The sequence below is a fragment of the Lycium ferocissimum genome, chromosome 7 (genome assembly GCF_029784015.1).
Source record: "Lycium ferocissimum isolate CSIRO_LF1 chromosome 7, AGI_CSIRO_Lferr_CH_V1, whole genome shotgun sequence".
NCBI classification, from domain to species: domain Eukaryota; kingdom Viridiplantae; phylum Streptophyta; class Magnoliopsida; order Solanales; family Solanaceae; genus Lycium; species Lycium ferocissimum.
The window spans coordinates 23575321-23719499 of record NC_081348.1 but is presented as its reverse complement, the minus strand read 5'-3'; the positions used below and the strand labels follow the sequence as shown (position 1 = coordinate 23719499).

The 144179-nt window shown below is 34.2% G+C and overlaps 7 protein-coding genes across 23 annotated transcripts; 4 read left to right on the top strand and 3 right to left on the bottom strand.

The window, feature by feature from the left end:
• Positions 1-11058: 11058 nt before the first annotated feature.
• LOC132063912 (condensin-2 complex subunit H2) lies at positions 11059-13563 on the top strand. 4 transcript variants are annotated; one of them, XM_059456672.1, is made up of 4 exons: positions 11136-11444; positions 12613-12800; positions 13102-13260; positions 13415-13563. In XM_059456672.1, exons 2-4 carry the CDS (start codon positions 12663-12665, stop codon positions 13424-13426), a joined length of 309 nt encoding a protein of 102 aa, XP_059312655.1. In that variant the 5' UTR covers positions 11136-11444; positions 12613-12662; the 3' UTR covers positions 13427-13563. The 4 variants fall into 4 exon arrangements, 3 of the variants coding, with proteins under 3 accessions (XP_059312655.1, XP_059312654.1, XP_059312656.1); XM_059456671.1 differs by having other exon boundaries at positions 11136-11548; positions 12626-12800; XM_059456673.1 differs by lacking the exon at positions 11136-11444 and adding an exon at positions 11576-12547 and having other exon boundaries at positions 12626-12800.
• Positions 13564-17827: 4264 nt separating this feature from the next.
• LOC132063911 (rop guanine nucleotide exchange factor 3) lies at positions 17828-20581 on the top strand. The gene is made up of 8 exons (XM_059456670.1): positions 17828-18052; positions 18377-18689; positions 18777-18893; positions 18976-19130; positions 19223-19297; positions 19369-19677; positions 19759-20091; positions 20205-20581. Exons 2-8 carry the CDS (start codon positions 18413-18415, stop codon positions 20325-20327), a joined length of 1389 nt encoding a protein of 462 aa, XP_059312653.1. The 5' UTR covers positions 17828-18052; positions 18377-18412; the 3' UTR covers positions 20328-20581.
• Positions 20582-26815: 6234 nt separating this feature from the next.
• Positions 26816-44625, bottom strand: LOC132063910 (mediator of RNA polymerase II transcription subunit 12). 4 transcript variants are annotated; one of them, XM_059456666.1, is made up of 13 exons: positions 44236-44625; positions 40140-40333; positions 38634-38693; positions 38444-38549; positions 37369-37437; positions 37118-37171; positions 36783-36890; positions 35581-35730; positions 35142-35489; positions 32632-35024; positions 28884-31457; positions 28259-28586; positions 26816-27715 (listed from the first exon to the last, which is right to left on the bottom strand). In XM_059456666.1, the coding sequence occupies exons 2-13, from the start codon at positions 40256-40258 to the stop codon at positions 27257-27259; spliced, it is 6768 nt and encodes a 2255-aa protein (XP_059312649.1). In that variant the 5' UTR covers positions 40259-40333; positions 44236-44625; the 3' UTR covers positions 26816-27256. The 4 variants fall into 4 exon arrangements, with proteins under 4 accessions (XP_059312649.1, XP_059312650.1, XP_059312651.1 ...); XM_059456667.1 differs by having other exon boundaries at positions 40140-40324; XM_059456668.1 differs by lacking the exon at positions 44236-44625 and adding an exon at positions 42635-44145.
• Positions 44626-76599: 31974 nt separating this feature from the next.
• On the top strand, positions 76600-81564 carry LOC132063909 (uncharacterized). Of its 4 annotated transcripts, none has more exons than XM_059456662.1 (5): positions 76600-76689; positions 79377-79458; positions 79562-79649; positions 80975-81057; positions 81128-81564. In XM_059456662.1, the coding sequence occupies exons 3-5, from the start codon at positions 79572-79574 to the stop codon at positions 81387-81389; spliced, it is 423 nt and encodes a 140-aa protein (XP_059312645.1). In that variant the 5' UTR covers positions 76600-76689; positions 79377-79458; positions 79562-79571; the 3' UTR covers positions 81390-81564. The 4 variants fall into 4 exon arrangements, with proteins under 4 accessions (XP_059312645.1, XP_059312647.1, XP_059312646.1 ...); XM_059456664.1 differs by lacking the exon at positions 76600-76689 and adding an exon at positions 76696-76977; XM_059456663.1 differs by lacking the exon at positions 76600-76689 and adding an exon at positions 76696-77076.
• A 923-nt stretch (positions 81565-82487) lies between these two features.
• LOC132063907 (uncharacterized) lies at positions 82488-88657 on the bottom strand. Of its 6 annotated transcripts, XM_059456658.1 has the most exons (8): positions 87870-88071; positions 87480-87755; positions 86808-87007; positions 86632-86696; positions 84877-86479; positions 84617-84780; positions 83760-83952; positions 82488-83665 (listed from the first exon to the last, which is right to left on the bottom strand). In XM_059456658.1, exons 3-8 carry the CDS (start codon positions 86959-86961, stop codon positions 83022-83024), a joined length of 2823 nt encoding a protein of 940 aa, XP_059312641.1. In that variant the 5' UTR covers positions 86962-87007; positions 87480-87755; positions 87870-88071; the 3' UTR covers positions 82488-83021. The 6 variants fall into 6 exon arrangements, with proteins under 6 accessions (XP_059312641.1, XP_059312642.1, XP_059312640.1 ...); XM_059456659.1 differs by lacking the exons at positions 87480-87755; positions 87870-88071 and adding an exon at positions 88438-88657; XM_059456657.1 differs by lacking the exons at positions 87480-87755; positions 87870-88071 and adding an exon at positions 88228-88377.
• Positions 88658-99958: 11301 nt separating this feature from the next.
• On the bottom strand, positions 99959-105333 carry LOC132063906 (putative recombination initiation defects 3). The gene is made up of 11 exons (XM_059456655.1): positions 105071-105333; positions 104438-104615; positions 103185-103329; positions 102908-103042; positions 102623-102675; positions 102342-102530; positions 102179-102244; positions 102027-102073; positions 101309-101480; positions 100968-101049; positions 99959-100350 (listed from the first exon to the last, which is right to left on the bottom strand). The coding sequence occupies exons 1-11, from the start codon at positions 105133-105135 to the stop codon at positions 100244-100246; spliced, it is 1239 nt and encodes a 412-aa protein (XP_059312638.1). The 5' UTR covers positions 105136-105333; the 3' UTR covers positions 99959-100243.
• A 9230-nt stretch (positions 105334-114563) lies between these two features.
• On the top strand, positions 114564-123918 carry LOC132063905 (U-box domain-containing protein 33-like). 3 transcript variants are annotated; one of them, XM_059456653.1, is made up of 9 exons: positions 114564-115415; positions 117234-117355; positions 117727-117848; positions 119570-119674; positions 119944-120343; positions 120499-120660; positions 120938-121468; positions 122347-123117; positions 123565-123918. In XM_059456653.1, exons 1-9 carry the CDS (start codon positions 115178-115180, stop codon positions 123745-123747), a joined length of 2634 nt encoding a protein of 877 aa, XP_059312636.1. In that variant the 5' UTR covers positions 114564-115177; the 3' UTR covers positions 123748-123918. The 3 variants fall into 3 exon arrangements, with proteins under 3 accessions (XP_059312636.1, XP_059312635.1, XP_059312637.1); XM_059456652.1 differs by having other exon boundaries at positions 120496-120660; XM_059456654.1 differs by lacking the exon at positions 114564-115415 and adding an exon at positions 116259-116399 and having other exon boundaries at positions 120496-120660.
• The last annotated feature ends 20261 nt before the right edge of the window (positions 123919-144179 follow it).

Below are 144179 nucleotides of genomic sequence, written 5' to 3'. Positions count from 1 at the left end.
GCTTTCACTTTCTTGATCCTAATGCCACGAATCTAAGGGATTTCATGAATCCCAAGCATGGTAGGCATTAGGGAAAGCTTTAAGCTTTATCCCCAAGTGCTAACTTGCTTCCCTATATGTGTACTAAACCCAATGATATACAAGAGAAAGGATATGTGTATGCTTAGTTATACCAGGCCAGAACTTATTTAAAGGTCATAATTAATAGGATAGTAAAGTCCTAAGACAAAGTCCACAAACAAACAAACCCAACTGAGTCCTAAAAAGGTAAGAAAACAGGGAAGGGAAAGAGATGAAGACATGGACTTCAGTTAGTAGATTAAACCAACAAGTAGCAAGTAGAATATTATCATGTGAAGACAATCAACCCAAAGAAATGTTGACACCCAATTTTGTCCCTCTTTTATTCCAATTTATTTCCTTGGGCTTTTAAATTAATTAAATCTAAATATCTTATTTTCGCTACTATTTTACGGCTATTAATATCATTACTTTCATCTTCACTATTTTCTATCAACATTACTTTCATTACTTTATCACAAATTGTAAATGATTCGTCATCGTTTCATTTTCGGATTTTGTACTCATTAAATTAATTATACTTTATTGAATCCTTTATTTTCTACATACTAATTATTAATCGTATTCACATAATATACATTGTACTAGATATTAAATTAAAATCCCAAGAAAGAATTAAAATTGAAAAAGAATGGCCACAATTCAGTCCATTTTTCGGACAAATTTACCAGCCCATTAGCTTCACTACCCGACCAGCCCATCACCATTCTCACCCGACCCGGTCCACTATGCCTATTCATCCCTAAAATCTAATGAAACAAAGAGAGCAGCCGACCTCTCTCTCTTCCCTCTCTCTTCACGCCTCTCACCTCTTTCCTCTTCAATACAAGAGACGGTTCAACTTTAGCCATGGCAGATTTCTGCTTTGCCATTTCCATACCAAAATTGTCGCGATGCCTAAGCCTTCTGCCGTTGACAAGGAAGGCATTCCCTTTTCTCACTCCAAGACGCAACAACCTTGAAAGAACAGAGGAAAATTGGTTCGTTTTGGGCGCGAATCCGCAACCAAGTCACGTGAAGATCTGTTTGGATCTCAACGGATCTTTTTCTTTGACTGATTTTGAAAACCCCAGTTCAACCTAAAACCCCGCCCAAATTCCGAACCCAGCAAACCCTAGGTTGATTGACTAATTAAAATAAGCTAATGTATGATAGAGGGGGAGAACAATTTGATTAGGAGAACATTTTTTCCTACCTTTCCACCATTACTTTAAGTTTTAGCTTTGTTCTAATTTGATTACAACCGAGGGTCTTTTTTTTGGAAGGGAAAAAAAACGAGTTCCTTTCCAATAGCCATAGATCTGTTCTAGAATACAAAATATATCACCTGTTTTTCATTTTGCATTCGAAACTCTTTTACTTTCGGGTCGGCTAAACAAGACATCGTAGAAGCTAAGTGAACTTCACCGCACCCACAAGAGGGGAATTTTGAATCCCAAACATCCCTCGAGTCTATTCGAAAGATGCCACATTCATCACAATGTTGCGTATCGCTTGCCTTTGTGATAAATAATCAAACATTATGTTTTAAGGCTAAACTATTCGCTGGCCATCAGCCGTGCGCAATATTTTCCGCGTTTGGGCTGTACAAAAGGCCATGGAATTTGGCTAATTGTTCCATTAGTTTGTCCCGTTTTGTTGGTTTGTTTGTTTGCTTCTATTTGCTTATGTGATATTTGTTGAACATTAAGACTAATAATCAATTTTATTTAGTCATGCTAATTCCATCCATAACTAGTAATTCATGGAGCTTAAGTTTAATAGGGATATAGGTAAAGAAGGTGAAGAAGTGTCAAAGTAATGCTGTCGAATTTTTAAAGAAGACCTTTATTAAAAAAGGGCTGGAAGTTAATGGTTCAGTTAAAACACATGGAAGAAGCAACATTGCGTTAGGCTATTATTTATAAGAAATTAGAAGGATTATTAGATTCACTGAAGAAAGAGATTTTGTCAACAAGGAGTTAAAATCCCACAACACACGTGTTTTAAAAAGGGGGAGTGTCAATTGGTTTCAAATACATTTTTAGTCACTGCCTTTAACTTTAAACACTAATTCCTATTCTTCTTAGTTTAAATCAACTACTTTATAGGATAATACTTATATTTTACACTTAGCCTAATTAATTCACTTAAGTCCGGTCGGTTAACCATTTTTAATGGAACTTAGAGGATGCCTAATACCTTCCCTCTAGGTTAGTTGAACCCGTACCTAGAATCTTTTTGGTTTCGTAGACTTTAAAAACAAATCAACTTTAGAAATAACTTTAGGTGCCCTAATTCACCATAAATAATTAGGTGGCGACTCCTTAACTTTAATTAACCCCGGAATTACCCGGATGTTATAAACTATTTTGACCCTGGTTAAAATAGGGTATGACAAGAAACACCAAGTCTGGATTCATGTTTGTAATCATAAGCAGTGTTTAGCAGTAAATCACAAAATTTCAAAACACTTAAACTTATGTGACTTAACAAGACTCATTCTACCTTCCATTTTAAAAGGTTTATTCCTCTTTTAGTTAGCATCCTTAATGCAGCCAGGATTTCATCAACACAACAAATTATTTTCTTTATTTCTGGAAAAACAAACAGCCATCAAGACATGGCATCATATTCTATCCCCCAAGTTAGACAAGTGGTTCTACTGATCAGTGGTGATTCAAGACTTAGAGGAAATTTATTACAAAGAACATGATCACACAAAGTCATATATGCCATTTATTTTACTTCAATACTTTAATGACATAGCACATTGCATAAAGACTCACATAGTTCAAACCTTAGGCCACAACTGGCAAAACCAGATTCCAGGAGTTCAAACAAGAAAAACAACTTAAGCCCTTCAAACACCGTATCCTTTTAGAAAGCAATTAACATTAATACTGGATCATTCAAAAGGATGAGGTGGCAGAAAATGCCCCTTCCCTAGTCTATTTTAAGAAGTTATAATTTTAAAGAGTAGTATAAAATGTGCCACCCACAGACTGCCATAGCCTAGATGTTATATTCAACAGATTGCAAAGTCCAAAAGGTAAACATACTTCCAGTTTTTGAAAATAAGTAATGTATGATACAGTCTAGACTCATCCTTTCCATAAATAGGTTTTAGAAGATACAAGAAAACACAAGACTTGCCTCAAACCACTTCATCACAACCACTTATATTATGTGCTAATTTTTACCAAAAGGGAAGATAGATCTAAACTTGGCAAGAGCAACTAAACCAATGTTCCTAACAACAGACAACATCAGCTTTAAATCACATAGTAGTAGGTAGGTTCAAGACAAGAAAAGTAAACCTCTTATACTCAACCAAGTAAGATCAAGCATATTGCCCAGAATCCATCTAGCCCAAGAATGATTCTACACTCTATGTTCATTCATACACAATTTAATCATTCTCTTTTATTTTTAAGCTAAACATGATTCACGAACAAGCTAAGTGAACTAATCAGGGCAGGGCATATCTCATATAACACAGGCACTTTCTTTTCAGAGATGAGATAGCAAATGGACAAAGTGCTTTTGGAAACCAATTATCATTCAAACAAGTAAGTCACTACGTAAGGTCATATTTCATCATAGTCTAATCAATCAGCTATCATGCTCACAAAAATCTATCAGGTTCTTAAGGACTTAAACATAAATTTCTTATAAGATTTATTATCTAGGCTTAGCATCCTTCCAAAGATAACAATATTTGTTACCAGATCCTTTATAGGAACTCTTATCTCACAAACCATTTATCCCTTTTAACCTATGAGACCTTTATTATCAAATGAACTTTAAGTTCCCCTACCTAAACTGCTTTCCCTTTCTTATTATTTAAATCTCGCTTTGTCTCAGTTTTCGTCGTAAAAAAAATCGCATTTAAACAGAGTTCTTTTTAGTTTAGACAACTCATAGTTTCTAAATCAAACAACCAACCAAAGCTAAATGAAGACTAAGACCATAAAATCACTACATAACACAAAGAGGCATGTGACTAAAACAAGAAAAGCAAGAGAACAAACAGACCTAAACACATGGAAAGACAACTAACTAATAATCTCATAAACATTAAGCACATGACTAAATGATAAGAGAAAAAAAAAACAGGAGAAAAACTTAACCAAACCAAACATGATAAACACAAAGAACACATAAAAGATAACTAAACTAACAATTTCATACTTATAAGCAAATAAATGGAAAGAGATTAACTTTTGCGAGTGCAGCCCTTTAGTCGAGATTCAGACTTGAGGATTTATGTCTCCAAACCCCAAACTCAAGCCACAGAACTCAACAAGAACACAAGCAAAGAAAAAAGTTGCCCTTTTTTAAAAATTTTACTGGACTCAGAAATTTCTTAAAAAGGATTTCAATCAGATTTTTGAAAGAAATCCTCAAGTATTTCGAGTCTAAACCAATATCTTTCAAAAAAAAAAAAAATCTCCTCTTTTTTTTTTTTTTTTGCAAACAATGATTTTTATGGTAAGACATATATAGGTCTCAACCCAGTTATCAAAACCCTAAGCCCAGATGGAATGAAACCCATACTTTGCAACACTCCTACATATATATCGTGTTCCTAACTTATTATCATCAAACATCAAAGACCAAGAATCGGCCAACAAATGGTAAATTTGTAGGGTCTCTTAACGACCAATAGAAACCCATCGTTCAAAATCAAATACAACAAAACCCATTAAGGTTTTTCGTAATATAGATCCGTGAAAATCGAAAAAGTAGAGATAAAGGAAGCAAAATTATACCTCGTTTGGCTTCAATGTTGATATATAAGAGGAAGAATTCCAATCATTAGCTCTTCTCAAAAAATACCAAACACGTGCACATCTACGTGCATATAGCGCGCGCGCTGTGAAAAATACATACATATATATATGGAGATACACGTAAGAGAGGAGTGACGAATCGGTAGCCTCCGATTATATTATGGAAATAATTATCGCGTTTCTTAAAGAACAATTGATTTAACGAGACTTGGATAAAAATTAATAACATAAATAAGACCATAAATCTCGTAGGGATCGAGTCATGTACTTTTGGAATCTTAAAAGAGATAGTCATCATTCATGAACAAAATCGAGACATCTTACAAATATATGCATTATATATATATATTTATCCATCAAATCATCTATATATATATATATATATATATATATATACATAAACACGTGAATAAGAGGCGATTATTCTAACAACGGAACGTATGCTTGGAGTTTCTTAAATAAACCTTGACCATCAAAATCATATAAGAGATTAATGATTCCCATTATAGAAACTTAGAAGTCATTTATTCTTGAAAGGGATTAAAAAAAGGAGGGGGCATATGTATGAAAAGAATCTCCCTTTGCCCTCACATTTTTTTTAATCGTGGATTTCTAGCATTTGCGGAAACAATGGTATTCCGGTAAGACATTGAATTTTATGCCAAGGTTTTTTAAGAAACGACTAGCCTTAACATAGGATGATTTCTCTTCTTATTTCGTGTGTGTATGTATATATATATATATATATATATATATATATATATATATATATATATATATATGAAAGTGCATACATATATATGTATAATGGCATACATATGCCCCCTTCCAATTCAACAACCAACAACATCAACAATAAAACCAATAGCAATACATCATTTCCAACACCAACATATGCCATAAAATTTACATTTTTTTCTAAATTCCAAGGTTTACGACTAAGAAAACTTCTATTTCCGTAAAGAAGTCGATATTAATACTAACAACATCAATAACAACATCCCCATTTTTGGTAATTATATATAGATTTTATCCAAAATTCTCTTCAAGCCTCAATCCGTAATTTTGAACAACATCAACACAACAAACTATATATATATATATATATATATATATATAGATAAAGAGAGAGATTTAAGAAATGCATACTTATTTTTATAAAAAAAAACATTTAAACAATTAAATTAAAACCCAAATAATAAATCAATTAAAAACACGCGTTGTCCGACATCGATTGGTATTCTAATGATTTTTGCTCAAATATTGAATTTGTGTGTGTGAGCCTTTTTAATTGAATTAAAACATGAATTTTATTTTTGTGTTGAAAATGGGGGTTTTTAGCCCTTATTTGACTAACTAATTGATTATTTCAACAAATAGTCTCTTTGTAACGTTATACTCTAATAATCGACAACGGTTTGTTGCATTACAAATATAATTATAATTAATTATCTAAATCAATTATAATTATTTTGACTAAAAATCCATGCATATTTAAAACTGGGGTAAAATGACTATTAATTTCAATCAATCAAATTCCATTGAATTTTTAAAGAAAATGGGGTAAATGTTCTCGTGTCGAGAATTTCTCCCGACTACGACTTAATTACATAATTAAATAAATAACTATTCCATGCTATTTTTCCTTATTGAAATTAGAAAATGCCTCATTAATTGCCGTGAAATAATATAGGAATCCAAATTATCAAAACCCTTATAAAGGAAAATTATAGAAATTACTTCACCAAACAATAAAGGAAAAATATTATCCACATAGTTTATAAAATCATCCTGATTTTCTAAAAGAAAACATATATTACCCCATTTAAATATTCAAGTACTTTGAGCAATTAAATAAATTATGGGAGATCAAAAATTAGGTGTCAAAAATAACCCATCCAATTATATTAACCCCGTACATTTGTTTGGATTAATATATCTTGAATTTAATATAATCCAGATTTCTTGTAAATTTAAATTTGACAAAATATCATTGTCCACACCAATATATTGAAAAATTGTAACAATTATAGTGTAAAGTTATTTATATCTATATTATATTAAAAGCATGAACTTCCTAACTTAAAAGTTAAATTACATTAATACCCTTCTTATTTTTTAAACTTAATTACTTGCTTAGTGGAAAAAAAACTGCCGTGCAATTAAAAAAAAATAAAAAAACCACACTTCGTATGAACCAATGTAACCTTTCACAAAAAATCACAAATCACAACTATTCATTCCTAAGCCATTCATCAACATAAATATCCTTTCTAATGTCCGTTCTCAATCCTTATTTTAAATATTGCCAGGAAATCCTCCAAAAAGTCTTTAATCCAATCTTATCATCTTTTTGCCAACAATTATTATTTGTATTCCTTCGTTGCAAAATGTTTGTCACGTTTAATTTTTCGAGAGTCAAATTATATGAACTTTAACTAATATTTTAAGATGTATTTTTTCACTATATTTATATGATAATAATTGCAACTTATAATATATTTTTATAGTTTCGATTATCTAAATTTTAAATTTCAAAATCTTAAATTAATCTAATTCAATTTATCTTTGAAGATTAGTTAAATATACTTTTGAAAAGCGAAACGTGACTAAGTAGTTCTTGGATTGAGTAAATTAGCATTCGTTTTTCCATGGGCAAATTGAATGATCCCTCAGGCTCATGAGTCATGTCTTATCATCACACAACTTTTCAGGTTTGACAAGGTTTGCAAAACCATTATTATTATTATTATTATTATTATTATTATTATTAGTATTATTGTTATTGTTATTGTTATTGGTTAATATATTATTATTATAATATACTTGATGACTAGAATTCTCATGGAATTGAAAATTTTGCATCATTTTTATTATCAATTTTTTTTTTTTCGTATCATATACTTAGTTAATTTGTTTTATCACTTGCAAATAGAAAAACGTGCTTAACTTAAATTTCTTCCCTATAATGAACATCTTGCACACGGTTTATAACATCAACATAGGTATTACATGAATTGGTCGAAATTTAGTTTGCCATATTAGTTTCTAGACACAACAACTTTATTTTTTCTATAACAGTAGTTATTTTTTATCCTAAAGCTTTATTAAACAATAATCTAACACAAGAATCTTGACCTTATTATCTGCAATGTATGTTTGCCATTAAAAATTGTACAAAAGAGAGGATAAAGAAGTGTTGTATTTTTTCAACTCTCATAAATTATTGTAGGATATATGTGATTATTTTGTATTATTTTTATTGATTTGTTGTGTAAGCAATGATATGAAATGCATGATAGGAACGAAGAGGTTTCTATCTTCCACGTTTGAAGTTGATATCATATTATATTAGGTATCAAGATTAGAAGTGCTAATTAAATATAGTCACTTAAATATAAATATATATATTTAGTCAATCTCAACATATTGAGAATGTGTTGAATAAATTTAGTGACTCAAAGATAAAAAAGATCAACGCCCCATTTGATCCAAGTATCAAATTAACTTAAGAATGATGGAAGAGCTGTGATTTAATCAAATTGTGTATGCAGCTGTTATTAGAAAGTCATTGATCAGATAATGTATATTTTATTCAGCACTGAGCATTATTTTACCTATGATAATATAATTGAATTACAAGTCATGATTGCTAAGCTTATGGGTCTAGAATTTGTTGATTTCAAAGTTAATGTTAGTGCACATTTTTAATAGTTATCTTTGTAGCTTAATTCCTCCAGGGGGAATGATCTTATTGTTTGGTTAGGAAATTGCACATTTTTTAATTGCGAAGTTGATATTGATATTATTTTCCTAAATTATATACTACATAACTTGATATACACGTGCAACGCACGTACCGGGAGACTAGTTTAAATGAATACATAGACTAATTAATTAGATTATATCTAACTATTTATCTTAAATACTCATTGATCGAAACACTTTGCACACTACAAATATAACTAATTTTAGGGAGGTGTTTTATTGAAACTTTAATGAAGAAACAAAAATAAATAATGACGATAATAAATATATAGAATAATTGCGAACTTTTTTAATATTTACTATTTTGAGTTCATAAAAAGTCAATTTTAATTTCTTAATTTAGATACTAAAGAAAATGAAAAGGAGAATCCAAAATGATTAAAATGAAGCCCTAAAATGGATTTCCCCCTTCTATTCTGAAAAAACTAACCCGGCCTGAAATTCCCTTCATAGATACTCAATTGTCTTATTTAACCACCTTATTGTTTGCGCGTTTAGTTTTTAGCTTATTTCTTTCCAGCAGCAGTAAAGTGTATACATTTAGTTATACTGAAGCATACATTTAGCATGCAGCATTCAGTGTAATACCAACCTTTAGGAATGCTCAACACATAAATTAGAAAATAAATGCTCAAAACTAAGGTCAGGTTATTACAACGCGAACCTTCTTTTTGCTAGAAGTGGATCCCTAAATGAAGTTAAGCTCTATGTTAGGTCTAATTTTCAGTGGTAACAATTTAATTTGCATAGGTTTAGGTATGAATTTTTCTAGCTCTTTAGCTTATTGTTCATTCTATCCAAGAGGTATTGGTAGTTAGAGCTTTTGAGTTGATAGTTAAGAATAGAAAAGTCAAGGTATTTACTAATATAGGAATGAGTTTTTATTCCTCAAAAGGTAGAAATAGTATTTTTTGGTTGAGGGTGGTATTTTGAGAAAAATAACCTCTTCGTTATTCAAATACTCATACATAATTTATGTTAAATCTGTAACACAATCACTTGCTTGAACCTATCAGAAAAAAAAACAAAAACACAATCACTTGCTTGAATAATTTTTGCACCCCGAAACAAATGATATTTCATAGTGTATCATTCCAATGACTAATTTGCTCATACATGTTTACCTTGACTATATGAGAAGCTTCCACCTAGAGTTTGATGAGTTCTTCGAGAGAGGAGTTATCTCTGAATCGTGATAGGACTTGGTCCTTGTGGAAACTACGGTATCCATCATATCCTGCGAAATTCGGGTGGAAATTTCCTGGAATTGATTAATTTAAGGTAGTTTTAACCTTTTAAATTGTGAAACAATTAGTTATCTACTCTTAAATTTTTACTCAATATATTGTTAATCCTGTATAACTAACATTCACAACAATGCTATGACAAATACTTAGTTAAAAACCTGCAAAAGGTAGTAGAGGCATGCAGATGCTCAATCTGGGGTAAATGATATGAGTATGTAGTTTCGTATAATTTAAAACCACAAGAAACTAGTTTTTTTCGTGATGGTGGAGAGTGTAGTGACTTTTATGGCAGATTCTTCGTGAGCTGTTACTCTCAAGTTTTAATTCGAGTAGTTGGTCTGACAGATTTGGCATTTAAAGGCACACCTATAGCAAATGTAACCAATATAGGTGTGCCTTTGCTGCTATATGTGTGACTTTAAATGGCAAACCAACTACTCGATCGCCATAATCAATAAAACTTGAGAGTACCAACTCAAGAAGAATCTGCCATAAAAGCCACCGCACTCTCCATCATCACGAAAAAATCCAGTTTCTTGTGGTTTTGAATTATAGGAACCTACATTTTCATGTTCTTTACCCCATATTGAGCATCCGCATGCCTCTGTTATTTGTTGGCTCTTAACTAACTGCTTGTCATAGCACTGTTATGAATGCTAGTTATATATGATTAAGGGTAGATAAATAAAATATTTCACCATTTAAAAGGTTAAAGTTACCTGAAATTCACCGATTCCGGAATACTTCCACCCGAATTTTGCACAATATGATGGGCACTGTAGCTCTCCGCAAGGACTAAATCCTATCTCAATCTCAAAGATAGCAACATTGAATTTCACAGGCCTTGAATTTTTGACACTTGATCTGCAAAAGGACTTTCCAGAAGGATTAGCTGACCCTAAAGGATTGGTTTGGCAGGCAAATGTTATTCTCTGATGTACATGAAATATGCAAAGCTCAATCATTGTTTGTATTTAATCAGTCTTGTGGTGACAAGGACATGTTGCCTTGCCTCCTAAATTCCTAATTGATGCTTCAACACTTCCAATCCCTTTACATTTTGCCAAAAAAGTGTAAATAACTATGTGTTTGTTCTTGTACAGTGAACAAGTTAAGCTAAGTAAGGAGGACTAATCCTTTTTACATGTAAGTTCACCAAAATTAAACTTGGAAGGGCTCCTTTGCCAACATGTTGTGCAAAAGTAAGAAACTGAAGAAGGTTTTCAAGCATTCTGAATTCTAACTTGTTTTCTTTATTTGAGCCTGATGAAGGAAAACCCCACCTGTCCATTCACACGTGGCCTCTAGCTTCCTTAGGTAAATCAGCTTTATTTAGGTAAATGTTATGTGGTCCAAAGACAACCCTGTTAAGCCTCCCCCTATAACAGTGGTTGAAGGTTATACTCTCAATATTGCTGCTCAACTCCTTGATCTCCATTTTATGTATAAATCAGCTGTTGTGAATCAGATTCAAGCTCAAGTTTACTGATTGAATTGTCCAGATACCACTGTATCCTAATAAGAATGGGTTTTCCTTCAGCTGCATTGTACTCCCCTGCCCCAGTGGATAAGAGTAAGCTATTGTATCTCTCCTCTGTAGCTTCTCAAATTATCTCCAGCTCCACTCCTTCCCAGATTTCCAAGGCTACTATCCTCAGCATTCAGCTTAAAGACATGGTATTTAGCTCTCTCCCATAGGACTTCGTTGACCTGTTTCCTTAGCTGAATCATTCTACAAATCTGAGTCCAATTCTGTTGCCACTCAATCTCTGGAACTGAATCTGTATTATATGCACCATAGAATCAACGACCTGGAATTTCATTCTAGCATAGTGCAACCACCATTAAATTTAATGACTTGATGTCTAAAGGTAAGTGCATTACCCTGTACTCCCAAAGCAGAACCGAAGTATGACCACACTTTCCTTGCCATCTTTCCAGTCAGAAAAATATATTCTAATGATAGTATAACAATAGCATTTCGAAGAAAAATTGTGTTCCATATTTGCTAGCTTATCATCAGTAGGTAGCTTCTTTCTCATAGCTCACTGAAATAGAAATGAGCATTTGAAGGAGATTCTTCTATGCCAAATCATCTTGTGTGAAAAAAGGGTCTCTGAGTTGTCTGATTATTATCCAAGCAGAAGAGCAGGTAAAATTACCCGCCTGAGTAGTGTTCATCAGGGGCATTAGCATCATGTGGATAAGTACTTCAAGTACCTTTGACAGAAACTTAGTTGACAACAAAAATTCTTCCAAGATGCCCAGTGATAATTATCCCACCTTCAGTAGAGCGCCAAAAGAAACTCGCCATATGTTTCTCAATCTGATCCATGACTGTATTAGGTGGAGATAATGCAGATAATAAGTGAATTGGATTGCCAGTATGACATGTTTATAAAGTAAGCTTTTCCACCAGTAAAGAGCCTCCTGTGCCACTCCTGCATTCTCTTTGCGATCTTCTTCAATCAAGCTGCAAAATACACCACCTTTTCCCCCTCAGTGTATCAAGGACATCTCAGATAATTGACTGGGAACTCCTTCTGACAAAAACCAATGATCCCATTCACCTTTGTGATCTTGTTGGACTGACCTTTTCAGATACAATAAATCCACTCTTGTATCTGTTAATTTGATGCCCAGACATGTCTGCGTACGCCACCACTGTTTGAGAAGGTTTAATTTATTGATAGTTTATTTGTACCGAACCGTTTATGTCTGACATATTTCATTGTATGAAGTTTCTGTTTGCAGCTCCAGGAATCACTTCTTCATGGGGTGAACAACGACTATGATGGTTTGCGTAGTCCAAAGGAAAAGAATGAAGAAAAATGACTATGATAGTGCAGATCACGATTTTGGGCCTCCTGACTTTGACATGCCAGAAAATGCAGACATGAACAGCAATGCTACTCCACATGGTGAAAAGGTTATTAAACTGGATAAGGATTGTGTTGCTCTGAAGCTGGTTCAATGTGGCATGGACGAATTGTGTTGCTAATATATTTTGTTTTTGCAGCATGATAATTGTAGTCCACTTTTTGATAGTGAACCTCACGAAGATCCGAATGGTCATGAAAACCTTGAAGATCTTTGTCGCTAAAATTCATAGTCTTCATAAAGTTATGGATTTTAGGTACAAGTGTGTTGCAGTTTCTAAGATCTCCTTTGTTTATCCTTTTATCCTCTGTCAAGTTTAGATATTTTATCGCTCGTAGTGTTTTCCGCAGGAATCGCATCTGCCCTTTGACATTTATGAATATGGAGTAAGGGTTTTGAGCAAGTTATCCCTGGAAGGAAATGATGAAAGCGCCATGTCTTTTCCTGATGTTGTCATGGGTTCTGAGAAGCATGACATTGCTCGAACATTTTCTGCGCTTCTGCAATTGGTAAAATACTTTCTACATGAATTTTAGTGACATTAGAGTTACCTACCTTGGAAAATAGAAGCAACACATTTCATTTTTTGCTGTTCAAATTTTATCTTTTGCCTGAGGCCAGCAATAAGCAAGATTCACCTTTTTTGTTTTGTTTAAAACAAAGATTTGTAGGTAATAATGGAGATGTTAGTTTGGAAAGAGGCGAAGTATGTGAGTCCACTTGTTACACGGCTACAAATCCCTTCTGTATCCGGCTCCTTAGGCATGATAACCGTGGGGGGAAAATGCAGTTTCAATCATAAAAAAAGAGAGTGAAATGATCACGTCAACAATAATACTGAGATGGTTAATCTGTGGTCCCTTCTCCTTCATATGGATTCCCACAAATTGGTTTTGTTGCACTATAGCTAGTTAAGCAACATAGATTGTACTTCAGTCTTAGCGCAAATAAAGAAGGTGATAGTGGATCACTTTGCTTTAGCCCCCTGTTAGAAGTAAAGAAACCTTGTCTTACGCCATTTATGACGATATAGTACGAATTGGTAGCAATAGTTTCCCGGACCATGTTATAAAAAACTAAACATAAACCTATGTGTCTCAAGACATTACACATAAATATAGCCATGACACCCTGTTTTAGGCTTTCACCATATCCAACTTTATAGCAACATTATTACCTTTGTTATGTTTCTTGATCCCATGTATAATTTCCTTAGCCAACATGACATTCTCATAAATGGATCTGCTTGGATTTTTTTTTTTCATGGTTTTGCATATGTATGCAAACTCTAGTTAGTAAAAATTGTATTCAACGAACATATTGTACTCTTCGTGATTGTGGTGAGCAATATTAGAATGTGCATGATATTTACTGCTTGCTCATGTATATATAATCTAAGTTGTGTTTTTTTTGAGTAACAGTGATTATTAAAGTGATACTGAGAAGTACATATTCTATCACACACATTATAGTTATAGGAATGATTATCGATTGGTTAAAATATTACTCCCTCCATCTCAATTTATGCGATGATATTTGATTGGATATTGAAACTTAATCTTAAGCTGGACTGAGCGGTGCATTGCGCCTTGGTCTATTAAGGGCAAGACCCATCTTTGCGCCTGCCAGTCGTTATCGTATGCTTGTGGTCCAGCCCAAGGATTCAGTATGAAGTTCCTAACTACTTCCATACAAGTCAAGAAGTTATTGTAGTTGACTAAATCTTCTACCAAATTCTAAGGATTCAATGACTATAATTGGCTTTTCTTAGAGTGAGAAGCAAGAAACGTCAGTCGAACGCTATTCGTATCACAATCAACCGATGTACATATGAAAGATTCGAATAGTATTATTGGCTTTTCTTACAGTGAGGAGCGAGTAATGTCAGTCGAACGCTATATGTATCACAATCAACTGACGTGCACATTAAAAATTCGATTAGCATAATTGACTTTTCTTAGAGTGAGGAGCGATTAACGTGAGTCAAGCGCTATTTGTATCACAATTTACCGACGTGCACATTAAAAATTCAATTTGTATAATTGGCTTTTCTTAGAGTGTGGAGCGAGTAATGTCAGTCGAATGCTATCTGTATCACAATCAACCGACGTGCAGTACGACTCAACCTAATATGCGACATACTATACCACTTCGATGGATCATGTCATGTTTTTGGTGTAACACAATGTAATGCAAATACCGTATTGATCTATACTTTGTGCGTTTATGCTAAATCTTGTTATTATTTTATACGAAAAATGATACATTCTAATAATATCGTGAATTTCACGTGCCTTTTTTTTATAGTAAATTAAAATTAATTGAACTGAACCGAAATTGAAAAAACAATTGATAGGATGGTTTTGATTTTTGAAAAGTGTAATTTTCATTGTACACATTGAGTACGGTATAAGTTTTTTTAAATAACCGATCGAACCGAACAATTTACCCTTAATTCGTTTACAAAGTTGTGACGAAAGTTGCTTCAAAAGGCTGAAAATTTTATTACAAGTCAGTTTATCCAAATTATTTGTCTGCAAGCGAAGTTTTGCATCCGAAGGCTTACTACCACTTGTTATTAAAATGTCTTTATATTTTTATGTAGTTGTTTAAAAAGAAAAAATATGTAGTCCTCCACCCGGTGTTCGGTATCCGCATTGGAGCCCGACTATATTCAGATTCATGCCGTGTATGGTCCATATCTGGGGGAAGCGCTCCCTACCAAGGATTTTTCATACCCAGGGCTCGAACCCGTCATGGGGTAAGTAAATACTCCCTCGTCCCAAAATAGTTGTCATGTGTCACTTCTTGAGAGTCAATTTAACTAATTTTGAGACCTAAACTCGATTAGATTAATTTTAATTTGGTCAAAATTCATATAGTTTGACTCTCGAAAAGTCAATTGTGACAAGTATTTGAAGTAGATTGAAATATCTCATAGTACAAGAGTATTTGATTTCAGAGTACTTTTTGTTGTGCATTACATAAATCAATCGAGTTAATTTCTCAAATGATTATCAGATTTATAGTTTTTCCTATAAAATCATTCAACTATATTTTGTCATTATAAAGTCACTCACTCATAAATAATCTCTCACGAAAAAACTATGCTGGAAAATCAACTTTAGTGTAGTTGAACCTATTGAAAATTTGAAACGGGGAAAGAGGGAAGAAAAAGATACATCAAATTCTCCAGGAAAAAAAAGAATATTTAACTGAACTTCAATAAGAAAATTCTTTTCTTGTTTATTTTTATTGTTGGGGACATGTTCCAGTATGGTTCATGTTTTTTGCACAAATTAATTAAGAACCATTTGACTGAACCTCAATATTTTATAGCATATAGTCAGAGGTCATATGCAACATGAGATGAGAGAAATATAAGAGTTGCAAGCACGTCTACCACTAACTTAGTTCTTCGTTAAGAGAATGATTCATCCCTTTCTACTCCTATTTTTATAATGTTTTTGAAATCAATTCCCCCATAATTATAGTAGTATTTTTTTTCAGAACTTTATAATAATATAGATGGTTTATTAAATTACATTCACATGCCTCATTGCTTAAACTCCCGACAATAGTAACTACCCTCTCATATTAAATAAGCACTTGTCTTGAAAATTCCTACTTTGTTCTTTTCTTTTTTCTATTTTCATAATTTTAAGTTTCTTTTTCTTGTCCTTTGAATGAAATTTGTTTTTAGTCCGGCCTCTCATTAGAAAAAAAATCACAACTTCAATAGAATATTAGTGGCAAAAGATCTAGTTACCCTAAATGTGTCATATACTACTTTTGATTCATATTTTCAAGATTTCAGAAATGCAAGTTTATATTCTCAACAGTAAATTAATGACAAGAAAATGAAAGAAAATCCACATTTAAAAAAAATCGTGGTAATGTTTTGTATTACCTTTAATTGAATCATAATAGTTTTTCCCAAAAATTATCTCAAGCAAATTGGTCGCCAATAATTCATATTTCTAGTTGCCTAGATATTACGTCTAATTAACTTAATAATAATCAACCAAATGCCAGCATATCTCTAATTTTAAAGTTAATCCAAACTTTGTAAAATTTAGTAAAAACCAAATAACAATATTACATCTAATTAACTAAATAATAATCAACCAAATGCCAGCATATCTCTAATTTTAAAGCTAATCTAAACTTTGTAAAATTTAGTAAAAACCAAATAACAATATTACATCTAATTAATTAAATAATAATCAACTAAATGCCAGCATATCTCTAATTTTAAAGCTAATCCAAACTTTATGAAGTTTATTAAAAAACAAATAAAAATATTACATCTAATTAACTGAATAATAATCAACTAAATGCCAGCGTACCTCTAATTTTAAAGCTAATCCAAACTGTGAAAATTTATTAAAAAAACAAATAACAATATTACATCTAACTAACTAAATAATAATCAACTAAATACCAGCATACCTCTAATTTTAAAGCTAATCCAAACTTTTTAAACTTTATTGAAACCCAAATAACAATATTACATCTAACTAACTAAGTAATAATCAACTAAATGCCAGCATACCTCTAATTTTAAAGCTCATCCAAACTTTGTAAAATTTATCAAAACCCAAATAACAATATTACATCTAACTAACTAAGTAATAATCAACTAAATGCCAGAATATCTCTAATTTTAAAGCTAATCCAAACTTTGCAAACTTTATTAAGAACCGCCCCACCTATTCAAATTTCTTCAATCCATTCTCTTATTCAAGTCCCTTTTTCTTTTTCTTTTTTTGTGAATAAGAAATTGATTATCAATTGTAATAACTGGAGTGAAGACAAACTCTTTCTTTTTTATTTTATTTTTTTTGCCCACCAAATCTATTTTTAAATTCATATTGACCTTAGCAATACAGCCTTTGAGTTCAAGGAAGCATCCCATGGACCAACTCATCCGTGTGTACAACATTAATATATTTGTCATGCAATTGAAAAATAATATAACCATATAAATTTTAATTTTTTTTATTAAAATGGTATAAACCATGAATTAATGTAATCTCCCTACCATATAATGCATGCCTCATTGTACATTTTCAAGAAAAGCCCACAACTTTATGGTCAATTCTTAAACCATTTTCAGCAAAAGGGTGTTCTTTGTTTGATTACAAGATTTGATTTTTGTTCTTTAGATTAATCAGAATTCTTTTGGAAGAAAAAGGGGTTTAGTAGATAGGAAAGAAGAAGCTTTAAGGAGGGAACAGTTTCAAACTTATTAGCTTTGCCTTCAACTGTTCAAATTCAAAAATCTGTGACTGTTAAAAGGTAACATGTAAAAAAAAAGGAATAGTTTACCGTTGGCTTTAAATGTTTAAATTTCAGTTTTTTATCTTCGTCAAGACTGCTTTGTAAACAGAACTTTGCTGCATATTCAGAGAGTTATAAAAAGTTGAAGTTAACAATGACATATGCTGTTTTTCTTTTGCTTTTGTCCCAAAAGAGTATACATCATTTTACTTTTACTTTTAGCTGTAGATTCTGTTATTTTTAGTTCCCGGGTACTTAAAAAGTTCTTGGATTTGAAAGAAGTCATCAATTTTCTTGAAACTTTTGCTTACAAATCTTGGCATTTTGTTGATTGTTATGCAGATTTGACCAGTGAATTTATTGTAAGAGAGGCTCAAAATGGAAAATATTTCAAGTCCTGATGAAAGTCCTGATGTGGGATATGGATACCAGCCATCACCTTCTACTGAAACAACAGGTCTTTCGACGTTGAGTGGCAATTCTTTCGCGTATTGCAGAACAAACTCAGAGACCTCAGCCTTTTCTGAGCATACAGATGAAAACAGTTGTTCTGAGACGGCTTCTCCTATGAGCTCGCGGAGTCTGAAAGTGCTTTCGAGACTAGGAATGAGGCAGCACAAGACAATTGCAGATGATCCTGACACAGTAGATTTAGGTAAGTACATTAGACAGTAAAAAATATGGATTACAAGTTTAAGTTTCACATGATTTTGCTAACTTTGGTGTTGGAAAATTTTGGTAGAGCTTGAATTGATGAAGGAGAGATTTTCAAAGCTGTTATTGGGAGAGGACATGTCAGGAGGGGGGAAAGGGGTAGCAACAGCAGTGACAATCTCAAATTCCATCACAAATCTTTACGGTAAGTTTCTCAAATGCACTTGCTAAATCCCTTTTTTTGTTCTGCTTTGTGTTTACTGATTAGTGTTTTTTTCTCTCTTCAGCATCTGTGTTTGGTCAACACCAAAGATTGGAGCCTTTACATCCTGACAAGAAAATAATGTGGAAGAGAGAAATGAGTTGTCTCTTATCTGTGTGTGATTACATTGTAGAATATGTTAGCACATCACAGAAACTACAAGATGGAACCACTGTTGAGGTAAAAAAAAAAAAAAAAAAAGAAAACATGTTTAGCCGAAGATTTACTCTCTTTTAACTTTTCCTTATCTAACACAATGTCGGTACTTTCAGGCATTGACAAGCAGGCCTCGATCAGATATTCACATCAACCTTCCTGCACTTAGAAAACTCGATGCCATGCTCCTCGTAAGACCACAACTATTATCTCCCAAAAATCAAAAAGGTATATTCAAAAGCTAAAATTGAGATCTTTGCAGGAAATCTTGGACAGTTTTGAGGCCACCGAGTTCTGGTATGCTGAGAAAGGAAGCATGTCAAACAACTCAACACGTGTTGGATCGTTTAGGAAGGTTATTCAGGTTCAGCCTCAGCCTCAGCGCAAGGAAGAGAAATGGTGGTTACCAGTTGTTTGCGTTCCTTCTGGCGGCATTACCGAGGAGGCAAGGAAGCATTTGAGGCACAAGCGCGATTGTGCCAACCAAATTCATAAAGCAGCAATGGCCATCAATAGCAGCATTCTTGCTGAAATGGAAATCCCAGAATCATACATGACATCACTCCCTAAGGTACAAATACTTCTTTTCCTTGAATTATAATACACAAACATGGAAATCGCAGTACTAATGAGGAGGCAATTTTTGCTACAGAGCGGAAAGGCGAGTGTTGGAGACTCTATCTATCGCCACATGTATTCAGCAGAGAAATTTTCCCCTGAACATTTGCTTGACAGTCTAAACATAAGCTCTGAACATGAAGCACTAGAGCTTGCTGACAAAGTTGAAGCTTCAATGTACACATGGAAACGTAAATCATGCATGCCTCACGCGAAAGCATCATGGGTCCATCTTGTCTCTGATGATCGGACTGATAAGAATAATGTTTTAGCAGAACGAGCAGAAAGTTTGTTGTTTTGTTTGAAGCAAAGGTATCCCGAACTTTCACAAACAACATTGGACACAAGCAAGATTCATTTCAATAGGGTAAAGTTTCATACAAACTTACATACTTGATCCAACAATGTAATTGTTAGACCTTACAATTGAACATTATTCTTGAATAGATAATTGAACAAATGAGATAATGATTCTTGCAGGATGTTGGTAAGGCAATCTTGGAAAGCTATTCTAGAGTACTGGAAAGTTTGGCATTCAACGTCGTTGCTTGGATTGAAGATGTTCTTTTTGTAGATAAGACCATGAAAAACCAAGAAGGATAGGGATTGCATTAAGCAAAGACTTTTTTGATTTCTGCAAATCAGAGTCAAAGTTTAGCTCCTGTAACAAAGGATCATTACTAAATAGGATAGCACCAAGTCGAGAACTCGATCAAATGGAGGATCAATTTCACTACGTGGAAACCAAATTGATTGTGTAATTTGAGAGACGTACTCAAACTTGAAAAATTTGTTTATTTTTTATGGTTTTGTATATTTATATCTTAAATTCAAGAACCAAATTCTGTAGTTTTCTATATTCTTCATTCTGTTAGATCCTTCAATGAGGACATCTCGGGTCCAGTCCACCTGCATCTTTTGCAAGATTATTATGTCCCTCATACAAATGCATCCCCTTTCAGAGAAATTGTTTAAGCCTCCGAGAAATTGGAACATTTTTTTGGTAAATGAGAAATCAAAAAAACATACACATTACTTGAGGATATAGCCTAGTAAGAACTTTCATTCACCAAACTACTGTCATAAGAGCAGATTCTTGATTCCCAACTTAGGATATAACAAAAGGAAGAAACAATAAAAAGAACAACCAATCCACAATTCAAGATCAATTTCCAGAGACAAACCTAAAAGGCTAGTTTTCATCATCATCCTAATTAAGCAACTAGGCAGAATTTAAGTAGCATAAAAATCTGTTTGAAAACTAAGGAGCACCATTTGTTCAAAGATTGGAAATTTACATATCTTTTTTTACTGAAAGATTAAGAGCTTTCAGACATCAGTCCAAGAACCAGCTTTGATCCTCATTGGCCTATTTGGCCTAGTTCTTGATTTAGACTTGAAAGCTTCAACCAATGACTTGCATTTAGCATTGTCCTCTTTGTTTTCCTCCAAGCATTTCTTCAAAGCTTCAACATCAGACACCTTCTTCTTCTCTTCAACCCCACTCTCTTTTTTCTCTTCATGATCCATATCTTCAAAATTCAACCAAGAAATTTCAAGAATTGATAAATGGGGTCTCAAAAAAAAAATGGATCTTTAATTATGACTGAACCAATATTTTCAAGTTGTTCTTTTTTATAGGTAAAGCACTAGGCAAGTGTGGAATTGAAACCTAGTGTGGAGTTGAAACCCATGGAAGTGAAAATTGGTCATGGAGTGACGACTTGTGTGACTTAAATGCAATAGAGCAAGGGCATAGGATCTTTGTGGCAGCTTCTGTTCTGGTGTTTTTTAGGGTGTTTTGGAATCTTTTAAAAGCGGGACCCTATAACAGACGTGATTGACATGGATCTGATAACTCACGTACTTGTTCGACGGGTTAGAAGTTTATAACAACTTTAAGTCAGTCTATTTTATTTTTTCTTTTAAAAGTCACTCAATTTTTAGAAAGTGTCCTCTATAGTTACTTTCCATAGTCATTTTAGCTGAAAATATTATTTCTGACATATATTTAATGACGTGACAGTTATAAATTTTTTTTAAAAAAAATCTTAAATAATTAAAATCAATAATTATATTTATTTATTTAGGATTCAATTCATCATAATTAGTGCATATGTAATACTAAAGTTTAGATTAGTATTCATCATTAATACATAAAAATAATGAACCTAGACAATATATCTCAAGTAATATTGCAAGGTGGAGATGAAAAAGTCTAGGAAGTGTTAAGATCAATGTTTTTTTAAAAAAAAATGCCCGGGGGTCGTAAATAATTATATTTATTTTTTTTTGGTTGGGCGTTCAATTCATTCTTCAAACTAAAATGAAATTTGTTAAATAAGTGCCCAAATTCTCAAAAGTCAACATACGTAATTACTCAAATGTTTTAAAAAGGAATCTTTAAATTTAAAAGTCAAGACCTTTTTTTATCATTAATACATATATATTCTAATTTATCTTAGCTATCTCAAAAGTACAATATATCTCAAGTAATATTGCAAGTTTTGGAGAGCGTGTATATATATATATATATATATATATATACGTCTAAAAAAAAAACTAATTAGTTAATATATTTATATATATATATATATATATATATATATATATCACCGATTTATAGTTTTCTTCATTTTTTACGCTATTTCACCTATTTAAAAAGTATTTATTATAATTATATCATTTTATAAAATACTAAAAATTAAAACCCCATGGGGCTTACGCCCGGATGTTACGCCTCGACAGACGTAAAACGCCCCGCCTTACGCCCTCACCTTTTAAAACATTGTTAAGATAACGTCATGATTTTTTTTTAAATTAAATCTATGCAGAATGTTAATATGACACGGTATATAAGGTGATCTTTTTTGTACAAACTGTTAATAGCAACATGTAACAGTTGATATTGATATTAACTTTTTTGTCGGATGGTTAAATCTTTTACGGTTGTTATTAGTGTTGTTTCAGTAACTTTTTGTAGACTTCAGTTGGTATTGCGACAATCTGGTTAATTTGATTTATTGGCTCACTTGTTTAATTTAATAGAATTTTATATTCTTAGAATAATTTATTTATTTATTTATGTCTTGCAATATTACTTGAGATATATTGTCTAAGTTCATTATGTTCATTATGCAGTAAATATATTGTCTAAGTTCATTATGTTTATGTATTAATAATGAATAATATCCTAAACTTTAGTATTATATGCAGTAATTATGATGAATTGAATCCTAAATAAATAAGTTTAATTATTAATTTAATTTATAAGATATTTTTCAAAAATTAATTATAATTGCCGTCATTAACTATATACCTGAAATTATATTTTAGGCTAAAATGACTATGGAGGCCAATTATCCGAAGTTGAGTGAATATGATAGTCAATTACCCAAAATTGAGTGATCATATAAGCTTCTAACTCCTTATTCGACCACATTCGACCACAAGTGTACTTTGAAGTGAACTTTTTTTCTATTTTCTGATACTTATAAAATACGTTGTAAAATAATAGAAAATAGAATAAGAAACTGAGAGAATGGTAGAAATTTTACTCTCAATAATATGTTAATATTGATATAATTAGAGTATGACAGCATCCTATTTATAGGATAAGAAAACCTTATTCCACAAAGAAAAGGCATTCGTTAACTTTAGGAGAAAAAATTCAAGTTATAATACAATATCTTTCCTTCTAGGAAAATTATTCTTTGCTAGATTTAATCATAAAAAGGATGGACATTCACGAACATATTATTTTATAACAATTTACAGTAATTTAAGTTATACAGCAGTGTAAACATTTTTTACATATTTTTTACATTATCACTATAATTGATGTTATTAAATCGAGATTATCACAAACAGTTACATTTTTATTTTAGGTAATCTTAACTAGCCCGGCTTCAACGATAAATGTACCTTTTCAAGAACTATTGCAGATTTAAGACTAAGAAAAAAGTAGTTTCTTTTAACAAATCAAACTTATAAATCGGCGGTCACAATATAATATTGGAGCATAACAATATCCTCGGAGCATGTTGCATTTACATAATAAATTTATTGAATTAAGAAAAATCCTTTCGTGAAAATCTAAAAATTATAAGCAAAGATATAATCAATTCTACAATCATTTTATTTATTATTTGCATGTAATTTATTGTCACACGGTTCTATGTTAGAACAATACAAATTTATTATTTTCCTTAATTATTCGGTAACCGAATTTCACTAGACTACAAAAAAAAGGTTGGAAGGTGGGCGTGGGGGCTGTGGAACCATCATTTAGTCCAACAGGATGTAGGGTGTGTTTTCTTGCTCCCACAAGAATCCTTGTAAAACCACTTTTAGCTTTGTTTTGATCAGTTTCACAATTTCAGTTACTGTTTTGTAGTAACACGTTAAATAATATTTGTCTTTTGTTCTCCTTTTGTGGCACTTGCAGATTCTGCTTCTCATCTTTCTCACATGAATTCTTTTAGGAGTACTTGTTAACACGAGAGTATCGAGTAGCTTAGTTAAATCTACTTTTGTTTTGACAATAATATCTAAGTATAATAAACATTACTATTCAGCTTAGAACTAAATGGAAAAGTTAAATTAGCCGGGGTAGATTGTACAATTTAAGAGAAGAATAGTATATATTAAAGAAACAAAAGGAGAAAAGAAAAAAGATGATGCACACCTTCTTTTTAATTTTTTAATTTAAGATGATGCACACCTTTTGTTTGTTTCATAAAATCAGTACACTAAGAGATACTTATGAAGACATGATAAATTATTATTTTTCCTGAATTCTCCTCTATGAAATTCTGTAATATGAGAGAGTATACCTGCTTTGGGACCGTTATGTAAGTATTCTGAAAGATTTAAGACTTCTTTTATTATTTCTTACTCTCAAAATTATATCATTGACAAGCGATACATAAGTAAAGGTGTCCAAACCTAAATAAGTTAAGCATAACTCTATTAACACATATAGGGGTATTCATGGATCGGTGAAAAAACAATGTAAATCGAAAATCGAACCAAATCGATCAAATAATTGATATTTTTGTGGATTTGATTTTAAGTTTTAAAAATCTAATAACATCTGTTTTGGTTTAGTGTGATTTTTATAAACAATAAATCGAAGAAAAAATCGAACTAAACTGAAAAATTATACATACAATTTTTATGTGTATTTATACGATTTATTAATTTTTATAAATAATTTTAAATACTTTATATACATTTTAATCAAAATGTCATGTTTACCTTTAGTTCTATCTCTAATAAGCTAATGGACTAGATGCCTAAGCTTATTTTTTTTAAAAGAAAGCCTTGAATCCAAAAGCATATATGTAAAGCACAACTACGAAATTTTAAATACATTTGTTTTCATAATTCTTATAAACTTTATTCACCTCATTAGAATTTTTTGATCTTAAGACATTTTCTTCATAATCAAGCAAAATTACAAACACCACGATAGAAGGTAATAAAGAATAATTGGTTAGCAAAAAATAAAAAAATATTTTCTGATTGCATGAAAGAAAGAAGAAGAGATAACTATCATTATATTTATATTTCTTAAAATCCGAATCAAACCGATAAACATATACTCTGTTTAATTTGGTTAGATTTTAATAATTGAAAGCCAATTAAATTGATTTGGCTTTGGATTTAATTAAAACCGACCAAAACCAAATCTTGAACACTTCTAAACACATCCATCATGAGTCTACGAGTTAGTAAGTACACTATTACGACCAAATTTTGTTACAGATGTCAAAAACTCCATCAATTATGTATGGATCACCTAAATTAAGCATTGGACTTCAATTTCATCACCCTATAAATCGTTATTAGCACAATCTTCCTACGGGCATTTCTGAAAGTTCATCGAAAGTTAACGATTTTCTAATAGTGATTGTAATCCACAATGATTTAATAATTTTAACCACCATCATGCAAATAACGTAAAATCTACTTATATTTAGAACAGAGTTTTAAGAAATTTAAAAGCATGAGATTCCTGCTCGGAACTCGCTTGTAAAAAGCTCATGTCAAGTTTAGACATTACAATCTAAGAGAAGAATATCAAACAATTATTCCTCAGTCCCTGACAAGTCGTGAAATCTAAGAGAAGAATATATATATATATATATAAACAATAAAAAATAAGCATTCACCTCTTCTTAAACCTATTTTAGTTAAACTCAGAACAGATTAGAAGCGTGCTGACAGAGTAACTACACAGAATCTTTTTATACCCGTACTAAGTGAAAACTGAAAAGTGCATGCAACAAGTATTAATAAGAAAGAGCTTTAATACAACTTGAAGTTGCTTAACATCACTTTTTCTGGCGATGAATCTTTATTTTGAATATCCACGATTGAGATTGGCATTTTCACCCCTGTAAAGTAAAAAGTATGTGATGTCATTATTTTCACATGGACTACAGGATTAATCAGCTTTAAGGTCTCTCTGCTAAGATTTAACTTGAGATAATCTGCAAAATTAATGTGACGTAACCGGAGTCAAATGAAGAACTTTAAGCAGTAAAGAAGACATGTATCATGCATTAACTGGCAATGTTTCTTTCCCCCCTACCTTGCCACCCAAAAGAATCATGAAACCCCAAACAACAATTCCTAGAAAAATCAAAATAAAGAAAAACATTAGGAAGTCAAAACTTATAAACTAACAAAGCAACTTCTCTTGCACGTTCATATTTGGCAGTAACTAAAAGAAAAACCCTGCATAATCTCCAGAGAAAACACTATTAGTCGTGCACTAACCTAATAACAAAAGTGCAAAATCAGAAATCTCAAACTCACAAGCAATATCGACCCTTTAGACAACCTCTGGCATACAAAACATAATATCTTAGCCACAATGAACTTACATAAGCATTTGGGGCTGAATATATTCCATAGTGCTAGCATTTTGAAATGCAAATGCTAATTAACAGCATCAAAACCCTCTTTCACCCTTGCGTGTATGTGTTTGGGGGTGGGTTTTTTTTTTTTTTTCGGGTGTGGGGTGGGGGGCCGGGGCGGGGGGTGAGTCGGAACAACAAGATAAATTAATGAGAGCATACAGATAGTTCGCAAGGAATTTTACTCTAATTTTGAGGATACAAAATGACTTTTGCATATCATGAAACAGCTACATATAGTTCCTTTGAATATTCTAATCAGCTCAACGTAATGGAAACAATAATTCCAATATGTACAACAACCACTGGACAGCGCCAAGATTCGGGCAAATCTAGTAAGGGGCTTAACGAACTAGTTAGTAGTCGAGCTGGGTTCTAGAGCAGTTGGATGGGAGGCTAGAGAAAAGCTGCTTCGCGGTTTGTCTGCAACCCAATGCCCCAGAAAAGAATGTGCCTCCTGGCAGTTTCATATGCCGCCGAAGGCAAAGAGAGCAACGCTCTGACATGGTGATTCCAGCCACCAAACAGGTGTGTGGGGTTAGTTAATGAAAGACCTGTCTCAGCTCTGCGCCTCACCCAATTCAAAAAGAAATTATGCAACTCAAATCAGCTGTCATCATCTACTGCACCTATGTATGTGAGATCTGTCCTTCTCACCCTTACAGTGCCTTTAAGCCAGTTGGAGGCCTTCAAATTGGCATGATCACCTCCACCCACCAAGGGAGAGTTACTTGATGAGTGGCTTGACCCTGCCCCGTCCTCTAAAAGAATCCATGGGTCCACCTCAAGATCATTCTCTTGCTGTGATGATACATGCTTCGCCTTCCCAGCCACACTCGTGGCAGTTCGTAATAATGAAGCTGGATTCCTCTGAGTTTGGTTTGAACCATTAGAAGAGTGCAATACAGATATTGGGTTGCTGGGTAGAAGCGAACTGAGAGCAGCAGGTGCTACTGATGGGGGCTGACAAGATATTGACCACCGAGCAGAAGGGAAAAGAATTGGCATGGCACTTTGGATGCGCCATCTGACTGTCTCAGGCAGCTGCATCCGATCCAATTCATTCTGCACCAATCAAGAATAGTAATGGAGCACCATCATGTAACTTATTGACAATACTTCAGAACCAGCCAAAGAATGGATAACTTATAAAATATATACATTATAAAACAGTGGTTAATTTTACATTCAAAAAGAGATAATGAGAGCAAGAAAGATGGAGAGAATCTTTAATCAAGCAAATGGCTTTAAGGGTTGATTCAAGTATACGCTGGTGGTGGCTGCATCCAAGGTTGTGTATAAAGCGTGTCAACGAGTAAACCCTATAGATAAAAAGAGCCCTCATATACACATTCATTGTACTATTATTTATACTACAGATGTAGTTTCAAAAAATATGTAACGGCTGCTTAATGTGGAGAGGAAAGACAATAATATTATTTAAATGCTTTTGCACCACAACATGAAGTTGGACCTGGAAATTTACCGCTTTCCATTTAGTAAAGTATTTCCATTTAAAATACTACCTTTATCATAAGGTTACTAACTCCAGATACCGAAGTACTATGTAATTCTATCTGCATATTAAAGGCCAAACAAGAATCAGACCTGAAGACTCTCGGCTGCTTCACGTTCAAACGCAGAGTAGTCCTTGCTAGATTCACTGAGTGACTTAGAGCTAGATTTCCACTTGAGCCAGCGTGGTTGGTGGCTACTCAGCAAACCATGCAATAACAGTAATAAACGATCAAAGAGACTTTCTAAGGACATAACCACAGAAGCAGCAGCAGAAGCCTCCACAAGTGAATCTACTTCTCTCTTCGAACTATAAGCTTGCTTAGAGGAGTGGCTTGAATCTTCATGCACAACCCTACTTCCAAGGATACGTAATATAACTGAGGCAAGCATGTATCTCATATTACGCGCTGATGGTTCCCTGTCACAGCAAAATATGACGATTAGCATTATATAGACAAACCTCCTGTTACTTCAGAAGATATAATCTGCATACCACAATGGATATATTCCCTAAAATCAGCAATTAATGGCAAGCAATTATGCGAGTTGCATAAAATTAACTCACCACCCTAGAAACTTTATTTAATTGCATAAAACTACAGTTGCATATCAACTAATCACTATGTTAATTTTTCAGGTCGTGCCATATACAAGTATTATATAGTAGTGGTATGTTTGAGCAATGGCAAAAACCCAGCCAATGGTGTATTCTTACCTATCTGCATATATTATAGGGAATAGTCTCAGGATGAACTGCAGGCGCAGTGACAACGACGCACGCAATGCCGCGGGTGAAGGTGGTACTGTTTCTGCTGGACCGGTGGCTCGTCTGGCTAACCCAGGACTGCTACCTCTCGTGCCCTTGCGGCTTTTAGTTGGTGGACTTTCAATTCCAGAAGCAACTGTTCCAGCAGGCTTGCTTGCTTCACGAGTAACTGCATTGATCTGTTGCTCTATGTGGCTCATCTGTTTGATCATATCAGTAGCAAATGTGCTTCGTGAATCATCTGAAGCTTGATCCAGACAAGGGAGAATTAGATCGACAAGGGCTCTCTCAGTGACATGCTGCTGACTGACAATGAGCCCTTCAACATCAACAGTATGACCAGACCCCTTCACAGGCCGCTTCAAGATAGTCCCTTCATCCACCACCTCTCCTTCTTCTATAGAGGAAACTTCAGATTTGAACTTTTCTCTCTTGCTCGTTGCAGGATCAGAGTTGGAGGTACACCATCCCCACGGCTTCCAATATTGAGCTCTAGTTGAGAGACCTCTACTTACAGCAATATTATTGAGCCGTTGACGAACGGATTTCCTTCCAAAAAGAACATCCTGGCCTCCTAGAAACCATTTAGCCTGTAATAGCATAGAATCCTCTAGCGACCTCCCCAAAAGATGTACAACTTCAGAAAAAAGCGGAGCAGCATCAGGTCTAACAAGCAACCTGGTAAGGATCATTTCAATAATGTTGCTCTCGTTCTCTGAGACTGATGCTTTATCAGTGTTGGGCGAGAGGGATCTTAAAGCTTCAACTAAAGAGAGATCATGGGCCTCCAGCTTCTCAATTACAGCTTGCTCGTTCAAGAGGAGCCTAAGCTCAACCCATTGCCAATGAAACTTGGCAGGCTGCAAGGTATCCAAAATGTATACAAGCTTATCAAGAAGCTTTGTCTCGTTTTCAGCACAATGGAACTTTGACTCCCCTTGTACAGACACCTGATTTCCATCATTCTGTTTAGCAATTGGCTGAGGTATTCTACAATCAATAAGGGCATTCAGGAAAAGCCGTGCGCGGAGTGGCACAAAGGCAGAAGCCCTCGAGCGCAAGTCAACACCACTTGCTTCTAACAGGGATGCAAAATCAGAATCAACAGTATCAGCAGCTATGAGGTCATAAAGGCTGTGTGTGTCTCTCAAACATACTTCACGAAAAGGCAAGTGCTTTATAACATCACCTAAAGCCAACATTAAAGAGTGATGCAAGTGCTGACCCTCATCACGTGTCCCAGAACTTGCATTGAAAATCAATGGCCTCCATAGCACAAATGCAAACATTGAATATGCAGGAGGGAAGACCAAGTTCAAAGGTAGCATCCGCTGCATTCTACATAGGGCCAGAATAGAAGCTTCACCCAGAAGTTCTACAATAAATCCATCCGAAACTGTTCTACAGTTCCCCACAAGCACCCTAAACCAGTGGATGGAAATTTCAGCCAAACTATCTGCTTTCAATGTCCCAACAGAACGTGCATTCCCATTCGAATTGGACCTCATACTCCTCACAAAATGGACAATGTCCAACCCATCCTTCAATCTGAAGAGGGAGACCATCCTCTCCAGGCTAGAAACTCCCTGAAGAATTGCCGCAATAACAAGTGCAGACACAGCTGCAGATATTTTTGCAGCCCGCCCAATGGCTACACTGGGCAGATTACAATCATTCGATTCCGGAGACATCTGAAACTGAGACCTAGGAGCTTTTCCAGGAGCAGAAAGTTGTGCAAGGGCAGAGGATGTTTCTGTAGCAAGAGCAACTTCAAAGACACGACTTTGACGCTCTCCGAGAGCTTCCTTAAGTATACAAAGACATATTACATGAATGCGTAAGATGCAACGCGCAAACTGCAACGCAGCAGAAGTGGATGAATTCAGGTGATTATTACTGGCAGTCAGATCAGGAATTTTTGCTATGACCTGCCCAACATTACAAATAATTGCAGATATAGCAGAGGAAACCAATGTCGGGTCTCCTTCTTGAGCGGCACCACCTGTCTGCCTCATGCAATCCATTAATCCCATTACAATCTGCTGACCGATCTGATACACATCTTCCCATTTTTGGGATCCAGGAATTTTTCCAGAGTTAGGCCCAAAAAGCTTTCTGTCTTTGCCATAGAAATAATTGACAGCCTCATCAACTTTTTTCTGCACAATGTCTCTCATGCTCAAACCAACCCTAGATACCCGAATACCAGTTATCTTCTGCCGGAAGTAATCATCAGGATCCTGCACTCCCACTGGGACACCAAGTGGAAATCCAAACTCTCCATCCGCCAGTCTTCCAGATTCAACTTCAGAAGCAAGTCTCTTGTCGAAGGTTGACTTGACATTCTTTTCCCATTCAGTAACACTCCCAACACTGCCATACTTCTTCAAGAGGTAACGTGCATAGATTATGGCTGGTGAGCCTGAAACTCTTCCATTTGATGTCAGAATAGCTTGAGCACGATGCATTACCACTGACAATGTTTCAGGAATAAGGTCTGCAGCGACTATAATGCCTTCATACCTGAACCAAAGACATAACAGGAGGTAAGGATAAAGATGGTCCAATAGTTCAACCCTATATCCCAAGAGTGCAGTTCGACAGTTGACTAAACAAGAGAAACCACACATTAATTCAACCAGACAGCAGAAGAGAATCAAAAAATCTTGTGACAGTTACCAGAGATAGTCCAATAGTTTCAAGCCAATTACCTAAGGATGCACTACAGCCGTTAACTGAACAGAACAAACCACATAATCATTCAAACAGCAAACAGAAGAGAACCAAATATCTTGTGACATTTACCCTAAATCTGACTCCACTCATAAAGTAGATACTAAAGCAGATAAATAAGTACAAAAGTTCCGGCTCATACGTCAGAAACATGAATAACATGTAAAAGCCACGACACAGTAAAATAAAACAAATTACATGAACATCCATATATAAATGTATTAAGAACAAAACCATAAGCTTATGCAAGGCCAGACCGATGGGAACTAAGACAACCTTGGGATATGCATCTCTGTTTCTTTGACAGGAAATAGGGAAAAATTGTTTTGGTCAGTTCAATGCAATAACAGTGCTTATAGAAGAATGTAAACTATCTGAAGGCATAAAACAACCTAAGTGATATAGAACATAAAGGAACGAAGAAAGCTTTTCAAAAATTAAGACAAAAGTAGAATGTAAGACGACACTAATTTAGATCCATGTATAGCAACTATAAAAGATCATTTATTTTTGCCTCAAGTACACACAAACTTGCACCTCATGATTTGTTGTGTACATGACAGCACAAACTTATCATTCTAAGAATCTAGGGAGATGCATTCATCTCATATCAAAGTCAGTAACAAGAAGAAAACAAGTTTTATTTGCACATACTGGACTCCACCATCCAAATTGATCTACCAATAATACTCAAGGAACTTCATAAATGATATTGTCAAAAGAATTTGAAAGCATTGTACCCATGAATTTAAGAGAATTAATTTATTGCGGTCATTGTTTTCTAATTGACCCTTCACAATGTAATTTCTAGCCTCTACCAAAGATGCAGCCAGAGCTACAGTACACATGTTAATAACCAATCAACTAGAACTGACAATGGCAACATGTTCAAAACCTGATGACAAAACAACTGCAGAAAAATAACAAATGTCACTATCTTAAATGACAAAAATAGAGAGCTCACCTCCGCATAGATGATAGAAGATATGCTTCACCTACTTCACAGACATTGTTTTCTGTGTTCTTAGGAATTGTTAGAATGTTCCTATTACCATGAACTGTAGCACTGCAGCTGCCAAGAACCTTGGGTAACAACCACAGAAGAAACCTGGCTGCCAAAACTAATTCATCACAAGCATCAATCAGATATAACACTGATGATAATTCATCTTCACCAAGCTTCCATCGCACACAACCCCGTTCATCAGCAGCAGAGAATGGTCGACCATATTGGCCAACCTTAGTCACAGTCTTCTCGGACTCTTCCACTAGCTGCTTTACAACACCTATCAACCACACGGTCATAGTCCTTTTATCTACAAAACGTATCCGCTTCAAAACTTTCCCAATGGAAACAATATCTCCATTAGGCATTCTGGTACCATCTGCTGACTTGGGAATACTGCCTTCAACGCCAGGCCTGTGATGTGGGCAACTAACCTTACTATCACAAACATGGCTTGTGGATGCTCCCTGACTACCTTCGATCCTGGCTGCAGCCAACTGTGCAAGACTTTGAGTTTTACGGACAATTTTTTGCCGACCCCTTGAAGCTGTCTTGGCTGGTTTAGGAGGTGGTTCTGCTCTAAAAGACTCGATGGACTTCTGGCCTTTCCGCATCCACCAAGTCTCCTCATCATCGGATGGATTTTGTGCATAGATCTGACTGTAAGAGCTCTTCTCTTCGCTTAATTTTTGTTTCTTTGCCCTTCTGCATTCTTCACACCCCGGTGTTCCTTCACTGTTATCCATCCCGTTGCTACCATAAACAACACCCTTCTTAATACTTACGTGAGACTCATCAACTCCAGTATCTGCTGACGAAGAGCTTGGAAATTGCAGCAATGCTGTTATTGACCCTTTTAACTCTTCAAGCTCAACACCTCTGCCAACATCTTTGGACAAAGGAAAGGATCCAGATTCAGATCTCAACTGATTAATGGAGGTTGCGGATAGACTCTCACCAGAGTTAGAACGAGGCTTATGCTTATGGTAAGAACTGCCACAAGCAGTGTTGTAGCTATCAATCATCCCATGAAGTACTAGCTTACGTTCATTGCAGTAGACATTCATTACCTCTGAAAGTACAGAGGATGCAGCAATTCGAGCTTCTTCTAAAGCATCATGGACATAAGGACCAGGTAGATGCTTCAAGATTTTACAGTGTCTTTTTTGTTTCATGGGATCGGAAAGAGGTCCATCCCCATCCATTATTCCACTAACAATCAGCTGCCTCACATATGCTTGTGGGTAAAAAATTCCAGCTCGGATAAGTTCGACAATCAGTAGTTGAAGACGCTTGAAACCTTCTGTATTTTGCACTTCATGCTGATCTATCCAGCACACAAGAATATCATGCAAAGGGCTTGGGCTATCAAACATACCTAGGAAATCACCACATTTTTCACGGGCACGCCTTGAATTACAGAGAGATTCAGAAGCACCCGGACTCCTACCAGCATAGTTAGTCAGCTGGCCAGGATCTTTTCGAAGATAGTCATTCTTTACAATTTTGTGGTCCCTGAGCCTTGATGAAACTCCTGCCTCTCTCATCTTCAGTTTCAAAAGCCTTACAGCAACATATATAGCAGAAAAATCTTTCCTCCCAGTGAACTTCATTCCTCGTGGTGGGGCATAACGGAAATCCCTGAAATCACACGTTGCCCACTCACAGATGAAGAAAACAGAACAAATAGATGACAAAGTAACACCCCGGATATACTTAAGCGAAGAACGCAAACAGGAACTGACTTCTGCAAACCAACAATCATCAATAGAACTCTCATGAACATTCTCAAAAAGCAACTTATATGCTTCTCTCAAATCCCCATGCGCAAGAGCCTTATCCAAGGCATGTAAAGCTTTGACAACACTTTGCCCAGGATGGCCAGGTCGTGCAGCTGTTGCAAGATGCTGCGCTCGCTTCTGAATTGAAGATACAACACGACCGATGGAATAAGAATCAGACCGAACCTCCGGGCCTTTATCTCTAAGAAAATAAGCAACTTCAAACGGGCCATTTTTAACCTTTCTAGTATCCTCAGTTACCTTCGAGTAGAGACTCCCATCAGTCACGACATTGGTCATCACACATGGTGGCATAGGAAAACAATCCAAAGCGACAAAAGTATCAGGCACAGCCAGCATCAGATATCGAAGCATCTCAACAAGAGCAGCCATAGTATAAGCCCTACGAGAATTGTCAACAAGATCAGATCCGCCGGGAGAAGGTTCTTGGATGAAACGAATAGCTATTCCCACTAGAGTGCGCACATAGGACTGAGATAATACAACTGTGTCTATGAAACCATAAATTACAGGTAATAACAACTGCAGAACCCCAAGCAATTCCTTTTCCTGAAAAGCACAAGATAGGAGACATCACGATCTCAGAAAAACAAAAAGACTGAAAATAACTGGCCAACCATTTAACATTTCTGTTCAGATTGAAACACGTTTTTAAGCAGACAATACCTTTAGTTGGCTGAGCACCCAATCAATAACGAGTGATGGGATAAGCAACCCTTCTCTGTGATGCCAATGTAAAATGCGCACAACATACCACCATTTAAAATGCAGCGAAGGCTCCTCACAATCAATGGTCCCCAAGGTTGGATCGCTCTTAAGCTGAATTGATCCTGCATAAACCATTTGTGGCGACCGATCTCTGATATGTAAAGCAGAATGGACACCATTTCTTGAAATAAATTCATCCAATAAATATTGCAAGTAATCAATAACATCTTTTGTCCAATGCTCAGAGCGGGAAATATGTGTTTTGTCTGGCACCCCAGATGATATACTGGAAGAGCCAGGGCGAACCTGCAAGAATAAAGTACAATCTGATCCTTCTAATGGTACACTTATTCAAATTAGTTCAAATCTAGATTCGGCTATCAACCAATATTGTTACCTGATTGAGATAAGTTACTTTGACAAACCATGTTGCTCTTAGTAATGGCACGTTATTTCTGATAAGGACTTCAAAGAGTGACTTTTTCCTATAACCGTGAGGAACATGATCAGCCAAAGACTTTAGCCTTTTATGCTGTTGGGATAATCCCTGGGAATAAGTGCAAATTTCGTAGTTAATTCCAGTTAAATTTATCAAAAAATTGTTTGTGCAAATAGTGCATCAAATATTATATCATAAAAGCTATCAAGTAACTTCAGACAAAACAACAGAAAGAGGAGTACCACTGAGCTTCTACATCAACAATATACACACTTTCCTTCAAGCTAAACCTTAAAATAGGCGAAGTGTCTATGGCTGCAGAAGCCATTGTAGATGAAGTGAATATCGTAAGTGCAATAACAGCAATAGAATGCCTAAACTAACAGCCCGATCCAAGTCAATACTTAGCAATATTTTCTAGTAACTTCTAGTTGGTGCATTCACCTAGAAGTTGAGCAAAATGAGCAAGTAAACGCAAGTGATACAATATTAACTTGACTGCTAATGTATGAATCTGTACTCAATCTCTCACATACTTTTTTCTTTCTTGGCCAAGGATGTAAGGTAAGTGTTGTTGCATCCACATTGCCTAAACTAAGTCACCACATCAAAAATATTGCATCCAATACACAAAGAAAATGATGAATAATAACAAAATGGAGAGACTCAGATTTAAGTATTTTCCTCTGGCTGCCGAAAGCTAAAAGCATGTCCTTTTCCAGTCTTCAGAAAAGAGAAACTTAATCGAGTAGAGTAAGAATGCTGACTGCATGGGATTAGATGTTAAATAGGTGGGGGAGATCTTCTCTAGCAAGAAAGGCCTAGATATCTTTCAAAATTCCAAACCCAGAAACTTCACTGGAAACTCTAATCCCTATGGGAAAGGAAGTAGAAAGAAAGAAAAATAAGGAAATAAGATGGTCCGGGGATCCAAATTCATTCATATACGTACTCCACCCAACTACGAACTAGCTTAAATCAGAACAAGACCAACTAGTTTCTCTTTAATGCTGTATCATGCTGAGCAACTACATACTGTGTTTTTTTTTCTTTTCGGATTCAAGGCTGAACACTGCATGTTTGCAATCAATAAGGACATTCAGATGTCACATTTCGTCAGAAAGCCATTTCACGGGTTCCTGACGAGATGGAAGGCTAACCTCAATCCACTTCTTCCTGAACTCTTCTCCGCATGATCTTTGATCAGGAAAGATACCAGGTTTCGTCAACTGTAAGCCCTCAAGAGGAACTCCATAAACCTGACCTGCCTGTAACGTGAATAAATTCATGCGATCACCAGGTTAGTGTCATGTTTTTTGGAAATACATGTTACATTACATGGAAAAGACAAACTTTAATTCATGAAGTCCTGAAGTAATCAAGAGAATTCAAGCAAAAGACCAGATCCGTTGTAAAAGATTGCCATATAATTCATTGATTGCTGGTGGCATAAGCTCCAGAGCAAAATAAATACCATCAAAACAAAACATATTACCTTTCGCTTTTGAGCTCGAGACTCATTGATAGCCCTGTGACATTTTCTAATTGCCTGCAGAGAGAAAGAGAAACAACTAGTCAGTAATTTAAAAATGGCAGACTTACCAACTTCAACAAACAAGGAACGAAAAATCAGAATGGCATACATACACTTTCTGAAATGGAAAATAACACATATATACACTAGAACAGTCTAAATTGAACACATAAGGCAATTGACAGTCCAAATACATATTCTCAAGAGTTTACCTCCTTGCACTTAAAGATAACAGGCTTCGTAAAAGCCTGAACCTGAGATAATGATATCTCTCTGGATTCCTGGTAACATGACAATCAAAAACCAATTAGATAATTAGTCTCTACCAACCAAACGAGCCGGAAGAGTCGAGGAAGCAGAAGAGATATAAGGCCACAAAATAAGAGATAGAGGAGAAATGAAGATACGGAAAAATACAGGAGAAGAAAAGAACAAAGAGAAATTTCAATAAAGAAGAAAACAGACGAGGATAATGGTGACGAAAAAAGAGCGGGTTTTCTAGTTGATAGAAAAATAGAGTGAAAAATTACTGGATTTATAATCACCTACTCTGCACAATAGATGCATAGTTCTCCTATTCCAGAAGAAAAAACAGATCATGTTGCTAGTATATATTAAAGAAGATTCTTTTTTTGCTGAAGCTATACAAAAGAGCATTCATAACTGTGACAAATGCCGAATGCTTTCTATACAGGCTTGGGAAGGGGCCAGGAACATAAAGCACCACACGAAAAACTCTCCTAACAGTTAGGTCTGCTGATAGTATTACCCAAATGGGGAACTAGATCACACAGTAATCAGTCAACATAAAGTCTTAACGCTTCGTCGCGAATAGGCAAGGAGCTCTTTTTCATCATGGTTATCAGGCTAAACAGTGGATCAGCTGACTAGTACTATCGCAAAAATTTAGGGTGACTAATGCCACTGGAAGATCAGATTTCTAATTCCCTACTATGCATAAGGTTATGCCTCATTCTAGTCCCGGTATTACAAATTCATTAGACAGTACAACTCATGTATTCTTTTACTAGTGGACCAAGAAAAACCTAAATGTTAACTTTTTAAATTCTTGAAAGACGCCATACTGCAGATATTTATATATTTGGGGGCAGGAAGAAGAAAGACAGGATAACCAGTAAAATTGTTACTGTAAAGCACCTTAATATTGTTTTAATAATAAAGCAGTTAGCTTAAACAAAGATAAGCATACGGGAACAAGTAGAAAAGTTATACTCATGCAAGTACCAAAAAAAAATATATATATATTGAGCAGCGCAGAAAGAATACCTCAAGACCTTCGACAGTCTCCCGGTAACCGGATTGGACATATTCTTTGGTCAATGTCTCCTCAGGGCAATTAGGAGTCTGAGGGAGAAAATCAGGTGGTCCAAGTCTGAAAAGGAACTCCAAAGTTAGCAGAATGGTCCCATCTAAACCTACCAGTACTCAGTTTTCACGATTTAAGTTCGCCAGTTACCTGGAATTAAGATGTTCCTTATCACACTTCAATTTGTATGGGGTCAGTTGTACTGGCCGTCTGCAAGAACAGATCATGTCAGCTTCGTTCTTTTTTTGATAAAGTAATAATTTTATTAAAATTAGGGGCATAAAACTCCTGTATACAAGAAGTATAGCAAAAATCAGAAAACCTACAAAAAAAAAAAATATATATATATATATATGCGCCTAAACATATTATACATAAAGGAACCTCACAGGTCCTCCAAAAAGAAACAAGGGATAGGAGGCTATTCCTCAATTGTACAAAGTAGCATCTCAACATCTTCACCTTAGTCTACCACTTGAGGGAAAATTAAGCAAGAAAAAGGGAAGAGTTCACATAGATTGAGTTGGATTCTCCTGGAAAGTCCAACCCAATCCTTCTGTGCTTAAAACATAAAGTGCAAATAAGCTATTCAAAGAACCACTAGACAAAGATGAACTACGGATGCATGGAATCCATAAAACCTAAAATGTGAAAGAAAAACTTAGGTCTTACATAGACACGGTCTATGTTTCTTCCTTTTTTCCTTTCTAAAGAAAAGATTTCTTTTTTCATATTTGCAATGTGGTGTGCCATTATTGCTTGTGCCAGTGCCTGTACACCGGGAAAGCTGACCAACAAATATTTTTTACACACGTGATGATTATGATGCAGTTAAAACAGTTGAACAATCCAATGACTATCAAACATCAATTTGATTTAAGGGTTGGGGGAGATCCCATTGTTGGTCCATTATGCCAACTGTAAGACATTTCTTTTCAGGCTAAACTGGCTAGTAAACCTACCCGTAACCCGTCATAATACACCATTTTCTCGGGATTCTAATGCCAAGGGACAAGATACAAAAAAATTCTACGATTCGATCCCTGTACTCTCATAATTAAAATGCAATCGAACACTGCATCCCAAGTACACCTGGCAAAAGGTAATTCAATTCACACTTATGATCCATTCTGGTCACTTTATAAAATAAGTGATAGAACTAGTGGAGGAGAAAGCAACAAACATGTCGGCTTCTATTAATTATCATTGTCTGCACTCCATGATTTTGAATTCCCCACCAAATGCTCCCTTTTACCAGTGATTTCACCTACAATTCCTACCAACTTGATGAATACATAGACAAAAATGAAGCGACCAAATTCAGGATCATGTATTCTTTGACTTCAACTGCAGTTTATCCTGCCTTGATGAATTCATAAACAAATATAAGGTCACAATGATCAGTATGTCCAATGCACACACTACCAGATTTTTTTTACATGTAAGGCTGACACATCCACAGATAGTTGAAACCGGCAATCATTTTATTAAGTAAATCTGGTTTATAGTCTTGTTATGCCTCGAGCAGAAGGGAAAGACCTGTGTTAACTTTCTCCAAAAGTACTACTGAAATAACAAACAAGCTTCTGGCAATGCTATTAAAAGCATGCCCCATACAATTATTCCTGATGAATTCCACGTTACCGGAGATATTACCTGGAGAAATTAGGCGGAAGGGAGGCTGATTCCCCCCGAGATGAATCCCTGGCTGACGGCCCCCCAATATTGCTGTTATTAACTGCACTAGTGCAGCTACCACCATGATACCTTTGCATCTCTGCAAACTATCACCTGCATGCTGCCTCCAGCATCGGACAACAGTAGGATGTATTCTAGTGGGCCTGCAAGAACTGTTACAACAGTAATTACAAAAATATGTAATAATAATAATAATAAGAAGAAGAAGAAGAAGAAGAACAACAACAACAACTACTACTACAAGAGCTAGATTTCAAATAAGGCCATAATCACTGTTAAAGAAATGCACTATTGTGTAAAAACATACATATAAATAAATATATGCATGTGTGTTTGTGCGGAAAATATATATTTAGAACAATGTATGTACACATACAGAAGTATGTGTGTATGTACATATACTGGCATCTGAGCGCGCGTGTGTGAGTAAACATATATATACATCTATAGCAGTACTACGTTATTTGCAGCCTCCTGTAAAGTATCAACACTTTGAACAGACTTCTTTTTTTTTTCTTTTTTCTTTTTTTTTGATGAAGTACGTTGTTGCATTAAAAAAGCATCAAGAAGATGCATGAATGATTACAAATCATATGGTTATAACTCCAAATACTTTGAACAGACTGCTGCCTGTCCTATACAATTGAATCCAATCTTCAAAAAAATTGCCTTCAAAGGGTATTGTTTGTCCTATGTTACAGATCACACATAAAAATAACAAATCAAAAGCAAAAGAGTATTCAACTCCTAAGGAAGATTTTTATCAATCTCAGAGGCATATCTTGGACAATGCCTAGCAAGATTGTTGACACTCTTTCTAGCTGGGAGGACGCTGGGATTGGGGAAAGGAATAGAAGCAACTGGAGGATCATTCCAGGTTGCATATGGTCGACAATCTGGAAAAAAAGGAACTCCAGATGTTTTGAGGATAGAAGTAGCACTCTACAGAAGATCAAGCAAGACTGTATGTTGCTATTTTGTTTTTAGTGTACAAAGAATCCCTCTGTAGATGCAGCATCAACCCTAGAAGTTCTTGACTCATGTTAGGATTTTACTTTCTTAGCTTCTTAGTTTTCTTTTTCTTTTGTAAAGGGGTTTTCAGTACTACCTAAGTACTGGTCTATAATTGTTACCTGTTCAAAAAAAAAAAAAGAGGGTATTCAACTCCTATTCCAATGTAAATTCGGAATTTAAAAGTTATCTGCAGTTGCTACCTATAAAGCATATTAGCAGAAGATAATGGACATTTACTTCTATTATTATAACCTTACATCTTATAAAGGTACTTGGGCAGAAGATCGTTGAATCCTATTTCCTAGATTAATTATAACTATGCACATACATAAATTCTGCTATTGTTAAAAGAACCGCAAATTTCTCTATGTGCTTTCGCAAGCTTAAGTTATGCCACGTTTACTAACTTTGACTTGGAAACCTTGTAGACACGATGGTCCACCAGGTGATTCCAAAATCATTTACACCTTAAAGTGAACATCAATTGCCTTGTATAGGTCTACAAGAGGTGTTCTACAAGGAATCGCCACATGATTACTGACTATTCAACTAATAAACACCTGGACAACAAGAATTACAAAAAGTACCTGTTAATTAACTATAAAATGTCACTTCAAAGATAGACCTTGAAAGCAATAAAGTAAGTCATTCGGATTGAAATAGCTATAAAACCTTCTGCTTAGGCAACGTCCAAGTGCATCCACCTAATTGACCTTCTCTAGAATTTTTGAACTGAATTCAGACATTTTCTCCAACAAAAAAGCAAGATGTATACACAAGTACACATACAAGCTATGTACAGAAGTAACATAACCACAATCTTGTTTCTATCTTTTCATTTGTAATGCTAACAATAAGTTATTTGTCTCCGTATACTTGCATGATTAATAAGTAAAAATGCACCACCCTAACCTGCTGGACCCAGGGGGACACGAAAATACGAAATGCACCCTAATAGATTTCTAAGGGCTCCTACAGCATCATCGAGAAGTTTGAAACGTTACCATACAAAGGTAGCAAGAGAACAATGAAGCTGATTGCTCTAGCTAAACTAATTAGCAACGTGGGACTCAAAGAGACGATATAGTTGTTCTTAACTCAAGATGGCAACCACTTACAAGCAATCACGTATTGCAGTACATTCAGCAACAGGCTTCAATCTAGGCTTCAAATGGAAACTAGGGTTCGAAAATCCACTAGAGTACCCTTAAGTATAGTACCTTAGGTTTTGGGCTTACATGAAATGGTGACAGATACCTGAAATTGGAGCAAGCGCTGTAACTAGTAAATTTGACTTCTTAAATGTGCACCCAAAATTTAGCACAGACAATATCGAAACAACAACGTCAAAGAATGTTAGTCAATGATCTCCTAAAATAGAAAGTTTGCAATATAATAATTAAAAAATTCTTCAACAAAAACCCAAGGAACTAACTTACTTAGAAATCCCACAACTAATGCAAGCAGAGCGAATCTTGCGACATTTTTTCGACCATTTCTCAACAATCCTAAGATAGTAACAAATCCAACTACACCACATTGCACATTTTGCGGCCAAAGGATACAGAATGAGCCGATTAGCCACCATTGATAGTCAGGAAAAGTAAGCGAAGGAACTAGATCCACCAGCGGTTGACTTCAAGGGTTTTGACTAAAGAAAAACCCCTACAGATTCTAAATCACCAATGAGATCCTCTTCCCAACCTGGTCAAACATTTCTTTCCATGCCAAACGATGGTGAATAAATAACAGAACGTCCAAAATAATTACGCACTATTACAGTAATCTCAATTAATCAATCAATTAGGCGTCAATGCCAAACTAGTCGCATCAAAACGCACTATTACAGTAATCTCAATTAATCAATCAACTAGGCCTCAATCCCAAACTAGTCGTGTCAAAACGCACCATTACAGTAATCTCAATCAATCAACTAGGTCTCAATCCCAAACTAGTCGCGATTGACTATATGAATCCTTTATATCTATGCTACTCTAGTTGGGCCCATTTCATTCCAACTCTAAATAATACTCCATATATTTTAAAGGCAATTAATAAGAGGTTCTCTAAATAGCACATGTATACTTACATACAAGTCGTACAAACGACCATCACTATTACAGTAATCTCATTTAATCAATCAACGAGGCCTCAACCCAAACTAGTCGTGATTGAAAATATGAATCCTTTATATCTATGCGACTCTATTTGGGAACATTTCATTCCAACTCTAAATAATAGTCCATGTCTTTTAAAGGCAAATTAATAAGAGGTTCTCTAAATAGCACACGCACACGTACATTTACACACAAATCGTACAAACGACCACCAGTATTACAGTAATCAATCAACTAGGCCTCAGTCACAAACTAGTCGCGATTGACTATACGACTCTTTTATATCTATGCCACTCTATTTGGGCCCATTCATTCCAACTCTAATAAAACTCCATATCTTTTTAAGGCAAATTAATAAGAGGTTCTCTAAATAGCACACGTACAGACAAATCGTACAAACGACCACCAGTATTACAAAAATCAACCAACTAGGCCTCAATCCCAAACTAGTCGCGACTGACTATACGAATCCTTTATATCTATGCCACTTTATTTTGGCCCATTTCATTCCGACTCCAAATGACACTCCATATCTTTTAAAGGCAAATTTAATGAGAGGTTCTTTAAATAGCACACATACACGTAGACGTACACTTACATACAAGTCGTACAAACGACAACCAGTGTTACAATAATCCGACGCCCAAGAAAATCAATACCCTTAAATTAAAACACAACCAAAAGAGCAAAAAAAAAAAAAGCAACTAACTTTTTTCAGATTAAAATCAATGCCCAACCCTGCAAGTAGCATTATTAGCTGAACATACAACTACCCATATCTACTAAAATGCACAAATTTCCATAATTTCACAAAAAACAAACTCAATTAACCATACCCAGAATAAAACAAACAAAACCCATCATAACAAAGCTCCAAAAAATTGAAACTTTAACCAGTTATTCAATTACACAAATTAGATCACCTGAATTAAATCAAGAAACACCGTAAAACGGTGGAATCTACCACAGCCAATCACTTGTAATTCTCAAAAATTACTGAGGGTTTGAAAAGGCAAAAAAAAAGGGTTTTTTTTAAACTGAAAGTGAAAGCTAGGGTTTTGGTCCCCAACTCAAAATTCGAAGCAAAAGATTCAGATTTCAAGTGAAAAGATAGAGGATTTTGAAAATTTTAGGGATTGAATTTTTATAGAAGCGAATCGTATACAAGATGTCGAGTAGTATTTTGTATGTATAGGTTTTGATATGTATAGATATATAGATATAGAGAGAGAAAGGAACAAGATTGAGTTAAAATGTGTGTTTTTTTCTAGTGAGAGAAAGAAAGGCTCCTTGGATTTGTGGAAAGCGTGGGGGTGAGGGGGTTTTGACTCTTTTAAGTTTGATTGATGACGATGGCATGTACACACACTTTGTGTTCTATTATTGGTAATTTTAAGAATAACTATAACTTGTGTCAAAATATATCAAGAATATTACTTTCATAATTTTTTTGAATATTGGAATTCTTGAGACGAGATAGGATTTTTCTTTGGATACAGTACGATATGATTTAACTTTGATGTTCTAATAACGGGAAAGAAGAAGGATCGTGATCTGAGAATTTTTTACTGTATAACGTTTGCGCGTGTTTTACTAATAGAATTGGCGCGGATATAACTGAAAAATGCATGAAAAACGAAAACTCATAGCACGAGACAGCCAGGAAATTCTTGTGACGAGATTGAATCTTTCTTTGAATAAAGTACGGTATAATCTAGTTTGATATTCTGACAACGCAAAAAAAGAAAGATCGTGATCTGAGAGTTTTTAACGTATAACAATCGCGCGTGTTTTACTGACAAAATTGGCGCGAATATAGCTGAAAATGCATGAAAAATGAAAAAAATATAACACGAGATAGCTAATTTAGCTAAAAACTTAAAACATGAAAAATATTTTCATGTCAATCTTATTTGTTTAAATGTTGGAATCCTTGAGACGAGATAGAACTTTTCTCTGGATTAATTACGATATATTCTAATTTTGATATTCTAACAACGTAAAAATAAAAAAATCGTGATCTAAGAGGTTTTGATTGTATAATGTTTGTGCGTGTTTTACTAACAGAATTAGCGCGAATATAACTAAAAATGCCTGGAAAACGAAGAAAAATATCGCACGAGATGGCTAATTTAGTTAAAAACCTAAAATATGAATATTTCCATATTAGTTTTTACACTAGATGGTGTATACTTGTGTTTTTGGCTTGCTCATTCTATTATTGGTAATTTTAAGAATTATAACTTGTGTAAAAATTATCAAGAATATTGTCATAACAAAAAATTTAAATGTTGAAATTCTTGAGACGGGACAGAATTTTCTCTAACTAAAGTATGATATAATCTAATTTTGATATTCCAACAACGTAAAAAAGAGGATCAGAGTTTTTAGTGTATAACGTTCGCGCGTGTTTTACTAACAAAATTGGCATGAATACAACTGAAAATATATAAAAACAAAAATTGTTGGGATTATTGAGACGAGACAGAATTTTTCTTTGAATAAAGTACGATATAATCTAATTTTGAGGGTGAATTGATTAAATTACCCTCTACAAAATATACCAGATTGCCTTTGTGTTATATCATAATCGACCATGTATACAAAGGGCCATCATAGGGTCATATACCTCTATTCATTTTGTAAAGACCCCTTTTAACTAATTTCCTCCTAATTTTTTATATTCTAACAACATAAAAAGAAGGATCAAGATCTGAGAGTTTTATAATGTCTAACGTTCGCGCGTGTTTTACTAACAAAATAGGCGCGAATATAACTGAAAATGCATGAAAAATGTTGGAATTCTTGAGACGAGACATAATTTTCATTTGGATAAAGTATGATATAATCCAATTTCGATATTCTAACAACATAAAAAAATAAAAAAAAAATAAAAAAGGATCATGATCTGAGAGTTTTTAAAATGTAACGTTCGCGCATGTGAATATGACTGAAAATGCATGAAAAAAAAAAAAAAAATAGCACGAGAAAGCTAAGTTAGTTCAAAATGTCAAGAATATTACTATAACAAAATTTTAAAGTGTTGGAATTCTTGAGACGAGATAGAATTTTTCTCTGCATAAAGTACAATGTAATCTAATTTTGATATTCGAACAACGTGAAAAAAAAGGATCATGATCTGAGAGTTTTCATCGTATAACGTTCGAGATTGTTTATTGACGTGAATATAACTGATCAAAATGCATGAAAAACGAAAAGTATAGCACGAGACAACTAAGTTAGTCAAAAACTTAAAACATGAAGAAAAAGAATCCATATCAATTTTTCCTTGGATGAAGTACGATATAATCTAATTTTGATATTTTAACAACGTAAGGAAGAAGGATTATAACCTGAGTATTTTTAATGTAGGGCAAAGGTGCAAATATACCCCTCAACTTTGAGATTTAGAGTAGATGTATCCCCCGTTAAAAAAGTGATGTACATATACCATTGCCGTTACAAAAGGGTCCAAATATACCTCTGCCCTTACACAAATAGTGCAAATATACCCTTTTCACTAATGGGTTTTTTTAAAAAAAAAAATCATTTAGCTTATTTTTAATTAAAAAAATGGCATGTGGCTTTAAAAAAAAGTCTACTCATTTTTTTTGAGTAGACATATTTTCTAACGCCACATGATAATTTTTTTTCTGGTGGTTCAGGTCTGGTTAGTTTAAAAAAATATCTTTATGGCTTTAAAAAAAATAAGTCTACCCATATTTTTAAACAAACCGAACCCAATCCACCAGGAAATAAAATTATCATGTGGTTTTAGAAAAATATGTCTACTCAAAAAAATGGGTAGACCTTTTTTTTAAAGCCATGTGGTATTTTTTTAATTAAAAAAATAAAATAAATGTTTTTAAAAAAAATTACGTCAGCATAAAGGGTATATTTGCACCATTTTATAATGACAGGGTATATTTACACCACTTTTATAACAGGGGGTATATCCGCTCTAAATCGCAAAGTTGAGGGGTATATTTGCACCTTTTCCCTTTAATGTATAACAATGCACGCGTGTTTTACTAACAAAATAGGCGCAAATATAACTGAAAAACACATGAAAAACAGAAAAATATAACACGGGACAACTAAGTTAGCTATAAACTTAAAACATGAAAATTATTTTCATATCAATTTTCAACAATTGATTTTTATATATATATAAACTATTTTTTGTGAAAAATATAATATGATAAATTTAATGTTATGCCTACTATGCGTAAAGTGGAAATTTCCACGTTATTTGTCAGGTTTGAATATTTAGGTCTTATGTGCAAAATAAGGAATGCGGGCATTGAATGTCTTAAAAACCCCAAGGGCCTGTTTGGAAAGCCACCTGGTAATTGGAATTCGTGTAATTAGTAGGGTAATAGTTACACAACTTAGTAATTACATGTATAATTACAATGAGTTGTTTGTTTGTCATAACGTAATTACAGTGTGTTGTTTGGTTGCACAAGTGTAATTACACAGTTAGTTTAATTTAAAAATAAAATTTAATTATAAAATTTAAAATTAATATTTAAAAAATATTTGCCTTTATAAATGATATTAAATTAGTTATTTAATAACACATTATTTTTTAAAAATATATTAATTAATAATCATATATTTGTAACTAATATTGTAAAAAATAATTGATATATATATTTCAAATTAACAATATTTAATTTTAATTAATTATAAAACTTAAAAGAAGATTTTTTTGTGAGAACGTCATGGATTGGATGTTTGACAAAAAAATAATATCTATAAATATAATGCCATAACGTTATTCAAATGTTTGACACCAAAAAATCCATCAAATGTAAGTGAAAAATAACCAACATGCAATGTGAAAGCAAATAACTTAAAAGTGAAAATATAACCTAAATTCAAAATCCAAAAAAAAAAGTTTAACATAATACTCTTATGTCAAAGTCCAACATTACATAAGTAAGTTACAACGTAACTTAAGTAAATAATTCAAAAGAAAGGGAAAATATAAGTCTATAACCTCATTCACAGCGAAATTCTACTCTAATAACGTCACTCCTTATATGTCAAGTTTGTTAATGACTCATTCTTTCCAATAAGGTGTAGTTTCAAAAATTAGAATAATAACACGATTATGCTAAATGAATAAAAAAAAATTAAAAAAAATACAAGCAATTACAGGGAACCACAAGAAGTAAAGGTTGGGAATGAGAAGAAAGGAAATGAAAAAGAAATAATATAAAAAGAAAAATATATTTAAAAATAAAAATAATATAAATAAAAAATAAATTAAAAATCAAAAGAAATTAAAATAATAGAAATAAAAAAATAATTAATTATGTCTTAAACTTCTAAAATAACAAATAATTTGAGACAACTATTTTTAATAATCACGACAAATAATTTGAGATGGAAAAATATACGGGATAAATAAAAATGGACGGACAGAATATAAAATATACAAATACAATCAACCAAAAGACCCATAAATTATTGAGTGTGTAATTAATACCATCAACCAAAAAGACCACACAAATAATTACCTGTACGTTACAGGAAGAAAAAATGAAAAACGAATCAAAAATGGAATAAACATTTATATTTCATTGTCTTAGTCTTTTTAGGAGATAAAAAGGGGTTGTAGCTCTAATGTGATGGATAATTAAAAAAATAATTTGTGACTTGACTCATTACTGCAGTGACAGATATTCTGAATGCCTTTTTTGCTTTTCAAGATCAAAACTCAGTACCCAAGACAAGAAGAAGATCATGATCTGAGAGTTTTTAACGTATAACGATCGCACGTATTTTACTAACAAAATCGGCGCGAATATAACTGGAAATGCATGAAAAATTAAAAAAATATAACACGAGATAGCTAATTTAGTTAAAAACTTAATACATGAAAAACAAATTCATGTCAATTTTATTTGTTTAGATGTTGGAATTCTTGAGACGGGATAGGATTTTTATTCGGATGAAGTACGATATTATCTAATTTAGTTGTTCTAACAATGTGAAAAAAGGATCATGATCTGAGAGTTTTCAATGTATAATGTTCATGTGTGTTTTACTAGCAAAAGTGGCCCGAATATAACTGAAAATGAAAATGAAAAAATACAGCACGAGACAACTAATTTAGTTAAAAACTTAAAACAAGAAAAATATTTCTATTTCAATTTTATTTGTTTAAATCTTGGAATCATTGAGACAAGATAGAATTTTTCTCTGTATAAATTGCGATATAATCTAATTTTGATATTCTAACAACGTAAAAATAAAAAAATCATGATCTGAGAGGCTTTGATTGTATAACACTTGGCGCGTGTTTTACTAACAAAATTGGCGCGAATATAATTGAAAATGCTTGAAAAACGAAAAAAAAATATCGCACGAGTCGGCTAATTTAGTTAAAAACCTAAAATATGAATATTCCCATGTCAGTTTTTACGTTAGATGGTGTATACTTGTGTTTTTGGCTTGCTCATTCTATTATTGGTAATTTTAAGAAATCTAACTCATGTAAAAATTATCAAGAATATTGCCATAACAAAAATTTTAAATGTTAAAATTCTTGAGACGGGACGGAATTTTCTCTATATAAAGTACGATATAATCTAATTTTGATATTCTAACAGCATAAAAAAGAGGATCAGAGTTTTTAGTGTATGACGTTCGCGCGTGTTTTACTAACAAAATTGGCATGAATACAACTGAAAATACATGAAAAACAAAAATTGTTGGGATTCTTGAGACGAGATAGAATTTTTCTTTGAATAAAGTGCGATATAATCTAATTTTAGCGGTGGATTGATTAAATTACCCTCTACAAAATATACCAGATCGCCTTTGTGTTATATCAGAATCGACCATGTATACAGAGGCTTATCATAGGGTCACATACCTCTATTCATTTTGTAAAGACCCCTTTTAACTAATTTCCTCCTAATTTTTTATATTCTAACAACATAAAAGAAGGATCAAGATTTGAGAGCTTAATAATATATAACGTTCGCGCATGTTTTACTATCAAAATAGGCGCGAATATAACTGAAAATGCATGAAAAATGAAAAATGTTGGAATTCTTGAGACGAGACATAAATTTTATTTGGATAAATTATGATATAATCCAATTTTGATATTCTAACAACATAAAAAGAAGGATCATGATCTGAGAGTTTTTAATGTGTAACGTTCGCGCATGTGAATATAACTGGAAATGCATGAAATAAAAAAAAAAACTATAGCACGAGAAAGCTAAGTTAGTTAAAAATGTCGAGAATATTACTATAACAAATTTTTAAAGTGTTGGAATTCTTGAGACGAGATAGAATTTTTCTCTGCATAAAGTACGATATAATCTAATTTTGATATCACGATATAATCTAATTTTGATATTCGAACAACGTGAAAAAAAGGATCATGATCTGAGAGTTTTCATCGTATAACGTTCGAGCTTGTTTATTGACGTGAATATAACTGATCAAAATGCGTGAAAAACGAAAAGTATAGCACGAGACAACTAAGTTAGTCAAAAACTTAAAACACGAAGAAAAAAAATCCATATCAATTTTTTCTTGGATGAAGTACGATATAATCTAATTTTGATATTTTAACAATGTAAAGAAGAAGGATTATAACCTGAGTATTTTTAATGTAGAGCAAAGATGCAAATATACCCCTCAACTTTGCGATTTAGAGTAGATGTATCCCCCGTTAAAAAAGTGATGTATATATACCCTTGCCGTTACAAAATGGTCAAAATATACCACCCCGTACACAAATAGTATAAATATATCCTTTTCGCTAATAGATTTTTTTAAAAATCATTTAGCTTATTTTTTTAATTAAAAAAAGGTCATTGGCTTTTAAAAAAAGTCTACTCTTATTTTTTGAGTAGACATATTTTTCTAACGCCACATGGTAATTTTTTTCTGGTGGGTCGGGTCTAGTTAGTTTAAAAAAATATCTTCGTGGCTTTAAAAAAATAAGTTTACCCATTTTTTAAATGAAATGGACCCAACCCACTAGAAAATAAATTATCATGTGGCTTTAGAAAAATATGTCTACTCAAGAAAAATGGGTCGACTTTTTTTTAAAACCACGTGGTATTTTTTAATTAAAAATAAAATAAATGATTTTAAAAAAATTACGTCAGCATACAGGGTATATTTGCACTATTTTGTAACGACGGGTGTATATTTACACCACTTTTATAAGGGGGTATATCTGCTCTAAATCGCAAAGTTGAGGGGTATATTTGCACCTTTTCCCTTTAATGTATAACATGCACACGTGTTTTACTAACAAAATAGGCACAAATATAACCAAAAAACACATGAAAAACAGTAAAATATAACATGAGATAGCTAAGTTAGTCATAAACTTAAAACATGAAAATTATTTTCATATCAATTTTTAACAATTGATTTTTTTATCTATATAAACTATTTTTTTGTGAAAAATACAATATGATAAATTTAATGTTATGCCTACTCTGTGTAAAGTGGAAATTTCCATGTTATTTGTCAAGTTTGAATATTTAGGTCTCATGTGCAAAACAAGGAATCTAGGCTTTGTCTTAAAAACCCAAGTCAGATGCACATTTCGGACATTGAAATAGTTCTACTTTAGCAATATATAAATGTTTATAAGAGAACCATTTCATCAATATTAGTTATGAATATAAACTGAACTCCGAAGGTGAATTGATACATCAATACAATCAACTTTTGGGTTTTGTGCGGATTATTTTCAGGGATATATATTTTTAGTTATTACATAAAACAAAGTCATCCAACATAATTTAGTACGTCATGCATAAATGGATTTTAAATTAATAAACAACATTCAAGGAGTAAGTAAAAGTAAAAAAGGTTGATTTTATTTATCATACTATGGTCAACATTTTAATCAAAATCGACCTTGGCATCTGTGCGTTGGAAGCACTCTCATTATGCAACACCCACTTTAAATTTTGACGCTTTTCAAAAGATCTAAATCTAATGACTTTAATGTCTTAGTTATGTTATGATTTTGTGTCTCGAAATTAAGTCATCGACAATATATTATGGTATTTTTCCTCTAAGTCAATGTTTCCTTGTGATTAATTCAGATAATTATACTTATTTAGTGTGTTTAACACATTTTTTCTTTAATTCGTAATTTCCTTGTAGTTTATTCAAATTATTACTTGCTATTATTAGAAAGTAAACCCTCAATTCATCGATTGTGAAAATTAGAGTTTTTATGGTAAGAAATTGATGTACATATGCCAGATAATAATTTTGACTCAACTAAAGTATACAATTTCTTAATTTCAAATTAAAACTATATTATAAATTAAACTATGTGCTTAGTAAATTAGTGCATCTGCTGAAATGAAATTTATTTGAATTTGTCATTTATTCATGAATATATAAACATCTTAATATAATTAAATGCATATTTTACATTATTAGAGAATTAAATACATTACGCCTCTTGTGGTCCGGTCTTTTTTTGAACCTCGCCCATAGTGGGAGTTCAGTGTACCGAGCTGTCCACATACGTTACGCCTCTATCTAAAGATATCTTGTTGTCATTTGCCAATGTAAATGAAACTTATCAAGAGAGATTAGGTGGTTTGCTTTAAAGCGACCATTTTATTTTTGAATATCAAAAGAGACCAGTCAGCTTTTAGATGAAAGAAAATAGGTCTTTCCTTGTAGGAATAGTTTTCGAAATTGTTTTAAATACTACGAGACCACCACGACATCCTTCATTTTTTATTACATCGATATGAATTGCTTTGTGACATAGTGATAGAATTTTTCAGATATTTATAATTCGCGATCTATTAGAAAAGCTATCAAGATTTCACAATTTATAAGCAAAAAAAATATCAAGATATATCATCAAAAGAAGAGTCAACACAATCTAATACCACGCAAGTAATAAATATCGTATACAATAACAGAGAACTGGAAGTATCGACGTAATTTCATAGAGTCATTCGGTCTGAATGCTACATGAAGAACATAAGCCAGATGACGGAACGGGAAGACCCAGGATGTAGAAGATCATAACATGAGTGATTCGGCAGATTTGGATTCATATATATCTCTTTTTTCATTTCATAATGTATATTCAATTGAGAAAATACATAAAATCCTCCATTAACTTATCCCCAAAATTCACTTTAGCAATTTAACTTTACTGGCGTTTCATTACACCCCCTCCCCAAACAATTTTCTAGTGAATTATTTTGAACCCACCCATGCTCAAATCAGATCAAAATTGAGTGTTGTGAGCCACGCGCTCACCGTGTCATTGACACGTATTTTCTTTATTTTTAACCTTCTTCTTTTATTTTTTCCACATTCTTTCTTCACAAATTTCATATCTTTCTTCCACACTTAGCCAAAATAAAAAAGTAAAAGTCCAAAGACCATCTCAAACTCAAAAATTTCATCTTCCCCTCCCTTATTTTAAGCAATTAAATTAATGCAACTTTTAATGAAACTAATCAAACACAAAATGGTAATTCAGAATCATCAAAAAAGGTCTTAGAATAATCAGAATGATAAAAAGAATAAAAATTTAGCAATAATCGTACTAGAAATTTGAGGTAACGATATCTTATAAGGTAACCCACCAAAGATGTAGGGGAGCGGATGGACTGCTCCTTCTTCAATCAGAGGCCTCGGGTTCGAGTTCTGGGCGTAAAAAAATTCTTCGTAAAGAACGCTATCTCGAATGAGATCCTACGCGACGCGACGATAATGCGGTTGCCGGACACCGGGTGGGAAACCCAAAAAAAAATAAAAAAAATTACACCGGGTGGGAAAACCTAAACAAAATTTACTCCCTCTATTTCAATTTATCTGAACCTATTTGACTGGGCAAGGAATTTTTACTTTTAAATTTGTGGTATAAAATGAGTCACATATATTTTAGGAATTTTTACACTCTATGTTAATTAGGACAAAATAATTACCCGATTTAGCTAATAATTTTTTTATTACCCGCTTTAGCCGCCGGATTAAAGCAACTATCCTTCAGACCCTTCTCGTAAATCATCTCTCTTTTTTTCTCTGTTGATCCAATATGTTACTTTCTATATCTATTATATATAAATATATAATAAGGGATGGTTTCAACGTGTATGCTTAATGGCATAAAATTTAGAATTAAGGGCAATTTCGTCATTGCACAATTTCATATGAAACGTGGCTTTCAATCTACAACTAAAACAGCCACGTGTCATTGTTCCTGGTTTTTTTTTTTTCGCTTTCTTCGGACATTTTCGCTTGGTTTCAACATGTTAGATTATTGTCAATAAAATTAAATATAAGGGTAATTTTGGTCCGTGAAACATGTTGCAAAATGACCTTGCTTAGGAAGGTTGTCCCCTCTGTTTCTTTGCTCGAACCTTATCAGCAACTCAAAAAAAAAAGTCCATAGTTTTCTGTTAAATTATAAGTCATGCCCTACACTGTAATGTGATTGAATATGGCGGGCCATAAGCCATTAAACTTTTCAAATCACGTGCTCAGTATTGGCCCTTGTATTTCCCATTTGAATATGGTGAAGGGTAAATTACTTGTATATACCCAAGTTTATATAAAAGTGTGTAAACTATCTTATTAATTATGCTTTGAAATCTAAGTTTCATTATTTGTTTTTATGTAGTTACTTAATGATATGAGTAATATTGAAAGAAAATAATAAATCTCTCTTAATTTGCTAAAATGGTCAAGTAAAAAGAATAATCTATTTTTAGTACAAGGCGATAAGGATACATAACATGTATTTAAACATAAATTTTTAGTATTTAATAGTAATAAATAAATAAATATAAATTATCACCTCATTAAACAACATAACAATAAGTTTACACACTTTAAGCCTGTTTGGATGGGCTTATGCCTATAAAGTTGTTTGCGAACTATAAGCTAAAAAAAATAAGGGCAATTCGCACTTGCCCTTCTTTTGGTCTTTAAATTTTGCCCCTCATATTTGCGGTCTTTAAATTTTGCCCTCATATTTGTGGTCTTTAAGTTTTGCCCTTAGCTTGGATACATGAGGTTTTGGGTTCGAACCCCGCTCAAGCATAAAATAAAGAAATAATTTCGCAAGGCGGGGGGTGGAGGGAGTGTCTGCCCCTCCGCATAACTTCCTTAAGGAAAAACTAAAGTTATGCCGGAGGGCATAACTTTTCCTCAAGACATAGTTTAGTTATGCCTTATGGAGCAAAACTTTCCTTAAGGAACTATGCCTTATGGGGCGGACTTTTAATTAAGGCGTATAACCAAAAGTATCCTTAACTAAAAGTGTGCCTTGAAAAGTTTTTAAAAAAAAAAGTCTCAAGGCAAGTCTGCCCCATCCGCATAACTTCCTTTAAGGAAAAACTAAATTTATGCGGAGGGGGCATAACTTTTCCTCGAGGCATAATTTAGTTTTGCCTTATGGGGCAAAACTTTTCCTTAAGGAATTATGCCTTATGGGCGACTTTTAATTAAGGTATAACCAAAAGTATGCCTTAACTAAAAGTGTGCCTTGAAAAGTTTTTTAAAAAAAAAAATGTCTCAAGGCAAAGTCTCCCCCTCCGGCATAACTTCCTTAAGGAAAAACTAAAGTTATCTTGAGGGGGGCATAACTTTTCCTCGAGGCATAATTTAGTTTTGCCTTATTGGGCAAAACTTTTCCTTAAGGAATTATGCCTTATGGGGCGGTTTTTTTAATTAAGGTATAACCAAAAGTATGCCTTAACTAAAAGTGTGCCTTGAAAAGTTAAAAAAAAAAAAAAAAAAAAAGTCTCGAGGCAAAGTACGCCCTCGATAACTTCCTTAAGGAAAAACTAAAGTTATGCCGGAGGGCATAACTTTTCCTCAAGGCATAATTTATTTTTGCCTTATGGGGCAAAATTTTTCCTTAAGGAACTATGCCTTATGGGGCATACTTTTAATTAAGGCATAACCAAAAGTATGCCTTAACTAAAAGTGTGCCTTGAAAAGTTAAAAAAAAAAAAAAAAAAAATGTCTCAAGGCAAAGTCTGCCCCCTCCGGCATAACTTTGGTTTTTCCTTAAGGATTGTATCTTTGGATCCCGGCATACACTCTCCCATCTTCGTCTTGCGAAATTATTTTTTTATTTTATGCTCGAGCGGGGGTTCGAACCCAGAACCTCAGGTATCCAAGCGAAGGGCAAAACTTAAAGAACACAGATATGAGGGGCAAAATTTAAAGACCACCCCAAAAGAAGGGCAATCCGTGCAAAAAAGTTGGGTAGTCTAACTTATTTTTTTCTTTTTTTTGCGCGGAGTGCCCTTCTTTTGGGCTGGTCTTTATATTTTGCCCCTCATTTATGTCTTCTTTAAATTTTGCCCTTGCCGCCTGTTTAATGAAAGTTTTTGACGAAATTATCCTTACCCCATTAAAATCCTTTTTATTTCGTCATTTGCCCCCTTTTTTTTTTTTTTTTTTCTTCTTTCCTCCTCCTCGTTTTGTGTTTGTCTCATATGTTCTAAAACGTAGGTACGAATTTGGATCTTTTGCTCGTTTCAATATTTGTTTTTATGTTAAATTGTTATTTGTTGAATTAATATCTTTGTCTTCATCGTTTTTTATATTTAATTGATCCTTTTTTATTTAAAATGATAATGTCTTGTTATAGTGTCTGTATGATTTTTTGAACTTTAGTTTCATTCCCATGTATATATTTTAGTTTTTTGAATGTCGTATTATGAATGTCGTAATATGTTTTAGTTGATTTTGATATGCGTTTTGGTTTTCTCTTTGTTGAATCATTGAAGTTTTGCAGAACCCATTGTTTTTATGTTGTTGCTTTGCTGTTTTTATTTAATAATCTGTTTTTGTGAAGAATGTGTTTGTTTGAGGCAACATATGCCTGGTCCGGCAGAGTTATTGATTTTTGAAACTGAAGTTATGCCGGTTCCGGCATAAAGTTATGCTTGTTCCGGCATAACTTCATGAATTAAGTTAATTTATGTGTGCTTGGTTTTATGGTGTTTTCTTGTTAATAATTTTGATTTTTATGCAATCTTATGTGTTTTTGGTGTTGTTTTGTTAATAATGTTTTGTTTTGGTTATGAAAAATGAAAGTTTGCCTCTCACGGCATACTTTGTAATTTTTAAAGTGAACTTCTCCCCCCTCGGAGACTTGTCTAATTCTTAACACTTGTGTATTTTTTTGTTTTGGTTATGAAAAATGAAAGTTTGCCTCTCACGCATACTTTGTAATTTTTAAAGTGAACTTCTGCCCTCGGCCATGAGACTTGTCTAATTCTTAACACTTGTGTATTTTTTTGTTTTGGTTATGAAAAATGAAAGTTTGCCTCACGGCATACTTTGTAATTTTTAAAGTGAACTTCTGCCCTCCGTGCAGACTTGTCTAATTCTTAACACTTGTGTATTTTTTTATTTTGCTTATGAAAATGAAAGTTTGCCGCTAACAACATACTTTGTTCTTTTGTAAAGAGAACACATCTCCTCCGGCAGACTTGTCTAAATCTTAACACTTGTGTACTTTTTATTTTGCTTATGAAAATGAAAGTTGCCTCTAACAAATACTTTGTTCTTTTGTGTGTGTGAACTTCTGCCTCCTCGGGCATACTTTTCTAGTTCTTAACACTTGCGTAAATTTTTGTTTTGCTCATGAAAATGAAAGTTTGCCTCTAACGCATACTTGCCTCTAACAACATACTTTGTTCTTTTGTAAAGTGAAATTCTGCCTCCTCCGGCATACTTGTCTAATTCTTAACACTTGTGTAATTTTTTATTTTGCTTATGAAAATGAAAGTTGCCTATAACAAGATACTTTTGTTCTTTTGTAAAGTGAACTTACGCCTCCTCCGACATACTTTTCTAGTTTTTAACACTTGCGTAAATTTTTATTTTGCTCATAAAAATGAAAGTTTACCGCTAACAAGATACTTTGTTCTTTTCTAATGTAAACTTCGCCTCCTCGGCATACTTGTCTAATTCTTAATACTTGTGTATTTTTTTTATTTTGCTTATGAAAATGAAATTTTGCCTCTAACAAAGATACTTTGTTCTTTTGTAAAGTAAAAACTTCGCCTCCTCCGACATACTTGTTGAACTTTGCGATTATTTTTTGTCAACTGAAGTTACTATAATTTCAAGTCTAAGTCATTGAGCATTGTATACTAATCAAATGGAACGTATAAACTAATAAAAATCGAACAAAGCAATAAATTTGATCAATTCTATGTTGTTGAGTAAAATTATGATTCGCAATGTTGAATCTCAACTTGCATATCGGTTGTTTAGTTCATAGAAGATGATTTGTTGTTATTTTCAAATATTAACAAATCTAAACTTAATAAAGCATGAAATTGAGTTGAATTACATTCAATTGAAACGCTATATATTATATATTTTATCTTTTTCGATGTTGTAGCAAAGAAAATCAATGGAGATTTCTCCGGTGAAATGTTGGAACGATGGAACGATTGAAAGGTTTGTTGTTGAAATGATGGATAGGTTTAATTGGATGTTTGGGGTTCATTACGGACTTTTAGATTTTTATATGTTATGGGTAGGGATAGTAAAGTCTTTTTCTTATTATCTTTTAGCTTAGAAGGGCAAATATTAAAGACCACGCATTACGGGGGCAAAAATTAAAGACCAGCGCATTTGAAGGGCATTCGCGCCAATGGCTTATAAGCTGTTTTCAGCTTATAAGCTGCTTTATATAAGTTAAGTCAAATGGGTCCAATTATTTTTTTGAGCTTATTTTAAGCACAAAATGACTTTAAGTTGTCACCAAACAAAAAAAGTAAAACGAATTATAAAGAACTTATAAACAACTTATAAGCCAATCCAAACGGGCTCTTTTATATAAACTTGGGTATATACAAGTAATTTACCCTTCACCATATTCAAATGGGAAATACAAGGGCCAATACTGAGCACGTGATTTGAAAAGTTTAATGGCTTATGGCCCACCATATTCAATCACATTACAATGTAGGGCATGACTTGTAATTTAACAGAAAACTATGGACTTTTTTTTTTTGAGTTGCTGATAAGGTTCAAGCAAAGAAACAGAGGGGACAACCTTCCTAAGCAAGGTCATTTTACAACATGTTTCACGGACCAAAATTACCCTTATATTTAATTTATTGACAATAATCTAACATGTTGAAACTAAGCGAAAATGTCCGGAAAAAAAAAAGGAAAAATGATACGTGGCTGCTTTTAGTCGTAGATTGAAAGTCACGTTTCATATGAAATTGTGCAATGACGAAATTGCCCTTAAATCTAAATTTTATGCCATTAAGCATACACGTTGAAACCATCCCTTATTATATTATATATAGAAAGAAAAATAGAATTGAGGTATTGAAAGCTGCTGTAATCAGGAAAATTAAGTACGTGTTCTTTTTTTCAGTTATTGTATTCATAGAGATGGAGTTAATTCCCTAGATGGTTACTCAAGTTTGAGCAATTGCCTACAAATAACATTTTTGTTTCTTTTAGGATAACAAGTCACTCAACTATCTCTATTTTCCTCAAAATATACTAAACATCTCAAAAGCCTCCTTCTCTCCTAGTTGACATGTCATGTCATTAAAGCTTAATTTCTTACTATAAACCTATTTAACTCACCACATGACCCGATTAAAGTATTTAATTTATAGATTAAGTTTTAAAATCAAAATTTTAATTTTAAAAAATTAATTTGAGTTACTTTAGGGATTTAGTTTAATATATTGCTAGATATTAACATGACAAGTTGAAATATCTATATCTTAACATGAAATAAACTAAGAATATATTATATTTCAGATAAGAATAGTAAAATAATAGATAAAATATAAGCGTAATAATATAATATTTTAAAATAATTATTATAGTAATGAAAATTCTATACCTTCTACATGAGAAATAAAAAAAACTTGATGCTATGGCAATCAAAATACCAAAAATTACACACTATATATTAGGATAAAACTCAAAATTCAAAGGAAAAATTAGATTAAAATTAGATTTTGTATAAATGCTCCAGTTCATTCTTTTGATAGTTAATCTAGACAATTTACTGTTTAAGATAAACACTGATATATTTTTCTATAAGGGTTAAATAAACCTTAAGAAATATTAGAAAATTAACAAATTCAAAAGAGAGAAAAAAAGAAAAAAGAAAAAAAAAGAACAACATTTAAATTGAGACCAAAAGGGTAATTTCAAATATCTTAAGGTCGTTAGCAAATCATTATTTAATGTCGAATATTAATTGGGTAAGACATGGATTTGGTTAAATGGATTTAATGAATTAAATAGATTTGTAATTTAAAAAAATGAGATTTAATATATGGGATGCCAATTAGGAGAGAAGGAGGGTTTTGAGGTACTTAGTATATTTTGACGAAAATAGGGATAGTTGAGTGAATTTGTTGTCCCAAAAGAAACAAAAGTGATATTTGTAGGTAATTGTCTAAACTTAGGTGACTATCTAGGGAATTAACTCCATAGAGGTGCAATTATTCTACACTTTTATGAGTCTGGAACTTAAATGACCCAAAAACTAAGCAAGTGAACCAAAATATCCCCCCAAAAAAATAATAGTACCTTTCGTTAACTGTTAAGTCCTTTTGCGCAGGAATTTCATGCGCAATAGGTGTTAATTATTTACTATTTACAACACTACACTCGCTTTTGACCGCTTGATATAACACACTTATATTGCGCAATATTTTGACCGCAAAATATGACACACCTATATAACGGAACTTTTATATAACTCTTTTGGTTAAGAACTTTTATATAACTCATTCGGTTAAAAAAACTCACATTTTAAAAATGCCTAATTCAAGATGCTTCATTAAAAAAAATATATATCATTCATTACAATAACAAAATACTTAAGATTCATAATTCAAGACAATTCGAATATATCAAGAAGAATTAAAATACATTCATAAAATCATGAGGTTCTTCAATCATGGGAGGTTCATCCACTACGAGAGGTACTTGCACCACCACAGCCCCGTAAGTTACAAACGCTTATCATGGCCAAACTTCTTACACGTTGAGCACCTTCGAGAGTATCCTATCCGGAACATCCATTTGATTATGAATCCGAGTTCGTGCGTTAACACACATTTTACGGATATACTCGTTGTTAGCAATCATTAAAAATGGATCGTTTGGCCAATAAGACTGATCACCAAATGGGTAGAAACTACCGGCATGTGCTTTAAGATAACTTTTAATGCTGTATTCCGATGCCACATAATTTGATGCCGTTTTTCCCAGTGCCTCAAAACACTTGATGGCATGAGAACACGACATGTGGTATGATTACCACTTACCACAACTACACATTCTTGTCCTCTCATAAACAGTATGGATGTTTTCTCCCCGACCTTGGTAATAACCTGTCTTGACTTCATACACACGTTCAATATGGTTATACTCTACCATCTTGTGTAGCTCACATTTTTTCCTATGATGCTCGAACATTTTTGCAGAATTTGGCATCCATTTCCCACCATCTGCTAATATGACTTTGGCATGTCTTGTTCTAGTCACAAACCGCTCAATAACTTGCTTGTGAGTCATTCTCACCATTGCAGTAATGGGCAGTCTCTGAGCAGATTTTAGCAAACCATTGAATGACTCCGAGCTGTTTGTTGTTAGCATCCCCCATCTCCTGCCTTCCTCCGCATGTAATGTCCATTTGTCAATGTCGATTTCCTTCAACCGATCATATGCTTCCGGCCTCACTGCCTTGATTATCTCCATCAGCATAAGAAACTTTTTTTCTTTATGCTCTAGTGTAGTGATGTGTCGTGAAATTACGGGATGTTCGATGCTAATTCCTTAAGCTTTTGTGACTCTTCAAGCAATTTTGGTGTTACTTTTCATGTATTTATGTCGTTTTGTAGGATAAGATATCCGGAGAGCATAGCGGAGCAAAAATAGCTTAAATGCAGCACATGCGAGTAGCATGTTGTGCATGCGAGCAACACGTGCTGCAGCATGTGCTGACAGAGATGTTTGCACAACATGCTATAGTTTGGTGCAACATGCGGCGCGTGTTGCACGTACGCGACACCAGTACGAGTGGCATGTTGTGCGTGGTATTTTTGTCCACAATTTGTTCCGTTTTGGAATGTTACAAATACTCTTTTAGGGTTTTGTAAAACTCATCTTTAGCATAAACACACAAGTTTTGGAGGCTGGGTTTACACCACACTTTGAAGTTGAAGATTTGAAGATTTGGTTGAGCACTTTCTTGAACCTTTACATCATTTCTTTAATTTCTTGCTTTGTAATGAATATCTAAGTGTGTAGTATTTCATTTTTATACTTGAACCTTGTTTATGAAAGTATACATTGTTAAAGTTTGGATTGAAACCTTGTTTACGGAAGTATACATTGTTAGAGTTTGGATTGAAACCCTTGTTTTGCTTATGTATTGAATGATTTTTATTTCTAATGAAGTGAGTCTTTGTTTCTTTAATTAATCTTGTTCTTTAATGTTTCTTAAGGGATTAGCTAATCCTAAGACTCGCCCATTTACTTTGATTGAGCTCAGAAGAGGAAACCTAGTTGGGAAAGATTAATTAACAAGAATTTGGATCATTAAACTCATATAATAACTTGAGCTAAGAATAGGATAGTTACTCGAGGTTAAATTGATTGTGCCTAATATCACACTATAAGGCTTGGAAAAGCTTAGAGTGAAATTCATTGATTTGGTTGGAAGACTTTCAATGAGATTTTAGAAATCATTATCTATTAACATAAACCCGCTGTTAGTTGTAAAATCGTGAAATATATTGGATAGTTACTTGAGCGTAATTTCCTTTGTACTTGTGGCCATTGATCATTTTACCCGCTTTCTAATTAGTTTTATCTTTGTTAGTTTTTAAATCAAAAATTAAATATTGAAAAAGTGTTTGGCTTAGCGTAGAAAGCGATAATTCCTTACTTGCTTAAATCGCCTAGGATATTATTCTCTGTGGGTTCGACCCCAACTCTTTGTTGGGTAAGTTATATTGCATACAATCATGTACACTTTCTCTTTGAGGAGTGGATTTGGACGTTATCATGCAGCCACCCACATCAATTTGTTTAGTGTGCTGTTTCCAAATGTCGTTTGAAAATTTGCCTTTATATGCCTTAAACAAAAGCGATGGTAAGCAAAGGGAGGCTGTCACCCCGCCAAATGAAACACATTGTGCAATATACCGTGATGTAGATCAGATAGCACGCATATGCCCATACGATCTTTAATAACATATTGCCTCAAATGTGTCAAAAACATCCCCTATGCGTCGTTGCTCTCGTTAGCGGAAATGGCGAAAGCAAGAGGGAATATTGACCCATTGGCATCCATTCATACTGCAATCAGTAACTTGATGTCGTATATCCCATACACATGCGTGCCATTTATGGATATGACTGGCCGGCAATTGATAAGTTAGTATTTTACCAATTTATCTCTTCTTTAATCTTAGATTTTTGTTATGCTTGATTGAGAAAATAGTGCATTTAATGTCGTTTACTTCCATTTTGTAGGTTTATGTGATTTAGAAGTGATCGAGAAGAAATCAATTGAAAACAAGTGAAAAAGAGGCCAAATTGAAGAAAACAAGAAAATTGGCTAAATTTGCAAAAACGGCCAGATTTGCAATTTCGAAAATCTGAAACTTTGGGGGCTGTTTTTCTCATTTTTGGACTTGGAAAAATTGGGAAATATAAAAGGAAGACTTGGGGGAAAACATTTTCATCTTTTTTGGCCATTTTTACAAGCTTTGGAGCTAGGGTTTTACACCACACCTTTGGAGGAGAAGATTGGAGCTCTTTAATGATAAATTTCTCAACCCTTTCTCCAATTCCTTGCTTTGTATTGCATATCTAAGTGTGTAGTATTTATTTTCTTCACTTGAATCTTATTTATGAAAATATTCTATAATTAGAGTGTTGGATGAAACTCTTATTTTGCTTATGTATTGAATGATTTTTATTGCTAATGAAGTGAGTTAATGTTGTTTTTATTAATCTTGTTCTTTAATGTTTCTTAAGGGATTAGCTAGCCCTAAGACCCGCCCATTTAATTTGATTTGAGCTCGGAAGAGGAGAATTGAGTTGGGAAAGATTAATTAACAAGAATTTGGGTTATTAAACCCCTCTAATAACTTGAGCTAGGAATATGATAGTTACTTGAGATTATATTGATTGTGCTTGATATCACACTCTAAGGCTTGGAAAAGCTTAGAGTGAAATTCATTGATTTGGTTGGAAGACTTTCAATGAGATTTTAGAAATCATTATCTAATTAGCATAAACTTGCTCTTAGTTGTAAAATTGTAAAATACATTGGATCGTTACTTGAGAGTAATTTCCCTTGTATCCATGCTTGTGGCCATTGATCATTTTACTTGCTTTCTAGGTTAGTTTACATTTTTGCATTAGGTATAATTTTCTCAAAACCAAAATATTATCAAGTGTTCGGCTTAGTGTAGAAAGTAAATTCCTTACTAGCTTGATCGCCTAGTATATTGTTCCTTGTGGGATTCGACCCCGACTCATAGTTAGGTAATTATATTGCATACGATCGTGTATACTTTCTCTTTAAGGAGTGGATTTGGACGTTATTAGCAATGAGCAAAACCATCAATGCATGGTTTGAAACACAAAATTGAAAATATTACCGGCCACACAAGGTTGAGTCTCGAGCTTTCACTCTACAACAGTACTAGGATTGAATTTTTGTAGAGCTGTGATATACCTCGGAAACTGCTTGAAAGAGCCCTCCCATGTACCATAAATCATCTCAAAAGCGCGCCTACGCCGAGATATCCCTTTCTCTTGCTTATCGTTTTACGATATACTCCCTCAACGTTTCTAATGCAATCTTTGATGGGGATCCTGGACAAGTTTAAACAAACAACATTTAGCAGTGATAATTTAATTGATGTCAAAATTATAATGAACTTGATCGAATAGGTTACCTTAAGGTTTCGGCAACGTCAACAAGTAATACTTGAGCAATCATATGTTTATCTAAATTAAAATGATTTGCTTGATTCTCTTCCATATCACAAGTGTGACGTGGGTGGAATTTTATGATAATCCACATATTATCATGCCTAACAATACCCCATAGCATCCATTGACAACCTTGATATTGTCGTCTGCAAACCAGTGTCCATATCTTTCGGGTTGAATCATCAACCTGAAACTCCCTCATTCCCTTGTAACTATAAATTTTGACTGCCTTTTGCAATGCCTTTTTGGATTCACATCATGCCTTTTGCAAGATGAACTTCATCCCTTACAAGATCGACCGGTTCTTTCCATAATTTTTTTCGAATTGGATCATCTTCTCTGGTGAAGACAAAGGCATCAACACGACCTTGAAGATTGTCAAGATATGGAATCACGTCAGAATGCCATTGAATTAGGCTTTCGGCCATCGGTACGTCTTTGGTGAATTGGGCTTCCTCGTAACCAAGCCTTGCGATTTGACCAACTTTGCATCATTTCGACTAAATGTTGTTCCCGTATATGAGGATCAACATTAACCTCCTCTTCATCATCGGATAGCTCTGCCTTCGGTATATCATCGCTATCACTCGATGTTGTTTCTATATGATTTGGATAATCATCACCATCTAGTAAAGGCCTCTTCCTACACGAAAAATAGGTAACATATTTTAAATATCAACAACAAAATATATATGTATTATTTAATATCAAGGTGATGATCCTACCGATAATGATTAATATTGTCAGGGTTTGAAGAAAGATCAACTGCCCGAATCAACGTTTGGTACTATCAAGTAGTTTTGGAATAATTTTCACTACGAGGCGCTTCAAGTATCAGGAATACTAAACATCAAAACACTATATATTATTTAATTAATAAAAAGTATACCTACCGATAATGATCAGCTGCACCGAACTGAGAGGATTGCCCACTCATATCAGGTGTATAATCCCTGAAAAGATACAAAATAACATTACTATTACCATACACATAATAAGCGTGTCATATAAAGCGGTCAAAAGCAAGCATAGTGTTGTCAAATCATGGAGTAGTATATAACATGAATGACGAACAACTAGCATTCACATTAAAACGAGTTATTATGTCAATTTGGAACCAATTTTCTGATATTGGTTCTATTACATGTTTTACCCCAGCAAACATATACGAAACAATGAGTAGGACATGGAAATTAGATGAGGATGATTTTAAATGCTCAAATAACTCGAACCACAGATACAATCAAGAATACAATAATACAATGAGAGTTGAGTGGAATTGGCGTGCTAGGGAGGTTGAAATGCTAGAACAAAACTTGAGGGCACTCAGACTCAAACGTCCAAAAAGTCGTGCTACGTCAATGCCTCGTGGTATACCACAAGAGTTCAATTTTGCTCTTAACCATTTTCGCGAAGAGAATAATCGGATGAAAATATGTTGCCTCAGGGTAGAATTTGGTCAACATGGATACGTCAAATTCAGATCCAAGTGGGATTCGGACTGTGAGATGTCCAATGAAGATGATTCCCTGTGATTCTATTAATATATTTTTATAATAAAGTAGATAGGTAGGGTCATAATGACGACCCCAAGGGTACTTGGGGGTTTGCAACTATATTAGTAGTCTTTCATTTGTTATTAAACTATAATATATTCAATGTCGAGTAGTAGAAATGTAGATTGGTCGGTATTCCTTCCAAATGATTCGAATAACAGTGGTGATGAAAGCTCAAATCATAGCAGCTATTCCGGTGAATCGAGTTATCTTGATAACAATGAATTCAAGATAGACGATTTGAAACCCCACCTTCGTATAAAGCGTAATGATGATTTTTGCAATGTGAAACATTCAGATCCACGAGAATATTATTGCGGGTTACATCGAGAATGGGCATATCGGCATGCCGAATCAAGACGTCTTGTTCGTGACTTGGAGAATCTCATCGCTCAAATACCAACAAGGTTCTCAATGACCATGCCTCGAACTGATCCACATTCTTGCGAGGTTGCTGTACAAAGGATTAGAAAAGAAAATAACAGAATGCTAGCAAGACGTTGTAGATTTTACATGCTAAAATTGGCTGAGGAACAAACATCATCAACTGGTAGAGAACTAACATCTACAGAAAGAAGATATCTTAAGAAACCCAAAATATTGTTCTGAGGACGATAAGGACTTCCATTCTGATGATGATTAGGGGTCATTTTGGTTCACTTGCTTAGTATTTGGGTCATTTTAGTTCCGGACTCATGATTTAGTTTGTATTTTTAATTTACGATGAAGTCATCAATTTGAAGAAAATTAGTATGTTTTAATTTGCTTTGATTGTTATAGTTTATTATTAATTTATATAAGCTTCTTAGAGTTAATAATACATAAAAAGTTCAACAATTCACAATTTTAAAGAAAACACAAATAAATAAGTACATAAAAGGTGTTGATTACAAAAACATGAAAATGTACAACTAGTAAAAACAAAATAAATAAAAATAACAAAAAAATACATAGAACTAATAAACAAAATACATAGAAATAAACAACAACAACAAGAAGATAGCACAAATAATCTTCCAAAATTTCAGTTTTTCTTTCAAAGCATTTTTCTCGTGTTGAGTGTCTCTAAGGTTAGCCTTGAAAAAACTTTGTTTTTTTTTTTAATTCTTTAAGCAAGACCTCCAAAAGGTCAATTTTTCTTGAGCTTTCATAAGCTTAAGCTGCAAGTCAAACTTCACGATTTCTCTAGTGATACGTGAAGTCGCGGTATCTCTATCAACCGGAGGCTTCATGGGTGTGTAGAGGGCGGGGAAACACCAAGCAAGACATTACAAACTGCAAGCACAATAGTTTTCTTACATAGTAGGACTGGGCCTTACATAGTAGGACTGGGCTTCAACATCCCGAAGGACGGCTTGCCACAAACCTCGACTTCAACAACCCGAAGGATGGCTTGTCAAGTTAGTCGGACGCTTGAAAGATCATAGATACAAAGTTTTTCCTACAAAATGGGTCAGTTTCCTAGCCAAGCTACTCAACTCGAAAAAACTTTCACACTACTACAGACATACTGTCAAAGCTTTGGAAAACTATTGTACTTGTAGCAAGCTCAACTTGCTCAATATTTCCTAACCCTATACTAACTTAGGATCAGCCTTTCCATGCCTTTCAAAGAGAAGAACAAGAGAAATTTAGAAAGCAAACATTTTATTGATATAGGAAAATTTACAGGGAGATTGTTTGATGCCCTCTAACTACTACATAGCCTCCTATTTATAGGAGTTGGAGGCTTCCACAAGACTTATCTTACATAGCACACGGGCCCCGCTAGACATGTGAAGGGCCTAATAGAACAAGCCTAATAAAACGAGCTTAATAAGACAGCCTAATAAAACAAGCCTGATAAAACGAGCCTAATAAAACACGCCTAATAAAACACACCTAATAAAACAAGCCTAGTAAAACGAGGGGAACATTATTCGAAGCATGACAACCATGTGCAAGCATGTGACCGTGGGGTCCACTTTTGTCTTTCTTGTAAGCACGTCGATAGCTTTGCATCCGACGGAGCGTGCTTGATGGAGTCGACGGCGGAGTTGTGTATCCTTCCTCTATCCACCATTCTCGTCCATGTTTTTGCTTGAATTTTTCTTTGTTTTCCGTACTTCTCTTTTGCGACCTTGTGTAGTAGCATTTCCCCGTTAGATGGTCCCGTCATCTCTCGGATCTATTTTTGTTGAATCTTGAGATGGAAAATCCAACCTTATTTTGTGATAGCCTGAGTGACTTCATCTCTGATTATTTCATACGGCACTCGGTACTCCTTTGCGGCTTCTCGAACTCTTTGCCAATAGGGATGGTCATCAGTGTAGTTCCATCGAGCTCATTCTTTCGGCCATTTTTCCTTTGGGATGCGCTTATTTTGCGGGAAAATAATTCTCTGTGCTTCACTGTATTCATCTTCTAAGGACAAGACAGAGACGGGGAATTCCCACCATAGTGAAATATTTGGTTGAGCACAGACCTTCCCATGAATAATCTTTACTCCGATGTAACACGAACACTTTTGCCGCATAGGAGTCTTGGAAACATTGAACCCAATATCTTCGTGGTTTGAACCATTGCGAAACTTTTCGAGAGTAGGTTCAATCCCGTTAAAACATCGGAACATGTCGCACTAATTCCATGAAAATATAATACCGGCGACATAAGTACCCGAAAACCACAATAGCTCCGTGGAAAATCATTGTGCATTACTATGAATATGTGACAACGGGTATTCGGGATCGACTCCGAATGGCTTAAGGATGGATCCTCCATATTTTCGAAAACCAGAGCTCGTAAAGTCCTTCTTTCGTAAGGATGGATGGATCAAACGGTCCACAAACTTGTCAAGAATTCCGGCGATGATGATCTGCTATTCGGATGAACTAGCTCCCGATAAGCTTGTAAGCATGAAAATTTGGCTAGTTAGCCTCTTCTCAAGCCTTGGCTTGAAATCTCTTCGAAAACTCATCCGGCCCGGATAGGAAATTCGCTAGAATATTATCCTTCCCTTTCGAGGTGCTTTTTACTTGGAATTTGTGTAAGGGAGAACCATCGCGCCTATCCGAGAATCGCGAATTTGGGATAATCTTTGGATTTATCCGGATCATCTTCGAAAAGCCTTCATATCCATCTCGATAAGAAACTCGTGTGAATTAAAAAGAAAATGAACTTTTTAATTTCACGCTTCACGGCAAGAATTTCTTTGAACGTGGAATGATAATGTTGTTCAAAGATCTTTGAACTTTCCACCGGCATATCCGTATATTTTCCGTCGGCCATCTTCAACTTCAAAAAGTACCGCACTCCAATATTCGTTGCTGGTATCTCGTCCGCAATATCTTTTTCCCCGTTCGATGGAATACGGAGGGCTTTGACCTCTTTCGAGATTTCTTTTATCTTCTCGAATCGCTTCATCCCGTTCCTTTCCCTAACCTCGGGGCATTCTTATTGAGCATTTTTGTAAGTGAGCAATGTATGTAGAGACATTAGGGATAAAATCTCTAACATAATTAATCACACCTAAAACCGTCGGAGTCGCTTCGTTGTAAAATTGTGTCCGGGAATTTGAGCAGCTTCTGACAAATAAGTGCCCCGGGTCAGTACTCCATGAACAAAATGCATCCCAGTAAAATCAATCTCCTTCCTAGCAAGAATCATCTTTTTCTCGTGAGAGCACGATTCCATTTTTCTCCACTAGGTCATGGAATTGTTGTAGCAACGCGAGGTGTTCTTCCATAAGATCACTAAAGAGTAAGATGTCATCAATGTAGACTAGTGGGTATGGAGGACGGGTTGAAATAATTTTATCATGGCCTTTTGGAACAATGAGGGTGCCGTTTTCAACCCAAAGGGCATGACCTTCCATTGAAAGTGGTGATCGGCATACAAACCCCGTTTTTGGTCTATCTTCCGGGTGTATTCCCAATTGCCAAAATCCCGATTTAAGGTCAAACTTGAAAAGTATTTAGCTTTGGCTAAAAAAAGTGAGTTTATTCGGGATAGGGAATTTATCATCCCGGAGGAAATAGTTACGAGGTTGATAGTTTATGACTAATCTGAGTTTACCTCTCTTGTTTGTTCCGCCCGCTTATTGACATAGAATGCCTCGCATGCCCATTGCGAATTAGAGGGCTCGATAAGTCCAAACTCCAAGAGCTCTTCGCATTCCCTTTTGGCAAGCTGAAGATGATCTGGATTCATGCCGGAGTGACTTGCCTTCATCAGATTAATGCTTTCATTTTTCTTGAAGGGGAGTTTAATGAAAAACTCCTCATTTAGCCATAGAGGCTTTTTGCATTTTCCCATAAACTCCTTGTGAGAATCCGCACATGAATGCTCCACCAATTGCTTTTCTATCTCCTCGATCCGTTCAAAGATCGCTATTTGGAATAATCATAAAACATCCGTATATGGCTTGAATTGTTTCTTGAACGTTATTCCATGGGCTTTGATCCGGAGCCGATCTTTGCCGGTCAAGATGTCAAATCCGACAACGAGATCTTTTCCGGGACATCCGATCCAATCGCCCTTGTTCGAAACTTCAACCCCGGGAAGAATTAAATTGTGATTGGATGCTTTGTGATGATCCGTGGTGGTTAGGACTCCGGCCACCGTTGTTGAAATCTTTGAAATGTGGAATCCATTGATCCTCGTGAAGGACTACTGGTTCATCGGTGAACGCCGCTCCAAAGGTCCACGAAGGCACAACTGGATTGGTTTATCCCATTTGGATGGATAAACTTTGCCGGACTCCGTGGGATCACCATGATGCTGTTGATATCTTCTAGCCTTTCCTCTCGGTTCGAAATTCTGGTAATATTCATCACCATATTCTTCGTACACATCCATGGAAAAGAGGGTCTTCTTCCGCGGGCTCGTCCTCTAATGAGAGAACGGATTCAAGATCGCCATCTTCATCTAAACGGATACTAGTGTAGTCCTCTATTTCGCAAGAAGCTTGATCGACCTTCGAGTGGGGACAGCTTTTGCATAATGCCCAATCTTGTTGCGAGATGAAGCATCTATCATTTTTTTCGGACTCGCCCGGGCTCCTCCTCCCGAAATATTTTCGCGCGCCTCCCGAACGGGATCCTTCTCCCGAAGGCCTTGGCCATTTGAATCGCTTGAACCTTCCCTTTCGTCCGGGGACTCGGCACGAACAAACTTGACCCAAGAATTAGGGGTCGACTTTCCGCAAGCTTTATCAAGTGGCCGGATTGTTTCGTATGATCCGCTTCAAAACAGATCATCTCTTGTGCAGATATCATCCAACGCTAGAAATATTGCTTGCCTGATGTAGCCGACTGGTGGGATCGTTATTGATTGAAATTTCTCCTCAACGATCGTCATGGTCCTGCTTGCTAACATCTTTGGAAGTGATGAAACAAAGGCCTGCTTGAGACTAGCTTCTCCGCCTAACTCAAAGAACATTTTAGCCATCTTCTGAAAATGGATATCGATGACATCTCTGTCAAATGCTACGCATTTCATTTCGAAGAACTGTCTCCTTAGTTTTTCTTGCCTTTGGTCGGTATCTCCACAAAATACCTCTCGAGTATTTTGATGTTGTAAGCAAAGTCTTGGGATGTGAGAAACATATCTTTGTCTTGTGTCCCAAGTGAATTCCACCGCCTTCGAGAATTCCTAGAACCTTGAAGTGAATTCTCGACAGATCATATACTTTTCCCGTTCGACAAGATTCTTTGTCACCATCCAAGTGAAGAAATCTTGGATCCTTTAGGGCCATCTTGATACTTTGATATCATCCAGACTGAAAGTATGGAATCCAGTCCCAACGAATTTTGCTGTTGTTGGTTCTGGCCTTCTTTCTGGAATTGGCTCGTCTGTCATCCCGTCACGATCATCATCTACTTCAGAGATTTCTGGTTCTCTGGGTTGATTCATGAATATTGGTGGGTGATTTTCTTCTGAAGAGTCAACTGAGGAATCTTCGCTTGTCTCAACGCTTGCTTCCGTAGGATCAGTGTCATATGAATCTTGGTCACTGGATCCTAGGGTATCATCTTCCTCTATATCATTTGTGGGTTGCGCCACGTAAAGGTTAGGAATATTGTAGGCCGAGATCATCAAGTTTTCCAGCTCGGGTTCAAAAGAACCTTCTCCGAGTTCTTTCTTCCGTTTGGACTGCTTTTGGGCAGCCATAGAGTCTTTCCTTTCCCAAACCATTTTTGCAATGTCAAACTCAGGTTCATTGTTTTGTTTTTGGGTAAAAGGCATAGGGTCTCGTTTTGTGGATGGGAACATAGTGAAAGATTGGTCAAGCTTTGGTGGTGAGTATGTTTGTGAGGACATGGGGAAAAAGGTGGGTTTTGAGGGGCAGCTTTGTGTTTTTTGCCGTTCAAGGTGACCATATCTCGCAGGTCGTATTTGTTCTTTAAGGTCGGCCATTTCCTTTTGTGTTGTTGGTTAAAGAAATGGAAAAGGAAGTGCACAGTGGACAAATCTCATCGTATGTTTGTCATTCGTAATTCCGGTGCTTTAATCGATCCGGCGTACGAGAAGATGCTTGTTCCACCTTTTTCTCAATTGTCTCCACCCTGCTCATCATCTTATTCTGTGTGTGAGCAACATTTCTGGTAGAAGTGCTAATATTAGTTAACACTTTGTTTTGGCAAATGGCATTTTCGGATTGCCAATTGATTGTCGCCTCCACTTCAATGTTGGTGGCTTTTCTCCTGGGCGACAACATTTTGCCTTGGAATTTTTGGGGCATGGCTTGCACCATCCTTTTCAAAAGTTGTTGTGAAGGAAATTCGGTGTGACCGGAGCTTGAGGGGTTCATCATGAGTATTTATGGCTTTGAGATATTTGGGTTTGAAGGTTTGTGATGTAAATTTTGGTTAGGGAGAGGTGGCCAGTTTTGGGGTTTGTACGAAACAAGGAATTCATATTTACCTGGACGACTCAGTGAACCGATAGATAAGTCTCCTTCTTCATACCTCGTTCGGAACTCTCTTTCGCAGTTTCCCCACTTTTTTCTTTGATTTGGCTTCTTTTTGTATGATGTTCATCCCATTCAATTTCATCATCAAGACATTCTTGACAATCGCATTGGATATCCCGTAGGCGGTGTCCCGTGAAAGGACATTTGTACCACCATACATCATGACCTTCATTATCGAACTGCTTTATCCAGTCTTGTTCGCTCATGATACTTGGGAGATGGTAAGCGAATGCTTCAGGGTCATCTTGGTGTGCTTGGTTATAAGTGGGTTGGTACATCTGGAAAGAGAAAGTTATTTTGTTGGGTTTTTTAAGGTGTAAGTGGTCAAAGCTTATGGCAACTGTTTTATCGGGTTTTTTGGAAAAAGTGGGTTCAGAGGATTGGAGAGGTTCAGCAGGTTCTCTCATCTTTTCATAATTGTGACCCGTGTATCTGGAAGGACTTTGATAAGTTCTTCTCTGAGAGTCGTTTTGGGATTTGGGTGCACATGGTAGTTCCGTTAGTGGCATCCACTTTTAAGAGCAAAGCATTTTCTCCACTCACGGGAGAGAGAGATCCATAGCATGATTCCGAACTCGCCAAGCTATTTGGTAGTGTAAAGTAGCTTTGAATAGCATTTTTAGCTTGTGGAGCACCTTGAATTTGGACTTGGAGCTTTAAAGCCTCCGTTAGATATGGATCATACGGGGACATGTTAAAATTTGGAAACATAGTGACAAAAAGCGTCCCAAGATTTAGAGTGACTTCGTGGTACCCAAATTCGCATGTTGGTACTCATTATATCCGGTATCAACAAGGGCAAGTGCGAGCTACAACCGGTTGGCCTTTTCTTCCGTGATATGTTAATGCAATTCTAACGAAGACCAAAATGGATATGGGTGAAACCATGATGTTTTCACCGCAGGAAAATCATGCGGAATCTGCAAAGTGATGAATTGTTCCTCTTGAGTTGCTAGAATAGGGTCTTGGTCAAGTTTTGAGGCACCAACATATTCTTTAGCTTCTTTGGGCTTTGGTTGGACCGGGGAACGGATTTGTGACCACGGAACATGTCTTTTTTAGCAAAAGCAGATTATGGGTTTATGAGGGGTAGGTCGGTGGGAGGCACTTTGTTTTCAGCAGGTAAAATATCAACTTCATAAAGGTAGTCATATTTGCAAGAAAGGGTTTTATACAGAGTGGGAGACATATTTATTTTTGCTAAGGACTTACAAGGATTGGACGCAGATGGTAACGACTCAGACATATTTTTATCTACGGGAATGCTATCTTCCCATCGAAAATGTTTGCAATGATTCATATCCTATAAACATTACAAGAAAAATAATTTTGGATAGTAAAATATGTAGATAATGTGAAAAAAATCTAAACCCTAAAAACTTATAAAAACACTTATTTCAGGCACTTTACAACGCCAAAAATGACGACTCGGATTATCTTGGGTCCTTGATGTTCTCAGCTTATAATAATAACCGTATTCATAAACATCAGGTTTTATAGTAAAGTTTGACGTTTCGGAGCTTTGAGACATCATTTTCGGGAGGCTAAAGTATGTTGAAAGAGTGAAAATGGTGAAGTGTTAAGGTTTATAATAACACCTATTGCGCATGAAATTTCTGCGTAAAAGGACTTAACAGCGCCGTTAACTGTTAAGTCCTTTTGCGCAGGAATTTCCTGTGCAAAAGGTACTAATGTAACTTTTTTTTTTTGGGTATTTTGGTTCACTTGCTTAGTTTTTGGGTCATTTAAGTTTCGGACTCACACTTTTATACAAGGTTGATACATTGTCTACAATAAGTTTATAAAGTTGTATATTGTTTTATAATGCTGTATACCGTGAAAAATTAGCTATGTGGATGTAAGTTAAAAATATGGCCACAAGGATGTAACATTTTATGTTAAATTGTATATTATAGAAATTGTCCATTTTTATGTGGTTATAAAGTAAATTAACTCAAATATTGAAAGGTGTGATTCTTTTTTAACACGAACTAATAAGAAAATAGTTTGAGGAGCACTATAAACCGTATAAGGCAACTAAGAGATAAAGTAGAAATAATGTAAGCCCCCTCAACTAGGGCTGGGCATAAATACCGAAAACCGAAAAACCGAACCGAAACTTCAACAAACCGAACTAGTTTGGTTCGGTGTTTGGTGTCCACCGTAAAAAAACTGAAACCGAAATAGTCGAACTGAAGTTTGATAAAACCGAACGCGCACCGAAATTTAATACATTACCCAAAAAAAATTAAAATAGTCCAGGCCCATTAAGTTTAAAGCAAAAAAAACCCAATTGTAATAAGTCCTCTTTTGCATTTGTATCCCTAATTTTTCACTTCAATTGAAAAAAATCAAATATCCTTAACAAAGAAAGGTAACTAGGATGTCTCTTTAAGATTAATGTATGTCCTTTATGTGTTTTCTTAATTATTCTTACTGTATGTATATAACACCTAGTAATTCTATGTCATGATTATAGTTTTCTGTTCTTGTGTATTCTATTTGTTTGATTTTGATTTGAATTTATCAGTTTTATGCTTGATTGCTTTTGAGAATATGAATTAGTGTCAATGGAATCTCTTCTAATATTATATCAAAAAAACCGAATTGAAAAAATCGAAACCGAACCGAACCGAACTTTAAAAAACCGAAACCGAAAGAACCGAACCGAACTAGTTTGATTCGGTGTTTGATGTCCACCTTCAAAAAACCGAACCCAAAATAACCAAATCGAAATTTGATAAAACCGAACCGAAACCCCTCCCCTCAACATCAAAACAGCGGATTTTACGATCTCATAAAACCTCATTCAGTACTTTCACTGTCTCAGCTTTGTTTGCAGCACAGTATCTCAGGTTACAACTTTGAGTCACTCTGTTTTTTTCTTCTTTTAAATCTTTAATCTTCATCAAATTTCGAGTTTTTTGTTCAAACCCCAAAATGTAAAATCAACCATTTATTTGCGTTGTACAATCATTGGGTTGAAATGGGCAAAACCCCACTTTATCAATTTGTGAATTGTTTCATATCTTAACAACCTGAGTTGAAGTTGCAGGGCTATATAAAAGCAAGTTTCTTTTTTGTGTGTCAGAAAAGTTGTGCAATATGTATAACTAAAGAAGCAAATTATTCTCAAAGTTCTTGTAAGAATTCAAGAAATGGTGTTTTATTTTGTTTACAGGGAGTTCCAGGATTCAAAAAACGCAAATTATAGTTACTACCTTTATTGTAAAGATTTATTGGTACTGCACTATCTTTGTTATGTTTAGGCTGCAATTGATGTTTTCTCTTATATTGCCTTACATGTCCTGATTGTTGGTTAAATGTTTCTATGAGTAAATTAGGGTTAGGCTCTCGTTCTTCTTCTTTACTTGTTCTTTTCTTTAAGTGGTTTGTGCACCCCCTATATTAAGTATAGTCGGTCCCAAACTCACGTAACAAAGGGCTGCAGGAGGTATACAGCTAGTGTGAAAAATAGTCTTAACTATGACGAATACTTTGATACTTTTCTCGTTAGAACGTTCCCACCTTGGTCTAAAACATTGTGTAATGGGTACAGAGGATTCATATAGCCAATTACTTTTGGAATGAGGCATAGTTGATTGATCTAATTGCTTCTTAATATTTTATCAAGCACTGGGAATAGAAGTGGATTTTGCATTGGTGATCTAGATCGTTGTACTTTGTGAATTTTCATCTTAAGTCTTGTAGTCTTCACTTTTTTCTTCTTATTTTTGTATCTAGATATGCATTTTCTGTTTGATACACGTTAAAGATTTGATCTTTTAAGTTGTGATCTGTCTTCGGATCATATCACCTATTTGATAATACTTCAACGAGAATCAATGTGCTAGCTACAAAAAGGAAGGGGGGGTGGGTGGGGAGGGTAGGGATAAAATCTTTTCCCAACAAAACTGTATCAGATGGAGTCTTACTGAAAAGAGAAACTGTATGGAAGAGAGTCATACTTCGGGGCAATAAGGAGTTGAGTAGAGATAAAAGGTTTAGACCAAAAAAGAAAAATGATGTGTATGTTGGGAGTTCATCTCAGAACATCTTGTGAGCTTAAAGTAGGTTTCAACCTAACTTGATTCCTCTGAAGAGACGAAGAAGGAATACGTCAGAATTATGCCATATATTGGGTTTCAAAACATAAACTAGAGTCAAACGTAGGAGTAGGCATAGGATATTAGCATCAGGCTGTATGCTTTGTTTCTGCAGTGGGCCAATTCGTTAGCATCTAGGTTGCATTAGTAGTTATGTGCGAAATGAACGTTCTATGAAAATGCACCTAACCACTGTGGCTTCCATCCAATAAGTACACTGGATTATTTATGACAACTACAGTAATATCAGACTCGGGACAATTGGGATTGTGAGGGAAACTTCATGCTTATGTTCGCCTATGAAGCATGAACACCAGATCTAGGGCAGTGTAGTTGGACAAGGTTCATGCATCGGACACACTCTGAACATGTATTCTTATCTTTCTCTATTTTGTGGACAACAATTGGACACTTATTACGCCAAGTTAAACTTTTAGAAGAAAATTAGGGGCTTAAAGCAAGAAAAGAAAACTTTGATGAAACAACCCTGAGATCCTAAAATCTCTATTTGAAGACCGATTCGAAGGCGAAGAGGAGAATCTGGCCCATAAGGAAAAGAAGTAGAGAACCTGTATCACTCATTTGATCTCAGTTCCATTCACTGCTTGCTTCTTCAGTTCTTTGTTCTTCTGTTTTTCCGGTTCTCTTTTCTTCATCACTTCTCTGATGTCTGCTTGATTAGCCTTTCCTCCTTCCCATGGCTTGCTGCCAGCTGCTATGCTGCTATTTTATTTATTGTAAATGTGCATGCTACCTTTTTGCTGTGTGAATGATTTATATTATGTGATATATTGCAGAAACATGTCGATTCTGAAGATCCAATCGAAAATATGCGATTAATGATATTCCAGAATCAGCCTTTTCTTTTTCTATGTCTTGCTGCTGGCTCTCTCCTATGTTATGTCTTATTAGTTATTTATTTTACACGAGTGCTATGCTTTGCTATGTGAATAGTTGATATAATTATTAACGATATCACATAAACACGCTGATGCCTTAAAGTCCATTTGAATAATGGAGGGGGAAGATTTATTAGGGGGAGTGCAATTTCCTTTATGTTTAGGCTATAGTGCTATACAAATTCTTACATGATATCATCCACTGCTTGTTTCTCCCCTTCATTTCAAAATTTGTGTCTGCATGTCCATGTCCGACAAACCTTGTGTCCGCACTCCGCACAACTGCTACTTAGGTATTCACTTGTTGTGGCAAATGGATCACCCTTCTGCTTGTTTGTGGCTCTTTTGCGCTCGTCTACAATTTTTTTTGCTTTTATAAACCATAGAAAAGAAAGAGAGAAGATTTTGTAGGGGAGAAGGAGCGGAGAGGGAAGGAGGCCAGGCATTCTGCATTTGCTGTATATGACCTTTTTTTGCTGATGACCTATTTGCTTTGAGTATTATTGATCCCATTGAGAATGTTATCATATTTTACAGGGCGAAGAAAAGCTTTTATTGGTTGTGGTCTAGAACCCATTGCAGAGTAACTTATAGGGCATTCACTGTTGTATCTTACCTGGTATGGTTTCCTTCTGCTCTTCCTGTTTGGGTAGAAGTTAGAACTACTCTGTATTGAAGTATTTGTTCTAATATGGTGTCGTTACGATTAATTTGATCATTAGGTGGTTTAAAATGACAATGAGTTTGGAAGAGCCATCAAAGAAAGCTTCACGTCCTCAACTGGTTGTGTTGAACAGGGCGTTCAAATTGGTGAGAGTTCCTTTCTTTGACTAACTAAGATGGAAATGAGACATGTTTTTTTTTGGTAACTATGTATATTCATTACCAAGTGGAAACTATGCAGCACAAAAAAACCAGCTACTAGACAAGTCCTAGTGCCAGTTGCAACACTTACTTAGATGCTAACTTTTGTAAGCTTAGCACATAGATTCTCACCAGCTACTCCTATCCACTCAGATCACAGAATTCAAATAACAAACTAAATCCTCACCAGACTCTACTAGGGATAAAAAGTTAACTGCTCAATCCTGCTCCTCAGCTTCACATCCAATTGCTCTCTGTAGCATACCTCCTGGATAATCATCTTGATTAATACCTCTGTTGGTCTTGTTTTCTGCTGGATGATCCTCCTATTTCTCTCAAGCCATACATGATATACAGTGCAGGATAGTGACATTCTGGCTATAGCAGCTCTGGATACGAGTATATGCCCATACCAAATCTTGTTCCCACTCCATCCATCCCCTCTGTAAACCTTGCCAGTTCATCACCTTGCTTCATACTCTTGATGACCATTCACATTTGAAAAACAAGTGATTTATTTTATTCATTATCTCTATTGCACAAAGGGCATGTTTGTTCATCAATAGTTCCCCAACTCATCAGCTTTTCTTTGGTGTGTATCCTCTGTTCAGCAGCTAATGTAAACATAAAATTCCACTTAGGGCACCCCTGATTGTCACAACCCAATTGCTTCCAAGGAACTTTCTGAAATTCCCCTCTCAGCTTCTGGTACATGTTCTTAATAGAGAATACATTCTGAAATGAGACATGTTTAATTGGCTATGAGTGGAATATGTCCAGTTTTAACTTTTTGGAGGGTAACTCTCTCAACTGTAAGATGCATAGGCACTTAAGATAGGAAGTTTTGTTCTGTAGCATCCTTGAGGTCCTGGATTTTACCTGATCTAAAGCAGGAGATACAATGACTGCTATCAGGTAATGAGGCAATGGTGTTTATTATCGTGTTCTATTTAAAAAGACGGTGGTTAGTATAGCCACAAAAAAAAGCTGGGGAACCCTCATATTTCTTTTACTGACCATTGACGCTTTCATATGCTCAGGCTGACTTGGTACTGCATTATGTCAGATCTTTTCGTCTTTAAATCAGAAGTAGTGAATTTCTCGTCAGTTTTCTTTGCTTATGACTGGTATTCATATCCTGGTATTTACATACTAGAGCTAGATCCTTGAAGTTGTCTAGGTACCTTGACTGATTGTTACTGTGATGCATAAATAGTGGTTATAAACTGTTGTTATTGTTTGAATATGTTGATGACTTGATTCATTTGCAGGCTGAGCAATGGGTGAACAGTATGGGCGACTCTTCAGATGATGTTAAACCAAATGAAGTTATTCTAGAGAGTCGACCGCCTAGGTAAAAATCTTCTTTAACATGGCTATGATTTTGATGAAATTTCTGGGGTTAATATCTTTGGTCCTCGTAGGCTTGGAATTGGTGCTGCAGTTCCACGTCAATCACAAACTGTACTCTCAAATGACCCCGCTGAAAGAAGATTACGTGCTAAATTGGATGCTGAGAAAAGAAGAAAATTGAAGAGCTCTGAAGCATCAACAGTTTCCGCCAATGATGGGAAAGTTGATGAAGAAAGCGACGAGGAGGAATCAGAAAGCAAAACAAAAGCGTTTACGAAGAAGAGGCCTGCTGCAGCTTTGCCCTTGTCCTTGCAAGCAAAAAAGAAGAAATGACTTTGCGTCATCTAGCAATGAATACTTATATGTGCTAGAGCTCTCCTTTTGTATAATATTCTTCGCCTTCATATTCTTATGGCCATTTTGCAAGGTGCAGTTCGTTTGAGGTTTCAGTATATTTCAGAGAAATGTTCGAGTTCTGAGTATGTGAATTAGAGTTTCAGTTCTCTTTCTTCTTGGAAAAGAACAAGTAACTGCACTTTTGTGAAGGATAGAGTTTCAGTACATGTGATTCCATGTACCGTGTTCTTGTCTCTTCGATTTCTATCTTACTGCTCGTAAGTTCATTTTTTAGTTGCTAATTTTTCATAGCCAAAGATGGGGATCTTTTTTATGGAATGATTTCTGGGGTGTTCTTTTTTTCCTTTGTTAATACTTGAGTTTTAAAACTATTTTAGCTGACAATTGTCCTGAAAATTCTTGTGGTTTTTAGTACTATGTACTAGCAACAGTGGAAAACATACAGAGTCTAGCAACAGTGGAAATCAATTTGATATTGAAGAAGAAAGCATCGTTTTGGTCTTTTAATTTTAGGAGTCATTTAATTAAATTGCTGACATGGCCTCTTATGTGGCATTTTAATGGACACAGTGGACAAGCCTGGCCCAAGCCATTGGCCACGGTGGACAGGGGTTAAAAATAGGGGCAAATATTTCAACTATTATAACGGTAGGGGTATAAGTGGGCTGATAGTATAACGGGAGTAAATATGAACCTTTTCCCAAAGTAGAGGGGTAAATCAGACCCTTTTCCCTTAATTTTTCGGTTGCAAATACTTGCTTGTGATTGTTGGAATAGGAGGATGGCGCTCAGGGAACATTTGTTTTACCCTCTCATGCGTCGCATGGAATTCATATTCTTATTTCAAGTGCTACATTAACACAATTCTGAGAAATATCAATAGTGAATTTCATTTATTTATTGTTTTAAAGGAATGAAGCAGAATGTGGTACTTCATCATCTGCAAGTGCAATGAAAGTCCATCAAGTACCATCATTTAAGAACCAAGTACCATCAAAATATCAGAGCTCCTTCGCTCTTTTACAATCAGAAGGACAGCAGTAGCTTCAAACATATACCTAAGCCAACATAGAGTGATTCAAACAACCATGTCAAGATATTATTTCGTTTCTACTTCGATGTAATTTTCAGTTACAATCACTTTGTACTTACAAGAGAAAAATCTATCCAAGAAAAAAAAAAAAAAGGGACCAAAAAAGGATGACCTATGTCAAACGCCCAAAGCCTCAACAGCCAATCTGCCACGCGAAACGAAAAAAAAGAAAATCTAAATATGTAGGTAAAACACACATTAACAAACCACACAAAACACATTCTACATGTCATGAGGTTTTCCCCAGGAGGAACTAGCACCTTCTGATTTCTTAAAAAGCAACTGAATCAATGAGGGAGTTCTCTGATCCCTGGTGCCACACATTGAACTTTATTGGCCTAGCTTTTGCATGGAAGTCTGTTATGCTATTGTCATAAAAGTATATAAGTTTGCTAGGGGAAGAAAGCGTATTTGAAGCACTCCAAGCAAGAAGCTAGATGAGAGGTGAATTGATTAGTTGAGATGTCAAGATTTTAGGCCATTTTTCATTCACAAGAGCTGCATGGTCTACTTCATTATTGGTCCACGCTAATCTCAATTTCACTCTTGGCTGGGAAGAGAACATGTTCTGCACTCTCAAAACTATCACTAGAAATGCTCAAAATTGTGTCATCCACCAACTCTTCCAGAATAATCTCTCCCATCTCAACACCGATATGTCCAAGATCCAATCGGAGATTCATCCATGTCCCTGATCTTTCCATGTCTTTTTTGACAAGCTGGTCCAGAGAATGAGGAGCTGAATACTGGAGAATATACCATTCTACTCCCTCCCATACTTCATTTATCAGGTCCATCCCTTTTGGAACAGGTCGAATGTTATGTTTACCGAGCAACACTCCGGGGTTGCAGCCAAAATAGCGGTCACATACTGCCTTAAGAACTTCATTTGCAGAATCAAAAAGGAGCTTTTGATCATGACAAGAACGACTTGAAAATAACTCTACCTCGTCAAATAAAGATGGGTCAAGAATCTGGTCAGAAGAAAGCCACCTCAAGAGAAACTCATCCCAACTTAATCCTGAACCTAGAAGAACTGCTTCTACGTATTCAAAAGCGGATTCTTCATTTTCAAAGCAAACTGTTGGACAATCTTGTTCACTGATGGAAGAAACTGGTTCTTCAAAATGGATTTTCCGTGGTTGAATTTCTGGATCAACTGTATGCAATTGAAAAACTACATTTCAGGTTGGTGAACATACAAACAAATGATAGATCTTGGTTTAAGCAAATCTTGGTAAGACAAGTTTAACCTGGTCGGCATATTGTGCTTGAAGGACTGACATCATCCTCTGCGAATAATGGCTCAAGTACTGATACAGGACTAGGTCGCTCCTTTCTATCAACTGAAACACTCTCAGCATCTTCAACTTTCCTAGGGCTTGAAGAGTCTGCAGGTGAGGCTGGTGGAGAAGATAGAGTTTTTTCATCCTTCCCAGATGGATGCTGAAATAAAAAAGCTCAAGATTTAGATATGGTAGCACCAGAAAAGGGCACATCCTTTATTCATCATTTTTCAAGGTGGAGGGGTGAGGATTCTGCACGAGCTTCCTTGATGTTATTTTCGCTACTTATTAAAGTTCACATCTCATATTAGTGGGACTTTAATAAGTGGATCCTATTTTAGCATAACACCGTTGTAGTCTTTTAAATAATGAACACCACCATACGAAGACAGAGATGTTACCCTAAGACATATAACCAAAATAAAATTTGTTGACCTATATATAAAAGGAATTACTGCAAGAAATCACAGATAGAGTAGAACAAGAGTGTTTACTCTCTTTTTAGAATCTGATTTGTGACCATAAATTGTTATCATATAAAGAAATATGCTCTGGATATTGACCGGGGATTTTAAAAAAAAAAAGGGTTATCATGAAAATTACAATTAGATGTTACGACCTTTTCCTTTTGTAAAATGATGAGAATCTAATGGAAGATTATGAGGTGAAGAAAACAGAACTGGATGATAAGAAAGCTCTCATGAATCATTTTCTTCTGTAATATTCCATTTATTAAAACTGAACAAAAAAAATGATGATACACTTTTAGTTATTGCAATGCATATGCATGCACATAGCAATACCAAAAAGTAAGCACTACTTACTTCTTTTAAGCAGTCAAAATACAATTCAAATCCATGGGATGGGCTTCCATCATCCACTGCATTGATAGCATCACGATCAACTTGGATTTCTCTGTCAATTGGAGCGCTCAAGATTTCACATTCTTCCTGGCATCTGGTTTTGATTGCTTCTTCAGTTAGATCTCCTGCAATAATTTAGATACTGATTACATGATAAAAGATTTTGAAATCGGCGAACAGTGAATTGCAAATGAAATGTTCCCTAAACTCAAGAGATGTACCTTCAGGACTTATATCACCAGTTGTAGCCGCATTTTCATCCAGTGTGTTCCCATTTTCACATGTAACATCCAGATCTGTGCTGGCAGACTTGGTGCACTCATTAGGATACTTGTCAGAACAGCTAGATTCTATCTCTAAGTCTTGGCTGGATGGACTTGGACCCATAGCATGGTCTTCTTGTACAGGTTGAAGTCTGTTATCATTCTCATCCTGTTTAGGGCCAGTAAGAGGCTCCCTCATTTGGGAAGGTACCATAAAATCCTTGCTTTTTTCTCTCGGGCTGCAGCCAGGTGAACTGTTGTACTCGGCAAATGAAAGTATCCTCCCCAAGGATTTAGGAACCTGTCCGCTACTCACCTCTGTTGTCTCATTTTCATTGTCTAGCATCTCCACGAGGTGCTTCTTTGCCTCAATGTAGATGTTAGACATTCCTGGCCTGGGAAAATCAGATGCCTCAGTCGGTGTGACTGCTTCAACACCTTTTGATTTGACTATCTTATCCCCTCTCTTCATTCCCAGAGGGGATTTAGCAAATTTTTCAGTATAAAAATGGTCTCTATTCGGAGAACTCCATCCTAAATTTTCTCCAGAGATCCCTCTCTCGCTGTTACTCCGCTTCAGCTGCTCAGAGGGAAATCGGCGGATGGTTCCTTCAGGAGAGATCCCATGACGATCCTTTCCCATTGCATGCCTGAGTTTTCTTTTAATTTCTGTAAATGAGAACTGGGATGTGTTTCTCTCATTCTGCATAGTACGTTCCACTGGAGTGTTGCCATTGATTTGAGCACTGGGTGATTGCAAGCCTGCTGGTCCAGGCTTCAAAATAACAATTTTACTTGAAGGTCGGGGTGTCTCATCTCCCATTGGAGGGTACACTTCTTGAGACTTGCTCCTCCTCCTGAAAAATTTACGTTGTTTGTTGTTTATGACATCATCTGTTTTTGCATGAACTCGATTTTCCTCTGACATATTGAACTGTGAAATCAAGTTAGGTTTCCGTTTTTCCTCAAACTGAGCATCGTCCAAACTTCCAATTTGCTTTACCAGCCTTGAGTTAGGATCTTGTAGGAGTCTCAAGATAAAGTCCTTATTTGAACTTAGTGTCTGGAGAGCATCCATGAACTCTTTTGATCGAAGGGTCTTGTTATCTTCTCCCAATTGTTTATTGTTTCTTGATCTCTGATTGATAAAAACCTCAATCGCTGCATTTACCTTTTCTTCAACAACTGGGTGAGTCTGATCTGACTGCTTGTTATGATCATTATGTAAACCTTGGCGGAGCTTCACAAACTTGCGATTTTTCTGATGAATCTGGCGGAGTTCTTCCATTACAATGTCCAGATCTTCAAGGGCCGTCCCTCCAAAATCTTGACGACAAGGTGCTTCAGAATCGAAATCATGAGAGTGCGTATTACTTGCTCTGCGTGTTCGCCTGCTGTTCTTTCTTGATCGCCATGATTTTTGTGAATCAAACTCTTCTGCGTCTATTTCAGAGTCATTGCCCTGATTTTTCAGGCTTCGCTCATTGACCATTTCTTCTTCCATGAGCTTCTTTACACTTGTTCTAGGATCAGGTACAGCTACCTCACTTCCTTCATTATCCTAAATTCATCAATGCCAAACATTTTATCATGCCGGCATTTGAATACAAATCAGCCTAAATTCTTAAGCAACTTGTGTTTTTTCCCTTCAAAGCTTTTTGTTCCAAAAGAATCATATTTCAACATACAATCAAAAGTAGCCTGATAACGTACCTCAATAGTCAATCTATTATCACTGGGATTCGGTAATTCCTGCATAGAGCTTGAACAAGCAGAACCTGTTGAAGACAAAATAATGTGATTTTGTTGGACAAGGGCAGTAGAAAGCTGCAAGCAAAGAACAAAAACGGATTCATCTCTAAAGAGTGAGGAACACTTAGATTTCTTACCAACATCGAGTTCGCTTCCTCGCTTTCTACTATCTGAGAGTAACTTTCTAGTGGTTCGACCATGACGGAAGTCAAAGATGCTAATCAAACCCGAAATGCAGCCCGTTCGATCCTTCTCATATCTCAGAGGGCGTCGCTGTGATCTCTTTGCCATGTTCGTCAACTTATTAACTTCAATTGTTGATACTACAATAGCCTATCTGCTCAAGAAGAAAAAAGAACTTGGATTAAGGACATATGTTAAGCTTCTGAATCCAAAAAAGGCATTGAAACACCATAAATTCCCAACCAAATGAATGCTGCTAAAGAGCCAATAGAGATCTAGTTAGAAACATCAAAATTATTATTTCCAATGGACTGAGATAGCTTCCCGTGAAAGCAATAAAAAGTTTGTAACAAACAGAATGGAAGGATCATGAAATTTTACTAATATACAAAATGTGGAATTTCGGTTAGGGCTAACCGGAGATGCTTCCAAGATCATACCGATAAAAAGGCGTTGATAATGAAAACAATGGAAAACTTTGACCAATATTTTGGAACCATCAGAAGCAAACAAAGAAGAAGACATAAAATATGTAGCAAAGTGTACTTGCAAGAAAACCAATTTTCCTCTTCTTAACTCCACAAGTTTCCTAACAGAGTAAAGCTAAAGGAACTGTTAAGACTTACCTAGTTGGTAACGAATCAAAAAATTGGCTTTTTCCCTTTTCAAGAACAATCTTTAACACTACTTCCAATAAGGACAGTGCAATTCCCCCAAAAACACACTACATAGAAAAGCAATTTAGCTCCACTGAGCCATTCTTCAAAGGGATCAACTTTTTTAACCTTGTTTTTCACGAAGAAAAAACTCCAATACTTCCTTCTATACAAAGACCAAAAAAAACCAACTTTTCTCCAACCAACAACTTTGTCAGCAAAATGGCCCTTCAACTATTGAGAAAACTGTTTCAGACACATAATGTGGCATCAGCAAGTCATCCTTGTACTTTTTTTGTCGGCAGAAACTAGAAAAACCAAAATCACTCTTTCTTTTATTTAATGAAATAAAAAAATCACCTTTTTTCATCAATTAAGAGGCACCCACAAGAGGGATCTTCACCAAGATTAAAACTTTCTTGTCACATGAATCTTGCAATTAACAGCAAAACTAAACAGGTAACAATCAGAAACACAAAACTCTTCCCCTTTGGCACGTTTGAAGAGAATAAAAAATCTTTTTTATATTAAATAACAATATCAATGAGGATTTAATCAAGCAGAGAGGGTCAAAAAAAGGAAGCACCTAACAATAATTCAATACTTAGAACTCTTGTTTTTTCACTTTTTTTTTCCTTTAGCTATAAGTATTCCATACCGTCCAAAAAGACTAAAAGAGAGAACCCCAGATGAATAAAACACCGACCCATGTACTTACACAAAGAAAATTAGCTGTGGCCTGTAGGGCAGCCATTAAAGACCAATCAAAGTAGGAAAAAAAAAAATCTTGCCACATGAAAGTAAAGATGCTATCCTTTTCTTTTTTTTTCCCTTTGTGTATGTAAGAAAGAGAAGTTTAATTTAGCTGATGATGCCATAATGTATATAGTAAAGAAGAAGAAAGTAAAAAAAGAGGAGTTCTTGACACCTGGGAATCTAATGGTGGGACCAATCAACCACAAACACAAATGGAGCTTTTTTCCACTAAGGAAAAAGTTCTCTGCTTCTTGAAATTTTTCATTTTATTTTTGTTGGTCCATTTTTCAATCTATCTTTTTCTCAAATCAGAATTTGTACACCACGTTCATCAACTTATAGATTTCATCATCACTGTCACTATGACAACTCACCCCCCACAAACTTTCTAGGCAAAAAATGGTGTTTTTAAAAAAAAAAAAAAATTATGGGATAATCAGACAAAAATATATGAGCATTGGATACATACGCGTTGAGAAAAAGAGAGATGAGGAAAAGAAAGAGAAATTGTGAGCTTTTTGACACTCTTTTTGGTAGAAATTGACTTCTGGTTGTATTCTGTTTTCATGTACTATAGTAGTAGCTGTAGATGATAGGGATAGGCCAAAAAGGGGATATGTGTGGAATTATGTGAAAATTACTAGGATAAGACTGGAATATAGTGTTGAGCAGCAAATAGTTGTATTTCCTTTTTAAGCAAAAACAAAAAACTGATCCAAGTGTTATTAAGCTAATATTTCCTTCGTCTCGAAATATTTGTCACATTCCGCTTTACATCATATGAACTTTGATCAATATTTTAAGATACATTTTTTATCGAGAAAAATTGCAATGCCTAGTACTTTTTGTATATTTTTTGAATTTTAATTTTAAAATATTAAATTATCTAATTCAATTTAACTATGAAGATTATCAGATTGTCTAAAAGAGAAACGCCACAAGTATGAGACCGAAGGAGTATAATAGTAACTGCGACTTTTTGTACCATGGTTACGTAAGAATTTGGACGAGCGTTTTATACACTTATTTTCTTTTTCTTACCAATTTATTTGATTTATCAATTTAATTCGGTTTTACAGTTTAATTGAAATACCTTTAGCCATTAGAATTAGTACTGGATTTCATGAATACAATAAAATTATTTCTAGTAGATTTTTCATAATCTAATTTTGTCACTTAATAAATTCTTTTTTGGAGTTGTTACTGTCTCTATATTTCATTCAAATTAGTAGGGAGATCTACCAAATTCATAAAAGGCCTTATTGGGATCGAAAAAATAAGGCGTAATGTGAAGCTATCAAAACAAGCCTACAATGAATCAAACGACAATGAAATTTTTTTAGAAAAAGGACTTTGATAATATGATTTGGGTTTGGCCAATTGACCGATAAAACTAATAAAAAAAAAGTTCTAAACCTATTGAGAGAATAAATCTCCCCTCAAGCAAAACTCTCTAAAGGACTACATTGTGGATGCTTTTATGTGTCATTGTTATATGAAAGGGATTCTTCATCGTAGCCTAAAAAACCTTTTCCTACTTAAGAAAATTTGACTAGCCAAAATACGAAAAATAATTATATTTTCTTTTCGTAAAAAATAAACAATTATGGTTATACTTTGATTTTCCTTCAAGAGAAAAGTAAAACTCAAATATATTAAGAAAATCGGGGCAAAATCCTAACAGACCTATATGGCTAGTTGGTATGGAATTGATTGATATTTTTTTTTTAAAAAAAAAAACTAATAAAAAGAATTTAGAGATTTCACTTTGCATTAGAGAGAAGTAAAGTAAGAAACGTAATTAGGAAAAGAGATTTCATTGAACAAAGATAAGAATACTACTTTATTTAATTTTCAACCTTTATTATCATTTTGTTAGGAAAAGGGAAGAAAAAAGTTGTTACAAAAAGTTGATTTAGAGATGGCAATGATGATAATGATAATTACGTTGAATGAGTAACTTAGAATTCAAACTGATTTACCTTAGCTTAAGTGGAGGCAATGAACATAGTCTTATTATATGTTTGGAACACATTTTTTTGTGGGGGTAAACACGGTAAAAATTTAATAGAAAAATCTTAACTTGATAAATTTTCTTTATAATCTGGAGAAAAAGAAATTCTTTATAATCCAAAACAGTATGAATACAAGAGTAAGATTTTGATTTTCTTAAAATGATAAATTACAAAACTAGAAATGTTAAAATGATTAGAGATGTCAGTTTAGTGGATCAAATATTATGTAGAGTACAAATAGGAGCCGAGATAACTCAATGAGAACCTAGGTTAAACAATCCGTAATTTAAAAAGAAGTGTTTTTTAACAAAGAAAGTCATAATGAAATAAGTCAACAATTCTTAACAAAAGATACAAATTTTCACAAAATTGTAAGACTATGTATCAAAATTTCATCTGCCCAAGAAATAGCCGAGTCGAGTTAAAGAAAAAAACCAAAGTAATTGTAAATAGGGAGGGACAAATATATTGCAAATGTAAACAATTTTATTGTAACACATAGCAACTAACAAAGTTTAGAACATCAACTTTAATAATTTAATGTTATTAGTTACACCTTGAAGTCTAAATTTAACTTATGATTCGTCCTCATTTTTAAGTGTAACAAAAAGTCCATTTTTCTGCTCTAAAATTGATAAGCTTCTGATTAATCATATCGATCCTTTACATTTAGAAAGTAAATACATTTTATCTATCTCATTTTTTAATAAGAAAGAATGTGATCAATAAGCAACTTACATGGAACACAACATATATTTAAAGTTCATGTATCCGATCTCATTAATTTGAGTTGAAAAGTAATTTCAACAGAACATTTTATGATCTCAAATTAAGCAAAGTAAGTAAAAGGGAAAAAATGGATAGCATTTGACCAATATCTAAAATTCAAAAGTCAAACATGAGTACAATATATTATCTACCAAAAACAGGCATGCGCCTATTTTTTTAAAAGCAAAGAATATAGAAAGTTCTGAGTGTAATACATATTTCCACTATATCTTCCTGAATGACGACATCATTATTATTCAATAGACATAATACATTATAAAATAGATACGATTTTTTTCTTTGTTGCAAATTAAAATACAATTTTGAACTACGTAGATACTCTATGTATAGCATTTTAAGCATTCACATTCAAAATTTATTGAGCGTGAATTATTCAAATTTGCACTGGATAAACTCACTAAAGAGAGAATAAAATGCTCTTTGCAGTTAAAAAAAATAAAATTAATTCCAAAATTCGAGTCCGAAAATTCTGATTAAGAATGAAAACATCATAACTGGATGGTCCTAATTAACATATGTCAACTAATATTGCAAAATCAAAGTCTTAGTCTTATTCAGAAGTGATATTAGGTGAGTATTCAATATTACAGAAGTACCCCACAAAACATTAATTGAACAGTTGGACCCCCATGATTTCCCTACTTCCAACTTCTACAGTGTGTAAATTGTAATTGTCTAATCTTGAAGGCCCATACGAGACAAACAGCTTATCTCCCACCCCACGCCCCTCTTTCTTGTTTCCCCCGTAGCCCCACCTCTCTACTTTTTCTAATTCACTTTTTTTTTTTTTTTTTGGACTGGATATTTCTGACTTACACTTAGTACAATTTTGGATAAATTAATTAGGAGATCATAACTTATAACGGTGGTAATAATTATGATTGTTCCCCTCATGCCGATGTTCGAAAAAACTAGAATGTTCAGATTTGAATCTAGAGGCTTACCTAATACTAGTTGTTATTATAGTTTGTTTTTGAATTTTGTAATTAATTAATATATAGAATCGTATAGCAGCTCCTTAATTGTTTCGGTAGGACATAGTTGCAATCGTGCATTCTAAAATGCAAGGTACACGCACTAAAATAATAGATTATACATTTTTTTTTTCTTTTTCGATCTGTAATTTATTGGTAAAAAGAAAATAATTGCAAATGGAAATGAAAAATTCAAGTTACCAGAGAAAATAAAAGAACGTAATATGCAAGGAAAATTCTTGAAGTAGAGTGCTCGATAAAAGAATTTCATATTTTGACTTGACTTTTTCGTACAGGAAGAAAATTATAATCCGAAGCCTTTATTCAATTAATTTATCTCTCAAAACATTGGAAAATAAGAATGGAAATTCTAATTAATTAAAGTTTCATGCCTTCCGTTGAGGTCAAACATTGACACTTTCTAAATTACATTTTTATTTTATTTTCACATTTGGTATTCGGTTGGTGCCGATTAATTCAAATTCACATAGCTCGTTAAAGGAAGAAGCGCTACCTATAAGGGTTTTTTTTTTCATTCTTATGATTCGAAAATTTGGCGATTTACAACATACTCAAGGAATTTCAAACAATATAATAGTATGTAATAGTACTATATAATATACATATTATATTTTTAATCAGGAAAAAGAAGAAGAATCAATATATTACTCGGTTGCCAAGAGGTATTAAAATCTAACTCGTTTGTATTACGGGTTCATATTCAAAACATCCACAGCACAGCTAGTTATTCTAGTTAATTTCCCTCTTAATTACATGTCCATTTTGTTTAAGGAAAAAAGGTTTAAAGAAAAAAAGAATATATAAGAGAATCTGTTACGGTAAAATGAATATGGTTCTCTTCTCTTAATTAAGGTGCCCTTCTTTTAAAGTAGTATTTTTAACTCAAATTTTTAAATTTTTGCCCTTCATTAAACCCTTTCGGAGAATCCCCACACAAAATTTTTAAAAAATTAGCAAATAAATCCTTGTCCGACACCAAAGAGGGACCATCAACAGAGTCCAAATGTAGACATCTTAGGTTAAAGGTTTGCCCATTAAAAATCAATGAAACTTGTATTAAACTTAATGTCTTATGGGCTGTAAAGGACTGATCAGATATTCAATTAATTCCTTCACAAGTCCCGATTTCCCCTAAACTTTGACTTAATTGTCACACATCTCATAGCTAAGAAATTGCCAACGGTTATCTTGGTGATCTATCTAGACTTAAATTTTTTAAAAAATTATTAACTTCGAAATATAAATAACACTGTAGAGCTGTAACGTGAAGGGCAAAAAATTAAAAACCCAGAATAATTAATTTAAAGATCACAAATACGTAAAAATGGAATCCGCTTAAAAAAATGTAATTAAGGTAGAGAGTAGTATTTTTAACTCGAAATTAGCAATCGACTTAAAGGGACCATCGACAGAGTCCAAATGTAGACATCTTAGGTTAAATTACATACAATCAATGAGTATTAATTAGCAAAACTGTAGGGGACTGACTAGATATTCAATTATTCCATCCCTTTCCCCTTTTTGACTTAATTGTCACATCTCTAGCTAAGAAATTGCCAGCGGTTGCTTGTTGATCTATCTAGACTTAAATTTATTATTATTAAATATAAATAACACTGTAGAATTAAGCCTGAGTATGGACTAAGATAAAGGTTTCAATCAACTTAAAGTCTTGGTGATTCATTGTACTTAAATGCAATTAATTTTGAAATTTCTAAGTTGAGTATGTATAAAGGAACGTAAAGATATTAAAATATTACTTAAGTACTACTTTAAATTTGATAAGCTGGGACTTGGAAGAGTGATGTAATTAAACGGATTAAAATGAGTTGATGAACTTAAATTGACCGGCCAGCTAAATTTTCGAGTTTGATTCTTAACCAATTATTTTGGACTAAGGTAATGTAGCTACAAAAACAAAAGTGAGATAGCAAAGAAAAATCTTTTTGATCCGATTGTAACAAGAAATCAAGTTATATCTAACTTTTAATAAGTAAAATAAATTTTAGACAGATTGAATCGTGACCCTTACTTTTACTTAACTCCTTTTGAGATCCTAATATTGGTCCCTCCTTCATTTTGACACATTAAAGGTGCAATTGGAGGAGCAGTGGGGGTGTAAAGAGAATAAAAACTTTTTCAGACTCAGTATTTACACCAAATAAATAATAGCATGATCTATATCTTCAATATATTCTTTTATCATCTAATAATGATTAAGCGACGTATACTCTCACTTAATTTATTACTTAAACATGATCACTACTAAAAACTGTAATTTTCAATAGACGTCCGATGATATGACGAAATTTAACTCATCGATATTGGTTTCGACGGATTTGCGATCGAATTTGTAGGGAATGTGATCAGTCAAACATTCTTGTATACTTAGTAATGGGTAAAATACATTGATTTATAAACATTAAGTGCGGATAAGATTTTATCATGTGAAAGAGGGAGGGGTGAATATTTTTGGCATGCCATATATATGCCTAGATAGAATGAGGTGTGTGTTGCTTGGCCTAGAAGAGACTCAACATAATTAAAGTGAGGCCAAATAGTGGAATTGAGAGGACCACAACAAAAACTACTCATTCCTATTCACGTACCCGTTGTCCAATTCAATGATTCCACACCAACTTTTTCATCCACAAGTAACAAGCACACATGTTGAGCATTTTGGGGCTACTAGTTACGAGTTTATCAGTTTGATTAATAGTACTATATGTTAATCCATACATAGCTTGTTAATCCAAAAACGTGCCATTATAACTTTCAATGTTGAACTGCACCGGGACATTCTTTCAGTTGGTTCAACACTTCCATCTCTAACCAATGCTTTGTTACAACAAATGATTAATTTGGTGCGACTAATTATTGAACTTACCAAATCGGCATCTAACAAGCCCTTTTCAATTGGATAAATGATTTTGTTCAAGATAGGTATTAATCTAGGTTCGAATTTGTTTCATATATTCTTTCTTTATTAATGTTCCACTACATCAAATTAAAGATACAAGCCATAGGTCAACGACATTGTAATACTTTATCTAATTGCCAAAAGATCAGTTAAATAAGTTCTTCTATTTATAATTCATGGCAATTTTAAAGAGTTTGACATTTTGGAAATGACTTGCATGTGAATTTTTTGATAGTAAAATGTAGTGGATTTACCTAATAGACAAATGCCAACAAAATAGATAAACACTAATTGATGATGATTACTGGCTAAATTGTCCCGTGGCTTACCAGATTGGGTGAAATAACTAATTAATACAGAAATCAATTGAATAAGAGAGGTGCAGCATCATGTTTTGGTTAGTTTCATGTTTTTTGACGTTATTATGATTATTTATTGATGTAGCCAAATTATTTATTGTGAGAAGGAAAATATTTAATATAATGCAGCATCAGATTCTTCGTTGGGAAGCTGTTCAAATGATGTTATAAAGAATTGTTTGGTACTGTTATTTCCCAACTAATTTTTTATGGTTTTCCACGAAAAGAAATCATAGTTTATGTTGTGGGAACTACCATCATAATAAATAACTTTGTGACAAACCAAACTAGTTATTTTTATAATTTATTTAACTTTGTCTTGACTTGTAGGTGGGCGGGTGGATGGCTAATTCTTCCAAGGAGAAATGTTTTGGAGTTTTCATTTTATTCAAAATTTTGTCGGCTATTCTCATTTAGTCGATTTTCTAAGGTATTGGCCCTATCTGATGATATCATCGTATTTGAGACTTTATCTTAAAATACTTTTGAGGTGGGGTTCTTCCATGGACAACATAAGTAATTCCAAACTATTTCATATTGAGTTTTACTATTTGAGTCCACTGTTTACCGTAATTTATTCTTTTTGCATTTGTACCTTTTCGGCAATTGTTTAGCATATAAAAGAATGAGAATTTTACGCTTCGGATAAAAGGTTTTAGGTGTATTGAATTTAATGTTTTTAATTTTTTGATTTAAGAAATTATGTGACACATCATTAAAAGATGTTTGATATACTATTACTTTTCTATTTGAGTGACTTCTTGAGCGAAATAGTAAAAGATAACGGACTTTTCTGATAAAATATCGTAGTAATTATATTCATCTATTCGAGTAGTTCAGTGATTAGTTAAGTGATAAAACCGATTTGTGTAAAGTTGCGAGATTTAAACTATAACTCCAATCCTACGGCAATTGAGACATGTGCCTAGGAAGAACAGTCAAACTGTCTAAAGTGGGCAAGATTCGGAAGTGTAATCTTGATCAAAATAGTTTATTAGATATTATGAGTTGGAAGTATAAAGATGCAATGGAATGATGATTTCTTTTAAAATAAATCAACTTAATTAGCCTAACAACTGCCACCCACAAAGTGTTTGCCTTCATGTCATCTTTTTATCTTTGATTTTCGCCTCAACATCTTGAGAAGGCCAATAGAACTTAATCAATGGGGCTATTTAAGAAAAATTCTTTTACTGTTCGGGTATGTTTGCATTTTAAATTAAATCAACTTATAATACATATTCCGAAGCAAAGGAATCCAAGGTTAAAGTAGTGATCAAAGTGTGAGTTATTTGACAAATGAAAAGGACACAAGACAAAGTAACGTAATTAAACAATCAATAAAAACCCCTCGATTTTTGTTTCTTTATCCATATAGGGTTTGATGATTATATTGACAAATCAAAGTTGTTAAATGATAAAAATACAAGTTCATCACCAAGTGTGTACCTGTGTGTGCTTGTAGGACATGGTGGTTGCGATTCGACGGAATTAAAAAAATCACCAGAATCAAATTCTTCTAATGTGATCATTTGTGCTGTATTTTCATTGATTAATGATTAGAGTATCTACTTGGATTCATAAATACACGAACGATAGCAAAAAAAAATTGAAAAAAGCAAGCATCCAAAACATGGAGTCGACGGATAAAGTAGTTCAAGATTTTAATCTTTAAATGCCCTAATATAATATGTCTTTTAATAAAATTCTTGTACGCCCCTTAGTAAGACATTTAATTAAGGAGTATGTAAAATTACCCTTTATTTCTTCTTAAACATCTCCCTTAATTAACACTTTACTATTCAAAACAAATACAGCCAAATACTTTTGAGATAAATTTAATTAACCAAAACTATTAATATTTGAAATAGGATGGAGTATCTTTTTTAAGAATGGTAGTGTTTGAACCAATTTATGCGTACCTCCATTAATTTGACAAAGTATATATATATATATATATATATATATATATATATATTATCAAATAATTCTATTCATCGAGACTTGAATAATAGGGAACGGGAAACTTGAATTGAGACATTGCGTAACTCATCATTATGAGGACAAAATAGGACAAACACAGGAACGCACCACTAACCAACCCCACATAGTGGCTATATATATGCAAAGCCAACAAAATTATTCTTTTCTTTACACTTTCTAGGCCTAAAAATGAGTTTTACGGATCTAGGAAGGGGTAAATTCAATGTAATGTCAAAAAGGTTAGGCTTTTGGCTAAGAAAAATGAAGATTAAAATGTGACTAGTTTAGAAAAACTTATCATTTCACCACGCTAAAGATATTACACATGGGGAGCTAAGCATGTGCAGATATATATATTATGGCAAAAAAGTGCATGATGCAGTAGAACAGATCAAAAGCGTCCAATTCTTTAGAAAAGTGAAAGGATCAATCCTTCTGGACCTAAACCTTTCTTTTTTAAAGATGCTTCTTTTTATTTATTTTTTTCTTTTTCTGCCAATGTTATTACTTGCTAAACTGGAGGACATCTAGAGTTCTAATACCAACAAAACATCTCACTTCTTCTACTTTTCCTCCCTCAATTATTCAAGTTTGTACTGGTCCTAACAAAGTTTCAGTACAGTGTAAAAAATATTTAAGCATGCATTTTGGAAAATGAAAAGTTTCTGCAGTGAATTGCTTCGACAAGTTCATCGTGCGTTCTGATATCATAAAAAAGTGTCTATCTCTTATACTTTCCCTTTCTGCACGCCACAAGGAAACCATTGTTCCCTCATTTGTTTTTTTTGTTTTTTTTCGTTTTTTTTCTTTAGATCAAAACGTTTGGTTTTAATGTGTAACAGACGTAAAAGACTAGCAAGTCCTAGTCGTTTATCATGTGACTGCAATGAGAAGACGGATAATCAGGATTGACCAATTGGAAAAAACAAATATTTCAACCTACAATTATTCAATTGGAAACTAATTAGATTGGGAAAAAGGAAAAGTTGGCGAGAGCCATGACTCCCCAGTATAATGGGCTGGCTAACGAACGAAGAATTTAGGCAAGATGATCGAAAAGTCAGCATAAATACTGGCAAAGCCTAAGCCTTTCATGAAAAAGATATTCTTATTCAAAATGGAAGTAATCTAACTCAAAGTCCGCTGTTTGCCTATCCAAGTTACATCACAAGTTAGATAAATGAGAGTAGAGAAAGTAGAATAAATGAAGTACTAATAAATAACTATATACTTCTCCAATTTCAGTTTAAGTGATACTATTTTGTAATTAGTATGCTAAAAAAAGAATGATACAACTTTATATTTGAAAACAATTAACTTTTACACTTTTCATTTTACCCGTAATAAAAAACTATAGTCGTACAAACATTATGGTTGAAGGCCACTAATTTCAAAAATTTTAAAGTTGCACAAATATTATGGTATGTTTAAGACCACAATATCAACAGACTACAAACCTGCTAAAGCCTTGAATACGTACTTACTAATGGTGCCATAGAGAGATGTTCTTTAGATCTCGTTTCAAAATTCTATATTTCTTTTTAAATTTAGTGTTGCTTCAAAGTATGCCACATAAGTTGGAACTGAAGGAGTAAGAAAGTAACTTCACTATATTACTACATTAACATTAATTGTTATTTTAGTATAACTACAATTAGTGATGCTTAAAAGTTAAAAGCTTCATCTGTCTCAATTAAAATGTGGGTCCTGAAAGAAAAGTTCAACTTACAAAGTGACTGTTTTGAACTTAAGGAGTTACATAGCCATGTATGGAAGCATAGTAGGTGATTGCAGGAAGGGAAATTTCCTGTGAAAGTTTGTTCGGACTATTGGAGGATATTCAAAAAGGAGAAGAAACCCACCAACACACGCATCCATCCCTTCCAGAGGATTTGTGCAGAAGAGTGAGCATGCTTCTTATCATATAAAAACACACCACGAATCTGGCTAGTAATTGCCTGCTACTTCTACTAAAGCCACTTCTTTTTGTTTTTGATTTTTTTAAGGCTAAACTTCTACTAAGTCAATAAGGAACCTAACACACCAAAAGCAACAGGCAGGGAACATGGCGGATGGTCTATAGATTCTTAAGAGAGAACAAGCACAAATTCTACACAATATTTATGCTCTAAAGAAAATTATGTGAATAGATTCACCAGGGGCCAATGGTTCTTATTTAGGCTTTAGAATCTTGATAAAGTGTAGTACAAGATGTAAACAAAAAAGAACTGACCATCCAAATCCAAGAATTAGTAAAGACTCTTCGAATTCTTCCTTTTTCTCCCTGCTTAATAGGCTTTCATTCACGCATTAAAGTAATGACTTTGGTGTTTCTAAGTTCACCTCGACAAGTTGAGATGTGATTCTTTTTTTCCATATTATATACTTTTATCATAGTATAATATTGAGTGAATACATATGGAGCCCCCTAAACTTGTCGGAATAATTCACTTTGACACTTTAACTTAAATTTGTTCCTGCTAAGCACCTATACCACTCAAACTTTGTTCCTGGCATAATATTTACTCTCAATAGCTAATAAAACATCGCATGCAGAAGATGCAATGACCTAACCAGCCAACTTTATGCAATTCAAAAATGAAAACATCATACTCATTTTGATAGTAATTACTTACGTAATCCCGGTGCATCACATGTTATAAAGGGCGATGAGTCTGCTGACATCCCCTTGGAAAGGTAACAATCACCTCAAGACTGCATATTGCAGCAACAGCACAGATTTTGCTTGCTATGTAATAACCAGTCGGGGATTTTCTTACAATAATGAAACATCGAATTGCAAACTACATGTCCTATATCGGCTAAGGAAAGACAGAAGAAACAATAATACATTTTTTACTGCTTATGAAATCACAGGACATTAATTCAGCGGATTATAAATTGTCACAGTGTACCTTCAATCTATAAAGATAGTGTTCAAATGCTTTCTCTTCCGCCTCCTTGCTTTCCTCAATATGCGTGCAGTCTCTTCCTTTGCATCATCTAGTCGATGAATTCCTGTGTCTTTTAAGGGAAAGACAGTTTAAGCACTCAAATCTATAGCAAACGACCCCAAAAATAAATGTATTGTTTCAGTCTGTGAAAAAACACAGTTGCTGCAGTTATTGCTCAAGATTTCTTATTTCAGGACAGACTCGAAATGTGATTATTTCAGAGAAAATGAAAAAGACTCCTTGGGACAATAAAACCTCAGAACAGGTTCAAATTCCCTACTGTACCCCAACTGACAAAGGGAAGAGATGGTTAACAGTTTCTCTTTGGTTTATGAAATACTTAATAGTATAGGGTGTAACAAAGATGCTTCAGGCTTTTAAACATGTTCTTTCTCGTTACTTTGATTATTGATTTCATATTTCATATTATAGATCTTAGGCATTCTGCGTGATTAAAAGTACGGGAAGGTCATTCTTGTCAGTGCTGAGTCTTGAGATATAGGATATAATTTGATATACATCTAAATAGATCTGTCTAAATTCATTAGATAAGTTCAACATAGAATATGTTCCCTTTAGGTCAATAAACACAATGATCAATTACAGGATGTAGAAATCACTGCTTGTCAAACTGCATTATGGTGAAATCCTCAAAAATGAATGAAGCAGGCAAGAAGTGCAAATTACCTGTTCCATTTTCTTCAAGCAAGCAGGAAAAGCCTGCGCCAATATCCTCATCAGATTCAATGGTAACTCTACATTCCCTTTCCTGAAATGGATAGCCAGTTGTCAGCTCTGAGAATATAGAGTGATACAGTTTCAAGTTATAAAAATTGTGGTGTGCTGAACAAAGCATTTTTTGTGAACTTCAATGTGAAAGCGTCAGAGGTAGTGGACTATGACATATCATAAATACAACATCTAAAACCCCGTTGTTTCTATTTTGGATGTTTTCATGCCACAAAGGAAGCGACTATTGCTCAGAACTCAACAAACATTTGTTTGCATAAGGGCAATGAGAAAATTACCTGTTGAAATGCTTCATTCTGTTTGTGACTTCTGCTGGGAATTTTCTGCTTCATACAAGTTTGGGTATTTTTTACTGTAGTCCAGCTTCCCGATTCAATCTTTGGCAGTAAAGTTGTTTCCTGATCTCTGAGATTCATTGTTGAACCAGAAGGGAAAAGAAATGCTTGGCGACTTGCAATTGCACAGCCATTAGGAATTAAGTCCCTCAATGTTAGAAAGATCAGCAAAACTTTGTAAACAAAATATCTTTAAGATTGCTTTTGAAGCTATAGCAAAGTTCTTAGAATTTTTCTTATTTCATTTGGTTTATCATGAATGCTAACTTGCATTAAAGCTTTTGAGGATGAAGGGGATTGCTTTCCTTTTCCTTCATATAGCTAATGTGAGAAATGGGGATACTCACTTTCTGGCTATGATATGGATCAAAAGACTATGCCGTAAATCTTCACAACCTAGTAGTTCTTAATGACAGAGTGTGTTTCACAGCCGGAAGTGTTCTCTAGTGTCAATACACACATCTCAAGGGGGATTGTGAAATGACTACAGCTTATGCATATTGCAAAGAAATGATGCAAATAGTGAGAGAAACCATCAAGTGGTTATAAATTTTGCAGACTGAAGAGCTACTGAATAATCGTTGCTACTTAAAGATTTAAAATAAGGCTGCGGTGATGGCGATGGGAAGGAAGATCATATGACGGAAGTTTGAGCACTTACTTCTTTAGAAACTTCACTTCACGAGGAGGGATACAACCATTGATGCCCTACAAATGTTCAAATGCACTAAGATTTCTGATTGTGTTCTTCATTACACTCAATACTCATAGAAATCTTATGGAATTAGGAAAAAAATGTTCTTGAAAACGTACTTTTGGTGGATCAACCGGACCAGTTTCATGTTTTTGTCCTTCACAATCTGGGCGGAGGGCAATTATCTGCAAGCAATAGGAATATAGATGAAGCAGCATTAACCCAACTACAGAGGGTAGCCTAAATATGAACTAGAAAAGGCAGTTTTAATATACAACATGCCTCTTTAGCCAAGGTCTTGCTCAAATCAGTTTGAAGTTGCAAAATGGACATGTCAATTTTGTTGGGCATAGCTCTAAGTAGTGATAAAAGATCCCTGATGTTCTCTGGATATTTACTCTCCCTCAGCTCTTCAAACATGGATTTGAAGGTCCCCTCCAGGCTAGCTTTCAGATCTTCCCTCCCCTTGTTCTGGATATTGCATGTCACATGGATTAGGAAGTATTATAAAACAAACAGAAACTTAAGTTCTGGACGTGAGCAAGCAGCTAAGCTATAGTTACCAGTAATTGCAACAGTTCATCATGAGAAACTAACTTCGGCCTTAAGCTTTCCACTGAAAGAAAATTTAGAAGAAAAACTAATGTGTTAGTTTTTGTTGCCATTTTTTTTTTTTTTTTTTTTTTTTTGTGTGGACATCCACCAGAAATATTTGCAAGAAAATTTTAATAGGACCAGCAGGCATCTCTGAACAGAATTCCACACTCTTCAACTGATGAGATGGGCTCTTTGGAGTTCCCAATTATTTAGCCGCATCGTTGTAAATTAAAAGGGCAGTGAATACTTACTCTCCATCAGTATCTCTTTTGTTCCCCGGTTAACTTGCATAATATCACTCTGAATAGAATCTAAGATCATTCCTTGCCTGCTCAATGAAGTCTCTACCATTCCAATTTTGTGTTCAAGTTCTTCAGTAATCTGGCCTGTTCAGAAAAATTAGAATTCATAAACATGTTTAGTCCAATGATTAAGCTGCAAATGGTCCGCCAAACTGGAGTATATTTTCCTTAGATATTAAACAGAAGTTGAGAGCATTTATTTTCTGGTGGTAGAATTGTGACTTACATTTGTTTTCAAGACCTGACCACTTGCGCATATAATTGGTCGAAGGTTTTGATAACTGCAGTTTACTTTCTTCTCGTGTGTAATTGATCTGAGGCATACAGCTCATCCTCTTTGCTGAATTTTCTCTTTCTTGAGAACACAATCTCTGCACAAAATTTATAAATAGTTACAGCATTTCGTTTGCTTTAAGATGTAAAATTCCCATAACAGCATTTTGTTTGCTATGAGATGAGTAAAATTTCCCATGTATAAAGTAGAAAGTTTTGTAGAACTGTGTCCCGGGCAGCATTGAAACCAAGAAGGCATATGCTCAATTTAAAAGACAAGACTCCATCAATTAACTAGTTGTATATAAACTCTGAGAAGCTCTACAGCCTAATTGTGGACAACCACTTCAAAGTGCACTTTGACAATCCCCTGTGCTGTCATGTAGTAATAAGAAACATTCTGACAGACGCGGCAACAGAATTTATGATTTCATTGTTCAATACAGTAAGGATGGTAAATAATATCTACTTCTCCCTCCATCCCTACACTTTTTCCATTTAAGGGATCTAGTAGCTCAGTTGGTTGGCTACCTGAACTTTCACCTTGTTGGTGAGGGTTCGAATCCTCACATTGTAATCCCCTCCCCATTTCCCCTTCCCCTATATAATAAAAACAATTTTTTTTTTTTTTAAAAAAAAAAAAAAAAAAAAAAAGCACCTTCCAAAATATTGACAGCATTCATTTTTAATGCAACTTTCAGAACTTCCAAAGCTGTTCAAATTTAAAATTTAACTCTAATATTTTTTCAACTATCACTAATGTCATACTTAAATCAAATACGGCATATAAAGTGAGTGCTGTGTATTGATACAGCATCTAACAAAGTAAATCATAGTCAAACGCTAACTTCATCTACTTCAAGAATCACAAAGCATACCAATGCAAAGTTACAGTCAATAAGTAACCTAAGCAATATAACAGATTCAAGTCTTGCTAAGCATTCTTTAGAAGTTGCTAACCAAAATGGTTTATATAGTCAATCATTATCATATCTTTTCTTTCTTTCTTTTTTTTTTTTTTTTTTTTTTTTTGATAACCGTGGTAGACGTGCCAGCTTGCGAAGTCAATCATTGTCATATCCACACTGAATGAATCAGTTCCTTGGTATACTACCATTAGTTAGCAGTCTAAGTGTAGTAAAATGTCATCTCACTAACAATTATTATTCGTATAAGTGAAAGATAGGAGCGAGATGGAGGAATTACTTGCTCATTAGGGATAAATTCATCGAGAGAGCTCTGTGATAGCTGAGAGTAGATTGCTTGCTGAGACGAAAATCCCTGTGATAAGGATTGTTGTGATTGCTGCTGTGACCGAATCTGTGACGTTTGGCTTTTCCCGAAGACGGAAGACTCTGCTGCACTCGGTACCACACTTGGCCTCCTTCTCATATCATCAAAATAGGCTCAATATTTATGGTAAAATCTCATATGTATGTGTATATATGCGGTATATCAGACATAATAAACATTGAAATAGCTGTAATGTATGAGGAAAAAAGCAGAAACACGGATCGGCTCAGCACCTGACCTTCTTCTCATATCATCTCAAAAAGAAAAATCAATATTACGGTAAATTTCCTACCTAGCTATTTATCCACACAACATACATGCATACATGTGTAAATGTGTGTTTATAGAACACAAAAACATCCAAATATTACAGAAAATTTCTCTCAAACAGGAAATTCTCAGGAAGAAGCTCAATATTACAGAAATTTTCTCTCGATCTCACTCAATCCATACATTCAAATTATAATGCATGCGAAGAAAACGCAGAAACAGAAAGAGATAGGCAATTTACTGAGATGAAATCATGAAATAGAGGTTGAATCAAACCTTGCATGAGGAGGAAGAACAGATATAGAGCTGAGATCCGATGCTTTGTTCATCTTCAACTTCATTTTCGAGAATTTAAAAGCTTCGATTTGGAACCCTAACTGATGAAGATATCAATCAGATTTGTAAATTCATTTGAATTACTCAGAGCGCTTTGAAGTTACTTTGAGCAGTTGCAAGGTGTGATCTGCGTTGATAATCCAGCGGGAGAGTAGTGTGGGTTTATATAGGAAAATTTCAAATCTTTTGTGGAAAATGGGCCGATCCTGTAACTTCTGGGGCAATTTGCAGGATTAACCTTTCGCTGGGAGTGGTCTTTAATTTTTGGAATTCTTTAAATTTTTTTGGTTTCGACTTTGGACCCTCGCTCAACCAAAAATTTTTAAAAAATTCGCAAGGTAGAGTTTGGATTCGCACGGCAGAGTTTTGCCTTCAACACTCTGCCTTAAGGCGGCCCCTTTTACCTTGGCTTTAATTTTTGCCCTTCGACGAGTTTTTTTGAAGAGTTGCGAACCCTCGCATCTAAGCAAAAATTTCTATTTTTTTTTCAAAAAGACAAGGATTCAATCGCGTGTATCCGGACCCGGATATTTTGTTAAGGAAAAATTAAAGACCACCAATTTGAAGGACAAAAATTAAAGACCACCCCAAATGAAGGTCAATAACTTTGATAATTTCTTCAAAAAAAAAAAAGTAACTTTTAATGGGCAAACTTTCTTCGTAAGCTCTTGCACATAACACAAATTGGTTTTCATCTGATCAATTTAGGCCTGTCTAGTTCAGACAATTTAAATTTGGGAAAATTACATGTGCATGTAATATTGTATTACTATTTACCCATAGTACCAGAAAAATCAATTTTACAAAAAATACCGGTTGTTTGGTTACCAAATCATACAAAATATGGTAAGTCCCTGTAGAATACAAGTTTATCTAAATATAATTCCCCCTAATAACGCATTATTGTAAGGGATATGCATTTCAGTTTCCTTTTTTTTTTAATAGAATCCCCCCAAAAAAAGGTTTCAGTTTACATTCTTTGCGGATACAATCCCCCATAATCTCCCTTCCATAACAAATTCTTCTGTCCACGAAATTCTTCCATAACTAATTATTGTATGAGTTGTGTATATATATTGTAAGATTTGTGTATTTTTTTATATAAATGTGTATGTGAGACGTAATTGTATGAATTATGTATATACAATGTATGATTTGTATATTTTTTTATATGAACCGTGTGAGTGTATGTGTGAGACTAATTAATTGTATGATTTGTGTATTTTTTTTAATTTATGAATTGCAAGAATGTATAATCATGTATGTGAGACTAATTTAGTTTCATTTACATTATCTTGGTAGCTAATTGATAGTATAATTTTTTATGATAAACCATCCTTGAGCAGGATTAAGTCAATAATAAATTTCATTTCTTGGTCCTCGTTAGTACAATCATGAGACTTTGATGGTTAGCTGCTTCAATCAATTTTTCCGTTTTGGATTTATTTTCCTTGGTCAAGCTATGTGCTTCATTAGTTCACATTGTTAACTTGATGTACTCACCTGAAAGAAACATGATATGTGTATGCAGAGTTTGAACGGATTTAAAAAAAAAAAAAAAAATCATATAAAAACATGGACCACCCTCACATATGGCACGACCCTGAAGACAAGAGCTCTTTCTAGGGGTGACAGGTTTAGTGAGAACGGGATTGTTCTAAGGGTGGGAAATCACAAAAATTTGAGAGAAGTTTCAAAATGAGCAGATTTGATAAAGATTGGGTAGAATCCGGTTGCAATAACTACTTGTGTATAAATAACTAATGGAGTAAATATAATTAAAATAGTTGTAAGAATATTTTACCTTGAAATCGAAAGCAAAAAGGTGGGAATGGGCGAAATTCAAGTTTTGGTAAAATTGGTAAATTAATGGTAATGTTTGTAATTACTTAATAATACGGATAATAGTAGTAATATTTGCTCTAGAGTAGTGACCACACGTAATTTTCCCTTTAAATTATGGATTATCTACTTTTGATGGCTCGGTAATTCTGATTTGGTCCTTGTAACATATGATTTGGCATATTTGATCATTAATTATTATACTTTATGTTTTCAGTCATTTTGTGTAGAGAATAGGTTATATTTAAATTATTCTTGGAGTTATATTACCTTCAAATGCGGAGTAACACAAACTTAATGTAGGATATACTATATAATAAAGTTATGAAATACTTAACAATTATAGCAAATTTGTGAATATTAGAAATAAAGGGATCAAAGTTTATATTTCAATAAATTGAAAGTTATGTGCTTAATCAGATATCACAAGTACTAGATCAGAATTTACTAATTACTGAGCGACCAAAAGCGTTACATTAACTCATTTAAAATATGTACTCATTCATTCGCGAAAACTAACTCAAAATCAGAAAATGAACTAAGAGAAGCCATAGACTTTGGAGCTATTTTCCATTATCAGTCACTTCAATATATTAAGCTAAATATATATATATATATGTCAAGCAAAAATACTAAATTTTATACTATGGCGGATGAATGTTGCCAGTGTAAAATATTTACATGGACAAATACTTTTTTAATAATCGAAATAGATTTTTTAAGGCTTTATACAGAATAAGATGAACTAGTCACTTGATCATGACTATTAAACCTGAAATATATATATAAAAAAAATGCCTATTTTAATTGTTTGTGATAAAGCATTATTTGGATTAGGAGCATCAGATCTTGATATTAAAAGCAATACAGCATCATGCAACAAATTTAAACAATGCCAGTGGGCCTGGTGAATGGTGATAACTGAAAAATGATGTGGTATTTGAGAAAATTCCATGACCATATCAGTAAATGGCACTATAGCAAAACCAACCTTACACACCACTTAGCACCTAAGATGAGGTTAAGCGTGTGTTCGGTATGCATTTTTTTGTGTTCCCTGGTTAAAATTTGTAGAATTTTTTTTTTTTTTTTAAATTAAGTTCTTAAAAATGAAAAAAAAATGACTTCTCTATGAAATTAGAGAAAACAAAGCCCCATGAGAGCGAAATTAAACTTGCCTTGCGAATTTTTTTAAAATTTTGACATGGGTTCTCCCACACCCTCGAACTCACCTCACTCCCACCCCACTCTCATAGTATTTGTCTAAATTATATATAAATATTTTTAGGATAATTTTTTTTATTTACGCAACAAACACAAGAAAATAATTAAGAAACCACTTATTTTTCTAAAAAACACTTTCCAAGAAAGCATGTTCCTTCGTACCAAACACAGTCTAAATGCCTAACAAAAATAAAAAAAAAAAAAAAAAAAAAAGAAGTATGGCTGAGGGCTGTGAGAGGAGGAGAAAGACTGCATGTAGGAGTGTACAAAGTAAACTGACAAACCGCATCAAACCGAGTCAAACCAAGTCAAACCGAGAAAAAATTCCGACTAGTGGTTTGGTTTGACTTGATTTGGTGTTGAAAAAAAAATCCGACCATCATTGGTTTGGTTTGGTTTTAACTAAAAAAAAGTCAAACCGAACTAAACCAATCCGACATTACATTTATTCAATTTTTAAATATTTTATACATAAAACTATTTATTTGTAATGTAATTTATAAATATTTCTTAAATTTTTTTCGTAGTTTTTTTTATCTATTATCATAGTATTCAAGATTGAACTTAGAATTTTGAATGTCAATAAGTTTTATACCCTATGGATGTTAGTAACTCAAATAAAGTCCAAACCAAAACCAACTCAACACTAATGTTAATAAAAGAAATTCAATTTACCACTAGGAATGATAATAATTTTGGATATTTATTCTTTAGTTTTGCATAATTGATTTATAGAGTGAAAATACATAACTTGAGTTTTTTTTCTTTTTCATGTAATTAATAGTTATTAGCCGTACTTATTTTAGCATGACTTAGTATTTTTAGATTATGGTCATTTTTTTTATGGCTTGTTAATTAGCAATATTTATTTTAACCGATTTTATTAGCTTTTGTTGAATATTTTAATACAATGTCATCGCTCTTCTCACATTCCGTGTTATATTCATAAGAAACACCTTAATTATATAGTTGTATCTTACTAGGACTAAAGAAATATTTGAAGTAAAAGTTATATGTTTTGTATGAAGAGTATTCCAAAAAAACCCGAAAAATCCGAGGTTGAAAAACCCAAATTTTATTGGTTTGGTTTGGTGTATAAATTTAAAAACCTGATGCAATTGGTTTGGTTTGGTGTTTAAAAAATCCGAATCAACCCGGTCCATGTACACCCTTAATTGCATGCATGAAATTTCTGTTTGTTGGATGTTCGAGAATTATACTACCCGCTAGTTACTCTAAATCAATAAATTTAATTTTAATACTTGAAAATGAAGTAAGAATACATTACTTAACTACGATTAAATTACAAATATGTATGAAGGACACATTTTCTATTTATTGATTTAACGAAAACATTCGTGCATCACATTTTTATATTTTAAAAAACTACTAGTCAAAGTCGAACTCGGCAATCAATTCATATCATAATCCAGTGACACATTGATAATTGAATTTTATGGTACCCTTAGCGACACGTTAATAAGTTCTACTATCAGAGGGGAGAAAAAGATGACCCAGTATCTCATGGAATATTCTTTCTATGTCACCTCACTTGGTCCTACAATCTCCAGTTTATGATATTTTTTATGTCTTGTCTTAGGGCATAGTTGAGATCGACAGTGAATAAATTCTTTAACTAATATTTAAGAAGTAAAATAAAAAGCCAACGCAACGAAGTCGTTGGGTTGACAAGTAGTCGCGTAGAATGTTATTGTCATAAAATTATAGCGGGTGCAATAATAATCTGAATACATTGACGCAAAATTGATCTGAATCAACATTTATCTATAGGAAAAATATCTTTTATTAGCATGAACAAATGAAATATCGATTATAAATTGTGAATAAAACAGAAACTTGTACTCTTGTAGTTCTTCTTGACTAATTTAATATGCACTTATTATTTTGAATAAGAACTCCACGTTAACCTTCATAATTTCAGCCAATTTTTATATTGATTATTATTGCAACCCAAACTCATAAAAGTCAAGTCATTGCTCCAGAAAAAGGACTGATTTGCCTTGAAATTGCTAGGAATTTGGGGTATAATTTTGTACAATTTATTTTTCACTGTATTTTTGTATTTATGGGACTTAAATCTAAAAATTGACGGGGCCATTCGTTTGTTCTCTTAAGTAACATACAATCTAGTGATCTACAATGGTACCATTTAAAGTATATTCTCGACACTCTTTTCAAATTGTAGAAAATTTGAATACTATCATCTTTGGTCAAAAAGGTTAATTTGATGGTGTATAGTAACTAGACCTTGCAAAGTTTGAAAGAAAATATATATTGTTATCAAGCTAAATATATGCATATGCATTATCAGAATGCCAGAGAATATACCTTTTTAAAAATTCAGGGCTGTAATGAAGAATTCTCTCATTGTACATAAATATACATCCTCTCCCGTAATATATAATACTTAAATACTTTAGCAAATGAAAGACATTTAAAAAATTCAATACAAATTAGCTAGATTCATAAATTTTCAGTTCCCTGCTAATTACTCAAACCAAATATTAATGAAACAAATCTAAAAAGTTGTGACCAAAATATTGTGATCCAAAAGGCACGTCAGTCATTGTCATGTTAAAATTTTGTTTAGCTATCTCGAATTTTAAATTATGGAAATTATTGCACTAATCAAGGCAGGAAAAATACGTAATGAACCATGGGAAACGTGTTGATACTAAGCTTAAAATAATTAACAATGTGATATACGTGCATTTGCACCAAAATGATAATAATAACAAGAATTATTATCACAACACAGAAAGAGTAATGGGGAGACAACGAGAGGTAAGTAAAGAAGGATCCTAGTTAAATTGCAGTCATGTGTCGGTAAAACATGCTAATTTCTTTGATTAATTTTTAATTAGATATCATTAGTAAGCGGTGATATATGTGTGTGTCAGTTTTGTAACGGCAAATATTAAAATGAAGAGAATTATTGACGAAAAGATAAAGACGACTTATTTCAGATAGTTCACGAACATTTTTAACTTTTTAATCTTTATTAAGTAATGGGTCATTTGCACTTTTTATCCTATTTGGTGTTGGTCTTTAATTTTTCCCTCAAGGCAAAAAAAATAATAATTCAGGGAAATAAATTTATATTTTTGATGTTCGGCCAAAAATGCATATATTTAGTCATTATTGTCTTACAATGTAATACTTTTAATTATCTTTTGAGTGTTATTATATTAATTTGTGCTTAATGTTATATTTCACTGTGTAGGAATAAAGCGTCACAAAATTGAAGAGGTTTGAATCAAAATTGGATAAAATATGTTGAAATTGAGAAAAGAGTAGAAATTCGTTGGAAGGCAACAAATTAGTCCAAAGACTCTGTCACAACAATTTGAAATGGAGGAAGATCTGTACAGTTGATGATTGAAAATTATGTAATGATTGGACATTGACGGTGTGATGATTGCTTGAGTAGAGATAAGCAAAAGAAGAAAATAGTTGGGATTGAAAGAGGAAGTTGCTGGCAGAGAATTTTGGGCTTGTAAAAGTAGCATGTGAGGCACAAATATTGGGGGTAGCATGTGAAGGCACAAATATTGGGGGTAGCAAATTCAATTGTTAAGCGTAGCATTCAGTGGTTGTTGTATCTGACGACGTACTACGTATCGTGTCCGATTTTGATGCTTTCCCGGATGGAACGCGTCCAATAAGTTTTTCGGACTTAAATTTTCCCAAATCGTTTTGAATTCAGTTATTTTATTTAGACTTTTTCCTATGCCTATAAATAATTCATACGACAGGTTTTTAGATAACTTTGAATGAGAGAGAGGCTTGGAGGAGAAGTAGTAGTTATAGGGCTTTTATCTTCTCTTACTACCTAATACTTATTTTGACATTTTTATTCGGATGATTTGTTATTTTTCCTCCATGTCTATGTGGAGCTAGACTCTTTAGTTTTAGGGTTTTGACATAAACATGAAAGTTGACGTGTGATTATCGTTTCTATCTATTGATTTTCCATCTTTGGGTTGCTTATTTATTCTTGTGCTTAATTATTTAATTACTTGATCACTAGTTGAACACTATACGCATGACGTGGAATTGAACGAGAGAGGGAATTCCACGTACGTAAACGAAATAAATAGAAATTGTTTATATTATCGTTTCGCGTATTGAGGATAGAGATGTCTTTAGTATACTTAGTTGAATACGGAAAAAATAAATGCAATCTTCTTACCTCTGATGACCATAGAGATATAGGCGTTATAGTAGCATCTACAGGCTTGTGAGTAGTTTGAGAGAATATCATATAGTTAAAATCAACCCGTCAACTAGTAACCCGTAGGTAGAACGATTTAAAGACTCAACTGGTTTGTTAGTGGTTATAGCCCTAGATCTATCTCTTCTTCGATTAAAATCTGTTCTTTCTTGGTTGAATTTCATTATTTGTTTTATTTTATTTTTAGTTAGTTAATAATTATATCTTGAGATTTTTAGTTAATAATTATATCTTGAGATTTTACTTCTTGTGTAGATAATTAGAATCGTTTAATTTAGTAAATGGTTAATCATAAGTCTCTGTGGGATCGATATCTGGACTTAAAAGTTCTATATTACTTGTACGACCACGTATACTTGCGTGTACGTCTGGGAGCAACAATTTTCATATCATAATATTCCATAAGTTACGTTCCACATCCTCAAATAACTTATGCTTTACTAGGCGTAAGTGCTATTTTGAAAGGTAAAAATTAAAGACCAGCTCATTTGAAGGATAAAAATTAAATACCAGCCCATTTGAAGGGCAAAACATGTATTTCTTCTTGAATTATTGTGATTGAGCCTACAACAGTAAATTGAGTTGTAACTAGATTAGGGAAATCCATGTCAATATTTGTGTTCGTATTATATTTGAGCAAAAAACATTAAATTGAATTGTAACTAGATAATGGAAATCCATGCTAATATCTGTGTTCATACTGTAATTGAGCCTACAACATTAAATTGAGTTGTTAACGATTACGGAGATCCATAGTAATATTTTGTCTCGTTATTATAATATAAAACTAGACTCCTTCATTCCTCCTTCTTTCGTGCGATTTGGGTTGATTTTGGGGAAATAAGAGAAAAATATTTGAGTGAATTATATTTAATAGGTATTTTATAATTTGGACATATAATTTATAAAATTGGTAAATATGAAAAGAGGATCAAGATAATTTTTTTTAACAAAACTAAAATACTAATACTAATATCGTTCAGAAATATTAGACCCCGTGTGTCTCTTATGACATTCTGATAGCCAAGTTCAACTAGTTTAGTATAAACGCTATTCGAACTAAGTTTTTTCATAATGTATTTCTTCTCTATCCGACAATAACTTGGACCCACCCCACGAATGAAAGTGGAGTTGCAACATAGACTCGTTTTGTTTAAGTTGTTCTGCTTGAGAGCTTTCTCTATCAATATGTAATGTTACTTTATTACCATGCCTGAAACTATATCTGAGCACTTCTCCACCGGAAGATCAACCATATGCGGCCCTGACTCACCCTCCGTGGATGAACCCTGCAATGGAATCCTCAGGTTTTCGGGGCATGAATTCTCACCAATGTTTGTGTTACTCAAATCGACATTCTCGTTTCCGCTTCGCCCATCACTATTGTCATAATATCAACAATTTTTTTCGTAGTTGAACAGCTTTATTTTGATTAAAAAAAAAATAAGAAAATAAGTCAAGTGAAATAGCAAAATCGGTAAATATGGAAATTTCCATATTTTTAACCCAATAATTATTAGATTTTGGACATACTGAAGTTTTATTCCAAATGTTTACTTGATTTATTTTGTTATTAAAAAAGAGAGGAGGAGGCTCAATAACGAATACTATTTATTTGAGGGTGCACTTAGAAAATGAACAAATCTTCTTTTTTTTGCAAATATTAAATATTGATGTTTACAAAGGTACTATAAAACTAGACATGATTCAGTTTTTTTTGTTTTTTTTAAGGATATGTTCCTTTTTTCGTGAAATATCTTAATACACATTCATTCATTTTTCACTCATATCTTCTTAAATAAAGAGGTCTTGAGATATTATTCGATGAATAGATAATAAGTACATAAAAAAAATTTGAAAAACTCCGAGCATGTATGATAGACAATTTCTAGTATACACTTTATTACTCGAAAATTTAAAACCGACAATTTTTTTTTTGTCTATTATTTGACGATGCACATATATTTAAAATTTAACTAATTATTTAAGATTTGGCAACCTAAAAAAAAAAAAAAAAAAAAAAGTTCAATAAATGCATATGCTACTTGGCATTGACAGATTGATTCCTTACCTACAGAAGCTTCGGTTTTAAGGAACAAGAAAGACAGAGAACAGAACCGACAAAAGTGCAGTAGAGAGAGAAAAGTTGACCAACTTAAATATATGATCCAAAGAAATTTAATAAGTAATGCTATCATCAAATGAAGAATGAAGACGAAATTCTTTCATCAACGATAATATTACTTAGTAAATTTCTTGTATCACAATCAAAACTTCTTTTCATTTTAATAGTGGGTAAGTTAGTTGTAATATTCATATGATTACTTAATTAATGGCTTGATTACAACACCATATACTGCTAAATACTTCAGACAAGGAACCTCTTTTGCAGTTATAATGTAATCTCAAATCCATAGACTTTCCTCCAGCATTTAGTACACATATTCCCCTTTTGTGTTCACCTCAATTGTATCGCTTGTAAAGCAAATGACCAATCAAACTCTACTGAAATTCCAAGAAAAAACTAGGGTATTTTCATTCATCACATTAACAAGAACCCCTTTTGTGTTCTAAGTCTAATTCTTGTGTATACAAAGAGAATTTAATTGTTATACCCCAAAAAAATCAATGGGTTTTTCATTCATGTGGTAAACTCAAGACCCTTTTCTGTTCTAAGTCTAATTCTGTGTATACAAAGAGAATTTAGTTTGTTATACAATTTGCAAATGGCTATGGAGACTTCAAATCAAGTGGTTCGAAGGAGTCCAGTAAGGTATCCTGAAGTTGATTTGTCTGTTCTGAAAGAAGGAAGTACATTAACGCCTGTAAATGATGTGATTTATGTTGCTGTTGGGAAAGAGTTGAAGGAGACTGAACCAGCTTTGACATGGGCTTTAAACAAGTCTGGTGGAAGGAAAATTTGCATTCTTCATGTTCATACTCCTGCTCAAAAGATACCTATAAGTAATTAATTCTTTTTTCTTGTGTTTCTTTTTATTTTTTTCTATTTTAATGTGATTTTTGGTGATCAGGTTTTGATTTTTTTTCAATCTTGGCTTGCTATGGTGTTGTTCTTTCGAGCCAAGGGTCTATCGCAAACAACCTCTCCACCCCACAAAGGTAGGGTAAGGTGATCGGAGCTAGGAATTTTATTAAGGGTGTTCGAATTCATATAATCTATATATTAAGGGTGTTCAATATGTAATATCTGTCTGTAAATCTACACGGTATATTTTTTCGGCGCAGGGTGTTCGGTTGAACACCCTTGCCGGGCTATGACGTCCTACCTTCCTACCTTCCCTGTTGTTGTTAGCTTGCTATGGTGTTGTGTTTCTTTTTATTTTGCCACATTAATGTGATTTTTGGTTATCAAGTTTTGAATTTTTCTTTTTTATCTTGACTTGCTAAGGTAAGTGTGTCTTGCTAAGGGTAAATGCCAGTTAGTTGTGTAACACCTATTTTGGGGTGGGGCCCTTCCGCGGACCCTGCTAACGCGGGATGTTTTGTGCATCGGGCTGACCTTTGCCCCTTTTTACTTGATAAGGTGTTGTGGAAAAGGTGGTTTGTTGAGTTAGCTTGATTTGTTGAGCTGTCTTGCTTTTTCTCACCTTTTTATTCTAGTGAGAGTTCTTGAACCTTGTTTTCATACTTGAGTAAAAGGTTAACCACTGATTTCTGATGTTTGTTTAGACTTATAAAGTCAAACTGTGCTTTATTTGATGCTAAGGGGATCTATATACTTGACTGATAGTTCAGGCATAAATTAATTGGACTTTGTTCACTTGATTAGCATCAGCTGCTAGATGTGCTGGGGAAAGTTGGTTGTAATTCTCTGGTTCTACTCTTGAGTTTTATAATAGGTCTGATTCTCATTCTTTGGTGTAACATTCCTACCTAATCAACTACACTTTTGAACATTTTTTATGCCCAACATTCAGCTAAGAAAAGGTCAGTTATTAATTTACAATTCTATCAATTTTTTTTTTTGTTTTTTTGTTTTTTTGTTTTTTTGTTTTTTGTTTTGTTTTGGGGTAATAATTCTATCAAGCTTTCAAACTTGAGGATGCTACAAATTCTTTTGCAATTGTTGCTGGAATTAAGCTTATCAATCCCTTCGATTTCCCTAATATGAGGCTCAAGACTGATGATGTGGTGTTGAATAATCTCATTGACAAACTCTCTTTTTTATTTTTGTTTACGGTGAAGGTGGGCTAGGGGTTTTGCGTAGAGTGGAAGTTAATTTCTTGTTTACTTGCTAATTGAAAGAGTAATAGAAGGAAAAAGGGGATATTTGGTGACAACTGATCAAAATCTTTATTCCTCTCAGAAATTAATTCACTTTCATTTATAGGTCCGTGAAACCCAACCCCCATGCGACCTTCAAAGAAAATAGAAAAGAACAAAACAAAATTTACTTTTGAAATTACGAATTTCTTTAGCTTTTCTCACTCATTCTTCTGGAATTTCTGAAAATACTTTTAGTGTTCAGTTTAGGACATATTGTTCCTGAATGAGAATCAATTCTTTACTTATCTACAAGATTTTTTTTCTGCTTCCGCAATGATTCCCGGAATCTAAGTACCGGTACCCCAATTTCGGCCAAAAGATATAGAAGGAAACTTCACTGTGCTGCTTGAGATGTCAATTTCTTCGTAACTTATCTAAATTCTTTTTAAATAGTAGAATGATGATTACTTATTCATTTCCTTAGAAAATGGTTACTTAGTCTCATTGCAACTGTTGTTTGAAAGTGTATCCATTTTCTCTTGGACGGTTTTGCAGTGGGTTCAAAGTTTAACATAGATCAATTGGATGTGCAACAAGTCAGAGCGTACCATGAGAAGGAAAGGCAAGACATGCACAAGATCCTGGAAAAATATATTCAGATCTGTGGACGAGCCGGGGTATAGTCTTTGTCTTTTGCCGAAAATTGATATTGGTGATTATTGCAAGTTGAAAACTTTATATTTGCCTGTAACTTGAGAGTGTTACTGGAAGAATATTGAATGTTGTTTTATTTTATTGGTGGCAACAATTGTGGGAGTTCTCACTTACTCCATGTTCTCCGTCCTGTGCGTGGATTAGTATTAAGTTATAAACCAGATTACCATTTTCAGATATTTGATAAATGCATCAGATATTCAGTTCAGAGCTTCACTCTACACACTGTTAATAGTCATAAGAAAGTCTGCACTTCAACATTCCTTTATTATACTCTTGATTGAATTGATGCTTTTACTTCTTCTAAGTCTAATGTGTCTGTTTCTTAATTCAGGTTCGAGCTGATAAACTTGTCCTTGAAATGGATTCAATTGAGAGGGGCATAGTCGAGCTTATATCGCAGCATTACATAGGGAAGCTTGTTATGGGAGCTGCGGCAAACAAGTGCTACTCAAAGTAAAAATAAGATATTCTTTTTCCGTTACTTGAATGTCAATACAGTATATATTGAGTGAACATCTTGGTACATTTGTTTGGGTTAAGAATTCAAGCAACAGAACAATCAAGAAATTATGTGAAGGGTCACGTCTCCCATCTTCTTCCCTTCTCCATAATGTGTATCTAGTCCATTAGCTGACTTGTTGGTTACATCCTGCAAGTTCAAATTTTTACTTCAAATATGGAAATGCCATTATGAAATCGAAATCAGTAGAATATGTGGAAAAGAAGTCACTTATGTTTAAGGAAAAAAATTACCGATCTCTTTATTTTTTTGAGAAGCTAAGTAACTAGTATATCAAAAACAACAACATACCCAGTGTAATCCCACAACTGGGGTCTGGGGTGGGTAGGATGTACGCAGACCTTACCTATACCTTTGTGGGGTAGAGAGGCTGTTTCCGATAGACCCTCGGCTCAAAAAAAATGTAACCGGCGTAGGAATGTAGGAGTAAGTAACTAGTATATTGAAAAGAAAAAAAGGAAGCTTAGCACCAAGTTGGTGCTAGGGCACTACAAGTATCGACAATCCTTCTGAACAAAGAGGATATCATCGATGACTGGCCCACCCAAGTCTTGTTTCACCCGATGTTGGGGCCCCATCATATATTGTTCACGCTCTAAATGTCTACTCCTGGACATGAGGGGGTGTGTTAGGTCCCACATCGGTGGATGGGAGGCAAATCTGTCTCCTTAAATGGTCTGAAACAAGACCTGAGTAGGTTTGGCTCTGATACCATGTTAAAGAATGTATGTTGGGCCTTGTGCCTAACTCAACCCCAAAGCTAGCTCAAGAGGTGAGGATTGCCCAAGACCATATAAGGAGACAAATTTGCCTCCGAACCAGCGATGTGGTACTTGACAGTCCTAAAATTGAAGTCTAACATACTATCTACCTCCTTTATATCCTGTAGATTACATCAAATGGCTAAACGCCATAAACTTCTGAATTTAAGCTACTGGACACTAACTGACTTTCCTTCAAAACATCTGCCATTCCTTTCCTTCCATTTACTCCAGCATAAGCAGGCAAGGATGGTATACCAAATCTGTGAAACATGACTTATTCTTTCTTCCTTTATAAACTTCATTTGATGGATGTATTATCTAAGAAATATCTGTAAGGTGTGAAGCTATCATACTTAGTGGTCAACCTAAGGTTTCTTAGCTCCGTGTGTTAGAGTTTTTATGTGCATGGGATTTACTGGACCGCCAGAATGATTAATACAAGTTGAAACATGAAATATTCATCTTATGCATAACCAAACGTGTCATAATGCAGCCCTTTCGGCAAGAGTGTTTTGGCCTAGGTGTCGTAGTTCATTTAATTTGTTTGCCCTGCTGATCTTTTGGTTTTCCCCTTCATCTTTTTTCAAATTACTGTCAGAGTTCCTCCGTGCATCTAAATAATTACCAGCACAGCTGTTTTAAGGAGAAATAAAATAATGTGCGTATGCCCTGTTCTGGACCACCCTATCACCCAAAGACATAGATAGCAAAGGAAAAAGGAATACTTAAAACCACGTAGACAAGGAAAACAAATTTCTAGCAGCACAACTCAATATTTTTACCTTAACAAGTAAATCAAGTCTGAGAATTTATTGCATCTTTCCTTTTTTTTTTTTTTTTTTGGCGTAACACACCAAGCTGGGAATTGAGCTCTTATGGTGAAATTTCAGGAAAATGACCGACCTTAAGTCGAAGAAAGCCATCTATGTGCGGTTACAAGCACCCACATTCTGCTGCATCTGGTTTTTATGCAAAGGGAACCTCATTTATACAAGGTATGCGTCCTTTAATCCTGGATCTATCCTGGAATTTTGTTTTTGGATGAAAATTGGGTGGACAACTGGGGATAACATTGTTACAGAATTCTGTGTTTTCTTTTAAATATCCTTTTGCTATGGATTTCTATTTCTACCCTTTCTCCCCTGAGATTGACTTTCCTTGGGATTTGGATGCGTGAACCGAGGGGTTAAGGCGGGGTTCATTCTCTTATGTCACTTAGAAAACATGGGGAAACTCTAAATGGAAACTACATTATGTCATGCAGAGAAAGTAAGTCAAAGAGACTTAATACAGACAGTGTGTCACCGTCAATTCCAGCAAGTCCAGATAACGATATTATTCCAAGATCAAGATCTATAACAGAAGGTTACACCGAGCAAGTAGAGCTCAGGGGCCGGTTTACAGATTATCGTAGAGTTGCTTCTGACAATCACAGGATAATCTTCTCTGGAATTTCCTCCGGTAGGAGTTTACAGGCTAGTTTCCCAAGCATGAGTTCAGATGGAAGTGCTGATGGCAGGGATGGAATACCGCTAAGTCCCTTAGTGGCTTCACGTTTTTCATCAAGTTCATCTGTTGAAATGGTTGGAAATGAGACTGCATTTGACTCATCCGCTCTGCAATATATCAATTTTGATCATCATCAGTCATCTCGTCCATGTATAGTAAGTAGATCATGTTATTTCTGTTGTCTCTTTAAATTACTAAATTACTAGCAATACCTTCATTTCTTGCTTCCTAATGAAATGGGTTGTTTCTGTTTGAAGAATTAGATTAATATGCTTTCTAAATTTTGGATGATTCCGTGGAAAATTAGCAGGTCGAGAGGGTGAATGATGAGCCAGCTGGAAGCATGAACGATGAATTCTATGATAGACTTGAGCAATATGCTGCAGAGGCAGAAAATGCAAGGCGAGAAGCTTTTGAAGAATCAATCAAGCGTAGGAAATTTGAAAATGATGCAATTGAGGCTAGACGAAGGGTAATTTTTCATTTATATTGTACTTCAAATCGTTTAATTGAATGTTATGGTACTAAAATTTGGTATTCTCTGGGATGTTTGCAACTATTACCCATTTGCACCAAGTTTCCACCCGTTGCTTGATTTAGGTGAAGCCTTAATTTGATTGAGATATAAGATGGTAAGACCTAGGCTGCCAGTTTTTGAAAAGGAGATTGTTCTTTCAAGCATGTGCTCTCCTAGGGAAGCGGGAATGATGGACGATCTGAGATACTTATTTGTGATAGTTTTGTTTCAGGCAAAAGAATCAGACACATTCTATGCTGATGAGTTGAGACAGAGGAAACAATTAGAGGAAGCAATTGCAAAAGACAAGGAAAAAGCTGATCAGATGAAATCACTGCTAAAAAAACTAAAGGAGGATCTGCGGGTAGCCGAAGCACAGACATCTTCACTGGAGGGTCAACTCTTAAATTGTGACACTCAGGTGCAAGAGTTGGAACAGAAAATGTTTTCTGCTGTCGACCTTCTGCAGAAGTACAGGAAGGAGAAAGATGAATTGAAGGTGGAGCGTGATGATGCACTCAAATTAGCTGAGTCCCAGAGGGAACAGTACTCAGATGTGTCCTCATTTCCATCTCCGTCTGTACTATTTGCTGAATTTTATTTTCATGAAATCGAAGAAGCTACTCAGAACTTCGATCCAGCCTTGAAGATTGGAGAAGGTGGTTATGGAAGCATTTATAGAGGCCTCCTTCGCCACACTCAAGTGGCAATAAAGATGCTGCACCCTCATAGCTTGCAAGGGCCCTCAGAGTTCCAACAGGAGGTCAGATTCGTTATGTTTTGCTATTTTTTTAATTTTTTTTTATTTTATCTGTGCATAGAAGCTAAATTGTGTCTGATCTCCTGAATTGTTGTGTAATTTCCACAATTTGTTTTGCGTCTTGCCGTTTGTCCTCTCAATTGTATCCCTTGTTTTTGGCCATATCCTACTTTATATCCCTGTTTGTGTGGCCAAGGCAAGAGATTAAAATAGGGAGGTGAAAGAACTAAAGACAAAAATACTTAATTTGGTGTGATATCTATTGATGGTGGTAGCACAAACGGCTATAGTGGAAAGTAAACGTACTTTCGTGTTTATTTGTATTCAACATATTGTAGCTACACTTAGATCATCCCCATTTCCCACTCACCAGATGAGAACAATCCTTCATCCCTGAAGAAGTTCTCTCCCACAAATCACTAGGATGGTTGATTATCTGCTAGAAATGGTTGTATATTGATTGGGCCAATAGGTTTTTCTTGGAAGGGAAACTTTTAGTGACATGTTGAAATATCTAAATACTAGTTAGTCTTGTCTGTTTTGCTAGAATGTATTACCTTGTAAGACTTGGTTTACTCATAAACCTTGAGTAGTGTCAGTACACCTGATATCTTTTTCTTTGGTAAGTGTCTGTACACCTGACATCTTTTTCTTTGATAAGTGTCAGTACACTTGATATCTTCCGTACTCACTGATTCACACACCTATTCAATTTGACGCATACTAGTGTGTTTTTGCAGTCAGTTTTCTTCTTTGCTTAGCTTTGTATGTTTGCTTTGCATACTATGCTTCTCTCTTAATCATATGAAACATAAAGTTTTAATTCTTTAACACTGATATCTTTCTTGCAATGCATGATATGGTTTGTTGATATGATATAGGTCAATATTTTAAGCAAGTTGAGGCATCCAAATATTGTGACTCTTATAGGAGCGTGTCCAGAAGCATGGACTCTTGTATATGAGTATCTTCCTAACGGAAGCCTAGAAGATCGTCTTACCTGCAAAGGTAACACGCCCCCGTTGTCGTGGCAAACGAGAATTCGTGTAGCAGCAGAGCTTTGCTGTGCTCTCATCTTCCTCCATTCGTGCACTGCTTGGGGCGTAATTCATGGTGATCTAAAACCGTCAAATATTTTGCTTGATGCGAATTTTGTGAGCAAGCTTAGTGACTTTGGAATTTGTCGAGTTATCTCAGAAGAAGACTCTTCAGAAAATAGTACTACACTTGGTTACAGAACTGACACTGACCCAAAAGGCACATTTGCATACATGGACCCTGAATTCCTCGAAATAGGAGAGCTTACTCCAAAGTCTGATGTCTATTCATTTGGGATTATATTATTAAGGCTGTTGACTGGAAGGTCTGCATTGGGGATAAAAAATGAAATCCAATATGCATTGGATAAAGGAAACTTGAAAAATCTGTTGGATCCAACTGCTGGAGACTGGCCATTTGTGCAAGCCAAACAGTTAGCTCACTTAGCTATGAGTTGTTGTGAGAAGAACAGTAGGTGCCGACCTGAACTTTCTTCAGAGGTGTGGAAGGTGCTTGAGCCAATGAGAGCTTCATGTGGGGCATCATCATCTTTTAGAATGGGTTCCAACGAGCATTGTGACATTCCATCCTATTTTATTTGTCCAATATTTCAGGTTAGTATATTGCCTGTTTTAAATCTAGCAGTCATCATTATATCATTATAAGTCCCATATAGTCTCACTTATCGGTCATCTGCGTGATTAAAAGAGGTAGATGCTCTAGTTTTCTGGCAACTTATTAGCTGAAGCTCATCGATAATTATGGGAAATTAGCGTCCTCACCCTCAGGAACCCCAACCCCACTTTTGACTAGAATTCAGCATCCTTTTCTGTCGGTTCTTTTTCTGCTTGATTAGAAGTATCCATGTGGATTTGTGTTTGATCTTCCAGTTAATGAGGTTGTTATCTTCCAACTCAGTGATATTTGGGAAGTTAAGATAGTCTTTGTATTTTCATTGTTATTCCCTTGAGAAAGCATAAGCAAGCAGGGAACGCATAAGCAAGCAAGGAACTCCATCCTAATCAAATTTTTTTTTTTTTGGTTAATGTGTTTCACTACAGGAAATCATGCAAGATCCTGTAGTAGCGGCGGATGGCTTCACATATGAAGCAGAAGCATTAAGAGGATGGTTGGACAGCGGACATGAAACCTCGCCCATGACAAACCTTACGCTGTCCAATACGAATCTTGTTCCTAATCATGCTCTCCGTTCTGCAATTCAAGAGTGGCTGCAAGAGCCTTGACAAAAGTTCTCAAGCCTTGTGAAATTGTCTATAGAAGTCATTACATATTCTTCTTTATCTTGGGTTTCTCATGGATGCTTAACTTTAGTTTTAATGTAAAGCAGTACTTCAAAATTATACTTCTATACAGGTTTTTGGTACATCTATAGATAGAAATGGCATAAACTGGTACCCGTGGGTGCTTCCGGCTTTGAAAACTAAAGCACCCAACTATGTTATTGATTTCCAGGGTGAATATTTATAACCAAATTTCATATATTTCTTATATAACTATACCTAATCTACGTCGGGTTTAATGGGTGCTGGAGCACCTCCAAAATGCACATAGGTCCGCCCCTGCTGGTAGTTGACTGAAGTCTGATTATGGACAGGATGGTCTGATGAACATGCAAGAGATGGAACAGACAGACTTGTTTCCAAATTGAATTTGCAACTTAGTAACTTGTGTGACTATTCTCTCCTGTTGATTCAAAGATTTGAGCAAGTTACTTAAAATATTAATTAAAAGAATATAAACGGCAAAGTTATCTCCCTATTAGCTATAGGTCAGGGTTTCAAGCTGTGGAAGTAGCAATTAATGCTTATATTAGAGTAGATTGTCTACATCACACTCCTTGGGGTGCGATCCTTCCTTGCACCCTGTTAATGCAGGCTGCTTTGTGCATCGGGCTATCACTTTTTCATTTCCAACGTCTCCTTGTACTTACAACTGGTGAATTTATCCGCGCTTCGCGCTGAGTAAATGAGTCTCACTAAATTTAGGATTTATTCTTTTCGAATGCTCAAATATTAAAATACTCTAAAATTATATTTTAACAAAACTAATTTTATTTTTAATTATTCCTCCTATCAAAAGTAATCTAAGCAGAAGAAATTATAACTTCAACCAAAAGGTCCTTTTACAAAACTTAAGTTATCAAATGCTAAACAAAAATCACATGAAATCATCTTCTGTATATTTATCATAAACAATAAGTGAAAAAAAAATATAGAAAAAAATAGCCTCCATGGCAGCAAAACAACAAAAAGACTAAAATAAAAAATGTATAATTCACAACACATTTTGTAGACGTGGAGTGGTGGAAGTGTGCGTAGTTCACAATACTCATCAAGTTTTTCATTTTTATAACTTCTAGTTACAAAATAAATGAAAATATATGTTCTTTTATTTATGTGATCTGTATTCTTACCAAATCAGATGCTTTACTTTTGTAAGTTTGAATAGAAACATTGTCTATTATAGCCAATAATGTAGTAATTTTCCAGATCATCATAAGCAATATTGTTTGCAGCCTGCTGGCAGAAGATGACAGTCCTTTGGCTATATATATATATGTCGACCGAAGTCACCTTTTTATTATTTTTTGCTACTCGAGAGAAATGAGTGAATGAGCAACAGAAACCCAAATAATGTCTTAAGAAATACACCTCATTGTACCGCCATCCGAAAATGAATACACTGACAAAAGTCCACCAATTTTTTACTCATACTCACAACCCCAATAGCCTGGGTTCATAACATGATAAGACTAAATGAAGATGTACCATGAAATGCTATATCCTTTTGGTGCTTAGGTTAGGTGTATATGTAGTGGTGCTCAAGTTCTTTGATAAACTTATGGAGCCTTTTAAGTTTCCAAGACTCATAACTGCACAAAGTAATTTTGTAACTGAAAGAATATATTCAGCCTATTGAGGTTTGTCAAGGAAGGCAACGGACAAGGAATAGAGGCTGCATTAACAACTCCACGATTACAAGCATGAATCCCACAAATACAAGTATTAACCCCACTTTATTAGAGGGACTTTATAGCCTATTAATTGAATAAGATTAATTGAATTATAATGATAAAAATAATAGGGTAAAAAGCTAAAAAAAGGAGAAAAAAGATAAATAGGAATGCTGGTCATAGAGAGGTGCCGCATTATCTTTCCTATGCCTAACTTTATATTATATATAGATTTGTTTACAGTAAATATATTGCGTTTTTTCAATTTATTTTCCCTTTTTTGGAAAGTCCAAATGTTCCCTTTAAAGAATGACATACTAGGAATGTTTTACGGAACATAGAGGAGAAACTTTAGAAAGAACAGGGGAAAAACATTTGTGAATGCTATAAACCGCAAAATAAGCACAACGATACGGAGAGTCACACGGACCATCTAAATGATCCAAAATAAATAAAAGGAGGTATTTAAGTGAACTTCCTAACTAATATTGACAGATTTAATTAATTTTTAAAGTTTCGAGCTAATTGAAAATTTTGAAGAGAAAGAATATAATAAATTCTAAATAATGTTTTTTTTGCTTGCTTTGCCTTTCTTGACAAATTAAATCAAAGTTAGAACTTCGAAACAGTGTCACGTAATATTGAAATTTCTATAAAGCCTGTTTGAAAGAATCATGCAAGGAATTACTTTTGTTTCTTTTGCTAGCTACTATATATGCATAACGAATTGTGTATTAAATGTATACTTAGTACTAGGACATATCCTACAAAAACCTAGGACATATCCTACAAAAACCTAACGAGGTAACGAGCCATTTGTTTTATTCTTGTATTTATTGAATTGCATTTTTCAATTGTAATGATAAAATGCTTAGAGAATAGCTTATGATTTCAACAAGTAAAACCAGTGAATTATATTTAGATTGTTGTTAATTTTGCATAACTAGTGTGTTACATTGTTAAGTGAGAGATAATAAAATATAACAATATGAAACAAATTGATTAATTGATTATTTTGTTACAAGTAATAAAATTATTTGGAAATAAGAAAAAGAAAAATAGTTTCTAAGTAGTTAAGTGAAGCAGAAATGTGAATATACAAGAGAAAAAAGACGTAATATGATTCTTTTAAGATTGAGTTGATTAAATAATATGCAATGTATGAGAACATAGAAGGAGTCGATGAATAAAGTAGTAAATTAGTTTCTCATCTATTATACTAAAAAAGAAAGAGATGAGATTACTTTTAAAAAAAATTTATTGTACAAAAAGCAACTTTTTTTTTTAACCCAAAACCGTGCTTAAGATAAAATGTTTGAAGATTAATCATTTTGAATCACCTGCCACATAAATGTTAAAGTACTTAGTTAACTCGAATGATATGTCTATGATCATCTTCCTTTACTGAGACTTGTTGATATTATCTGGACCTATTTACATTACTATAATTATTATACTCCTTTCCTCTTCTAAAAGAGAAAGAAAAGATTGTTTACTAGTCAAAAGTCCCTTCGGGGACATCCGATAAACAAAAAAATAAAATTGAAAAAAAAAAACTTACTAGTCAAAAGCATCAACTAAGATACTATGCTTTATTACAAAATCTTTGACCGAAGCTTGACTATCTTTGTATTTTCTTTTTCAAATTTGCTCATAGCCTTTGATTTTTTGAGTTTAATTTCCTTTCCAATTTGACTTGAGCCTTTAATTTCGAGGGAAGAAGTTTATGAAAAAAGAAGTTTTTTTTTTTTTTAATTGGTTGTGGGGATCTGAAATTGTCATTCATTGAGTTACAGGAAAAAAAAAATCTTAAAATTTTAGGTCTGCAGTCCTAAAATTACGTGTTAGTAGAGTAATAAATAATTGAGGGTGTTAAGGAGAGGAAAGGAGAGATATAGAGCAAAATGAATGACAAATAGTTTTCAACACATTAATCAATTATCGGGAATTATTAGAAAGGAAAAATGAGACCGTGTATTGTTTAAGCACAAGCAGAATGTTAAAAAGCTAAAATTGCACTCTCATCTAAAAACAATCATGTCTATTGATATCACACCAATAATAATCTAAAGAATGCATCTTGTAGAACTTTGAATGAAAAAATTACAAGATGCATTCTGTAGAAAGGAAAAATGAGACCGTGTATTGTTTATGCACAAGCAGAATGTTAAAAAGTTAAAAAGCTCTCTAATATAAAAACAATGAATTCAATTGATATCACACCAATAATAATTTGCGCAAGTACAACACCAAATGTCGGCTATATTCTTTTTTGTATGAGCATACTTTTTTAACATTGAATAAACTCAATTACTCATTGTACAATATTGGTGTATTTATACCTCCAAAATTGTAAATGTGTCTTGAAAGAGATTTAGTGAATCCTAATACACATTTTTCTGAGTATAAAGGAAAAATAACAAGTAAGCAAGAAAAGTGAACGATTGAACACTTACAAAACAAAGAAAGTTAAAACATCTGAACCTGACCTCTACCTATTTACTGTATATGCCTAATTTTCGTATTTTTATGTAGAACAAAAAGGATTAGATCTCAAATTTACTTTTCTATTAGTAATATTGGAGAAGATAAATTGCAAAGAAAATTATTTTCTACTAATTTTATAACTCTATTAAATAATTTTAGAAATGATGGAACCCTTTGATAATATTTTTCTATAATGGTAGATATATTTTAATTGAACTAGTTTAATCGTATGTGCGTTGCACGTATGCATTACGTCAATTCAGTAAAATATGTGTAATATCGTTTCATTTCAAATTCTTGATTTTTATTATCACTTTAGCCTGTCTAATCTATTAATCCCGCAATCTATATCTTAACAGTTATATAGATGCCGATATTCAAAGTTGTATCTTACCTGACTTCTCTTTATAAACGATAATTTAATATTCAAAGTTGTATCTTACCTGACTTCTCTTTATAAACGATATTTAATTAAATTTGATCCTTTTATTTAACAAAATATAAATATGGTCTTTTTCATGTCTCTTCGTGCTATTGACTTGATAATTGTTTAGTTTTCTCTTCGGTAAATCACCCTTCATCTTCTTTACGTTTTAAAATTTTGTTGTGTTCTGTTTACAAGAAATAATGTCAAACATATTTTGGTTTATCATAAAATAATAACTATTTTTGGCAAAAGTATTTTTTTTCTAATCAATTTCGTAATAAAAATAAAGAAGACATAAAGAATTTTATACTTGAATTAAAATAACTTAAGTATATACAACTCTAATTTTTTCATTCAGAGTTCTACAAGATGCATTCTTTAGATTTGATGTGATGTTTTAAATTAGACTACACAAATCTGCATTTTAAACCAAAATTAAACTAATATAAAACAAATCATAAATAACTATAGACGAAAGAAACTAACCTAAACAAATTACAAAGCAATTAATTGGGAAGCAAAAAAAAAAAAGGAAAAAAATTGTTTAAATAAAAATCTTGCTCGATTATGAATTTCTAAATATTAGGCATTCTTACTTAGTTCAAATAAGAAAAGATTTAATAATCAAAATTTTAGTTGATTTCAAAGTCCTAAATATTAGGCTTACAATTAAAGATGAACATGATAACTCACCTCCTTGACTTCCTAACAATTAAGGAGCAAAATTAAGTGCAGCGAACAAAATTTTGCCATTAATATCAGAAATCATAATTATATTAATACACGAAAATACACTATGAAGAATAAGGTAAAGGAAAAATGAACTATATTATATATGGGCATAATAATATAATCCAGCAACTTGTAACAAATTAATAATAATAGAAAGGTGTATGGTAGGATGGAAGATGACAACCTGAAATTTGCGATGAAAGAAAACTGAAATGGATAGTCTTGCCACTAAATAGATATTTTACGTAATCAATAACCAACATCTCAATTATTTGATTGAGGCCAACCTCCATCAGTAGAAGGCGATGATTCTAGTGTTCACCTGAAACAAAATTTACAAAGAATCAAGTCAATTCTCATTACCCCGAAGACTAACAATTATACAAAATTAAAACAAAGATAAAGCACTGACTAATCAACGCAATTTAAACAGTACTATGTTTTCATGGTAATAACGTTTTCAATACAAATACTTATCGTAAACTTTGTCTACTTTGAGAAGCATTAAAGAGCTCTTTAACATTTCTACCATTTAGAAGAGGGAGTTTGGGGCGCTTTTTCGTCGTCCGTTGTGGACCCCCCATAAAAAAATAAAAATAAAAATTTGGGCCCCATATTAATCAAGCCCTTAAAAAAAAAATTGTAAAAAAAAAATGTGGGCCCCATATTAAACTTAAAAAAAATTGTGGGCCCCATATTAAACAACATCGAGTATTAACAAAAAGTAACTCATCCATCCAAAATCATGGGAAAAAAAATGGACCTCATATTAACAAAATCGAATCTTAATATTGAAAAAAAAGTGAATCCCATATTTAAAAAACAAAGACTTCTAATTAAAAAAAAATGTGGGCCCCATATTAAACACGATGCGTATTGTAACAAACATGGATAATATAATAAAGTTTTAAATACGGAGTACAAACTATTGATGTTATATTAATCGTGTTTTGAACATAAATGTCTCTCTATATATATATGCATAAAAATAGTGCAAATAATGTCCAAAAAGGTGGGTCCCATACTAAATAACACCAAGCGATTATAGAAAAAAAAAAAAAAAAAATAGAAAAAACTATATAAAGCAATATTGGTTTATGCTTGGTCGTCAACTGTTTTATTCCTTAAAAAAAAAAAAAATGTGATTTTATCAAATTTAGTAAATAACATTAAGTTTTCAATTAAAAAAAAAAAAGGAAGAAAAAAAAACTGGAACTCTACTTTTACGTAGTCTCCAAACTCATGGAAAAAAATAAAGTGGATCACCATATTCCAAATAAAATCAAGCAATATTATTAAAAAAAAAAAATTGAACCCCGTATTAAAAAAAATATAATATTAAAAAAAAAAAGTCAACTTTTTTATTAATGTAACATAGATGATTTAATATAATAAAGTTTTAGGATTATTTTGAAAGACAAACTCTGATTATTATATTAATCGCGTTTTGAACATAATATATGTATATATATATATATGCATAAAAATAGTGCAAACTAATAATGTTTTAAAAAAAAAAATAAACTACCCCATATATATGGTGGACCCATAAAATAAACAACATCAAGTGCAATATATATATAAAAAAAAAAAAAAAAAAAGTGGAACCCACCATCTCCAAACTCACGATAAAAAAAAGTGGACTCCGTATTAACAAAATCATCGATAAAAAAAAAAAAATGAACCCCATATTAAAAAAAAATAATGTCAAAAAAAAAAAAAAATTTGTATTCGTCGTAAACACTTAATATAATAAAGTTTTAGATACGGAGTACAAACTACAATGTTATATTAATCATGTTTTGAACATAGTATATATATATATATATATATATATATATATATATATATATATATATATATATATATATATATATATATATATGCATAAAAATAGTGCAAATTAATAATGTCAAAAAAAAAAAAAAGCACCCCATATTAAAAAATCAATTATAATATTCATGTAATTTTGCAACAATCTAGCTTTGGTGGATTTGCAATGATGGATTCGAAATTAATCCGCAATTTGGTATCAATTCTATCTTTATTTTTCGCAAATGAAATTAACTTTTTTTCAAAAGGTTAGGTAGTCAAATCATACAATTTTCTGATTTAAATTAATTTTTTATATAATGTCGGCACCGAGATCTAATCTAGCTATTAAGCTGTATTGTATTTAATGCTATTCCGCCATGTCATTTATTTGTTATGTTTACTAAAATAAATATACTTAAAATATTTATATTTTAAAATAAGATAAAATTTAATTACTTTTTTATTTTTATTCTTAACTCCAATAAATGTGAAAAGAGATTAATGTCGTAGAAAAATATATATCAAATGGAAATCAAATAATGAATAAGGTAAATTAGTCAAATTATAATTCTAATCGACGTTTTCTTAAAAAACCATGCAAAACACTAAATGACAAATAAAAATGAAATTTTGGGAGAGAATATTTATTCAAAAATTAAAAAATAGTATTTCTTCGTTTAAATAGAAAATCTTATGATTTCTACTTTGTTTTGTTTTAAACATGTAAAATTAAATTAATAATTTGAATTAGAATTATCCAAATCAAAATTTGATAAAAAATAATAAGTATTTTACACTTTTTAAATTAAATTGAATTAAAATTAAAAGTATTTGGATGCTTAAATATTTTTTTGCTATTATTTTATCTCAAAAAGAGGAAAATAGTTTCTTTTTAAACAAGTCTTCTCTTTTAAAAAATATTAATAAATTTGCCGATTTTGTATTCGTAGCAAAACACTTAATATAATAAAATTTTAGATACGGATACACAAACTACAATGTTATATTAATCGTGCTTTGAACAAATATATATATATATATATATATATATATATATATATATATAATGGTCTTGGTGTTTTGACGATTCTATTCAAAAAAGTTATATACGTATAGTTGCGTTTCTTTTTTGTAATGCTATAGGGAAAAAATTAGAGATTTTAAGAATGTTGGTGGAAAATAACCTTGCGCAACACGGGCATAAAATGAGACTAGGTGGAACTAAAATTATGAAAAATTGGTCCCATAATGATAGAACATAAAAGGCTCAAATGATTGGTCGATATCGTTAAAGAAATGACTCATTTATTTTTATCATCAATAGTTTTCTAGACAATTTATCCCACGATCGAACCTATAGCGGAAATGGCTCATTTATGCCATCGAGTATAAATATAAACCCGTTATCAAGTGCTATTTTTGAAATGATAATTAAATTTAAGAAGTATTTTTTCCCATCAACTTTATTTATATTATGCCATCGTCTATTACCAAAAATGACTCATCCATGCCATATTTCATTAAACCATTTTACAATACCATATATGACACGTGGCCTCCAACTAGATTATGGTTGTGGGTGGGCAGGGTGTATGGGTCGGATTTTTTTTTTAATTTGATATATAAATAGAAATTCTTCTTGTACCGCAAACTTTGATGAACATAACTTTTTTATTTGATGCGTCTAACTTATATTATATATAGATTTGTTGTCTGTAAATATATTGCGTTTTTTCGATTTTTTTTTTAATTCGATGGCATATTTGAGCCTTTTCCGATTATAGAAAACTTCTGTACTTTGGGAAACATTAGAGTTTGAATTGAGAAAATAGTACTCCTAATATCAAGTGAAATTGACGAAGACAATATTGGCCTTCCAAAAATTTTGGTCGGTCAACTATGGGATTTATTTTCGGAAAAAAGGAAATTATGTGATTTTATCAAATTTAGTAAAGATCTCTAAGTTATTAAGTTTTCTTCTAATTACCTAATAATTAAGTGACCTAATTGGTAAGTAGTCAATCAAATAAACTCGAACTCTATGTTCTTTTACGTAGTAGTTTAGGAAAAGGACCGGATGAATGTTTTATTTTGTATTCCAAAAATAACAGTGGGTTTTTTCACCTTTTCCAAATATAAAATAAGTGTAATATTATTAATATAATTAAATAATAATTTGAAGAAAATACTAAATGATATATATATATATCTATTATAGATATATATTTATGAAGGGCAAAGAAGTTATATATATTAATTATATAACCTAAGTACCCGTTTTTAATATATATATAGATGATTTAAATTAGGTAAATATATAATGGATTATTTTGAAAGAAAACTTAAGTATTATTAGTGTTTATATATATTATTATAAAGATAATTAATAATTTATATATATATATATATATATATATAAGTAAGACAAAAATATATACTAACATACAAAGGTATATGTAATATGACTTCAATATATATATATATATATATATAATAATAAACTTCATATATATACATATGTCAAGGGTAGTTTATTATATAGTAAAATAAGATATGAAATATATATATATGTAAACGTGCAATCGTACTCCGGAAAGAAGGCTAAGAGCCGTTTGGATTGGCTTATAAGTTGTATAAGTATGTAAATATACCTACAATATACTAATAATTTATTATATATATATATATATATATATATATATATATATATATATATATATATATATATATATATAAAATACAAAAAACAAAAAAAAAACAAAAAAGTTAGACTACCCCAACTTATTTTTTTAGCTTATAAGCCGGTAAACAAATTTTTATAGGCATAAGCGCATCCAAATAGGCTCTAAATAGTAAATATAGAGAAGTCCTATGCCCAAAACAAAGGCTAAATATTAGAAATATATTAGTTACATTGATGTTTTGACACCGAATAACTTTAGGATTTAATAGGCAAAATTTAGTTGTTTTACTTTTCCTAAATATTAGGAGATTTATTAAATATCTATCTATAAATAAATATTAGGAAAATAGTAAAATGACTATGTTGTCTATTGTAGAATCTTTTAATGAAGGACAAAAATTCAATCAACATTTCTAAGGCCCTTCATGCTTTTAATATAATATAGATAAGTATACAAATCATAAATTTCCACAAGATTGTTACTTTTAATAACCAAAAAATAAGAAAAAACTTCTCCACAAGCACCATGAAATTAATCATGATTAATAGGAAGGAATAGTTCGTTTTCTATTCTACTAAATACTATAAGAAGGAGCTAGCAGACACCTCACCGTCAACATGTCTGCTTCATCAAAGGGCATTTAAGTCATTTTGTCTACAACTGGAAAATATGATTGGCCAATAGATAAACTTATTGCAGCTCCTTCAAAAATAGTTTTGTGTTTGGACTATCTTATCCTTCTGTTTTTGACTAAGTTACGCCAGTCTTGTCAGGAGCTTTTGCTGAGTGTCAAAAGCTAACTACCCCCTAAATGCCAAGTGGAATGTCATTAACTAAATGGGATATCTTTTTTTTTATTGTGCATTTGTTTACATCAGAGGACCTCATTAAATCAGGTTTTTGTGTATACATCTCTCACGTTTTGAAATTTTTATTGGACGAAAATGTTTTATCATTTGGTTTCTTTGTCCGGAAATATTTATAGTTTCAAAAAATTTCACTTTGAGAGGGAGTTAGCAGACACCCCACCGTCAACATGTCTGCTTCATCAAAGGGCATTTAAGTCATTTTGTCTACAATTGAAAAATATGATTAGCCAATAGAGAAACTTACTGTAGCTCCTTCAAAATCTTTTGTGTTTGGACTATTTTACCCTTCAGCTTTTGACTGAGTTACATCAGTCTTGTCAGGAGCTTTTGACAAAGGACTCAATTAATTATTGTTATATCATCACATATAACTCTTAAATAACTCAGGTTTTATATATACATCTTCTTCTGTTTTGAAATCTTTATTGGACGAAAATGTATTATCAATTGGTTTCTTTGTCCAGAAATATTTACATATTTACATTTTCGAAAGTTTTAGATAACATATGTGTATACGGTAAAAATCGGGTCAATATGTGACTGGTGAGACCGGAGTCGAGGATAAGTCCAAATGAGCACGAGCGTGTTCGATCTTTTCTTCACACCGGGGGTGTCGTACCGGATGTAATTGACCCGAGACAAGATAAACGTGTCCGTTGGTCCGGATAGACCGAGCCTAAATCAACGTGTCCGTTGGTCCGGATAACCGGTTGTGAGGTTGCCACGCGTCATGAAACCGTTCTGCTATTTGCACTGACGACCGTACAGGTGCCAGACCGTACGGTGATACCTTAACTTTTTTAGGGTTTTTTACTCATAAAGGCTTTTGTATTGTATCGATGGCTCATAAGGCATACCTATAAATAGAGGACATTCCTCCCCTTTTTGAGGGGAGCTTCCTTTTGATATCTCATTATTGTAATCATCAAATACATAAGAGCTCTCTCTCAAAGATATTGGTCCGGATTTTGTGGTGTTCTTCCTTTAAATACTACTTAATATATTTGCATAAATCATCAATCATAGTACACATACATATAGCACAAACTCGTATACATATAGATATAACTATAAACAAATTCATTGACACTTCACACCAACCAAATAGATTAAAGTTCAACCACATATCCTATACCTCGCTTACAAATTTAATTATTACCCGAAATTCAGGGTAAACAGTTTGGCGTCCACCGTGGGGCTAGGATTATAGTAGTGCTTTAATCGTTGTCGCTTCCTTTTTTCACCGTTGATTGAAGAATTTGAGATTTACACAAAAACGGATGAAATGGCAAGCAATGTGTCACTCGGCCATGTGAACAACAACGAAATAGTACCGGCGTATCCGAAATGCGAGAACAACAACAGGTTACGAAACCCACTCAATGTTTGGGCCCGACCCCCAATGCCGTAGACTCGAGAGGGGCCTCAACCGGCGTAATACCGTCAATCGAGAATACCGCCCTTCCGACCACCAATCCGTTGAATACTCATAACTCACCGATTTTGTCCCTAAAGAGGTACATTCAAAGGCTTTTCCCTCCGTCGGAAAACAAGATGCCTATTCGACAGGAAAACGCATACTCCGGATGAGATTAACTTACCTTTAATATTTGAAATGTTAAAGCAGAACATTAGGGACCGCATATATGCCGAAATTTGGAACTAAGGGAAATATTTTTCATGAGGGATTGCTATAGAAAGGGGGGCCCTTCCGAGCAAAAAAGACAAAGCAGCTATATGCTTAATTATTATCGGGGAGGTATAAAAGTGGGTCATCGAACCAAGGCGGGACGAAAGACGGAGAAAAGAATAGTCGAAGAAGCAATGAACCGGGAGTCGGCTCGTCTACCGAAGTTCTGAAGATGCTCGAGACCTTGGCAAAGCGAGTCGATTCAACGGAGAAGAGGGTGGAAACGTATGACTCTTAGGTGGATCAGATCCCGGAAGCTCCACCGATTCTAAAAGAGCCGAATTCAAAGAGGTACATTCAAAGGCTTTTCCCTCCGAGAATGCGGCTCGATGGTATTAATCCCGAAGAGGTTCAAGATATATAGCTGAAAGGCTTTTGGTTTATATTTCGAAATACGATGGTACAACGGACCTATTTGCGCTAGAACACGTGACTTCGTTGTGCCATAAAGGGCAATGATGTCGAAAAGGATGAAATTGAGTCCGTGTTGTTGAAAAAAATTTGAAACACTCTCGAAAGGAGCATTGACAGTTTGGAGACGTTATGACCATCCGCCCGAGCATTCCATCACTTCTTTCAAAATGCTAACGCGACGCATTCATCAAGGCCTGGTACATGATCCGGGGCCAAAAAGCGAGCCGGAAGGTTTTCTTATGGGCATCTTTTGGATAGCCCAAAGGGACGATGAGTTGTTACGAGAATTTGTGATGCACTTCCAAAGTGAAATTTTGGATGAAGCTCCCTCCGGTTACGGAAGAATGGGCGCGCAAGCTTTTCACCAAAGGGCTTAATCCTCGAGCTCAATCCGTTTATCATTCAAATTGCTAAAGGAGAACTTGTTAGAGTATGAGGCCGTAACACAGGAGCTATGTCCATAATTTTGGGTACGTGTATATCTAAGATTCGGTAGAGGATGACCAGCTCGAACTTCCCGGGACCTATAAATATGAGCAAAAGCTTTTGAGAGGTTGAGAAAAATTACAAACCGAGACAAGACATATCGAGGGAAAGATACCGACCGCCCCTAGTTGGGTCGCCGAAAATCGAGCTTTTAGGTCGAAAAATCGAGGATCGGCCCCAATCACTTCTCTCAAAATGCTCGCAAATGTGATAAACGAGCCGAGCGCCAAGTCAAACAATCAAGGCTTGTCATTTAGAAGTGACGGGAGTTCGGCTAGCAATAAAGACATACCGAGGATATCGGAATACAACTTCAACATCAATACCTCGGACCTCGTCTCGCCTTTAAAAGTTCCGTATCATGGAGGCTAGGGAAAGATACCGGCTAAGGCCATTAAGATCCGAATCACTTCTCTAGGTTAAACGGACCCGAACGTGGTGTGTGAGTATCATGAGACCCATGGGCATAGAACTGAAGATTGTCATCAATTAAGGGAGGAGGTGGCTCGTTTATTGAAAAATGGCCACATTCGAGAATTTATGAGTGAACGAGCCAAAAACCACTACAAAGAAAGGGAGAATCACAAGCGAACCGAGCCGGTGGAACCTCAACATGTAATCAATATGATAATAGGGGGAACGGATGCTCCACGAGGACCAGTGTCATGAAAAACAAAGGTCTCAATTGTACGAGAAAGCTCACTCGGGATCGCGTACCCGAGGGCTCCATCTCCTTCGCAACGAGGATAAGGCATCATTCAAACGCACAATGATGCATTGTTAATTTTTATCCTTATTTTTAAATCACAAGTTAAACGTATTTTGATTGACCTGTGTAGTTCGGCCAACATCATCCGTCGGAGAGTGGTAGAACAACAGGCTACTCGACCGTATCGTGCCGTAACCTCGGGTACTCGGGTTCAATATGGCAAGCGAAACCACGAAGGGCAAAATTTCTTTGCCGGTCAACATTGACGGCACTATACAGCAGACGGTGTTCTATGTCATCGAGGGAGATATGAAGTATAATGCTTTGCTTGGCAGACCTTGGATTCATAGCATGAGAGCAATACCACCGATACTACATCAGTTGCTAAAGTTCCCAACTCCGGATAAAACTATCCGAGGCGAACAACCTCGCAGAAGGAAATGTTCGCGGTCGAGGAAGCACCCCTCTTTCCAAAGAAACCGAATCAAAGAGATGAAGAATCAATCAAAGGCAAGGACACCAAATAGCAATTAAAGTATACGGGTTCGAAAGCGGAGCAGAAGGAAACGGACCAGGCTGGTGAAGAGGACGATTTCGGCGTGCCTAGATCGTTTGTATTAGCGGATGATTCGGATGCAACCAAATCTACCGTGGAGGAGCTGGATCAAATCACCTTGTTCGTACATCTACCGGATAGAAAGATATACCTGGGCACGGGGTTAACCTCGGATCTCAGGAACAAGTTAATTAAATTTCTTCAAGCTAATGCCGACCGTTTTACGTGGTCCCATATAGACATGACAGTATACACCGTGTGTCACAACTCATAAGCTCGGCACTCGATAGGAAATTTCCCCGTGAAGGTAAAAGAGACTCAATGGCCAAGTCAAAACATGCCTTCGTAAAAGATGAGGTAATAAAGCTTTTAAAAATAGGCTCTATCCCAGGTAAAATACTCTGGCCGGCTAGTTAATGTAGTCAGGTGCAAAGAAAGGTAATAAATTTAGAATGTGTGTTGATTATAAAGATCCGAACAAAGCATGCTCGAAGGATTCGTTCTCGATGCGCTCACATCGATCGAGTGATCGACTCAACTACGGTACGAGATGTTAAGTTTTCTCGAATGCTTATCCGGTAAAATCGCATCCGGACGCACCGAGGATCAAGAGAAAACCTCTTTATTACCCGATACGGACTTATCGTTATAAAGTCATGCCATTTGGATTAAAAATGCCGAAGCAACTTACCAACGCCTAGTTAACGTAATGTTCGATAACGATAGGAAAACCATGGAAGCTTTATATCGATGGCATGCCGGTCAAGTCCCCGAAACCGAGGACCATTTAAAACATTTGCAGATACCTTTGATGTACTTCGCAAATATAACATATGAAGCCGAACCCGAGAAGTGTGCCTTCGTGTCCGATCGGTCAAATTTTTGGGCTTCATGGTGTCGAACCGGGGAATTGAAATCAACTCGGACAAGATCAAATCTATTGAGGTGGTGAACAATGTCAAGGTCGTGCAGAGGCTCATCGGAAGGATAGCAGCACTGAGCCGTTTCATTTCGAGGTCTTCCAATAAAAGTCACCGTTTCTTCTCATTGCTGAGAAAGAAGAATGACTTCGTCTGGACACCGGAATGTCAAAGGGAATTGCAGATATTGAAAAGGTACTTATCGAGCCCGCCTTTGTTGCACACACCGAAGGCAGACGAATAGTTATTCCTATACCTTGCAGTGTTCGAGGTAGCGGTAAGCGGTGTTTTGGTCTGAGAAGAAGCATGTACGCGATTCCCAATCTATTATGTGAGTAGTGTCATACCCTATTTTAACCAGGGTCAAAATAGTTTACAACATCCGGGTAATTCCGGGGTTATTTAAAGTTAGGAGTCGCCACCTAATTATTTATGGTGAATTAGGGCACCTAAGGTAATTAAAGTTATTATCTAAAGTTGATTTTATTAAAGTCTACGAAACCAAATGATATTCTAGGTAAGGGTTCAACTAACCTAGAGGGAAGGTATTAGGCATCCTCTAAGTTCCATTAAAAATGGTTAACCGACCGGACTTAAATTTAATTAGGCTAATAGTGTAAATGTAACATTTTAAATGTTTTGGAAAATAACTTATAAATATATTGCTAAAATTTTAAAGTAAGATGTAATGATGTAATAATGTTATTTAAAATAAGACTTGTAGAAAATATGATAATTTGCATATAAGTAATAGTTTTTAGATGAAATTTTAACAGTTTTGAACTTTGGATGAACCATATTATAGCAATGTAAAAAAAATATCTGGATATATAAATAGGATTCAAAAGGAAGTGAGTTTTCTTTTGTTGATTTTATTCGGTTATTTTAGACTAAAGTATACATAGCTGAATAAATCTTAAAAATACTGTTTATAAAGTATACTTGGATTAATACTTATAAATTAGTGACATCTAGAAAGTTTTTAAGATAATAAAAGCGAATCACGATTCTTTTAACTCAAAATATATAGTTGTGCTATTTTAAAAATCAATTATTCTAAATAAAAATATATATAGTATAGATAAATAATTTAACATAAAAGGGGGAATGAAACCTATGGATTAATTGTCAGCTCTCTTTTAAATTAACCACTCATTACACTAAACTAAACCTACTAATTTATTAGAGTTCACCTAAGCTAAGAAGAGACAAACAAGATAAAGTACTAGTTGCACAATTCAAATTAAATGCACAAAATAAAACAAAGGAACAACTAAATTAAATGGGCTCAGCCCATTTTAGAGATCTGCTGCGACTGTTTGCTGTTGGGCTTTTGGGGCCCAATATGCTGCTGCGGACTGTTTCTGTTATTGGGCCTCGGCCCAGAATTTCATTTTTTATTTTCCGGACTGGACAGAACTGGACAGAGGAGGAATAATGTTCTCGTTGGGCCGTGGCCCAACACCGAATGAGGAATACGAGTCCCTCGAACCCGTGAGCGGTGGTCATGCAAAAAGAAAAAAAAATGGAAGGAGAAGGATTAGAATATAATTCAAAGAAATTTAATAAGAAAGAGTCAGACAAGATGTTCTATTCTTTGAAAATGTAGTAACTTGCTTCAAGATTCGCAAATAGGTAAAAAAATGACAAGAGTCGAATTCCTAATTATCAAAATAAAATAGTTCAATCTAATTCTAGTGAAGGGGAAATAGAACCAGCAACCCTCAAACATATTACTATTTTTTTCACGGCTAATTCATGCAAAGACATCTTTATTCATTAGAGTCCCAAAGCACACAAGATAATGAACTAATGACAAAGACAAGTCGAGATATTACAGTGCATAGATTTGTCCAGGTTCATGCACATTTAAACCAACACAAAAACTCATATCTTCAAATGAAAGAGGAGCACATGATGAACATTATTCTTAATCATTTCAAACATGCTCCATACAGTTTTGGAATAAACACAGGCTAGATAAAAACAAATCCCATCAAGTTAGATATATGATCCTTCATGCTTAAACAAAGAACCAGAATTTCAAACAAGGAGAAACAGTGACACTTGATACAGGCATTCCACAAAAAGGAGCATAACATTCAGCAGACAAACAACCAAATTTGCACACTGGATTCACATTTGACAGGGAAGGAATTAGTAAAGACTTAGTCTCCTCAATCAAACTAACAAACATGAAGTACGATCTAGATATCTAACTTTGGAGAATATGCAAGGGGGTTAAGGTAAGGTGATAATCAAGTTGCACAGAAATTACTAGGCCGCAACAAATGGACTTCTCAGTCTCTTATAAACATATATTTGGACCGAAAACTCAAAGATTTGAACAGAATTCGCGAACACTGCAGACTCAGTCATTTAGGACCAAAGCTAAACACATAGAGCAATAACACAAGCTTGGACTCTCATACTAGCATGCAGGTACTCCAAACAGACCAATCTATAGGGCTATTTTCAGTAGACTGAAACTTAACAAGATATTTAACTTCAAGGCTGCATGCTAGTGACGGATCCATCAAAACAGAAATCAACCAAGTACCACATTAATAGGGATGCATACTCATATACTGAAGGTTTTAGCCCTAAACTAGCAATACCATATAAGCACAAGATTTGGGTACCTCTAAACATGATTTAAACTCAAACAAGGGTCAAGCAAGAGGGAACCACATAGCAAATTGATCTTTTAAGCATGCCATTGTACCAAACAGAGTGCGCAAAACTGTCAGCTAATGAACATACTAACAAACATGTAATATAACCAGTGACAATAGTTAAATGTACAGGCAAACTTATGCTCAAAACTAGTAGGCATGTGAGGAAATTATCGATTTAAGCATGACCTGATTGCATGAGAATACATGACTAAGATAGGTTAAACGTGAACATCATTCGAATAAGGTACTAGACGGCATCCATAAACACCTGGATTAGTAATATCCAAACTCACATAAGAACTAACAATATACTTAAAGACTAATCATAACGGCAAAAACTAACACCAGACTGAAAACTGGACTACATTAAAGCAACAATGCCATAGCAGCTAAACTAATCATATAAGCAAACGACACTATACTAAACTAAAATGGAACAGACTTATAATGCCAAGGCTGCTAACAATGCTAGACTAACCATTAATTTTAATAATCAATCACAAATATTAACCAACACATAATAAACCGGATGTAAAATCAGCATACAAACAAACTAAAATGAGCTCGTCTAAACACCAAACAGAATAGACATACACATAGACCCGACTGTAAGCAAAATAGCTTAAAGGAGGAAAAATTACCTTCTTCGGGTGCAGCGAAGTGGGGACGTCGACGTCACGAATTTAGACTCGACCTTAAAGTAGCAGTAGAGTAGAACTGTTCGATATTAAAGTGGGTATCCGGATGAAGTGTTTGAAAGTATAAGTATTCAAGCGGGATTTTTTTTAGGTCTCCCCTCGAACTGGTCTTGTATCCTTGTATTTATAGCATCACGATAGGGTTTTCTTGATTCGAAATTGGGCGGGCTGCTCAACTAGGGTTTTCAAAAATCAGTCAAAGAAAAGATCCGTTGAGACCCAAACAGATCTTCACGTGACTTGGCTGCAGATTCGTTCCCAAAACGGACCGATTTCTTTCTGGTCTTCGTGGATTTATTGTGTTTTGAGGCGAAAAATGGGAACTCTTCCTCTGTCAACAACAGAAAAAGCAAGCAGAGCAGAAGGAAAAGACAATTTTGCATGGAAATGTGATGGTCAAACCTGCCATGGCTGAGACCAAATAAACTCTTGTTCGAGAAAGGAAAGAGATGAAAGGGAGAGAGGGGCGCGGAGCTACAAACGTTGCTGTCAGCTGGGAGAATACGAAAACATTTAAAGCGTTGCCCAAAATGGGCAGACAAGGCCTTGTGCGAGGTTAAAGGGAGTTGAGCTTTTGGCTAAAATGGAGGAAAGATGAAGAGGGAGGAGAGAGAGATGAAGGTGGCGTGAAGGAGAAGAGAGGCTAGGGATTTTGATTCAACTGATGCCAAACAAACGGGCCAGTCGGGTCAAGAATGGGTATTGGGCTGGACGGGTAGAAAATAGGTATTGGGCTGGAGATGATGATTTGGGCTGGTCCGTTTGGTCCGAAATGTGGAGTTAATGAATTTAAATTGTGGGCTTCTAAATTAAATCAAATATGTTATGTAGTTAATATATATGAGCAAAGTAATAATAGAGTAAAAATATTACTTAAGTTATGCGTAATAAGTAAGTAGCGATGTACGACGTATTAATACTTAATAATATTAATATGGTAATAGAAATTATAATAAAGTAAAGGTAAAAATAAAATATTGATTTATTACGCGGAATAAATGAGGGGCAAAATTGGGTGTCAACAAGTAGGACTTTAGGAGATACGGAGACTCGTTATCCACACCTCGAAAAGTTGGCCTTAGTATTGGTAAGTGCATCAAGAAAGCTAAAACCTTACTTTCACGCATGATCCTGAGCATGTGTAGTAACTACTTACTCCTAAAAAATGTTATGCATAAACCGAAGTTATCGAGATCGGACCAAATGGGCCGTAGAGATTAACGGGTATGCTATCAAGTATAAGCCTAGAACCAGCTATTAAATCTCAAAATCTTAGTCAATTTTGTGACAGACTTTACCCCCGCCATGATTCTCGAGGTAGAGAAAGAGTTTTTGTTAACCTCGAAAAAGGCTTTGGGTATCTGATCTCTACATACAGACGGGGCATCGCACCTGAAAGGTTCCGAGTTGGGCATTGTTCTTAAGACCCCCCGCCGGTGATGTCATTAGACAATCAATTAGAACTATAAAATTGACTAATAATGAAGCCGAGTATGAGGCTATAATTGCAGGTTTGGAATTGGCTCGGAGTCTGGGA

Bases quoted from the DNA above. Each gene is read 5' to 3' on its own strand.
- LOC132063912 (XM_059456672.1), top strand. From the start codon at position 12,663: ATGATGGTTTGCGTAGTCCAAAGGAAAAGAATGAAGAAAAATGACTAT. The intron at 12,801-13,101 runs GTTATTAAACTG...TGTTTTCCGCAG, and splicing joins CTACTCCACATGGTGAAAAG to GAATCGCATCTGCCCTTTGA.
- LOC132063911 (XM_059456670.1), top strand. From the start codon at position 18,413: ATGGAAAATATTTCAAGTCCTGATGAAAGTCCTGATGTGGGATATGGA. The intron at 19,298-19,368 runs GTAAGACCACAA...AGATCTTTGCAG, and splicing joins AACTCGATGCCATGCTCCTC to GAAATCTTGGACAGTTTTGA. The intron at 19,678-19,758 runs GTACAAATACTT...TTTTTGCTACAG, and splicing joins ACATGACATCACTCCCTAAG to AGCGGAAAGGCGAGTGTTGG.
- LOC132063910 (XM_059456666.1), bottom strand. From the start codon at position 40,258: ATGCAAAGGTATCATGGTGGTAGCTGCACTAGTGCAGTTAATAACAGC. The intron at 37,172-37,368 runs GTAAACTCTTGA...TTCTCTCTGCAG, and splicing joins TTATCTTTAAGTGCAAGGAG to GCAATTAGAAAATGTCACAG. The intron at 36,891-37,117 runs GTAATATGTTTT...TTCACGTTACAG, and splicing joins CTCGAGCTCAAAAGCGAAAG to GCAGGTCAGGTTTATGGAGT.
- LOC132063909 (XM_059456662.1), top strand. From the start codon at position 79,572: ATGACAATGAGTTTGGAAGAGCCATCAAAGAAAGCTTCACGTCCTCAA. The intron at 79,650-80,974 runs GTGAGAGTTCCT...ATTCATTTGCAG, and splicing joins TGAACAGGGCGTTCAAATTG to GCTGAGCAATGGGTGAACAG. The intron at 81,058-81,127 runs GTAAAAATCTTC...TGGTCCTCGTAG, and splicing joins CTAGAGAGTCGACCGCCTAG to GCTTGGAATTGGTGCTGCAG.
- LOC132063907 (XM_059456659.1), bottom strand. From the start codon at position 86,961: ATGGCAAAGAGATCACAGCGACGCCCTCTGAGATATGAGAAGGATCGA. The intron at 83,953-84,616 runs GTAAGTAGTGCT...TTTTTATTTCAG, and splicing joins ATTTTGACTGCTTAAAAGAA to CATCCATCTGGGAAGGATGA. The intron at 83,666-83,759 runs GTTAAACTTGTC...AATTGCATACAG, and splicing joins AAGCACAATATGCCGACCAG to TTGATCCAGAAATTCAACCA.
- LOC132063906 (XM_059456655.1), bottom strand. From the start codon at position 105,135: ATGAAGTTGAAGATGAACAAAGCATCGGATCTCAGCTCTATATCTGTT. The intron at 103,043-103,184 runs GTAAGTCACAAT...TTTTCTGAACAG, and splicing joins GTCAGGTCTTGAAAACAAAT to GCCAGATTACTGAAGAACTT. The intron at 102,245-102,341 runs GCATGTTGTATA...TATTGCTTGCAG, and splicing joins GCAAGACCTTGGCTAAAGAG to ATAATTGCCCTCCGCCCAGA.
- LOC132063905 (XM_059456652.1), top strand. From the start codon at position 115,178: ATGGCTATGGAGACTTCAAATCAAGTGGTTCGAAGGAGTCCAGTAAGG. The intron at 115,416-117,233 runs GTAATTAATTCT...ACGGTTTTGCAG, and splicing joins TGCTCAAAAGATACCTATAA to TGGGTTCAAAGTTTAACATA. The intron at 120,344-120,495 runs GTAAGTAGATCA...GTGGAAAATTAG, and splicing joins AGTCATCTCGTCCATGTATA to CAGGTCGAGAGGGTGAATGA.